The sequence below is a fragment of the Canis lupus genome, chromosome 6, assembly GCF_003254725.2.
Source record: "Canis lupus dingo isolate Sandy chromosome 6, ASM325472v2, whole genome shotgun sequence".
Taxonomy (NCBI): domain Eukaryota; kingdom Metazoa; phylum Chordata; class Mammalia; order Carnivora; family Canidae; genus Canis; species Canis lupus.
This window is the reverse complement of record NC_064248.1, coordinates 45874597-46018775: the sequence shown is the minus strand read 5'-3', so window position 1 is coordinate 46018775 and position 144179 is coordinate 45874597. Positions and strand designations below refer to the sequence as shown.

Sequence of the window (144179 nt, the reverse complement as noted above, 5' to 3'; positions counted from 1 at the left end):
AGAGCTAAATATGAAAATTCTATAACAAAGCATAGAAGTAAACATCTGTGATCTTAAGTTGGGCAATAGTTTCCAATGTATGCAACCAACTGCAAAAGTGACAAAAGAAAAATATGTGAGGAATTCTTACCACTCACTAAGAAAAAGACAACCCAATTATAAAGTGGACAAAAGATTTAAACCAACAATTCTTCAAATAAAATATGTACATGGCTTATTTTATTTAGCATAATGTCTCCAAAGTCCAACCATGTAGCACATGAAGAAATGACTTTCATTTTTGAGGCTGAATAATATTCCATTGTGTGTAAATACCATGTTTTTTAATTCATTTTTTCTTGAATGGATACATCTTTTGGGTTGTTTCCAACTTTTGCATATTTTGAATAAAGCTACTACGAGTAAGAATGTATTAATATCTGCCAAGACCCTGCTTTCATTTTGGGGGGGTAAATAACCAGAAGTAGAATTGCTGCATCATACAGTAATTTTATGTTTAATTTTTTTTGAGGAACCACCATATTGTTTTCCAAAGATGCTACATGTCCTGGTCTGTTCAGGAAGCTATAACAAAACACCATGGATTGGGTGGCTTAAATAACAGACATTTATATCTCAAGATTCTGAAGGCTAAATCCAGAATCAAGATGCTGGCCAACTTGGTGTCTAATGAGCATCAGCTTCCTAGTTCACGGATGGAATGTGTCATCATATTACAGAAGGGATAAGGCAGCCCTCTGGGATCTCTTTTATAAGCATTCTAGTCACATTAATGAGGGTTCAACAAACACTCATCAAGGAATCTTTGTTAAAAATGATCTTATAACTGTAGTAGAGATTATTTCTCAAAAATATATGCCTATAAAGCCAGAAGAGTTGAATTATATAGAAGGGGAACCATATAGAAATTTTAACAAAAACCAAATAATCATGATGATGATGATGATATAGCTTCTGGTGACTTAAAGCTTAGATTGGATAAAACACATTGCATGTTTAAAAGCAAAGAGAAGCAAAAGTAATCAATCAATTCACTGACAATCAGTAACACCTTTGATATTTATTATTCTTCATAAATTAAAAAGGAGATAAAAGTATATTTTGGAGATTTAATTTATAGTGGAAGTTGGTACTGGACTTTGCTGGAGATTGACTCTCTGAACATGATACATCATACATTTGTGTGCAGTGAATCTATGGCACCGTAGATGGAACTAGATGTAATATGAACTATAATGAACTAGATGTTATATATGTCTAACCAGGACATCAGGGTAAGTATATGTAACATAAAGCATTATGTGGAAGTGGTAAATATAGATAGGACTTGGTGGGCACTATCAGTATGAATAGATTGTTTATATAGTGTATTCTCTCCATGTACTTACCCTCACCTGGCCACACAAGAAAATATTTGGACCAAGCACCATAGATTGCAAAAGCATCTGTCAGGAGTATATTGTTGGTTTAATACATCTGTATTCAAGGAAAAGGGAATCTTCCTACTAGAGAAAGTTGTGAATGTACAGGTAGGCTCTCAGTTTGATAGGAAGAAGAGATGATCGCAGGACACTGATGCTCATGCAGCTCGTTGTGTCCAGATGTTCAAGCACCTAGAAATGATCCTATTGGAGGAGTGGTGAAAATACATTTATCAAACAGCTCGTAGGGATAAGCTTCTCAAATGCTTTGAATTAAAGTGCTTTAAATTAAAAAAAAAAAGCAATCAAACATAAAAACTAACCAACCAACCAAGAAAACCTACAGTAGCATAGGATGTTCTTGCTATTCAAGTAGACAAGGTGACCATTATGTGGATGTCAGTTAACTTTTTTGCAGCTAAGGTGCTTGTTAACTGAGGGCAAAGAGAAAATGGAAAGGATAATGGAAAACCTTATAAATAGCCAGAATTCTGTAATAGTTATTCACATTTTTCTAATATATATGCATTTATGCCAATTTTGTTTCTTTGTCTCTGCTATCACTTTATATAAGAATTACATTGGTGAGGGGTGCCTGGGTGTCTCAGCCGTTGAGCGTCTACCTTTGGCTCAGGGCATGATCCCAGATTCCTGGGATTGAGTCCCGCATCAAGGCTCCTTGTATGGAGCCTGCTTCTCCCTCTGCCTATGTCTCTGCCTCTCTCTGTGTGTCTCTCATGAGTAAATAAATAAAATCTTTTTTAAAAGAGTTACATTGGTAGTAGCTTTATCATTTAGCCTTGAGGTTGCTAATTGTAAAAGAGGAATTGTACTAAATGGAAGAAGAATAAACTTCACTCAGATATGGAATAATTAGTTGCTATCTTTGAAGGTCTTTCCCTATTGTAAAGGGACAATAATCTTCCTATTTTTAACAGATATATGTGTTCTTGTTATCTAAAAACACATTATTGCAAAAAACACATTATTGTCTTGAAATTTAAGGACATATATTAAGATGAAATATATTGGGTATGATGAACTGGCACTAAGCATCTTTCTACTAGCCTAGTAGGACTTTCTATAAAGAATAGACTGGAAAGTTGGAAACTACTTTCCCACTCTTTTTTCATTTGAGTTCATGATGTGAATTGGGCTCTGCCAATTAAACTGGCAGCCAGTATTTTGAAGCTAGATTTTAATTGGCTTCTCCACATTTCTAGCCTATGGAAGCCAAAGTCAGAATGTTGAGTGGCATGAAGAAGGAAGATCTAGAGCATTTCTCCCTCTCTCTGCATCAGGCTTTATCTCTAATGGCTAATATAACTTCTCCATGGCTCCCACACCAAAATGAGAAACCTACCATGGTTACTGGATAACTGTGGTCTCTAAACTCTGGTGACATCTCCTCTTTATCTTTCCTTAATAGGAATAAAAGTGTTTCTTGGTTTTTAATCTTGGAAGTTGGGGAAAGGATCATTATTCACCTTTGGCTTCTCAGAAAACAAATTATCTTCAGTAATTTCCTCTGTTTAAATTCTTAGGTTGGCTTCTGTGATCCTGGTAACTCTGATTGAAATACCCCAGACATTTCTGTTCTCAAACAAAGTCTTATAGATAGACTTATATCTAGAAGTTGCTACAGTTCACTGACCAATCAAAGCTTCATTCATATAAAAAATCTATGGAGCTAGATGACCTCAGCATTCTAGATGTCTAGTCACCATTTTGTTGATGTTGGGCTATAGTTGTAGCAGTGGCTTCTTGATTCCAAATTTCAAAGATACTGAGGTTCACTAAGACAATATGTTCCCAAACTCCCTATTTCCAGAGGTGACCTATGATTTCATAAACATTTGCATTTTCTGCTAGCAAAACAAAAAAGAAACAAAACCCTAAAGTGAACTGTATTCCTGTACAGAACCCTAACTGATACAATCTGAGTATTTAAAAATATAAAATTCAGGTTAGGTTAAGATATTACATATTTTACCACATTTTAAAACATTTTACATTTTTGTCTAATCCATTTTGAACTATAATTTATAAAAGAACTAGTGTTCATATTTTACTAAATTTATGGAAAACATTTTCCTTACAATATTAAGTATTTTTTTTAAAGGTTCTAGCTATTTATAGGCCTCCAAGAGTTTCATAAACCTTGGATTGATTAAACAAATAAAAACTAAACCCTAACTTAAAAACCAATTTCAAGTGGTTATGTTGTCATGAATTCAAAATTATACTGTTAAAACAACTTTTCTCAAGGGTATCCAATAACCTGAAATATCTAACAACATAAGAAATTTAAAGTTAAAAGAAATCCAATTGCTTTTGGAACGTTGTTTTTTTTTTTTTTTACCCTGTTGTGTGGGATCCCAGAATTAAAATGTTAATACATTATTATATTTTCATTTGTATTTTAATCCAGCAAACATTTCTTTTAATCACAGTGGTGTTACCAGTAGTACTATGTGATCTGGAAAATGGAGCTGTCTTGTTGATCTGAATTAATAAATTTTCACAATGCTAATTATTACTCTTTACCAATAGATTGCAAACACCACACTGTATATATTACTAATTAGAAAATACTGAAAAACAGGCTACAATGTGTAGAAAATAAAAATGAGACACGGTGACTTTGTTAAAGAAGGATTTTAACTCTAAGATTTCTTTATATGATACACACACACAGAGTCAGGCACTACTTATTTATGTAGAGAGAGAGAGATATTTATAACTCTATATATGGATAGATATAGATGGATATATAATATAAATACAAATATAGATATATGGAAAAAGACCTTTAATTATTCTTGAAATGTGCATTTTTATATAATTTTAATAATAGAAAGCATATATTCACTCTATTGTAATAAGTCAGTTGGCATTTTCACAAAAATTGGTAAATTTTAATTACTATAGCAATTAAGGGTATCTTAGAAAATACTTATAATGAGCTGAAGTCATGTTTTTTGTCACCCTGGAGCTTTTAGGCACCTGCCATATGTTGCCTTTAATAATTGCTACAGTTGCCTTCTCTGTGCAGCATAAGTACTTATTAAGTTACAGTGGTTTACACAATACATTCAATTGTAATTAATGCATATTTGAAAATTGTCTGTATTTTTCTTTTTTTATTTCATTTGAAGATACTCCTCCTCCCTTAGGAAAAAAAAAAATCAAAGCGATAGTCAAAGAAAATCATATGGGAAATAATGTAAGCAAACAAAAACAACCATAATGAAGTAGTGATCAGAAAACCTGGAATTTAAGAAGCCTTTATCTCTGTGGTTTGTAATTCAGGAAATAACATTTAACCTGTTTCAAACTGCTTCTCCTTTATCTCAGGTAGATTAGCAGAGATGATTTCTTCTCATGTACATCATAACCATGAACTGTAGTGGAAAAGTGAAAGACAAAAGATTATATGTAAAAAAAATATGAAGTATAAAATGAATACAGGTTTAAAGAATTTTATTACTCTTCCTCCAACGTAGTTTTGAAAGCAGAGACATTATCGACTTGTGCGATGCTTCTCATGGTCAAGAGAAATACCAAGAACTTATTTTGCAATAGAGCTTCAGCAGCTGTGTAGAAAAAGGATGACGCACCCTATTGCTTTAGCGCTCAAATGCTTCTGCCTAGGACATGAAAAGAAAACATCTATCCTCTGTTCTTGCTTATGCACTTACCTGAGGCCCCAATCCTTTAGGAGACAGAAACCTATTTTCATTGCAGACATATAGCAAAATTAATTGCTGCAATATTATATTATACATACTGCTCCATATACACACTAAATTTTAAGGGTTCTCAAAGCATGCACCAAGTCTTATTTATCTTTATATATGCAGAATTTTAAAATAAGGCCTAGCTTATAAAGCATGCCAAATGGATGTTTTACAAAGAGCCCAACAATTTGGGAGTAGAACTTACATCTCAGAAATTCTAGTTGTTAGAGTAACACTATTGATTTTATGTTCTTCAGTTGTATAATATAGTCCTAGTATATTTTCCTACAAGGGAAAGTGGTAGATAAAAGAGTAAGAAAAAATTTTAATGATAGGAATATATTTTTTTCTTATAGCCTGTACTTTATGTACATTATACAAAAGTGTCTATTTCTACATTCATTCCACATTCATCAATATTAGTTAACAGTATTGTTTCTTATTATAAAAATCTGCAGAGCAAGAAACTGTCTGCTCTTGTTTGATTTGCAATTGTTTTGTTATTGGAAGAGTTAAGTATTTTACTAGTATAAATAATGACCTTTTATGTTTCTTATTTCATAACTTGCCTAATGACATTATATCGTTACATTAAATCAACAATATTTTATATTCGAATTCATATTACTGTCATCTTTACATATTTAAGATGTAAAACTTTTTTGTCTCCATCTTGACTGCAACCTAATGATATCCCCAAACCAGAACTCTAAGCCATTCTTAGATTCTTGACACTATGAAAAAAGTAAATAAATAAAATAAATACAAGCAGTCCTCATTTTTCATGGTTCTAATATGCACAAATATCAATTACTCTTGTTTAGTTAAATAACACTAGTCCCCCAACAACACTGTTCAAATTACAGTTACCATAGCCCATTAGGGAGCCTCCTGGACCACCAGATCCAGCAAGAACAAGAGGAAGAGAGAGGCCCTCAGCTGCTGGGGAGTCCCTGCTCCAACTTAATCCCCCAACACACTGAGAATCTCCTGACCTCCAATTTACATTCTAGACCCCGAGGAAGGGGAGGGGCTTGGGGAGCCCTACCTTGTCATGTACCATCAATAAAGTATATTGTACCCAGCCCCCCCCCAAAAAAAATGAGTAAATACAGAATGTATGTACTTTGCAGTTAGCTTTTCAGTCCATAAGTCTCTATGTAAAACACAAAAGATGCTATCACTTTCAGTAACTAATCACTATTTCTTTCAAAGTCTGCCACTGATTGGTCACTGCCTATCTATTACTCAGTTCATTCACAGACAGCAAATCAGATAGTTGTGTTGTTTCTTTGTGTCCTAATGATAAACCCACATGTTATTTTACAAAAATGGATAACCAAAAGAGGGAATTACCCAACAAAGATGAAAATGAAACAAATTGTTAAAAGATTAAATATTTTACTGTGTTATGGAAATGACTGCAAGATTCAAGCCAAATGTAAATGAACTTGTAGAAAGAAAAAAAAAAATCACCGAATAAGCCCCACATTTACTTTAATGCTTTGAAATTCTGAATACTTTTTGTCTTTGAACTTTTGTTTGTTAATGAGTTTCATGGGACAGTCAATTGTACAGGTGACCACAGGACATTCACACAATATGTGTGCTTGCCATTTCTTACTACACTATTTGCATAGGGTCTTCACAATGTCCCATACATAAAGAATTATGGTGGATCCTCCATGGATGGGAGTTCAGCAAGATGCAGGTAAGTAAATATTAAGCATATATTTCTGGGTTTGAGCAAGTGGAGGTGCTAATAGCCCATAGTCCAAACCTTTTGTTTGAACCAGGACTTCTTTTAAATGCAGAAAGAAAGCAAAAGTGTTTTAAGATACTAAAACAATCAAGGAACTCTATGGTATCCTTTCTCACTAGCGTTAATTTCCTGTCTTTATTTATACTTAAATGATGACATAGAAGGGAAGGGAAAGATACAGAAACTCATACATTCTTCTCCATTCAGTCCTTTACTTACTCATCAATACATTCATTAAGGATAGTATTGGTAGAATGAGTGCGTATCAAGAAGTGAAATAAATAACAATTGAATTGGTTTTTAAAAGTATTTTCCCTCTCTTAGTTAGAATGAAATATATATTTGTGTAATAACTATGAAATCTGATTTGTAAATTTCTGTTATTCCTTATGTGCATTAAATGACCTTATATATGCTTTTCAACTGGTATTTAACAAAATGATTGTGAACAATAAAATTCATTTCATAATTAAAAATTGTATTTTCTTTACTTAGAAAGACATGAATTAGCAAATACAAAAATACTGCAATAAGTTGAGAAGAAAAAAAAGAGAAACACTTTATATATCATTTCTTTTCATAGTACACTTTTCCATTTTTTTTGAATATGCCCTTTACCCCTGCTTTCTCCACGTATTTTCATTTTACACTGGGCCCCACAAATGATGTAAAATCACACCTCTGTAGTCACGTGGCTACAGAATGCAATGAAGTCTAGGAAATGTTGGCTATTCAGGTATTGTGTCCCAGAAAAACTGGAGATGAGATTTTAGTTAAGAAATGGCATTCACTTTTTGAGTGGGTCATTTAAAACAGACCCAAATTTGGTCAATTCATCCTAAAAAGTCTATGCTCTCTACAAGAGTCTTCTTTTAATTATCCCCCAAAATATAGAATATTAAAATCTAATAATTGGATAGATTGAGTAGTGATCCCTTCAGTTCCTAGAATGTTTATTGCAATGCCACTATGCTAATGTAACCGTTTTCCCCTTCCACAGGGAAGGGAAGAAGAAGCAGGCTGTTGAAAACCTGTGTTTATAGTAGCCATGGAAATGCAAGTGGGATGCATGGGGGAGAAACCAGACTTCCATATTTTTTATGCCATTCATGCAGTTCTGTGTATGAGCTGTATAATGCAGTATCTCAGTAGCTGCGTCATTCAGACTGAGTTCTAAAGACCGTTTTTTAATCCACATTCATGTACTCCATCAAAGCAAGTGCCAGAGTCATCCTAAATCAGGTATTACACTTTTTTTCCTTTTATCTTGTTTTCCTTACAAAAAAAAAAATCAGTTTTCACACATACAAAAATTCCTAGCAATTTGCTGAGTTTTTATTCTCAGTTGCAATATCTTCTGGGTGTCTCAGTTTTTAAACAAAGTTGGTCTCAACTTTAAAAAAAAAGGAAGAAAGAAAAGAAAAAGAAAACATCTACAGAAATGAGCGTCTTCTATAGGTATTCACTTATACACGTGTGTACGAGGTGCAGAAACTTCACGTTTACTGAAGAACGCAGAATTTTTGTCTTCTTTATACTATGATGTGCTTTAAATTATTCTTTTAGCCTGATATTATAAGAGACATTCCAATTCCCAAAGCTTTGACATCTGTGCTCTTTGCAAACCTTTGCCCAATGTTTTTATTAACTCAATTTAATGGAACCTTTTTTATGGTGACCTTAAGAATTTAATAACTCCTCAATGCAAGGACAATACCACCTGCAGGCTCCGCTGGGATTAAACCGTGGTAGTTCAATATGTCTGCTGGAAGACATTAAAGGAAAGAAAGGGCGGGGGGGGGGGGTAGCTGCAACACAAATCAGGCCCTTGCCTCTAACTGACAAGTTCTGCTACTGTTTATGATGGTCAGTCTGTTCCAGACACGTGTAGAAAATTTCTGTGGTTGCTAAGGCTATTTGCGGCTCACTTGCAACTCCTTAATAATATTAATCTAACTTTGATCATGTCAGATAGGGTAGCGATCTTCGATTCCAAAGTGTCTCTCTTCCTGACAGACACTCTGCATATCTTATAGATGCGATCAATACGTTATTAGTCAACAACCCGACACTAGCCCATGAATTAATCCCTTTCTGTCATCCTAGCAGTTTCCAGTCTTTGTAACCTCATCCCCTCAGTATGGATGGGACCTGGCTTAATCCAATTAAGGTAAAATTAACTTTTTTCCTTGTGGTACTCTCCATCTATGTTAATTCAAATCTCGGAGGACAGCTGCTCCAAGCAAATAATTTTATGCTTGACCTTTTATGTGCAAGATTAAAGTGGTATAGATGTATGCAAGGGGAGTCAATGAGCTGTCTCTCTATTTTCACCCTCCTTTACTTCCTGGTAGGGCAAAAAAAAAAAAAAATCAACCAAACGCACAGGATGGCTAAATGACAGTGATATATTTATTTGGGTTGTAAAAAGGACTCTGTCACTTTAGCTATGTGTTTAGTATATGCGGTAGCTTTGTCTTTTTGAAAGGTAAATTAATAAGTGGTGACAGTACTCTGGGCAGTATTGTAGATTTGACAAGCAAAGGATGTTAACAGTCTGTAATATGCAAAGCTAATCATTTATATTCTTGGTACTTGTGTGATACAATGATGCTACCTGCTAAGGAAAAAAAAAAAAAAAACTGATGGGAAAGATTGCTTCTTTCTAAGTCAAGGCATGAATGCTAGGTTTTCTCTATCATTTGACCAATACAAAGATTATATCAGGATAGTATAGCAGTCTTTATTCTTAAGAACCTGGCATGCTCAGCTTTGAGGCTCAGTGGCTATCATGCTTTAAAGATTGGAGATCTAGTAATCCTCAGGCCAACATTTCAAAGGTGTTTGTCTCCTGGGCAAAAATTGTTTCCATTCTCTATCCCTTCCCTCCTCTGCTAGGCCATCACCTCCCCTGCTGCCCCCATCCCTTAGCTGGCTTTGGTCCCCATCTAACCTCTTTTGAGGCATTTAGGGAAATCTTACTTTCCTCTGCAAGTAAAATCTGTTCTGAGAAGATGATATATGACAAGTCATTTCCACTTCTGTGTGAATTTAAGGAAATATATTGTCTCCTTGCAGCTCTGTGAGAATAAAAAATTTTGACCCTGCTAAGGAGAAGTGAAATATTGATAAGGAACAAATGGAAATAGTTTTACTTCAACAAACTCCAAATATTGTTTTTTTTTATAAATGATTATTGCTAAGAAGAACTATAAGAAGCAAAGGCTCTACAAATAGCAGGAAAAATGGTCGGAGCTAAGACTAACGAAATATTAAATTTATTTTACATTTTTTATCAACCACAAAATCTCAATGTGGATATAACCTGTATGTTTACTATTGAATGTTTTTTTTAAGTTGAAGTAAATTAACATACAGTGTTATATTAATTTCAGGTATATAATATAATTAGTCAATAATTCTATACATTATTGATTCTATACATTAATGTAAAATGTTTTGATGAAATGGCAAACGTCTATAGATTTTGGCTCTCTACATTTTCATGAAGGACATTTGCTTTTATCTGTTCTACTTTCCAACCATTGGGATATTCAAATATACACATTTTTCATCAGTTCAGGAATGGCCTGTAATTTTCCCTATAAACAAAGATTCCCCATTCTTTTGTTCTTTTCTTCTGTAGTTCCAAGTAGGTGTGTTGGTATTTGTGCTCTACCAAGACCTTTACATTCTTTCGCACTTTTTTCCAACTCCTTCTTGCCTCTGGACACTCTCTGTAATTTTTAAATTCATATGAACAATTTTTTGTGGCATTTTGTTTCTTTCTCATATGTTTAAACTATATTAAAAAACTGTAACTACATTTCGTTTAAGCAAAACCATCATATTTACTTCATACAGTAATCTGAGAAATTGCAAATATCTTAAATACTGTGTATTTGCTGTGTATTGTTTCTGGTGGCTCACATTTGTTCATTCTTTCCTTGTGTGCTTTGTGATTTTAGAACTCATGGGGTCTATATTTTGATTATTGTATTAAAGGATGGCTCTTGTATTAAGAATTATGTTTGTTCCTCACAAAATTTTTTGTTGTTGTTGTTTCACCCAGTTTAGAGCAGCTCAGAGGACAAATTTCAAATGAAGTTCATAAAATTATGAATCCTCAGCAAAGACTTTCCTGCCTCTTCCAAATGCCCGGATTGAGACAGAAACCTTTTTACTATTTCTCTCTGTACATCAGCTGTATTTCCATCTCATCCTTATAAAGTGAATACAACATTTGGATTCCAGCTAACTGCAGAATGTTTCCTATTAGACTCTCACCAAATTTGCGTAGTTCAACACATTTTTTTGTCCCTTCAATTCCTTAGGGCCCTCAAAAATTGTAACTTGTGCAATCTGTGTGTAAATTGTGTACTTAGTGCAGGAATACTCAGCTATCCTGTTGCAGACTCATCCTTACTTCCAGGGTGCTTGGAACCTTAGTATGACCCTTGGCCAAACTGAATAAATTGTTCTAACTAATGATTAGAGTAGTCTTATGTAAGGATTTGAGACAAACCTAGAGGAAATTCACATCACTTTATGAGTTTACAGAAAATGAACAGATTGAAGGTTTGTTCCGGTTTCTGCATTGTTTCTTTTGGTTTCCGCTGTGGAGCATAGTAATGCAGACTCATTTTGGCTACATGAACAAAGGAGTACATAAGTCCTTCCTTCTTCAATGAGGCAAAGGTACTCCTGAGACCTAGGTATCCAGCTCCCACCCTACCTGGAACCCATTCCACATGTGGTGATTAACAACCTTAAGACCAAGTGTGAGTTGTGTATCAAGAAAGGACTCTGGGAGTTGCGTATGTAAGTCTTGGGCCTGTCTGATGTTTGCCTGTGCTTTTCTTTCTCCTGCTGGACTGTATATTTTACCTTATGTGAGTATACCCTGTGGAGTGTGGTGAGTCCTCTCAATTATCTGACCCCATGTAATTGCTCTTCAAGCATTTGACAGATACCCTGAGGGCAAAGCCCTTCAGAATGTGCTTGCCTCTTGCAGTAGTCCCAAGCTTCCTGCTCTCTGTTTTTAGCCTCTCAGAATTTCTTACTTTCCTGCCATATCAGCTTCCATTTAAGAAAACTTTCAAAATATTTTATTGAGCAGTTTTAGGTGCTTTCATTGGGAAGGTCATTTAGGATGTGGAATACGGCACACTGCCGCGGGTAAAAGTTAGTGAAAATTAATATAGAAAGAAAGAAAGTGGAACTAAAGGTGACATCACTTATTATTTCCTCATCAGAACATGAAAATAGTTTTTACTGAAATAAATTGCCGAGTGCTCATCTTGCATACCAATGCCACCAGCATTATCATACACATACATGTGTACATCTACAGAACTACCTAGCTTAGCATTACGTATGTGTTTTTATTTGATTTACATGCAGAATAAATAAGTAATTCTTAAGTGTTGGGGAATTTATGCTTCCAAAATATTCTTCTCAACTCTGTGGCTGTTGTCAGATAGTCCATCAGCAAATCTGCCTGACTTTGACCTTAGGTATTATCTCATACAAAATGACAAATTATCATGAAGGACATTAAGCCTTATGCATAATTTTCATCCTGAAGTGAATGGATGAATGTATCACCTTTTTTACTGATAACAGGTGTAATGAGAAAGGGAGGGAAAAATTGATGAACGCACTGGTTAACTGGGAGAAGTCTTACAAGAAGAGAGGTGCATGAAAGGGGTGCTCAGAAAGGGGTGAAATAAGAAGGATACAGGGCACCCAAGGCAAAGTTGATCACATGTGCTTAGTTCTGGCCCAATATCCCCTGATAACTTGTAAAGAAGCATCATAGTTCGACCTAACATGCTTTCGTTGGCCAGGTTGTGTCTATTTGGCAAATAAAAAGAAAGAGATACTTTATTGCCCATGTGGGTCCTACCTGCTTGGCTTCCTTTTAATTGGCACCTGCCCTTGTTTGAGTGGTGGGTGGCGGAGCCTCAGTGAGTGCTTGCAGCTGAGCAGCTATGATGAGGCCACCTTCTTCAAAAAGAGTCTAAGCTTTATTTCTGAGTTTAGGAGATTTAGTTGGTTTCATTTGTAGAAAACCTGCAAGTATACCTTTCACCTGAATAAAGATGAAAGACGTTTCACATTGAGAAATCATCCAGGGACCCAAAAAGGAGACAGCTGGAGATAGACTATTTAAAAATCCTTTCTGCTCATTCTGATAATGTAAAAGAAGGATAAAAATTTCCGTATAGAGCTCAGAGAGGGTAAAATAAGGCACACAGTCTGGTGACTTCTTTGCCTTGGCCTCGTGCCCTTCTAGTTAGCTGAAGAATATTTTCTTCCTGAAGAAACACATTACTGTGAACCAAATTTTTAAAAAATAATAATAATGTCTCAGTATTTAAAAAATAACTAACTATTAATTACCAAAATAGGAAATGCCTTAATTGAATGTCTGTTGAAATAATAGATCTGCCAAAATATTTTTAAGGTTTAAACAAAATTAGATATATTTTAATTTAAAGTGAAGACACACTTGTTTCCAGTTTAAGTTTAGTGGGAGAGTGGGCAATGGATGCTGTCTATTCATGGAGATTTACAAATCAGCTATTTCCAGATTATTCTTAGATTCACAATAAAAATATCAATAGTCAGAACAAATGATAGTAGTTCACCTTCAAAGACAAGACCTAGATTGACTAAATTCTACCCAAAGTCATTCCTATTTGCCACAACACAACCAATAATTTCATTGTAATTTGAAGATTGTGAGCTCTCTTTAAAAGAATTTTGTGGGGATGTGTGGTGGCTTAGCAGTTGGGCATCAGCCTTCAGCCCAGGGCATGATCCTGGGGTCTCTGGATAGAGTCCCACATCACGCTCCCTGCATGGAGCCTACTTCTCCCTCTGCCTATGTCTCTGCCTCTCTCTCTCTCTCTCTCTCTTTCTGTGTCTCTCATGAATAAATAAATAAAAATCTTAAAAAAAAGAGGGTTTGTTTTGTGAAACACACTGATTGAATGCATGTGTGCCCTGATATAGAAATGAATTATTTAAAATTCTCTTACTTTGTCATTCCATTTTTTTTTTTTTTGGACAGTGGGTAGCATAGGAGCATAGGGACATTATTGCTTCACATTCAAATATATTCCCATCCCATGCCCTCTATAGCAGTTCCACATCTCAATAAAGTGCACATCTTTTGGAGGCGAAGTATTCAGATTATCCACCCACCAGCTCTGCAATGACACCTGAAGCAAGGTACTTAACTTTTATGAGTCTTAAGCTTTTCATCTGTAAAATGGAGGTGGTCATTAACTGTATCTAAAACATAGAGTTGGGGATCCCTGGGTGGCTCAGCAGTTGAGCACCTACCTTCCGCCCAGGGGCGTGATCCTGGAGTCGCAGGATCGAGTCCCACATCGGGCTCCCGGCATGAAGCCTGCTTCTCCCTCTGCCTGTGTCTCTGCCTCTTTCTTTCTCTGTGTGTCTCTCATGAATAAATAAAATCTTTAAAAACAACAACAATAACACATAGAGTTCTTGTGATAAATGAGTTTCTGTAAAACAGTTATTAGAGTGGCTGATACAAGTCAATCCTTAATATCACTAAAAGTATTAGCAATAATTATTATTAAAATATAAGGAACTCCATTAATCTGGTGATCAATTGATAAATAAACTCAGAACGTTAAACACCTGTTTTAATAAGCCTACACCTTTGAGAAAAAGGAAACTTAATTTACTCTGTGGGAAACTCAGAAAAACTTCTGAAAATCCTGGGTTAAAAGGAAAATCTCTTATTTTGTTTCCAGATATAGTAAGAGTATTTATTTTATTACTTACTCAGGTTAAGTTACATTGAAGAAAAGTAATTTTCAAGGTGCACCTTGAAAAACATAGTACCTCATGATTATATTGTAGAGATACAAATGTATAATAATAAAACATATACAACCCCTATTATTTGTTTCTACTGTATAGATTCTTTTTGTCATACAGGTCAAGAAAATATGTGTTCTTGTTTTTGTGTGTGTGTGTGTGTGTGTGTGTGTGTGTGTTCTTGTTTTAAAAGAGATAAATTATGATTGCATCATTAAGTTATATTATACATAAAGACCTTAGTAGAGAACTTACTCATATTAAATATTCTTTAAAAAGATAATTTATTACTATCATCTTTATCATTATTACTCTTAGTATAAGCCAGTACTCGAAAACTCAGTTCCTGTTTTGTTTTTTTGAAACAACAGTTTAATAAGAAATAAAGTACCCATTGATGGTCATCCATGTAATACTGACATTATGCAATGTTTCTGCAGCCTTTTATTCAATGCATATGGGCAAATAGACAAAAAAATGATTTTTCTTAAATAAGGATTGGGTAGTTCTCTTTTACTTCAATGCTACTTCATTTATACAAACTTTGTGCAATATTCACAGAAATTCTGTTTTCAAATGTCATCCTTAAAGGTAAGAATAAGTTTGTTGATCAAGATTGCTCCCTCTCCCATGCATATTTATTACCATACTGACTATGAATTGCTGAAAAAAAACATAGGCACATTGCTAGACAATGTTACAACACACAAGATGGTCCATTTTGTTTGCCCTAAACACAAAGTTGAAGATATAAATTTAGAAAGACAAGAAACTGCAAGAAGGTGAGATCAAATACATAAAAAATAGTAAGATACTCCCTTCCTCTCCCTTCAAAACAGTTCAGAGTAATGAGAAACTATAGTAACCAATGAGAAGGCATCAGCTCTTGCAAAAGATGTCTTAACATCAACCACTCTCTAGTTTGTAATACTTGCTCAGATTACCTTAAATGTGAACTTCAAAACTTTAAAAAAACTTACTTCCTCAATATATACCCAGATTGACTAAAATATCATTTCTGACCTACTTAAAGGTTTGGTTTGTGGTTTTGATTCGCATTTCCCTGGTGACTCCTGATGGTGAGTGTATTTTCACGTAATTTTGGCCATTTATGTATCTTTGAGAAAATGTCTGTTTATGTTCTTTGTCCTTTAATAATGTGTCAAATCTCCTGTATAGCATTTTCAGCTGGTGTGGTAAATTTGTCAAGGAGGGGAATGAGAGATTTATGCATTGAAAACTATATGGCCTTTAATGAAAGAAATTGAAGAAGGCACAAATAAATGGAAAGATAACTATGTTGATAGATTGGGAGAGTTAATATTGTTAAAATGTTCATACTACCTAAAATAGTTTATAGATTGAAAGCAACAGTTATCAAAATTCCAATGACATTTCTTTTTACAGATATAGGAAAAACAATCCTAAAATTTGCATAGAATCACAAAAGACTCCAAGGAGTGAAAAAAAAAAAAAATTGAGAGAGAACAAAGCTGGATGCACCACACTTCCTGATTTCAAATTATATTAACTATATTAATCAAAACAGTATAATACTGGCACAAAAACAGTCACAGAGACCAATGGAAGAGTAATGACAGCCTGGAATAAACCCATGCATAAATGGTCAACTAGTATTTGATGAGGTAGCCAAGAATAATCAATGGAGAAAAGATGATCTCTTTAATACACAATACTGGAAAAAATTGGATATGCGTGTGTAAAAGAACAAAACTGGATTCTTATCTCACACTACTCACAAAAATGTACTCAAAATAGAGTTTAGTCTTAAATGTAAGATTGAAACTAGAATTCCTAGAAGAAAACAGGGGAAAAGATCCTTTGGCATTGATTTTAGAAATAATTTTTTTACATATGACCTCCCAAATTACAAAACACAGAAGCAAAAATAAACAAGTGGGATTGCATCAAACTAAAAAGCTTCTGCACAGCAAAAGAAACAGCCAACAAAATGAAAAGGCAATTTAAAGACTGCAAAAAGAAACTGCAAACCACCTATATCATAAGGGATTGATATCCAAAAAAAAAAAAAAAAATAAGGAACAGTAAAAAAATGAATAATCTGAAATTAAAGGGCAAAGAACTTAAATAGACATTTTCTCAAAGATACACAAATGGCCAAAAATACATGAAAATACACTCACCACTGCGAGTCATCAGGGAAATTAAAATCAAAACCCCAATGACATACTGTGTCACACCTGTTAGGATGGCTATTATAAAAATGACAAGAGATTATAAATAGTTGATAAGCATATGGAGACAAGGGAAACTGAGTTCAATGTTGGTGGGAGTGTAAATTGGTACCGCCGCTATGGAAGCAGTATGAAGATTCCTCAAAAAAAATTTAAAAAAGAGCTGTTATATGATCTGGCAATCCCACTTCCGAATATATGTCTGAAAGAAATGAAATCACTATCTTGAAAAGATATCTGCATTTGTATGTTTTATTGCAGCATCATTCACAGCAGCCGAATATGAAAATAACCTACCTGTCCATTGATGAATGAATGGATAAAGAAAATATACCCAATAGAAGTTTATTCAACCATAAAAAAAGGAAATTCTGCCATTTGTAACATGGATGAACTTTGAGAATATTATGCTAAGGGAACTAAGGAAATGAGGACAAATACTGTATAATCTCACTTCTATGTGGAATCTTAAAAAAAAAAAAAAAAAAAAAAGAACTCATGGAAACAACAGGTTGGAGGCTACCAGGGACTGAGGGGAGGTGAAGGAAGTGGGGAGTCATTGGCTAAATGGTACACACTTTCCTTTATGAGATGAATACGTTCTGAAGATCTAACACACAGCATGGTGACCATAGTTACACTGGGTTAAAAATGTGAAATTTGTTGATAGACTAGATCTTAGACATTCTCACCACACACACACACACACACACACACACACACACACACACAGGCAACTATATGATGTTACCTTTATTGTGATGGCTGTATGAAATAATCTTATTATTCTAATCATTTCACAATATAAATGTATATAAAATCATCACAGTGTACCAGTGTAGGCCTAACTTGACACTATTGTTTTTCAAGTATGTCTCAATAAAGCTGGGAAAAATAAAATGATAAGTTCATGAAAAGAAAAAGATCGACTAGGATTGAGATCATACGTAACTAAAGGTCTAGCATCAAAGACTGATTAAAAAGACAATTACAGTGCAGTTTTGATTTGGAAGTATATAGGGCTGCTGACATTCGACGATTCAGATTTTAAATTGCTGAATATAAATTCAAAGTAGAATCTCGTTCTTGCGAATTAAGCAAACAAGAAGTTAATTCTGGAGTAGATGCAGGCCAGTGGACACTCAGATATGCAGAAGACTCTCCAAGTGCAGAGATACCAGGATTATAGAAGTTAGATTAATTTGGGGTTGCACTGGAAATCTATAGCCTCATTGCTTAGTTCCTGTCATTCAACACTTCAAGTAACTATCAGTAATTAAAAACGTGTAGAACCTGAAATAGGATTAGCAAAACCAAAAAAAAAGGGGATTAAAAAAAAAGGGGGGGGGGAGTAGCAAAACCGTAGGTGGCTGATATTGATGAACAGATTTCTATATCTTGGACAGAGTGTAGAAGTCAGATTTCTAATGGTAAAAATCAATTATGAGCCCCCTCTGGGTCTTCTTTTTAGGGTTGACCTAAATTGAAATCACTTGCAATTTGCTGGAGTTGTAGCAGGCAAATATCAGAAGGGGGCAGCAAAGAGCTATCTGGGCTGAAGAAATGCCTAACAATTTGAAAAGTGGAGAAAGAGGAGGAAGTTAATTCAGTGTGGATTAAGTTACATGAAAAACGCTATTCCAAATGGGTGTCAAATCGCATCAGAATTGTAGACCCAAGATGACCTGTGACTTCTGGATATTATGTGGCCCTGGTTTCCTCCCTATCTCTGAACATTTCTACTCAATTTTCTTGACTGGATTTTTTTCTTCTATATGCATCCCTTAAATATTTATTTTCCAAAGTCCTTTGGTGTGCTTTATTCCTACTTTCTATATTCTCTATTTTATTTTAATCTATAGGTTTTCATCCAGTTCCATGATAATAATGAACTATCAATATACCAACAGAACCTCCATGAGCATGTGAGACAGCCTAAAGGCCAATTAGAAAATTATGCTCTTTCTTGGCACATGGATTTCAAAAAGCAATCCCCACTAGGGTTAATAACATCTCAGACAAACCAATGGCTGTTTTTACTCTTTCTTCAAAGAGTAAAATGTCAAGCCCCCTCAGTCAAGCCACATGTTGCAAATCATGAAGACGAGTCTTTATTTTATTTATTTTATTTTTTAATTTCTTAAAGCAAGTCTTTAATTCTCAGAATTCACAAATCCCCTATCACTAACCACTCTTTTAATACCTGGACTTCATTGTTATTTTTTTTTTTAATTTTTTTTTATTTTTTTATGATAGTCACAGAGAGAGAGAGAGAGAGAGAGGCAGAGACATAGGCAGAGGGAGAAGCAGGCTCCAAGCACCGGAAGCCCGACGTGGGATTCGATCCCGGGTCTACCAGGATCACGCCCTGGGCCAAAGGCAGGCGCTAAACCGCTGCGCCACCCAGGGATCCCTTCATTGTTATTTTTAAACCAGTTATTTCCACCAGCACATGTGGTAAACATGTCAAAAACAAACTCATTATCTCTCACCAAAAACACATGTTTTCTTTCATATTTGCTCTCCTGGTTAGTCATGATTCCTTATAGCCCATCTGTCAAGGTAGAAAGCTCCCATTCACTATTTCCTATTAACTTTATCTTAAAGGGACATCTCAACTTAGAAATCAATTAGCCTCCTTTCTCAAGACTTCAATTATATTGAACCTGGAGGATAACCATTAGTAATTAAAAACAGGTAGGACTAGGAAGAAAAGGTATTTTCCTTTTGCTAATCTCCATTGAGTAGTTTACACCTTCTCTCTCCATTCTTCATGCAGCATTTAGTCTTCAAACCATTGCCTCATGGTTTTCATCTTCACTCTTTATAGGAAACTATATTCTCTTCTCTTTGTGATGCCCAGTGCACACTTCCCAGTTCTTACCTTGTCTTTTCAGTATTTGAAAATATTCAACTCTACTTCCACAAAAATGTTCTGTATCAGTTTTAGGGAAGTGTTCTGTCCTGTTCGTTTCTGTTACAACTTTTTTCAGCTGGTGTGTGTGTGTGTGTGTGTGTGTGTGTGTGTGGTCAGTCTGTATCTCTCTGCATCTTCTACATAGATGTTATGGTCACATCCATGGCCTCAACAACTATTATATATTGAAGACTCCCCAAATTTGTACCTATATCCAAATATATGATATCTTCACTTAGAGGTCCCTTGGGAACTTGAAAATAAACATAATTAAAATATAATGTAACTTTTCCCCAACCATGATATTTCTTGAGCTGTATATATATCTGTTAGTAACAAAATCACTTACTAACTTGCACAAGCCTACTGGAAGTCATTCAGGATTCCTTGCTCTATCTCTGTCTTTCATCCCCCACAAAAAGTCAATCCCCTCTTTCATTTGTCTTCCAAAATGCCAATACTTTCTCTCAATCCACTCTATTGCTGTTAGAATTATTGTTTCTCCCTTAGATTGCTATAATAAAACTCCTAATAATCAGGTTTACTCTACTTTGACCTATTCTATCACACCTTTCTACAATGTAAATCAGATCAAATCATTACCTCCTGCATTTGTCTTAAGTGCTCTATAGAATCTATACAAAATGTACAAAATGCTTAAAGTCATCGTCCCTCTGCTCCCCATATGCTCCTCTCTCACTACAGTAATAAAAACAACTTCAGTAAAAAATAATAATGGCAAATATTTGCGGGATAGTTACTATACACCAAATATTGCAGTTTCCTGAGTGTAACAGGTTCTCTCTCACCTCTTGCCTTTGTGCTGACTACATCCTCTCTCTAGAGCGCTTTCTCACCACTGTTTATTACCAGCTCCTGTCTTCGAAACCAGGGGCCAACTCTCCCTAGGTTAGGTCCTCTGCTTGTGCGCTCCTGACACGCTATGCATATTCTGTCTTAAAACAAAGGTATATAGTAGTTTTTCTCATCTGTGGTTTCACTTTTCACAGTTTCAGTTTTCCATAGTCAACTGCAGTCCAGAAGGGAATGATACTCCTGAGAAATTCTCAGGTCAATGGTAGCCTAACACTATGACACAATGTTTATGTCATTCACCTCACTCCGTCTCATCTTGTAGGCATTTTATCATCTCATATCACAAGAAGAGGGGTGAGTACAGTACAAGATGTATTGAGAGACCACGTTCACCTAACTTTTATTACAATATATTATTATAAGTATTTTATTTTATTATTAGTTACTGTTCTTAGTCTCTTACTGTATCTAATTTATAAATTAAACGATTATAGGTGTGCATACACAGGGGAAAAAACAAACTATATAGAGAGTTCTATACTATCTTTGGTTTCAGGCATCCACTGGGGGTCTTGGAACATGTTCCCTGCAGATAAGAGGGAGACTACTGTACCCACAAAACCATTAGACAGTATTCAAAATTGGAACAAAACTCAAGGTTTAGAGTAGAATAGTCAACCTACCAATTTCCTCAATGAAAGAATTGGATACACAGAATTTACATTTGCTATACACATGTATTGAATGGAAGGACCTGCAGATATAATTGAGACTTAAATATATACACAACCAAGGAGAAATTGAGGTTTTGGCCTTTAGAGATTTGTCCTTAGTTATGTTTATGTTTCTTCTAGCAATGCAGTAATACATTCTACATTTAATATTATGTTAAAATTAGATATGTATTCACTCTTTATATTATCTGTTGAAAGACTATTGACATCTTGGGATCAGGCATTATTGGAATCAAGATATTAGTTTCACAATCTATAGTTGTCTTGACTACATACTTTCACTAAGGAATTTTAAAATGAAATGTAAATCCTATCTTTCTCCCTAGTCAGCTTCATTTTAAATGTCAAATTATATTTAAAATAATAAACTCAACTCTTAAACATGTGATTCAGATATTATCCAAGCATAAAATACCATAGGCAGATTTTCTCAGCTTCTAGGGAGTAAAGGTACCTGACACCTCATTGTCTTGATTTTCCATAGCCTTGAAACACACAGTGGCCAGAACAAATACAGTTGTTATTAACTATATTCATTTTGAAAGAAAAACTTTGGATATAGAAGGGTCTCCAAATGTTCTTTATATGATTTAAATCTTTAATATTATGCAACCCATTTGCTAGCAGCTTCATGCCACTCTGGAACATGATTTCAACAATTGTATTCTCCTTTGTGGAAAGGTAATCTAAGTATCTGACCCTGTGTGCAATAAAGTACATTAAGAGCTATCCAAATGGGGTGCCTGGCTGTCTCTGTCAAAGGAGCATGCCACTTTTGATTGTGGGGTTTTGAATTTGAGCCCCAAGTTGGGTGTAGAGATTACTAAAAAATAAATAAATAACTTTTTTAAAGGTCATTCAAGTGAACAAAAGAACACTTTCTATTCCATCAATGGCATTTAGGCTCCTAATTCTTTTTATTCTTTTAGGACTCTTGTCTGTTTTATTATTATTTTGTTTTATTGTGATCAAAGCACAAATATAAAATTTACCATCTTAACCATTTTTAAGTATACAGTACAGTAGTGTTTTAACTATGCACATTGTTGTGCAACATTTCTAGAACTTTTTCATCTTGCAAAACTGAAACTCTGTATCCATTGAGCATCTCCTTTCTTTCCCCTCCTCCAGTTCCTGGGAAAGGCCACTCTACTTCCTGTTTCATGACCTGAGTTGAAATCAAGAGTCAGTTGCTTAACCAACTGAGCTGCCCAGGGCCCTCTGTGCCTTTCCTTTTCATTCATTTCAAAATTTATATTGAAATTATATATTGAAATAACTCTAACCTCTACTAATTTATGCATATGTGAAATATGTTTTTGTTTTGTTTTTAATACTTGCATTATCAGCATCTAGCCAACATAGTTTGACATGTTGTAGGTTGTGAAGATAGGTTAAAGAATGAACGGTGGAGGCATTAAAAACATGTTATGAGTACAACTAAGGACTACCTGTATTAGTCAGAAAATATCGTCTGGTCAGGGATTCAGCAAAGACTTGGGGCGTGAAGTGTATGTGATATTTAATAATGAAAGTCCTGGTCCCATCTGACATTAACCTACATAAACAGTAACAATGACAGTTCAAAATTATTTTTTATGTGCCTTGAAAGATTTTATTTGGTTTGTGCTAAATTTAAAAGAGTTTTATTGTACCATCCTGCTAACCATATAAATAAAACTTTTATGAAAATTCAGTACTGAGATCTTTTTATATATATATTCCTTGATATACATATGAGATCATTAAAATAAAGGAACAAGTAACAGAATTTTAAATCACCTAAATATAAAAATAACACATTTCTCCATGAACTCATTGAATTCACTTCATTTGTGCAGTTAGTATCTCTGTAAAATAGTTGGTACTCTTTATATATTTATTGTCCTTTACTCACTGATTCATTTATTCAGTGAAACAATATTTTAATGGCTATTTATTGTATATGTTATTGCAGTAATTACATTATGGCCACTTGGGGTTGGATTATTGAAAAGACTTATGTGACTACACAAAATATACTCAAATGAAGCTTTAATAAAGGCAATGTGTAAGATAGAACAGAAGAAAGAAAACATTAGGCAAACAGCCAAGTTTCAGAGATCCAGACAAAGATTTTAAAGGTCTCTCATTTTCTCAGGACATGACTCAATTCAAGATTACCAACCATGATGACATATGTGTTATGTCTTGGCATCATGGAAGCTGAGCCTAAAGCTTCTGAGGTGTTTTATTTATTTGTTTGCTTGCTTGTTTGTTTATTTCAATACTCCATTGGTCATATAGCAAAACTGGTGTTACCAGCTAAACCATTTCTATGAGCTTTTCTATGCATTTTTATAATCAATGTTGCATTGATTCCAGGGGAGTTTTAGGACTTTAAGGAGCACAAAATAAATCATTAATATAACACTTCATCTAAATCTTAAGAGGTTGATAAAATGGAGCTGTGGTAGCATTAAAAACACCACATATCACCTGGGAACTATACAGCCTTGCATGCTCTCCTTTCCCTGAAAGGTCGAATCGTACTTTAATATTTCCTATGTGTAAGCCACAGAGCACTAATTAGGGTCAAATACAGACTCTGCTTGCTAAGGAAAAAGAGTGCCACCGTAGAGTTAAGGCAGGCAGTTTGTTACATGCTACTTTCATCTGGGTGACATGTTTCTTACCCTTCCATAGCCACTTTTCACCATTCTCCACCCTGTTCTACCTGCTGGTGCTAGTCTCTGTGGACTGCAGCAATGGAGTCCCAAGCTATCTGACTTCTAATGAGAAGTCAAATGACTCTTTGGCTAAAGAGAGACACCAGAATAGAACAGGAGATTCAAAGAGTGAGATTGAGCGCTTAGTCCTAGGTCAACTGCTAAGGAATGGAAGTATATTGGCTACATCATCCATCTGTGTAATATTAGTTTATGTTTGCCCACTTTCTCCATATAGTTCTGTCTCCAGGATACAGTAACTTTTCCCTCTTTTCTCCTCTTAGTCCAGGGGGAGGGATTGCTACTATCCTGATTTTACTACACCATTTATGCTGCTTTTTCTTAAACACTGCTATCTAAGAACATTGGGAGAAAATTCTTAAACTAAAAAACTAATTACTGATTTAAATTTCCAAAAAAAGGAATATGCCTTGTCCTTCCATCTTTTGTTCCTCTTGTTTAGGACATTCTTCTTCAATCTACCCTTTGCCCATAATTTCCCCTAGCCAAACTAATTTATGATTTCCCCTTAGAAGTTACTTTCTTTAGGGGCACCTGGCAGTTGGTTGAGACTCCAGCTCTTGGTTTTGGCTCAGGTCACAAACTCAGGGTCCTGAGATTGAGCCCTCTGTCAGCCTCTGTGCTCAGCATTGAGTCTGCTTGAGAATCCCTTTCCTTCTCTTTTCACCCCACTTGCTTGTATCCCCTCCCCACCAGAATAAATTAATATCATTAAAAAATTAAAAAAAAAAAAAGAAGTTACTTTCTCTAGGAAGCACATCCTGTTCCCCATAATTAGATGGTATTCCTCATCTTTGTGGTTACATATTATACATCCACATCACAATATTAAAAACACTATACATTTTTTATTTTTGTTTTTTGCCTGAATAACTCATTAAACTGTGCCTCAGTGAGGGAAAATATATGTTTGATATAATTATTTCTTCAGTAAGTGATATCTGTGTCTAGAATATGGTGGACACTAAATAATTTTTTTTAATTTTTTGAATAGTTAACTAAAGGGTAAATAAAATTGTATAAGACATTCATTTAAGTTTCATGTTCACTGGTTTAAATTTACTGGGAACATCTTAAGGAGCTGAAATATCAGAATGTACTTTATTAGACACTGAGGATATTCAAATTGGAGGCTATCAGACTCCATGTTTCCCACTGTTTTGCCAGCATAGACGGATGTGTTTGTCACATTTTATTATGATATGTCTCAAGCTTAGGTTCTCTTCTTTTCTCACTTCATTTTCTCCCAATAGGGGATCACTTCCATGACTGAAATTGCCATTTACAAGCTCATTTCTACTCTTATGACCTTAACACTTAATACCTGTACCTTTCATATCCTCTTGCATGTGAAGGAAATTTCTTTTTTAAAAAAATAGATTTTATTTATTTATTCATGAGAGACATAGAAAGAGAGAGGCAGAGACATAGGCAGAGGGAGAAGCAGGCTCCATGCAGAGATTCTGATGTGGGACTCGATCCCAGGACTCCAGAATTACACCCTGAGTGGAAGGCAGATGCTCAACCACTGAGCCACCCAGGCATCCCAGGAAATTTCATTTGAGCAATTTTTTGGTCTCCTTTTGCCCAAAATAGGAGAAGGAACAACTTTTATGATAGATAGTTTTGGGAGAACAGCTGGGTTTCCATTACCTCCTTCTCTCTGGGATCTGTTTATTTAAAGAAAATATATATTCTAATATCCTTTTATCCATGTAGTAAGCTTAGTAGGGCAGGTATTCATGAGGGAGAACTATGAAATTCAAATACTACCAAAGAATGAAGACTATGTGGCTCTATTTTTTAAAATTCATTATTCAAATGACAATTGTAGCTGCACATTTAGGCCATATCCTCTAATTTTGTTTTACCAGTTTAAAACAAAAATGATCACCATCTGACTCTTACTTCAATTGGTTCTGAATTTAGGCAGAAAATACAGCATTTATTTATTTAGACTCTTTAAAGCTCCAAGAATTTCCACAGTTATATTGCCAGCCCAGATTTCTCCTCTGAGCTTCATACTCACACATATGACTGAGAACTCCATCATGCCTTTCAGATATTTCAGAGACTTTACCGAGCTCAACGCTTAAAAATTTTTGTAGCTCTATACTTCATAATTCATATAGAATCCATTAAAAACTTGTTGTTTAACTGAATAGTTGATATGTAAGAAAACAAATAACAACTAATGACTAATTCAGTTATGGTCTTTCTGCCTTCTGATCTTTTCCTGATACACTGAGATGCTCTGAATTGTAGGTGGCAGAGTTAATACAATTAGTCTGATAGTTCCTTCACTGTTTGTAATCTTAGGAGATAAAGATAACTTGTGGATGGTTTAAAATATCTTTTATGGTCTGATTCTTCCTTATCTCTCCTACTTTCTCTCTCAACCCTTTCACTTTACAGTCTACATGCCATCCATATAAATCTTTCTGTTCCTGGAAAAACCACTGTGTCATCCACAGGACTCTGCATTTGATATTCCCTGTGCCTGAAATTCTTCTCCTCACTTCTCTCCCTGACTAATTCCTATTGACTTTTAGAATTAACATATTTGATAAGTTCTTTATAGATCTTGGGTACTCACCCTTTATCTGATAGGTCATTTGTAAATATCTTCTCCCATTCTGTAAGTTGCCTTTTAGTTTTACTGTTTCCTTCACTATACAGAAGCTTTTTATCTTGATGAAGTCCCAATAATTCATTTTTGCTTCTGTATCCTTTGTCTTTGGAGACATGTCTAGAAAGAAATTTCTGTGGCTGAAGTCGAACAGGTTGTTGCCTGTTTCCTCCTGAAGGATTTTGATGGATTCCTGTTTCACATTTAGGTGATTCATACATTTTGAGTTTATCTTTGTGTATGGTGTAAGAGAATGGTCCAATTTCATTCTTCTACATATGGCTGTCTAATTGTCCCAGCACCAGTCATTGGAGAGACTGTCCTTTTTCCATTGGATATTCTTTCCTGCTTTGTCAAAGATTAGTTGACTTATCAAACTCAACATCAAAAAAAAAAATAATCCAGTCAAGAAATGAGCAGAAGACATGAACAGATATTTCTCCAAAGTAGACATACAAGTGGCCAACAGACACATGAAAAAATGGTCAACATCACTTGGCAACAGGGAAATAGAAATCAAAACCACCTCATACCAATCAGAATGGCTAAAATTAATAAGACAGGAAACAACCAATTTTGGCGAGGATAGAGAAAAAGGGAAACCCTCTTACACTATTGGTGGGATTGCAGTCTGGTACTGCCACTCTGGAAAACTGTATAGAGTTTTCTCAAGAAGTTAAAAATAGCGATACCTTATAACCCAGCCATTAGACTACTAGGAATTTACCCCAACGATACAAATGTAGTGATCTGAAGGGGCAGCAGGGTCCATAATAGCAGCAATGTTCACAATAGGCAAACTGTGGAAGGAGCTGAGATGTCCATTGACAGAGGAATGTATAAAGAAGATGTGGTATATGGTGTATGTATATATATATATATATATATATATATATACATACACACAATGGAATATTACTTGGCCATCAGAAATGTTGAATGCTTACCATTTACATAGACATGGATGGACCTGAAAGGTATTTTACCAAGGAAAATAAGTCAACCAGATAAAGAGTTATCATATGGTTTCACTCATATGTGAAATATATGAAACAGTGCAGAGGATTATAGGGGAAGTGAGGGAAAACTGAATGAAAAGTCACCAGAGAGGGAGATAAGCCATGAAAGACTCTTAACTCTAGGAAACAAACTGAGGGTTACTGAAAGGGAGCTGAGTGGTGGGATGGGGTAGTTGGATGATGGGCATTAAGGAGGGCATGTGATGTGATGAGCACTGGGTCTTATACACAACTGATAAATTATTGAACGCTATATCTGAAACTAATGATGTAGCATATGTTGGCTAATTGAATTTAAATTTTAAAAATTAGCATATTTGCTGTATTCCTCTTGGAATATCCCTTATCTCTGCTTTGGATAGCAACTGCATCCATCCCCCAAATTTTAATACACTCTATTTTAGAATTTTTGATTCAGTAACTTTGTTAATATGTAATTTCCCTATTTAAAAATCTGTGTCCCTCTTTAAGATTAATGACAAGGATTGTGTATTCATTAATATTATATTCCTAGGTCTTAACATTACTTCTATCATACATAAAAGTCAATAGTAAGTAAGGAGTGACCAAATAAATTTTTTAAAGTCTCACAGATTCTCCAACATAAAGTCAGCTAAAAATTACCTTGAAAAGTTGGAATCAAGAAACATAAATTTTATCATCCCTCTAATTAGCTTTTATTTTTATTTTGGAAATTTCTTTGCTTATCTTAAAAATGAAGATCATGTGTCTGGTTTCAGAGAAAGCACTAATAAGTAAGCAAAATAAATAGCCACATACAATTATAATTGCAGGAGTGAAAATATCTCTCTAAAATCAGTGCTTATCAATATGCTTTTAAAGAGCATATTGATAATAGTGAATTTCATACAGAAAGGACCTCATATCTTTGAAAAGTGCAGAAAACATTATTTAAAACTTAGGAAAGGGGCCATGATGCCTTCCCCAAAAGAGGGTTATCAAGCTAAAATATAAAAGAAAAAAAAAAGATGTAGTGAATTGGGAAACAGTTGTCCAGAAAAAGTGTCAAATGATAGGAAATTTTGATCTTATTGACAAATAAAGGATGTTGTAAAAGTTTACTCAAATAATTTCTGATCAGGCATCAGGAACAGGGCAAGGAAAATAAATATTCCCTACCAGTGATAAAAGTGCCCTGGCCATTTACATTCTCATATAATGGGGATAATATAAAAGGATCTACAATAGGGACACTTGGGTAGCTCAGACAGTTGAGCATCCAAATCGGCTCAGGTCATGATGTCTGAGTCATGAGATCAAGCCCCACTTTGGAGTCTGCCCTCAGCATGGAATCTGCTTGAGATTCTCTCTCTGCCTCTCCTTCTGCCCCGACCTCTGCTCACAGGTGTGTGCTTTCTAATTAATTAATTAATTTTTAAAAGAAGGTTCTCTAATAGCACAGTCAGAAAATGTCACAGGACCAGCCCCATTCCTTTGCTTCAATCTCATGTTCACTGAATCCAGTGAATGACTAATTGGGTTCTTAAGCCACTAACTAAGGGAACAGATGGCTTCCAAGTTGAATCTATGGAAAGAAATGCATCTAACAAAATTAATCTTAGTACCCAAATAGCCCTCTGGATTATGGATCAACTTGAACATTCCCAGGTGAACCATTAAACTTGAGTCCATGACTGTCCTCCTACCGTCTCCCAAAGACTCTGAGTGTCTAAAAGCCAGCGTTTACATGTCAATATTTTAACAACACTACATAGGAGCAGAAATAATATTATCTACCTTGTAATGTGACTCAATATGTGAGCTGATAGCCTTGCTCACATTTTAAGCTCTCATTATAAAAAATAAAAATACACAATTCAATGGAAATCACCTGTAATTTTGCATTTCATATAAATATTTTCTAAAAACCCACAGGAACCAAATTTAGAATAAATAATGTGCAAGTGCCATGAAGTAAAGCAGAAAGGATATCACATTGTAGATTGATTATACCATTAATTTATTTTAGAACACAGTTCTATCCGTGAAAATCATTTATTTTCTTTCTAGAACTCTTTAGTGCAAAATGTGTTGTGACCATTTGTAGTTTTATAACTGAAATGATTTCTCTATGAAGTAATATATATTTCTGCACTCAAATTCAAATAAAGTATTTTATGACAGCTACAAAGTAAAATAACACATAATCAAAATTAATCATAGTAATGTTAGAAAGTAAATATGTTGCTGGCAGATGTTCATATAAAATAATTTTTGGTGCTGGTATCTTGCAGCATACTAAACAAAATGCAGTATTATGGTAGGAAAAAAACTTTAAGGATGTACTAATTTTATAAAATAAAACATTCTATACAGCTTATTTTTATTAGTTTTGTATGTTTTTAATCTGACAATTTTACAAGATCATATATCTGCTAACCAAGTAACATTTTTGCCACATTCTCCTTAATTTTATAGTTATAGTTCTCCTCATTAGACTTCTTCCTGCCCATCAGGAAAATAACCCACTGGTTCCCTATGAGCCACTAAAAATGGGGCTCTTGTTAGCAGCTTACAATTGCTCCATAAATAACCTTACGAGGTAAAAAGCCTATAAAAAGCTGTTGGTATCTCAGTGTGGAGACAAAAATGCATACTACAGTCAGTAAAAGAAGGAATCCTTCATGTAGTACCAAGGGACACACTTTGCCTATTTTTCTACAAGTCAAATTACTGAGATGTGGAAAATAGAATTACGTGTTTTAAGAAAATTATAAACTTTTTCTATTCTTTAAAATTATATTTTTAAGTCATATAATTGTATGCTCGTGGTGCAATTATAAATTATGAATTTATGAGGCTACAACTATAATTTTGTAATGTAGATGCTGAAAAGTAGGTGATTGTGACTAATATTTGTGTTTTAATTTTTTTAGAACCATTTGTCTCCTAAATTATCCTGCCCTGATAATATCCGCTATAGTTCTTTTCTTGCCTGCTGGTGTTCATAGAGTTTTGATGATGGCAATGAGAGATTGTTTTTTTTTTTAAAGTCCTTTGACCACATGAGGATGCCAAAGGAAAGGAAGAGTACCACCGTGTCTCACATGGGACATGAAGCTGAAGGATCCAAACTGTGTTAATATTCATGAAGCAAAACAACCAACTCTTATTTTTGTAATTTTGACTGTAAAGATGTTCCATTTTCCATTTCAAAGAGATTATTATTAGCTAAGTGATTAATATACTAAGAATGCATTCAGGTTTAGAACAGTGGCCAATGGAAGGTTGTCATTTGAGTTCAGAAGATACCTACTGGCACTTGAACATAGGCTAGTATTGCTGGAAATGTCCAGTCCCTTCAGACGTCTTCTCTTGAAGGGAATTGCAAAGCCATAATTATAGGCTTTCATTTCTCTGTGGGAATTAATTTGATATGCATTTTTTAAAATGGTAGATGTTTGTAGAGTGATACTCAGATATTTTGCCAAAATTTTCAATTTGTTTTGGTCTCCTGGTCCAATTTTCCCAGTGACACTCCAATGTCTACACACTGTCCTCCTCCACATCTTAGATCATGTATAAATTGCATAATTCTACATCTGTCAAACCAAATTCTACATGAAACCATCTCCTGCTTTGATTCTAGTCATTTTGGACTCATGGACTAAATCTGTTCATCATATGGTTGTTTTCTCTGTCTGTATGCAACCCTATCCATCCCTCTTCCTCCTTGAAGTCTTCTCTGACCAGCCATCAGAATAGCAACATACCTTACCTGTTAACTCCTTAGTAACAATATGCTCTATGCATTTTGATCCCTAATTTACTTATCTCTTTTAATCCCATATTAGAAACTCCTTGACAACAAAGCAGTAATGCTTTATTACACTTTGATTTCCTCGGAAATTAGCATGACATCTAGTATATAGCTTGTGCTCACAAAATGATTCGCTGAAATGCATTTATCTTCCATCTGCTTCTTCAAGTCTTATCTGTCCTACAAGAACCACATAACCACCTACATGAATCCACTGCCAAGAAAAACCCTCATATACTATTGTCTCTTTGAAGTCATTCAATTCTTATATACAGTAACATACCAAACTATAGAAGAATACTAATATAAATACTAACACTAACACAAATATCCTCAAATAGACAATAGTATTAACACTAACGTAGGGACACCTGGTGGTTCAGCGGCTGTCAACTCAGGGTGTGATTCTGGGTCCCGGGATCAAGTCCCACATCAGGCTCCCTGTGAGGAGCCTGTTTCTCCCTCTGCCTATGTCTCTTCTCTCTTTCTGTGTCTCTTATAAATGAATAAATAAAATCTTAAAAAAAACACACACACACACACACTAATGGAATTTGACAGGTACTGAGCAATTAGTATGTATTATTTAGTATGCTAAGTGCTTTTACCACAGTCAAATCTCACTAATAACCCATAGTGTAAAGATTAATATTATACCTATTTGGTTTTTAAATATTATACCTATTTAATATATGAGAAAATAAATTATTTTGTCTAAGACAATACAATTTGGACTGCAGTACTTCAGAGTTAATCTGAGGAATGTTTGGCTTAATAATTTTTGAATGCTATGCTATATAGCCTCTAAAAGGATTTTGCATTTGAACAAAATAAATATTTCCATAAATATTAGCTATTATTTTACTGTCAGTTTTATCTTACATTGTTCTCCAGTTGGTTTATTGACACAAAACTTTGGCCTCAATACCATGAGGTAGAGCACATGCTTTCTTTCATAATCTTACATATCTATGTTAGAAGTGGTCCCTTAACACCTATCAAATATGTATGGGACAGAACTGTTCTAAATTGTAGCAATGCCATAGACTCCAGACCAGATGAAAAGATATGGAGGATATTTACTATATTATTTTAAAATCATATGAGCCTTGATTATCTAGTTACTAAAAATATTAAAACACAAGGTTAGGCTGAATTTCTAAGCAGATACAAAATAAAATATACTTTATAATGTAGTTTCCTATGACAGTTTTAAAAATTGAATCTTGTGTCTAAAAGATATGAGTTTCATAACTATTTTGGGTTTGAATTTCATTATATTTCTTTCCTAAAACTTTGAGGCTATATATTCTAAAGGTGACTTATGTAACCATCCCATTTATAAAGTAAGGATAATACTATATTTTTCACTGAAAGTAAGAATATGGGATTTGCTTTAAAACTCTTCAATAAAAATTGTGAGAAAAAGCAGATAAATGCAATAAAATTGGTGACATATTCTTAATTACTAAGGCTGGGTTATGGGTATAATGGCATTCATCACGTCATTCTAGTGTTATGTTTTAATTTTTCTATAATAAAGATTACTTTTAAAATTAAAAAATAAATTAATATGGTGAATGTATATGTATTCATTTCAGCTTAGATCTGTGTTTCCATCATTTTCCCAGTACCTAGAAGTCTAGATATAACTTAGTCACACAACAGAAAATGAGGTCTTATTTTGTTCTGTTTTGTTTTTTCCTAACATGACTTTCAATGTTATCAGGGCCATCTCTTTAACATCAGATTTAATCCAAATGCTAAAAAGAAACAAATATTTCTAGTTTATGTAAATTAAACTTTAAGAGTAAAAAATTAAGCCAATGGACATGAAGTTCACCAAATTTCTGGATCTACAAGCTGTCTTTCACTGAGATAGACTGAAGGTGTTACTAATACCACTATATCAGACCGTCTATTAATCCACATGCCTCTCATTTGGAATCATATTTTAATATATCACTGCAACATATCACAAGGATAATGTGATCTTCCAGGGGTTTATAACATGGGGAATCTATTATCTTATTCTTTAATGGTGCAGAATAGACAATGATTATGAAAAGCTTAAATTGTGCTTAAAATTTGGAAACTTCCTCAAAATTAATTTCTCACTTCTTTTGACATTGTTTAAGCTTTTAAAAAATTTAAAAATAGTTACACTTTAAAAATTTGAAAAACACTAACAATTGGATGATTATAGGAAAAGCTTAACCTTACAAAATAAATATCTCAAAAAACACTTCTATTTAATTCCGTTTGATTCTAATCTTTCTTTTTTTAAAAGGTTTTGTTTATTTATTCATGACAGACACACACAGAGAGAGGCAGAGACACAGGCAGAGGGAGGAGTAGGCTCCATGCAGGGAGCCTGATGTGGGACTCAATCCCAGGACTCCAGGATCACACCCTGGCTGGAAGGTGGCGCTAAACTGCTGGGCCACTGGGGCTTCCCTGATTCTAATCTTTCATAATATATTTTATCATCCAGAAAATAAAATTTAAGGTTTTTTTTTTTTTGAACTGTACCTGGAAAAGAGATATAAATACAATAAGAAAAAGTAATTTAAATACAATTAGCCACTTGTTATCTATAGAAAAAGTCAAAAAATTTCAATTATTGTAAAAGCTCAAAAATAAAAGCAATTTCACAACAACCACAATGTGGAGATCGTATCAGCTAAATATTTCATGAAACATTTGCAGAAGCTGTAATAATTAAATGTAAGTGGTAGAGTGCTAAAGCAGTAATAAGCATCACCAGTTTAAAGAATTATGAGTCATTAGACCATATCTTGAGATTCATTACTACTTATCTGTAAGAAAATTGTGCTTATGTTTCAGAGCCAACTCACTTTGTTCCTTCTCTAATGTTAAGGATGTCAAAGAAAATATCATTAATTATCAATACTTCCATGTGTTATACATTGAAGATATCACAGAGGGTAGACTGTGTCAGATTGAATAGTGGCTCACCAAATATGTCCACATCCTAATCCCCAGAACCTACAAATATGGTAGCTTTCATGGAAAAGAACTTTGTGTATATGATATGGTTAAAGACTTGGAGATGAGAACAGTGTTCCAGATTATCTGGGTGGGATGGATTTGATCACAAGAGCCTTTATAGGAGGGCAGTAGGAGGGTCCTAGACACAGATGGCATTGTGATGATAGAAGTAGGGTAATAACTTGAAGATGTCATGTTTCTTACTCTGAAGATGGAGAAAGAGGCCATGAGACAAGGAATATAGGTGAACTTTATAAGCTAGACAATGTAAGAAAACCAATTATCTTAGAGAACCTCCAGAAGAAATGTAGCCTTTCTGACCCATTTTAATACTTCTCATCTTGAAAACTGTAAAAGAATAAACTTGTATCATTATAAGTTACTAAGTTGTAATTTTTTTAAAGATTTTATTTATTCATGAAAGGCACAGAGAGAGAGGCAGAGACACAGGCAGAGGGAGAAGCAGGCTCCACGCAGGGGGCCTGACCTGGGACTCGATCCTAGGTCTTCAGGATCACGCCCTGGGCTGCAGGCCGCGCTAAACTGCTGAGCCACCGGGGTTGCCCTTATGGTAATTTTTTTTTAATTTTTATTTATTTATGATAGTCACATAGAGAGAGAGGGAGAGAGAGGCAGAGACATAGGCAGAGGGAGAAGCAGGCTCCATGCACCGGGAGCCCGATGTGGGATTCGATCCCGGGTCTCCAGGATCGTGCCCTGGGCCAAAGGCAGGCGCTAAACTGCTGCGCCATCCAGGAATCCCCTGTGGTAATTTTTTATAGCTGATTTTTATATTGGTTGGAAGGTAATATGGTTTTCCTCTGCTAAAGACAACTTCCAACGATTCTCCAGTTGTTGATGCTAAAGGCTAAGGCTATTTTATGGGCTAAATTATGTTTCTGATTCAAATTTCCTTCCCCAAATTAGTTTCCTAGGAAATCTGACCTAAACTAGTAGTGGTCTGAGAAAGCCAAATCTAACATGAAGGACATTTTAAGTGTTCACAGTGATGTTTCCCATTACTTTCTCAACTATAGCTACAACCCCATAGTTAACTGGAGAAAGATGCATCTCTAGGTATTTCTCTACATTGATACATAGGGACTCAAAACATTTTCAAGTCCTCTAATATGGATGGGGGATGCATGGAGATCACATAATTATTAATGGAGACTTGGTTCTGCTACAAATCACAGTGTATCCACTTGGGACACAATTTCTAAATATATAACTGGAATAGACATATTTGATAATTATCATAACTCCTACATTGTTTCCTTGGCTAGGGAATAAAGAGTTGGTGCAGTAGAGATTGGCAAGTAAAAGCTTTTGCTACTGAACCTTTTGCTAAGACTATGCAATAAAACCAATATTGTATTTGGTGGGAAACAATTCTCCATGAACATCAGCCTGACTAGAGTGAAGGATCTTTTGAAGGTTCAACTGAGTTGCCTTCTTGGGGACAGAGTTTGTGCCCTTAATTAATGCTCATGATATGATGCTACTTCCTTAGGAAACAGGAAGCAAGGGATGGAGTAGGAGTGTCGCTGCTTATCATCATACTCAGTGATTCATTTCAGCGAATTTATGGTTTATATCACAACACTGAACTCTGAAGCTTTAGAGATCCAGTCCCAGATAGAGAATTCCTTCACCAGAGGAACAGCAAGTGTCCTCATACTTCCATTTGATAATTTCAAGCAAACGGGAAAAAAATCACCATCCTGGCAGGCAGGTTATTGTTACAGGCATGCTACAATAGGGGCGAGGAAAAAAACATGGCACTCTGATGATGTACTTACTGATTTCTTGGAACTCTTTTGCCTTATTTTCATAGAAAATTGGCAAGTGCCTCAGCTTTGGACTGAGAAGGACCTAGTGATCAGAGGTTCAGACCACTCAGGAGTAAGGTTCTGGGTCATTTCAGTAGGGAAATCACTTAAATCAGCAGGAATGTTAGCTGAGGGTAAAGAGATTTTAGTATGGATATTGTAAGTGGCAACCCATGAATATCAGTTGTGTTCTTAAGAACAGGTTTAGAGATCTGCTTTATGGTTAGTCTCAGTAACCCTCTTTGTAGGATTTTTGAGGAAATGAGACTGACCAGAATACTAGAGGAGGTGTTTCCAGAACTCCTTGTATGAAGCAAGTGAATCCATGGTGGACTGAAGTCCCTGGACCCAGAACCTCCCTTCAGACTGAGATATTCATTCCCCCAGGTCTTTGGAGTGAGTGCTGCTAATTGTTCCTAGCTGAGTCCTTGTTCAGATACTGTTGGTAGTAGAAGAGAGCTGATTTACCCAAAGTCACACTCCCACCTCAGAAGCCGCATCCAAAGTCTAGTCCATGTAGCATAGGAAGCCTAGAATGGTTCCTTGAGGAATGGGTAGATACCATACCAGTTCTGGAGCTGCCTATGTTATCGGTGAGGTCTTTGTTGCAATGCGTCACGATTCCACTAGCTACCCAGTTGTCCCTCTCTGGTGCCTCCACATGTGTTGATCCCAAAAGAAACTTTCAAAAGGCTTTCTACCTATAAATCCTCATCTCTGGACCCAAGACGAGTGTGAAGCATGAGAAAGCCATGGGATATTTTGTCAAAATATCAAATGAGATCTTTTACAAACTTCTTGTGTATGTTCTCTATTTCACTTACTCCTAATGACACATAAAATAATGAATATATGTGTGTTTATATATATCATATATGTGTGTATATGAGACTCTTGTTTGGAGCATTTATGGTTTTCTGAATTAGCCATTAGTATGACAACTACTGCTACAGATTACACTGTTCCCCTGAGAGAATTACCTGTCCTTTTATAGCAGCAGCCACAGATTTGAAGTGTGAAACTGACAACCCAATTTTTCAAATGAATTTGCAGAGACTTCAGCCAAGAGTAAGACAGAAGTAGAAGGAGTATGGTTCACACGAGAGAAATAGATTTTCTGCTTTGACTGCTTACAAGAACTTGAGATGATAAATGAACTGATAACAGTATCTCTTATTTTCAGGAAAAATATCTTTATGTTTCATTTATCTGGTTATCAAAATACACAGAATACTTGAATAGTATTCAAGAATCCACTTGTAAAAACATTGGTAACGTTTTCTCCATCCTATCTATATTCCACAGATAATACAGGATGTTATACAGACTGTCATAGATACATTTTTAGTATCTAATTACAAACACTGTTTTATCCTTTATTTTTGACATCTTTATGTCCATTTCCCCTATAGGGTTACTTATTTTTATTTACTCATTTTCATTTGTCTTCATGTTAATTGTTTTGCATATGCAATTAGTTATTTGCAATTATAAGGTTCATAATATACTTTTTTTTTTTTAATGGTCTAGTTTAAGAAATATATCCAAACCTCTTAACAAAGAAGACCAGAACATATCTAAACAGTATTGAAGTTTTGTGCTTTTGCTCACTTAACATCTCTTTTTTGAAACTTTTCTTCACTAGACCTTAAATGTATACCTACTTTTGAAGTACAGCTTTTCTCCAAGAACTTAGTGATGGATCTAAATTATATATTTTATAAAAAGAATAAATCCTCTTTTCTGCATCTTTGTCCCTACATGCTTACAATTTTACATTTTTACTCGGAGTTTTTTATTTTAAAAAAGCATAAAGAGTAGAGCAGATATTAAAAGAAGTATGTCCAAAATGTTCACATTTTCCTTTATAATTTTTATCACTTTCAGTTTTCAACACCTCTTCATGCAAACATTGAGACATAGAGCATTTAACTGTTTATTTGTTTTAAAATGTAATCTTTAATCAAATTGAAATTTATTTTTGTTGAAGGATGTAAGATAATGATTTAAGTTAATTTGTCTTCTCAAATTCAATCAGTATGTCCAATATTCATTAATAAATATTATCTTGTACTCCTATTAGCCTGAGATTTCTACTTTTTTTACTTGCTAAAATTTTTTTATAACTTAAAATCTGTTTGGCGAGATTATCTGTTCATTTGATGTTTGTCAATGTTATCAAGGATTTTTTTTAAATCATATGCTTAAATGCCAAATCACTTCAAAGCTGAAACTTGAATGACTTTGACCAGCTAACTAACCTTTTTTTTTTATTTGTAAAACTAGCTAACAAAATTTATTATTAAATCTTACTGTAAGGATGAAACGTAAGTTTGAAGTAGGTCCACAATCAGAATCAAGAAATGATAACTCCCTACTGTTTATCCATTCATGCATTTGTTTAAAACTATATGAATTTAATTATTTCACATTTTATTTCAGACACTCTGCTGGGCATTGAGATATATTAGTGAAAGCAATTTTTGAAAAAAATAACATCTGCTCCCCAAGATGTCAGAGTGTTTTGACAGGGGAGATCAAGCAGACATATTACTGTCAGTTGATATAAGTTAAAATAGGTGTGTATTTTCACGCGCTAAATTAATGAAAAGGAGTCCAAGTAACCCAATTCATAGACCTCAAAAGGATGTGTCCTAAAAGAGGTATTATTCACATTGCGCCATATATATTCTGATCATAATCACACTGTTAACCCACGGGGCCTAATTCTAAGGCATGCTGCCAACACTCTGACAGGAAATCCTAGGTGCATTCATGTGAAAAACAATTTTGAGATTATTTTTACAAGCATCCTGCTTTTTAAGTGAATTTCACTTTTAAATGTAGAGCCTCACAATTGTTCTTAGATCTGGTAATGAACTATGTCCTTTTTTGCTACCTTCAGTTACTTCCAGACTACCATTTCTACTAGCTCTAGACAGCATCTCTTCCTGGCCATGCACTGAAAATCTCCGCTGGTCAAAGCTAGATGACCAGTATCCCATCAGGTTTTGACAATTTAGTAAGAAATAGTAAGAAATGCCTTTTTAAATACATTTTTTTCCTATCTTCCTTTATTCTGTTTTCTATTTGCATTCATCAGTAGTTGTCTCAAGTTAAAATTAATATCCAACATGGAGTTTTACTGAAGTTGCATTAATCTCTAAATAGTTTGGCATCAGGTGATATCTTTATAATGTTCAATTTCCTCATTCTAGAAATCTTTTTATTGCTTTACTCGTCTTTTACATTTTCCAGGGAACTTTTTTGGGTTGATCATTTGAGTATCATATTTTATATTATGATCTTTTCCAAATATTTATTTTTTTTAATTGTTATTGTGGATAGAATGTGTTTCATCATAATCTGCTTGCTGATGGCTGCTGGATATAAACAATGTTTAAAGTAAGCCAATTCTTTGTTCTGTTTACATTTTTTCAATGTCTGAAAATCTCTTTAGTGAAAAGAGCTTCCTAAAGCCTCTAACTTTAGAAGTACCATCAACATGGTTCAATTCTTTTTGTATTAACTGCTTGTTTCAGGATCACAGAATCAGGAAGATGGTATATCTTGGAATTACACAATCATAGCCACTATTACTGAACTCTCAACAGAATTTTTCCTCAAAAAATAATTATGGTCCTTCATCTTCTTGAGAATCTTGCCACCCACATCAAGATGTGGATTTGAGATCTTCTCCCCTTGAGCCTGGGTGAATTTCAGTGACTTCCTTAAGAGACAAGAATGTAGCTGATGCAGCAATTCCTAATTGTTGAGTCTAGGCCATAATAGAAAAAAACAAAACCAAAACACTTTCACCTGGCTTCTCTTGCACATACCACATGCTTTGGAAACTCTAAGATAACATCTAGAAAGTTTGGTTACCTTGAAGTCTCTCAGTAGTAAAGATCATATAGAGAGAATATAGGGATTTGGTGACATTTATACCAGACCCTAAGCTAGTCATGTGATATGAGACGTGATAGCAGATACCTTGGAATGGACAACATTGCAATATTTCTCTAAAGAAGACACGAAATTTTAAATTCACAATCCAGGATTTTGAAATATAGGCACACAGTGTTCTACTGCAGATGTCTATAAGCTATTCATCCTGCATAAGTGAAACATTTTATCCTTTGAACAGCAATTACCCATTCATTTCCCCCTTGCTCCAGCCTCTGGTAACCACCATTCTAGGCTCTGTTTCTGTGAGTTGGACTATCATATAAATGATATAGTGTAGTATTTGTCCTTCTATGACTGGGTTATTTCACTTAGCATAATGTCTTCTAGTTTCATCCATGTTGTTACCTAGGGCAGTATTTCCTTCTTTTTAAAAAGTTTAATAGTATTCCATTTATGTAATACATTTTCTTAATATTTCATCAATAGACATTTAAGTTGTTTCCATATCATAGCTATTGTGAATAATGCCACAATGAACATAGGTGTGCAAATAGCCCTTCAAGACCCTGATTTCAACTTTTTTAGATATATACTAAATGGGACTACAATTATATGGTAGTTCTATTTTTATTTTGGGGGAAACCACCACACTGTTTTCCATAGCAGCTACACCACTTTATATTACCACCAACAGTGTACAGGTTCCAATTTCTCTACATTCTTGACAACACTTGCTATCTTTTGTTCTTTGATAACAGTCATCTTAACAGGTATGAATTCATACCTCATCATGGTTTTGACTTTCATTTCCCTGATGATTAATGCTCATGAGCCTCTTTTCATGTACCTTATCTTTTTATCATTACATTTCTTTCTAATATACTTTATTCTTAAAACTTCGTCTTTTAACCAAACAGCCCTTAATCTTTATAGATCAGCAATGATAGTGTATATTAATAAGAATCTCACATTTGTAATCCATATTTCCACTTAGGAGCTAGTGAATTGTTAAAGGATGAATGATATAACTGATTTCATCATTGTTTCTCCCTTGTAAAGTCAGCAACTACACTTGCTTCAGCCCAAGTGCATCTTAATCATTATATTCAAAGACAATTGCTTGACTCTCCACCCCTAAAGCATTCTTGGCTTCCCTCCATTTTTTTAATAGCATTAGATTTTTTTCTATATCCTCTTGGGTAAAAACCTGTAGTTAATATGCAGAGCATCTCACTTAGTAATCAGTACTTTTGAAAGGTTGTTACCAATGTTCTCTAAGGACCCCACAAATCCTGAATCAGGAGGAAACACCACGCCAATCTAATTATTCTTTGCCCTCAACCTCATATCAATGACAAAATTATCCACATACTAACTGCCAGTGTAAGCACTGATAATTTACTAAAAATTTTATTATTTTATTCAGGATGTTACAATGGCATGCACAGATATATACATGTATACTTTACATGCACATATATTGGTATGTTATACTTAAAAATACTTAAACTATATTCAGTTCTATATCAACTTGTTTAGCTCTCCATGTTCCTTAAGGAGATGCTGTATTTCATTAAGTAGCCCCTCTGGGGCAGTCTATCCTTATATTTTTTCCTCGGAAGAATTGCAAGCCTGATAGCTCTGTAATAAGCGCAAGATGCTTCATATTATTTTAAATACTATCACAGGGAAGTACAACCTGTTCAAAATCCTTTGTGTCCTATTTCAGTCATTAATGAGGTTCTTTTTTAAAGAAACATTAAAACCAGAGGGAAAGAGTAGAAATACATTGACAGGGGAAATTTCTAAACTCTTAGGAATTTAGAGTTCGTTCTGTTTACACTAAAAGTCCATGAGTGTTATAAAAGCCTAGCTACCTTACAAAAAGTGTTTCATAACAGGCTATTTGAGATTTAAAGACCATAAAATAAAAAATGCAGAAGTTTTAAGTGACTTATAAATTTGACTCAACATATAGTGTTGTGTAGGCTACATCTGAAAGAAAAATAAGAAAAAAGTATTTCTATGTTTGAATAAATTTGTAACACTCTCTGTGTCAAAAAAAATTCTAGATTCTATACAATGGGTTATTTAATATGCTATTTACCCCACTTGGGTTATAATGTCTCGTGGTATCTCGTGCTATTATTTAGTAGGTATAGGTAAAAGTGTTTTATTATAAATTTTCTTATACAAGCTGATGGCATTCCTATACTATATTTCATACTTTGCAAAATGTAAGCACATAAATAAATAAGCACCGTGATAAATCCTAAGTACTATATACAGAGGAAAACACACTTGAGAGGCAAAAGACAGATTATTAGTTACAAAAGGCCAAGAGGCTAACTCAGTTCATAACAGAAACAGTGCAAGTAACCAGTCATCATACCATAATTAAAGAAAATATAGCACATCATCAAGCTAGAAGGGAAAAAGGGATTGAAAACCAATCATGCTTGGCATTAATGGTTTCCATGCTCTCAAAGAGTATAAATCTCACTGCTGAAAATAAAAGATGCAACTTTAAACAAATAAATACTTAGGTGTGAGGATGGGGTTGTTTTTTTCCTTTTGCCAAACATTTAGCCTCTTATTACTTAACGAATAAAACACACGTTTTTAAATCCTTGAACAGGATGATTGTAACATTGAAATTATTTTATAATAAGCTAATGCCAATAAGCAAATGACAAAAGAGAAATTTGCTTTTGATAAAATAATTAGTTTTGCTGGATTTTATAAAATATTTCTTTATGAAATGATGTCTACTGGAAAATGAATTCACTTAAGATTCAGAATTCTCTTAGTGTCAATGATCACATCACCAAATCTATCTTACATTCTGATATTTCTCCCAGTAGTCTGGCTTTCTCTACTACATTTTCAGTAACATGGAGACCGCTCGCAGTAAATGCTATAGAAACTTTTTCTACAAATGCTAATTTTGAAAGGGAAATTTAAAGACATATAAAACTATGAGGTGTTTAAAACCCATATTAAAAGTCAGATGCCACATTCAAGCTAAGTTATATTAATTTTCAGGATGCTTGCTTTATGGGAGGTGCAGGTTTGTAAGGGCTTGCCAGTCTAATCGAACTGTAGGAAAAAGAGCAACAATTGATATTTTTCTGAGAATGTGTCCATAAGCTTTACCAGAAAAAAGTATTTAGTAGAGTTGGATAAATATATTTAGTTATAAATTACCAATCTTTAATTATCTAATTCAATATTTTTATTTTCTCAAATATTCAAAATTGTGATACAAAGAATTATTTCAATAAAATATTTCTACTGAAATACACGGTCTCAATAAATAGGTGATGAAATTCCATCTATGATCAAAACAATAAATGTGCTTATTTGATAGTTATAGTCCAAGGACTGACCATGTGGTTCTAAAATCAGAGGTCTAACTTAACGGGATGAGCACTGGGTGATATGTTATATGTTGGCAAATTGAACTCCAATAAAAAAATAAAATAAAATAAAATAAAATCAGAGGTATTTTCTGAATAAGACTTTGTCAGTTTTAATTCATCATTAGAAACATAGTTTTGAATAACTTAGAATTTCAGAATGAATACTGTGTATAAAACATATTAAAATTTTCAAGCCTCACAACTAATTTGCTTCTTTATTTTGATACATTATAATGAAAGAAAGGCAATTTGGCTTATTTATTTAACAGGTGAAAAGTATGATTACCATGCATGCTAATTCCAGTTTTTCTGAATAGAGCTTTATCATTTATCTATCTATTAAAAGAATGTGTTGCAGATATTTTTGAGTGTTTGTTATTATGGAAGCAGTATGACCACACACACACACACACACACAAAAAGTGAAACTAGGGCTCAGATATAGTATTGTATGAATTCTGTATTTCCGAATGAGCTGATAGATGTCTGACATTAAGCAATATGCATCCACTAAAGCTAACATTTGTCTTAGTCACAAGGTCAAGAAGGATAGAAGCTTTATACATGGACTACAATAAACTATAACTCTAAGAAAGCATTGCTATGAAAGCATTAACAAAAAAGGAACCACTGAAAGGCATTCATGGTAAATTGGAATATATTGTCAAATATGTGGTTCTAATCCTGGTTGATTTCACATTTTCAATGCCGATCCATAAACTATTCTGACTGATTGCTTAACTGGTGTCTTCAATCATCACAATATTATTACCATATCTCCCCTAACTGAATACTGTCTTCCACAGTCTTCTTGGTGATGATTTCATGATGTTTCCATTATTATCCCATTCATCTGTTTTGTTTGAAACCAAAGATTGATAATTGATAATATAGTACAATTGGGACTCTGTACTATGCACAGCATTTTGTCATACTCTTTTCCTTTCTACTTCCTCAATCTACAAATGTCTTTCAATAGAGGAAATATGTTTTTTGCCATGATTACTCCACAGTGCCTATCAAAGTGCCTTGTATTATTAGGACAATAAAGATATGTCAAAAAAGATAACTAATGATTGTCCTAGAATATTTAGTGTGGATAGAAGTCATTTCTGCTTTCTTCCCTGTTTGTAATTGCTCATTTTAAACAAACTAGAATATCTTTTCAACATTAATATTCCAAACAAGAACAAGTAGGCCCTTGATGTTTTAAGTAATCACCACTCCAAGAGGTTGTATTAGCTAAAATAATAAATATTTTCAAGTAATGTTATACATTAGATGACTTATTGAAAAAAGTTGTAAGGTTTGCAAAATAGTTATCTAAGTATGAATTTGCTATAAAAATATCACTCCGAATAGGCTATGTTAAATCCATTGCAGACAATTGGATATTTGATGCTGCCATAACCTGAATTTAATAAATGCTATAGATTCTGGTCTCAGAATTAATATAAGAATATTAATTTCTAAGCTCAATAGTTAGTACTATTATTATGAAATCCACTGCTAGATTTCTATCGCACTACCACAGTATAAACAATGGCCACAGCAGGCAACTAATGACATTGAATGGGGACAGCACCTGGAATTAGGTAATTTGAGTCCACATCTAGTTCTACTGGCACTAGTTTGTTGTAACTGAAATTAATTTCTTTCTGTCTCTGTTTATTCATCTATAGAATGGCAGTTGTAATGCAACCTTTCTCCTCTCATCCCATAGAATTCCCATGAATTTTAAATTAAATAATTTTATGTGAAAACGTTTGGGATAATGCATAACAGATAACAAAAAATTACTGAATCTTGATTATGAACACTTCTCTTTATTTATTTTTAGCACATACATAAACTGGAAGTGGGGGGAACCCTGGGTGGCTCAACAGTTGAGTGCCTGCCTTTGACCCAGGGTGTGATCCTGTAGTCTTGGGATTGAGTCCCACATCAGGCTCCCTGCATGGAGCCTGCTTCTCCCTTTGCCTGTGTCTCTGACTCTCCTTCTGTGTCTCTCATGAATAAAAAAAAATCTTTAAAAAAATAAACTGGAAGTGGATATCCTATTGTCACGTTACAAGTAAAGACTGATAATTCCCAAACCCCTATGTCAGTCTCTAAATTCTGGGTCCCAAACCCCTATGTCAGTCTCTAAGTTCTGGGCCTATCTATTCAACCACATATATCTTTACCTCCTTATATCCTACAGGCATTTCAAACTCAATATACCTAAATCGAATCCACCCTGTATTATCCACCATCTACTGGACATGTACGATGATCCTCCATTTGCAATCTGTCCTGTAAATGACGTCACCCTCTACTCATTTATTTGAGCCGGGTAATCATCCTTGATTTACCCTTTTCCATTATCTCTTACATCTCTATTTGATTGCTATTTTTAAGTCAATTTGCTTTGATTATTGCAATACTCTCTTAATTAACTACCTTGAGTCTAATATCCCTGCTTTTATACTTTCTACACAGTGCAACCAGAATAATCTTTCTTAACTTTACATCTGATTGTATCTCTTCCCCGATAAACTCTTTTATGTTTTCCCATTGTCTCCAAGATAAAATATAAATGGCTCAGCACAATATAAAAGAAACTTTCATGATTTTGAAGCATTTCCATTGTTACAGCTCTGCCATATTACAGTCACATAAATATTTTAAGTGCCTATGATTATTTTTGTCTTCTAGGTCTATTGTACATGTTTTTTTTTTTCTAAATGAAATATTCTTTACCTCACTTATTTTCCCCATCTTTAAAGCTTTTACTAAGACTCAGTTCAAATATCAGCTTTGAAAAAGAAATGCTTATTGTCTCCAATTACCTCTCCCTCCTACTAACACTTGATTGATTAGGTATCTCTCCTCTTTGTTCCCAAAGCACTTCTATAATTTCCTTTAATTCTTATCTCTCTATATGGAAATCACTGATCTCCAGCATTAATCAATGACATCTTTGCATAGAACCATAATGTTTTCATATTTTTTTGTATTGCTGAATGATTAGAATGAATACATAAATAAATGTATCAAAGGGCAATACTTTAAAAATCTGAATTTCAGTCAGACCTATAAATAAATTGAGGGGTGAGCAATCAGAGTGCATTGGAATTTTAACACGGAACATGTAATAAGCATGTTCTTTGAATCTATTAATGTGCATTTATACATGCAAACAGAAGGAGTTGTCCTTTGTGGAGTGAAAATAAAGAGCAATTTGTGAATCTCTTTTTGCATACAATTAAGAAATAGGTGCATAAATGGAAGAATCAATCCTAACAATAATCCAAACTTGATTTGCCTTTGAACTTCATCTCCATTTGTGTGTTAATAGGTAATTCATACTTAACATGAATAGAAGAATTCTAGATTTTCTCTCAAAACTAGTAAGTTCATCTCTTAATTTCTCCTAACTCAGGAAATGGCACTATGACTCATTTAATTACTTAAGCAAAAGTACTGGCAGTTTTATAGGTAACTATTTTTTTCTTTAATCCCCATATGCAATTTCAATAAACAATTGTGGATTATGACCAATGTAATTTATCATGCTATGGCTGGAAATAGACAAAAAGATAAAATAACTCATCTAATATCAAGTTATTGGGTGCAGATGGCATGATAAGGATAAAGAGGAAGGTGCCAGGTGCTCCAGAAGTATAGAGGAAATCAAAGAATTGAATTGACGTGGTCAGATCCAATATGCATATTGCTTTGGAATGAATACAAACTAGAGAATGTAAAATTAGTGAGGAGCTAATCATAATTATTCAAGCGTGAGAGTAAAATAAATTAAGGAGGAAGGTCCTTTAAAATAGTTTGATTTAATGTCAAATTGAGACATTAGTCAATGCTAAGAAGATTTGTAATACTGAAGTAGAGTACCCATGTCCTTGAAGGTCTAGGTCAGGAAGACAAAAATCCTGAGCTGGACAACTCAAGTATTTTGTTTATTTAAGCAACCTAAAATAAACAGAATGCTGTGATTCTGAGTCTTCGGGGAAAGGGCCCAGGAATTCCCACTGAAGTCTAAGCTCTTTATGGTATACCAAAAAAAAAAAAAAAAGAGAGAGAGAGAGAAGAAAAACAAAACAAAACCAAACAAAAAGAATGCTCATCAGTCATGATTCAGGCCCTCTGATTAGAAAGAACAGAAGTTTGTATTATTATATACATAATCTACATACATAAGTACCTATTGGGGCATACATAAGGGATCTTTGAATGTGCAGTGGATACAGTATAAATAATTAATAGGGGGCAGCCCCGGTGGCGCAGCGGTTTAGTACCGCCTGCAGCCCAGGGGATGATCCTGGAGACCCTGGATCAAGTCCCGCGTAGGGCTCTCTGCATGGAGCCTGCTTCTCCCTCTGTCTGTGTCTCTGCCTCTCTCTCTCTCTCTCTCTCTCTGTCTCTATGAATAAATAAATAAAATCTTAAAAAAATAATTAATAGGGAAGATATTCAAGCAACTGCTAACTTCACATGCTGGACTATGTTATTTGAGAAAAGATTACTATATTATGGAAAAAGTAAGATTCTGATTTCAAAGAATATGAGCACAGGTTAAATTTTTACTGCTCAACTTTACAAAACACAAAGGCAGGGTTTTAATTTCAATTCTGAATGAAAACATTCCAACTTCTTGCAGTGCATTGGATCTTTCCTTTGGAACTCTTTTATGATACATTACAGCTATACATTTTTACCAATTAGCTGAGATTCCTGGTTGACAGAAAGTTGATACACAGTTCTTTGAGTATGTATTTCATAATATGGGGCTAGCAGTTTCTACAAAATGGAGTTATTTAGGTCTGTGAGCATTTACATTGGCAATTTGCAGAAATTATATCATTGATCATGGAATAGACTTTTCCCATACCATCTGTTATTATTCAGAGAATTTAATTTCACAAATGAAAACTAGTTGATAAAATCATCAATGCTAAGACTGCTGAAAGGTATTTCTCCTCTAAACATTATGATTTATTTGCTTTCTCAACAATATGTTCTTGATTATCTCAGCTATAGAATAAGACACAATGCATTTTTCTGCCATTTCCTTACTGAGCCTAATTTACCATTTGCCATCACTTAGCAAAAAGGACATAACCAGCAAATCAACCTAATCGCTCACTAAGGAAATTTGCCTCGTGGCACAGAAAGAAATGTCTTTCATTCCAATGATACAATAAGAAAGATAATTGTCATAAAACATACATAATGCAAGGAAAATGTACTCAAAATATTATTGGAAAAGATCCAGATTATATCTCTGAGTTGCTGCCAAATTGATTTTTTGCTATTTAATATTATTCCTCACTCATAATAACTCCTTTTATCATTATCAGTGTAATCAACTCTGTAGTTGATTTGATTCAAACACTAAGCCACACAAAGCAACAGATTGATGGTTCCTTTTGCAGTCAGTGTATTATGTCCTTTCAACATGGTTCTGATTGTATAATCATTTTCTTAGGGTGAAGAATTATTATTATTATTATTATTATTTAAAAATTTTATTTATTTTTTCATGAGAGACACACAGAGAGAGGCAGAGACACAGGCAGGGGGAGAAGCAGGCTCCCCACAGAGAACCCAATATGGCATTCAATCCCAGGACCCCAGGATCCTGCTGTCAGCCAAAGGCAGAAGTTCAACCACTGAGCCACCGAGGCGTCCCCCTAGGGTGTAGAATTAATACCCAGAGATAGAATGGTAGATTTTTAGTGAATGATTTAAGTACCATAGGTTATCTTGTCTATTTATTTTATATTGTGAGATGTAAAATGTCATAGTCAATATAACTTGGACTTTGAAATCAAATTGCTCTGCATACAAATCTGGATCCTATCACTAGTCAGAAGCTTTTTGAATCTTGGTGTCTTCATCTGTAAAATGGAGATAATGGAGATAATAATAATAATTTCAGGGATATATTTTAAGATAAAGTGAAATAGCATCTGAAGAGTATTTCTTGCTAAAAGGATTACCCCAGCATCATGATTAAGAACTTGGTCCCCAGGGCACCTGTGTGGCTCATTGGTTGAGCATCTGGCTTTGGCTCAGGTCCTGATCCCAAGGTCCTGGGATTGAATTCCACATCAGGCTCCCTGGAGGGAGTCTGCTTCACTCTCTACCTGTGTCTCTGCCTTTCTCTTTATGCCTCTCATGAATAAATAAATAGAATATTTAAAAAAAAGAACTTGGTCTCCATAGACAAACAAGTTGTTTGTGTGCTTTGGCCAAATCAGTTTATACCATTAATCAAAAGTTTGCTCGTGTGCAAAATGAAAATTATTCCTTCAATATTTATTGGGCACTAGCAGTGCTCTCATGGAGTTTTTATTCTAGTAGGGACATAACAGTACCTAACATTTAGGGTTATTTTGAGTATTAAAAGAAATATACAATGCTTAGCCACTAATAATTATTTTATACAAATGTTGACTACTGTCATTATTATATGGGAGAGACCTTAATAGTGTGAAGATTTAAGAGATAAAAGTAGTGGATGAGAATTAGTGAAAGAAGATGCCTTAGTGAGGGAGGGAAATAGAAGACAAGGAAACAGGAGTGGGTAGGTCGTTGGGGTGTGATGGGTGATGTCTCTAATCGATTTCCTACAGCAGAAGGTCTGTGTAAGAAAGCAGTAAGGGAAAAAGTTTTGAAATATAGTGTGATTGCACTTTATGCAGGGTACTGAGGAGGTTATGCTTATTCTCTGGCCAACAGGAATTCCTGGTGCCTTCTGACGAGAACACTACTACTATGTGAAAAATAAAGTGAATGACCAGTGAGATTTCATTGCCCCCTTCCTATAGAGTGTGAAATTCTTTAGACCCCATCAAGGACATATGATTGTAGGGGATCATATTTAAAAATATAACAAATTAGTCCTATAACCATGTTACATATAGATTTGTGGTCTTCTGATATATCCCTCTTAGAAGAAAATAGCCTTGAACAAAGTTAGACTCTTCCCGCATAGTAAACTGTTGTTTACTTCTCCCTGTCTCTTTTATCTTATCTGAAAATATAAAGCTGGAGCTTCAAAGTCATTAGGAATAGAGAGTCTGTCCTACACTTGAATATCCTTCATATGAAGTGCACTCCAGAGGAAGAATTTAATGATTATAGTAACAGACTGATGCTCTCAACACCCCTGAAATTCTGCAATGAAGGTCATTCTACAAGGAGTTCCTAGAAGCAACAGCACACAGCTCTGCTCAAAACTCAGAGTAAGCTCCTCAATAGGTTACTTCCAGAGGTGAATCTGATCCTTAGTCTTCCTTCCTTGTCAGGCAAACATCTCCCTAGTTTTATTTTGAATTTAGGACTGTTGCAAACAACAAAAGAGAGACGTTTAGCTATAAACAATCTCTTCTTCCTAGAGGAAATACACCAAGGTTGCCTTACTGAGCTAGACACCAGATTTGTAATTTCAACCTAGCAACTAATTTGGGAAGTTAAATGCTCTCACCTCCATAAGTCACGTCCTTTTCTCCCCAGGGTAAGTACAAAAAAGCATAGTAACAGCTTACACAGAGGCATAGGATTAGTGCTTGTGTTGAAGACAAATATGTTCTTCCAAGCTTCACCAAAGACACAGTTATTATACTCTTATATTTTATACTTTCTCCTCAGACTACAAAGAGGCGATGAGTTGCCCTCTGGTATATTTTTTTAATCTTTCTAATAATAATGTTTTTAACCCATCATCTAACTCAGTTAAGTAGGAGAAGTATTCCCTTAGTGAAAAGAGATTAAAAAGAAATATGAGCATATTGGGAGACAAAGAATAGCAGACAATATTAATCAGGAGAGGCTAAATTTTACTGGAAAGATTAGAACACTATCCCAAGGTAGTCTGTGAATGATTTGAGGATATAAGAGTAAATATATCAAGAAAAATAAATCTTCCTAAAACCTGCCAACGTCAGTAACATTAAATTAATAACTACAAGAAAATTTGTAGTTTCGTGGTTTCATTCTGACTTGAAATGTTTGGATTTGTGAAGAACATACCCAGGTCCATAGTAAAGCAACTGTTAAATACTAGATACATAAGCTTCCAAAAAGTGGAATCTTTCCCAGTGTCTTCTGCAATGGACAATTACCCTGTAATTCTTTTCCTCAACCTGCATTTCAGCCTAAGTCATTACAGTTAGGCTCACAGAACTGGCTGGCCATGAAAATGGTAAGCTTAGGAGAGAATTTAACAAGGAAAACAATTCCATTTTCTTTCCAAAATATTATCTAGGTGATTTAGAAGGATATAGGAATCCATGTGTTAAAGCAGGAAATAGCCAAAATCCAATTTCTTCCCCATAATTATATACTAAAAATAGCAAGCAAATTTTTTTGTAATAAAAAAAAAACTGAGTGAATAATCTGAATCCTGGCTCTCAAAAATGTATAATAAATCAATGTACAAAAAAGCTTATAAGATGTTAAATGGTATTTGAGAGGCATGCCTGGGTGGCTCAGCAGTTGAGCATCTGCCTTGGGCCCAGGGCATGATCCCGGAGTTCTGGGATCGAGTCCCATATCGGGCTCCCTGCATGGAGCCTGCTTCTCTCTCTGCCTGTGTCTCTGCCTCTCTTTCTCTGTGTCTCTCATGAATAAATAAATAAAATCTTTTAAAAAGTGGTATTTGAGAACATACATATATTTGGAGATGTGACAGGAACTATGTAATACCAGATTCAGCTAGTTGAGATCTTTAAGTGAGATCTTTGGATTTTGATTGCAAGAACACTACATACATTCACAATTCTTTTATATTTACTTCTATCCATTTGTTTTATAATCACTAATTAGCACCAAACCAGCTATTCCTGAACATTACTAATATGAGCATTTTTACTCAATCATTTAGCATTTTGCATATCCGTGTATTTACTGTGATCCTACTCTTCCCACTGACTCTGTCATTAAAATAAAAGCATGTAATCTCAGAATTTCCTGTACAGACTTCAACAACAAGGATACATTATTAATAAAATAAAAATGAGCTTACACACTTGTTTTTAGAGCCATTACCTGCTGGTCTTTACGACTATAATCATTTCTTTTAGCCTTTAAGCAGTGCTTGTTAACATTCAGGATGTCTGTAAACACACGTAAACATCTGCTTTTCAGGAGTCTGGAGTCTGTTTATTAATGAGTTAATCATCGAGACTTCAACTGAAATGAGATCATCTCTGTGTAATCTTTACCAAATTATTTTAACCTGCAAGAAACTCAGCTTCTTTATCTATAAAATGGAGAAATTGGTACTGATCTCTTAGGGAAAATCTGAGTATTTAATTGAGGTAATAAGCATGAAAAAAACTATTAGATTGCCAGCAAAGTAATAGGTGCTTAACAAATGCATATGTGTTTTCCGGAATTTACTTTTGTATCATTGTAGGTATGATCAACTTCCTTTAGTAGTGGTATATAGGGAGACGTTTCTAGTTCTGGTAGACTATGTCCATCAAAATATTATTTTTTTAAGATTTTATTTGTTTATTCATGAGAGACAGAGAGAGACAGTGAGAGAGAGAGAGAGAGAGAGAGGCAGAGACACAGGCAGAGGGAGAAGCAGATTCCCTGCAAGGAGCTCGATGTGGGACTCGATCCCGGATCCTTGGATCACACCCTGGGCTGAAGGCAGATGCTCAACCACTGAGCCACCCAAGCGTCCCATGTTCATCAAAATTTACCCATTGACTCCATTTTATCTTCTGCCATAGTTTATAAAACTATCTCTAAAGACTTATGTCAAAGCAGATTATATTTTACGTAGGTAATATAAAGTCATATATTACTCAATATTAATAGAGGAGAAAAGTATTTTACAAAGCCAGTAAAAGTTTGTATTTAAATAAAATTCTTTTTAGTCTCCTTAAAGGATAATCCTAAGCTCCCAGTTTTAAAATAGCTACCTATTTGTATTGTTGTTAAATGAGCTCTACTGGTGTCTTTAGATGATCTTGTGTTCAGAGTTTACATTGTAAGTTCCGATTAAGCAAAAATTCACTAAGAATACTCTTTATTGGGCAGCCTGGGTGGCTCAGCAGTTTGGCGCTGCCTGCAGCCCAGGGCCTGATCTTGGAGACCAGGGATCAAGTCCCACGTCAGGCTCCCTGCATGGAGCCTGCTTCTTCCTCTGCCTGTGTCTCTGCCTCTCTCTCTCTTTCTTTGTGTGTGTCTCTCATGAATAAATAAATAGAATCTTTTTTTTTTTTTTATGTATTTATGATAGGCACACAGTGAGAGAGAGAGGCAGAGACACAGGCAGAGGGAGAAGCAGGCTCCATGCACCGGGAGCCCGACGTGGGACTCGATCCCGGGTCTCCAGGATCGCGCCCTGGGCCAAAGGCAGGCGCCAAACCGCTGCGCCACCCAGGGATCCCATAAATAGAATCTTTAAAAAAAGAATATTCTTTATTTTCTCTAATAGCTTACCTTGGCCTAGACACTAAAAACATGATTTCTGGGTCCAGACTTCCTGGTATGAATACTGGCATGGCCGATGCCTAGTTTCATGTTTCTGAGTAATTAATGTCCACCTTCCTTAATTTTTGTCTATTTAAAATAAAGATATTAATAACATGTACTGCATGAAATTATTTGAATATTAAATTATAAAATGTAATAAAATGCAATTAAATGATAAAATGTGTCATGGCAGTAAGCAAAATGTATTAGCTGCTATCATTATAGTTTTTCAGTGTCCAAAAGTGTCAAAAGAATCTTGAGAAAGTTCCAGCTTCTATTGTGTAATTTTATCCTGATCACTTTCACCCCCTAATTATGAAAAAATTTATATATTTTATGCACTATTACTTAAGTATAAGTAATAAATAATATACAAATTATATATAAATATATATATATATATATATATATATATATATATATATATATATATAGAAGCAGCTCTTCATCAAAGGCTATCTAAGGGCATATCTTCTTGAGGGTTCTTTTTTTTTAATACTGATGAAAAGATTTTTGTTTTAATGAACACAAGTTAATAGACTTGGAATTTTGTTGGTTAAAACTCATCTCTGGCAACCAAATATATGGATTAGGATTAAATGATGCAAAAGTGTCCTGGCTCCTATCTTGGATGTAAGAGCCCTGAAATGCTGTCACATCTAATCCAACAACAAGAACAAGTCAGAGGATATGCTAAATCATGAATCCAGAAAACAAGAGTCACAGAATAGCCAAGAAGACCAGAATTGAAAAAAAAAAAAAAAGAATAAAATTTCAAAGGAGATAAGGGATATTTAGCATTAACTACTCTGTGGCGATAGGAGGAATACAAAGACCTCTGTACAATTAGATAGGAAGAATTCAGCCAATTCTTTTACTCAATTACTAAAGGCCAAGTGTGAAATAGTATGAGGGTATAAAATCTCAGAATGTTGTAGACACAAATGGAGTTTGCACTCACTCACAGGCTCTTTTCGATAGAGCACACTAGGTCATCACAAAGACTGATAAAACAGTAGAAAAGACATCACTTTTCTTAACGCAGAGCTAGATGAGTGGAGAGACCACTGCTACCCTACCTGGTCTCTTCTCCACTAAAGAATAAATTATTAAGTTACCAGCAAAAGGAAGAGAAGCAAATGCTTTTGAACACATGTGCAGACCCATTGCATCAAAAAAAAAAAAAAAAAAAAAAAAAAAAGGTAAAAGAAAAGGATCCTAAAAGAAAAGGATCTTTTACTCCTGGAGAAGGGGCAGGAAACTCTCCTGGGCCAGATCACTGAGGATCTCTTGCTGCAGTCCTATGTGTTGGCCTGAGATCAACCCCAAAAAGTACTCACTATGTTATATCCATTGTTTGTACATCAAAGGGATCCAGAAATATTCAGTCTCTGATGAATTTCCTTTTCCAATTTCAGGCCACCGAGGAACTGTGGAGGGAGGCTGTGCCTTTTTTTCTTCTGTTGCTACATTTATGCTACCAGTTATCTGCTAGTTGAAAAGTCTAAATGTCAGCAATATGTATTATGCTCATTCCCATTGAAGTTAGAGAGAAAACTAGAAATAGGATCAACTGTAAGCCTAGAAAGGTACCTGAGAGCTGTAAGCACTCAGACACATCTATGCTTCTCTTTTGCATTTGCCATGCATATCTTTTCTTAAAATGTATCATTGTTTTCGAATAAATTAATTCAAAGGAGTGAGCTTTTTTAAGAACATTATCATTGCCTTTATGGCCATTAGCAATATATAAATGTACTAACTTCATAACAAATTCACTAGGATTTAGTGCTCAAAAAAGTCAAATATTTTTAAAGTCTATATATATATAACTGTGAGGAGTTTTTGTGGAAAATAATCTAAAATTCATACTGAAAATTAAGTTTTGTGAAGTTTTAAGGGAGAGATGCCAAAATGAATTCACAGTAAATCAGGTACATTAGACTATACTCACTCTTTCACTGCCCATCACTCTTTTCATATTTTCCCTTCCTTGCTTAGAGATGTTAGATTCTATAATGTGACACTCCCTTACAAAGATTATTAATACTTTCAACACTGGCTAATCAGTCATATCAAGTTGACAAAGCCCTAACTAGTTAAGCCCAGCAATTTACTCTTGAAAAGTTAATTTATTACCAGAAAACATCTCAAAGCAGTATTGACTGCTCTCTTTAAACTCATGACCATTAGTGTCATGTTGGTGTTCAACACTAACAAATTATAGCATCAAATTACAGATTTGGTTCAACATTTTCCATTCTCCAAACCACTTCTTAATAAATTCTCAACTCTGTTTTCTGATGATAGTATCATCTCTGATGAGAGACAAATCTAAATAATATTGGAGGATCATTTCCTTCCCCTTTTGGCAGCTCAACTGGGGGGATTTCTCAGAGGAACAGCAAAGAAGACCTTTGGCTCACGTCAGCATTCCTGAAATACCAGGTGTTTGTCATAACCTGGCAAAATGTGGACCTACTCCCTAATATTCTTCAAGTTCCTTTAAATATTTCTTGTCACTTAGAGGAAATACAGGTTCTGTAGCCCAGCTTTGGCTAACCCAGTTAGCCGGTATGGGACAGGCTTGTTCACGCTGTCATAGGTGTATCTGCAGTCTGCACAGGCTCCTCCTGCTGCAACCTTGGTCTCACTGGGTATGGGTCTACTTTGCCCAGGCTTTGCTGTGGAAAAATGAGGCTTCTGGAGATTGATTGCACTTTAATATGTTTTTGCTTATAAGATCTTCCCCCCCCATACATGTTAGATTATATCTGCTCTTTAAGGCAATGTGTTCATGACGCTCTTGAGTGACATTGAGACATTATATTATAGAGAAAATAAAAACAATCTTTCGGAAACTCACTTGTCTTTTCTCCACTAAATCTGCTCAGAGAGGCAGTTTAGCCTAATGCTTAAGAAAGTCTTTTCTGGAGCCCACCTGATGGAGTTGAATCCCGGCTCCCAGTCATCAGTTTATGTGACCTTGAGCAAATTGTTTTTCTTTTCTGTGCTTCAGCTTTTTATCTGTAAAATAGGAATGTTACAACTTGTTGGGTTGTAGTGAGGATTTAGTTAATATATGTATCCTATTTAAACAGGCTCTGACATATAATAAATGAGTATTAGTGTTTGTTCAGTGAATGAAGACTATCTGTAACTGAAGCAACATTCTCTGTTTTCTGCTATTACAATGGAAGATGGAAGAAGTGGCCTCTCAAAGGCCAGCTCCACTTGTTGATTCAGATCCTATTTAATTTATAAAAATTCATTCTTACATGCATTCTCTATTTCTGCTATAATCAATTTTTCTAACTTCTGGATCATTCTGACTAGCATGAAAATAATTTTTATTATCTCTCAAATTAATAAAAATGTTTCCTTACCCTTTATCTTCTCCATCTACCAATTCAATTATCTTTCCTCCTTGACAATAAACTCATAGAAAGAGGTTATTGTGGCAGAATATATATTCCAAAAATGTCTCTAGCAATATTTCTAGATCCACTCTAAAATGTTACTGATCCCAGTAAGAGATGGGTTTTTATCCCTTCTTCTTGAGAAAGATTTTGATACTATCTCTATAAATAGAATGTAAGAAGTGATGTTACTCCAGGCATAGGTAATAAAAGATAATATGCTTTCCCCAGATTCTCTTGGGGTCCAGCCATCCTGCAATGAAGAAGGCCCAGCCATATGGGGATGTCAAGTTTAGGGGCTCTGTAAACAGCTTCAACTAATATCAGTCTTCAACCAGCTTCATCCTCCAAACATTGAGTGAGCAAGCCTTCAGATAATTTTAGCACCAAACTTTGAATCTTCTGGTTTGATGTCCCAATCTTATAGAGCAGAGATGATCTATCCCTGTCATGATCTGTTCAAATTCCTGACCCACAAGATCCACGAGTACAATAAATAATTGTTTTATGCCACTGAGTGGTGGGGTAATTTGTTATGCAGCCATAATAACTGGATCATTTGTTTATAATAATTAGAGTGAATACCTCAGGGCCTGCCAATTTTCATAAGGAAATACCAAATTGCTGGAGATATGGAAATTATAAGAGAAAAGTTAAAATAAATGAAGATATCATTCTGAAATCCATCTGACAGAATTTCTAGGAAAAGGCTATGAAACATACAATTAAGAGATAAATAAATCAAAGAAGGAATCTTCTAAAGGTGAAGAAAGATTCTTCATTTTACTTGCATTGTGATCCCCCTAAATTATCCAACTTATATAATTGGAAAATATAGTAGTGGCAATTTTTTCCTTCTACTGTTCTGTTTAAAAGGTATTTCAAACTCTCAAGAATCAGAGTGTATTAAGTATATATTATAAATTAAAATAAAAATACAAAACAAGTATAATAATGTTTCAAAGAGTTAATGGTAGAGTTTTATATACAATTTCTTTTCTTAGCAACATTGCCTTTTTAAATTGTTACCTTATTTCTATGAGTCTAAAAGAAATAGAATAACACTTAACATCATTCCCTGGAGGATTCGTGACATTTGATATATGAATTATTGACATTGACAAGAAAATTAATTTTAGCTTTCAAAAAGTAGGACATTATCTATTAATAATATGAAAACACACTGTAATTCAAGTTTTTAAAGATTGCTTCCAAGCAAATGATGAATTTATATAATTTTCTACTTTCTTTAAATAATATCAAAATTTATATCAAAATTTCACTTCACATTCTGGATGGAATGGTAGGAATTACATACTTTTTTGCTAATTATAGATGTGATTAGTCATTACTTTTATCCACATAATTTTGTCATATCTCCAAATTTTAAATCAAATATTTTTACATATAAATGAAAATAAATATATCTTTCTACCTTGATATATGAACCATTTCAAGATTTGGTATCATCCTAATTCTTATCAATATCAGTAACAGCACCATCTACAAATCAGTAATTTTTAATATTCCTGTTTGTACACAGCTACATTTTTTTCCTTCAGTTTCCTTTTGTTGGTAACTACATAACAGTGCCTTGACTTGCTACAGACACTGACTTTACTCATGTTTTTTTTTTTTTTTCTCTTTCATCCCTTGATGCCCCTTTCTCCCTCATATATTCATGCTCCATGAATATTGTAATTTTCTTGCATATTTTTGACCCTCCAGCCTCTTTATTCTTCCATTAAACACATAAGGCAAATACCTCATGCTTGTTAATTTGAACTCTGTGCCAATCTTGTATCTACACATGAAGACCAAGCTCAGTACGCCTAGGAAAAAAATCACTCAAACATGATCTCATTTTAATGGCTGATTTCATTTTAAAATTTAAACATATCTCTCAGTAGCTCTCAGAAATTTTTACTAACTTTACCCCATTTCCCAGGATAATTTATCATCAAATACTATAGGCAACATTTTCACCTTTATTCAAACTTTAATGTCCCCTCTCTCCTTTTCATTTTCAACTATGATCCAATTTCTTTTTTTACTGAAAACTTTTTTCAAAGTGAATTATACACTTTATTATTTCCTTTTATAAAAGTAATATTGTAAGATGTATTAACTAGTTTACATTTAATCCATTCTTTTATGCTTTTGTATTTTCAAAATATATTAAAATTATCCAAATGTCTATATCAAGTGCTGTAGCAACTATGGTTCTTTGTGATTGAAGCAAGCATAACATTTGGCCAGATTTTGGATGTGAGTCCCTCTGTATTATCAATTTTGATATTCAAAAGATGTCTTGTTCATTTCGAATGTTGATGAAAAAGCTAAATAGAATGATCTCAGCATTGATATTCTGAACCAATCACAAAGTAAGAAGGTAAATGAAATAATTGCCTTAACAGTGAAGAGGTTTTTTGAGAAACTACTTTAAGGCAGGAAATAAATTACTTGAATGCTCTCTAGTTTTTATTAAAAGAAGAGCTTGCTGCCTTCCTATCATGAGTCACCATCATGGGCACTGATGTGGCTTGTCGTCAGTTCTCTCTCTTGCCTTCTTCTCAGTCCTGGCACTTAGTATAGATTCTAGGCTTCCCACATCCCCACCAAGAAGCATATAACTCTCAGACTTAAGATTTTTCTCTATGATTCAAGGTTTGTTTAGTAATCAAGATGATTTTTAAAATAACTTTTGCTTATGTACTTTATTATTTTTTATTTTATTTAAATTCAATTTGCCAACATACCGTATAATACCCAATTCTCATCTCAGCTGTGCACTCCTTAATGCCCATCACCCAATCACCCCAGCCTTCCCACCTACCTCCCATCTGCAACCCTTTGTTTACCACAGTTAAGAGTCTCTCATGGATTTTCTTCCTCTCTAATTTTTCACCACTCAGTTTCCCCCCTAACCTATAGTCCCTTTCACTTTTTCTTATATTCCACATATGGGTGAAGCCATATGATAATTGTCTTTCTCGATTGACTTATTTCACTCAGCATAATACCCTCCAATTCCATCCACATCAATGTAAATGGTAAGTATTCATCCTTTTTGATAGCTGAGTAATATTCCATTGTATATGTTTACCACATCTTCTTTATCCATTCATTTGTTGAAGGAAGGACATTGTGGTTCCTTCCATAATTTGGCTATTGTGCATATTGCTGCTATGGACATTGGAGTGTGGGTTTCCCAACATTTCACTGCATCTGTATGTTTGAGGTAAATACCCAGTAGTGCAATTGCTGGATTATAAGGTAGACGTAATTTTAACTTTTTGAGGAACCTACACACTGATTTCCAGAGTGGCTGCACTAGCTTGTATTCTCACCAACAGTGCAAGAGGGTTCCCCTTTCTCCACATCCTAGCTAACATTTGTTGTTTCCTGTCTTGTTAGTTTTAGCCATATCTCATTGGTGTAATGTGGTATCTCATTGTGGTTTTGATTTGTACTTTCCTGATGGCAGGTGATATGAAGCATTTTTTTTTCTTGTGCTTGTTGGCCATGTCTTCTTTGGAGAAATGTCTGTTCATGTCTTCTGCCCATTTCTTGACTGAATTATTTGGCTATTGTGAGTGTTTAGTTTGATAAGTTCCTTATAGATTTTGGATACTAGCCCTTTATCTGGTATGCCATTTGCAAATATCTTCTCCCATTCTGTAGGTTGTCTTTCAGTGGCACTTCCACAAAATGACCCTTCTCAAGATTACCAATAATGATTAGGAGAATTCTCATTACTCAAATAAGATGAGCAGCAGTTTTTGAAGAATTGATTATGTCCTCCTTTTGGACACACTTCTTTCACTTGATTGACAGGTTACTGCCTTCTCCAAATGTTCTGCTCACTTTGCATATACTCAACAGCTATATGTATAAAATAAAGATAAATTAGAGCAAAAAATACTTCCTATTAAAATAAAACATTTAAAATCACAGCTTTCCTTCTCATTTTATTTCAGCCTTCTCAAACTTTAAAACTATTTGCTAGATTATGAAATAATCTAATCTGCACAACACTATTCAAGAATATAAAATTTAATTATGCTCATGTATGAATATTTACAGTTTGGTATCCTACTTTTGTCCAGGCTTTATTTGGACTTTTTTGATAAATAGTACTAATGATAATGTGTCAAGCAGTTTGCTTTGTTATTGTTGTTGTTTTCATTGTTTATTTTTAAAAGAAAATTAGATGTAAAATGAAGAAAACATTGTAACAAGAGAATTTTTAAATATCCAAGTAAGATTTCTACTCAATCCCACTGTATCCAAATGATTTGGAGTCCACTTAACTCTCATCTTTAAAATGAAAGAGACTTTTTTTTCCCTATAATTCAAATAGATTTTGGAGAGCAGGCATGAGAGACACATTCTTAGATTGCTCCTACCTCTCCTTTTATTCTTCTGCAAGAATTCAGATAGCAAAAAAGCAATTCAATAGTAATTCAATAGTGTTCAATTATTTTAACAAGTCTTCTATTCAATAAATCCTGGCAAATTCTCTGGCAGATTCACTCTGTCTACTTACTTTGTGCATAGCCCTTATTCCTCCTCAGTGAAAATGTGGTACTGGGCAGGCAGACACAAATCTATTGTCTCTATATTTATTATAATAATAATAATTAACATTATTATTATTTTAGTAGTAGTAGTAGTAGTAGTATTTTAGAATTGACTCATGAAAACATGTTGGAGATTTATATCCTTCTCTCAAGTTGTATTAGGTGCCTTGGCAGGAATAAGAACTATGAATGGGTGCTAAAACTATGAATATGTGATTAAACTGGTAAAGAGAATTCCACTTTAAGCACTTAGTATTTTAAAATAAGGAAAATCTGAATATAAGTGGGTTAATGATTCAACTTAAGAAAGATATCAAACAAAATGTACAAGTCAGGAATTGATAATAATCTGAAAATAATGAAGAAAAACAATAACAATCTTAGGGTAAAAAGAGCAAAGATTTTTTTTAATTTGTTTAAAACACTAAAACATAAAAAAAACCCTTGAAGATACAAAAATATATTTTACATAAAACATAAGAAAAACTCAGATACTGAAGATACTTAAGACACTTAGCATATCATTAAAATTACAGTCTGAACTTTGAAAATCTAGACAAATTAAAAAAAAGAAAATCTAGACAAATTAGATAATTTTTTAGTAAAGTACAAAATGTCAAAATTGACCCCGTTAAAAGCATTAAGTCTGAATAATAAAATTCTAGAGATATGGTAAAATGCAGAAAGCAGTAGATTTGGTTTCTAAACATTAAGTTAATGATATTTCCTCAGGCCTTAAAACAACTGTTGACTAAAACACATGCAAAGCTTCTCTTAATATTTTTATTAAAATCATTTAACCTTAGCAATGAAATCTGATCAAGATGGTAAAAAATACAAGTTCAAACAGTGGGATACTTTTATTTATGACTATAGAAGCTATAATTCTAAATAAAGTAATAGCTAAGTGAATTCAGCAGCATCAGAAGGATAATAATATATAGATGGTCAGAGAAATTATATTCCAATATTATAAAGATTTTTCCACATTTAGAATTCTATAAGTATAATTTACTTAGAAACTATAATTTAGTTCAGAATTTACTTAGAACCATAAATTCTATAGGAAGCAGTAATTTAAACTACAAATCTAATTAAATAGCTCCAGAAACTATAAAATTTCAATAAGAGAAATAAAGCAAAACCTGGATATGGATTTAAAAAAACCAATCAACTCATTAAAATAGCAATCACAAAGAAACATGATTCCAATGAAATTATTTAGATAAAATTATTTCAAATTTCTCATTGAAAGATGATTGCCTTAGTAGCTAAGAATTTGCAGCTGAATTCTGGGAAAGAGTGAGCTGCACCACATCAGTTCCTATATGCAGGGACAGCCATTAACAGCTAGATAGTCTTGGTTTTCTTGACAAACATTTACCCATATCCTACTACAACACAGCAGAAGGCGGATGGGCTTCCAAAAAATGGTGGATGCTATTTGGAAAAGGAAAAAAGGAAAACTGATGATTGATAAATAACTATTAATGTCCAATTTGCCATGTGAAATGTTACATTTCTAAAGGCTAAAAATCTACATACAAAATGTAAAATAAGAGTGTTATAAAGACTAGATCTAAATGTAAGAGAGTTGTTGAATAAACTTGTAGTGCTAGAAATCTTCCTAGGATTTATTTGCAGTCACTTTTTCACTGAAACTACACAAATGATTCTTTTTCAACCTGCTGATAATAAATTTCACATTTACATGTTTCAGCTGAATCATCATTTATTTCATGATAACAAAGCGAAAGACGGTTTTTTTTATCTGATACAGATTAATTCTGTTAATATTTTTCATAGTTTGTACTTGGATATCTGGCTAGAAATTTTGGTTACTGAAAATGAAATTAAAATAATTCTAAATAAAAAAGATAGCTCCTAAAATAAGTACATAAATATGCTGTATTTTATCAATTTTCTTTTAAATTTTTAGTATGTTTAAAATCAGAATGGGTTAATCAGTAATTTATCATATTTAAATTAGGATACTGGTGTTGTTTCATTAGAATAGCCTAAATGATGAGTCCTACAATTGATAACATCTTGACTGATATCTAAAATTTACATATTTTATAAAGCATCAAGAAGAACATCAGAAGTTCTACAGAATAGGGGCGACCGGGTGGCTCAGTTGGCTTAGCATCTTCCCTTCAAGTCAGGTCATGGGGTTCTGGGATCAAGCCCAGCATCAGTCTTCCTGCTCTGCAGGGAATCTGCTTCTCTTTCTCTCCCTCTAACCCTCCCCACTGCTTGTTCTCTCTCTCAAATAAAAAAAAAAAAAAAAAAGTTAAGTTTTATTGTTTCCATTGTATCCTACCAGTTTTATATATGGCATTCTCAATGCTATGGAGTTGTGTTTTTCTTTATTTTCATTTATTCTTCCTTCACCATGACTTATTTTCAGTATATGCTAAAATATTCAAATATATGGAATTTTCTTACAGCTTTTTGTTATTAACTTCTAATTTGTTTTTGTTACAAAAGAGAATGGGCTCTACGTGATACCAGTTCTCAGAGATAATTGAAATTTAATTTATGCCCAATCACATAATTATTTTTATACATATTATTCCCATGCTCTTTAGAAAATGGAATATTTTCCCATTGTTAGATACAGAATTTGATGCACATGCATTAGCTAAAGTTCATGGATTTTATTATCAATTTTTCTACAAATTTTCTGATTGTTTTCTATTCAATCTGTCTATAGCTAAAAAAGTATGTTGAAGTGTTATGCAATGATGTTGGATTTTTTAGTATTTCCTGTAATGCCATGAATCTTTAATTATTTTAATATTTTTAGATGTGTATACTTTAAAGTCATTAGAGCTTTTTGTCAAGTTCAGCTTTGTCTCAAAAGATTTTTACTATGTCCTCAATGATGCTTTTTATCTAAGGTTATTAGTCTGAAAGTAATTCAGTTTTATCAATATTTATTGCTCAGTGTTCATTACAATACTGAGCTAATCATAAAAACTCAAGACATTTTTGTCAAAGAAAAATTTGACATCATTATCTTTAAAAGACTGATTTTTAAGTGATTCTGGATTCAATATAGGATAACCATCCTTCAGGATGACATATGAAGATGTCATAGCACTGAAACAGCCATTAACAATTAGTCTGGATACCTTATTTTAAAACATGACTTTCTGCAATGTGGGGCACTATTATTACTGGATTTGTATCTCAGCCACAAATGAAATACAAACATAACAACAGAAATAAACTTTCCAGACTTTTTTTACAATAAAGGATATTTCATGTCTTACAGAATCTGTAGATATGTATCATATTTACAAATATATTTAGGTTTTATGTATTTAATCAAACTTTAAATAAACTTTAAATTAATGTTCAATTCATGCAAAATATGCTTGTAACCTGTGGAAGGATGGGAAATTGTGAATGTGGAGGTTCAGAAAATACTTAATTTTTTTCACTTAAATCTATTTTATTTATATATAATTTATGTATCATAAATAGCATACCTTTACATACTCTGCCTGAAGATTTTTATAAAATCTTTTATAAAATATTTTGTCTATGTCTATGAGGTCATTTTAGGCCAACCTAGGTTTTTATCAAAGATATAGATAGCACATTTCTTAAAAATGAAGATCTTCTGAAGAAAATTTAATTGAGTTTAGGATATACCTACGATATAATCATTTTCAAAAATCACACAGCTCCTTGAAAGATGATTTCTTTACTAAGAATTAAGAGCAGTGTGCTATACACTAGATATCAAAGTTTCATATTCAGCAGATCCAGGGCATTCCACAATAAGAAAATATAACTGATGGAATTATTTTACTTTTTAAATTAGAGTCTTCTTCATTTACCTTTAAGATATAGTAAAATGAATTAACAAGCAAATAACATTTGTACTACCTCACCAATTAAAGCTTGAAAGCAGTATGCTCTCAATGCAGAGCTGTTTAGTAGATAGGTTCTGAAATTGTATTTTATTTAAACATAAGTTGCAAACAGTGGTAAAAATATAGAATCCAAGATCTTCATTACCTGCTTTTGATTCAGGGAGATGAAGTACAGGTATCTTTAGACTAAATCTTCCCCAAGCAATAAGGTTGCAGTGGGTTCCAAGAATATTCTTGAGAAAGAATAGGTAGAATGTTTTTTTAAGGTGTATTATAAGTGGTCACATTTTACAGGTATATAAGTTAGGTAAAACCTTAAAATTAAAATAATAAAAATAATTAAAAGATATACACTAAGAAACTAGAAATAAATGACAATTTAACCAAGTGAGCTTGGTTTCTTAATGTCTTTAGAACATCATTGTGATCTTTAATTTGCTTTGCCAGGCAATGAGCTTTGAACAAAAGCTTGCTTATTCTGAACTGATAAGAGTACTTTACTTGAAAAATCTTTCAAAATCTTTCACATAAGCAATGATAACTAGTCAGTATTTGTATGAGTCTGAGACTGATTTGCAATACTCTCCTAAATGTGACCATCGCTTATGTCCACCATCAATCCTCTTACCTCTACAGGCCTTTGAGGAAATATTTTGCTTTTTCCAGTGCATGGTTAATAAGAAAAGGACAGCTATTGAATGTGTGTTTAACAGGATGACGAGGAGATCTGGTATTAGAGAAAGTGTAATTGAAATGCAAGTAATTGAAGCATAACAAAAATTCACCAGTAAAGGCTTTTTATCACTTCAGTGAAGAGTTCAGCCTAGCCTTCAATTGCTTCCTGTAATTTCTGTATATAAGACTTGGCTCACTCTCTTGCTCTCTCTCGGAAACATTTGTGATGTCAGAATTACAACCTGAGGTTACAGCACTGTGACACTTTCAGACTCTTCAAGGTTTGTCAAGCACAGTTAATTATATTTACTAGAAGTCTCTCACCTCTCATACTCATGCACCTTAATCATACACACAGTGGAAATCTATAAAGGCCTAGAATAAAAGGAGTGTGTTTAAATGCTGCCTTTAGGACAGACAAGAAGATATATCTGAGATTTTTAAAATAAGGTAATCTGAATATATAATTTTATGTTTTCAGTTTTTTTAAAAAGCTAGCATGAAAACTGATAATGGGGTTTTCTACATAGATTGCTATAGTTCAAAAAGTCTATTTGAAGACTATAATTACTCAACATACTTCAAGTGAATGATGAAAACTTTCTATATCTCATTTTGAAATAGTGTATATTTTCTGTAACTGAAACTATCAAAATTATTTTTAGAGTGGTGAGAAATAAAGCATTATAAGTGCTACGATTTGAAATTTCTGAAGCTTCCAATGAAAAAGGTGCTGTTTAGTAATATTCTGAGGTTATTATTCCTGAAATTTTGTTGTATTAACTAGAAAAACAATATTTAATGAAATCTTATTCAGTTATTTTATTAAAAACTATAATATCTGTTTTGAATGTTGTGTACATTGGGAATATAAAAATTTGAAGGCAATTTCGTTGGATATGAAGCTTCTGCTCATAACAAGAAAGATAACAGAATTTATAAAGCAAGAATCAATGAAGTGAGTTTTGTCATTTTGTAAACATTAGTTACAAAAATACAATAAAATCACATACAAAGATAAACACAAATATAATTTAGAACTGAAGTACATAGGAGACCAATTCCAAACATTTATTTTATGCTTTAAGTTAACAAAGGTAACACACACAATGAAGATAAGAATCCAACAATAAAGATTTTTAATTTAAAAATATTAATAATCTAAAAGCAAACATTTTCGCTCTGTGAAAGATTGTTCAGAAAATGAAAAGACAAAGCACAGACTGAGAGAAAATTGATAAAGGATTATATCCAAAATATGCAAAGAAGGCTTAAAACTCAACAATGAAAAAATACAATTAAATAACAGGTGATATGTCTGAATAGATACTTTACCAAAGAAGATATGAAGATATACAGATGGAAGTTAGGCACATACAAAAACCTACTCAACATCATTTGTCATTACCAAGTTGTCCTTCACAAAGAATGGTGAACAAACTGGAAACTGTGGTACATCTATACCACAGTGGAATATTATCAATCAATAAAAAACGACAGATGATTAAGTGAAGAAGAAGGGGACATCAAAAACTAAAGTCTTGCTATTTGCAGTGATATGGATGGAACTAGAGGATATTACGCTAAGCGAAATAAATCAATCAAAGAAAGACAATTATTGGGCGCCCGGGTAGCTTGGTCGGTTAGTGTCTGCCTTTGGTCAGGTCATGATCCCAGGGTCCTGGGATTGAGCCCTATGTCGGCTCCCAGCTCAGCAGGCAGCCTGCTTCTCCCTCTCCTCCCGACTTGTGCTGTCTCTCTCTCACAGACAAGTAAACGAAGTCTTTAAAAATAGAAAAGACAATTATCATACTATCTCACTCATATGTGGAATTTAAGAAACAAAACTGAAGATCATAGAGAAAGAGAGGAAAATCTAAAACAAGATGAAATCAGAGAGGGAGATAAACCATAAGAGACTTTTAATCATAGGAAACAAACTGAGGGTCACTGGAGGAGAGAGGGGTGGGGATGGGTGATGGACATTAAGGAGGGCACATGATATAATGAGCACTGGGTGTTATATAAGACTGATGAGTCACTGAACTCTACCCCTGAAACCAGTAATATATTATATATCAATTAGTTGGATTTAAATTTTAAAAATAAAAAAAGAATAGAACACCCAAGCTACAAAAAGATATGTATGGATATATTTTAAAAGCATATAGCAAAGTAAAAGAAGCCATTATGAAAAGGCTACATACCATGTCATTCAATTTATATGACACTGTGGAAAAGATAAAATGATCAAGACAATAAATAGATCATAGCTGGAAGGAAACATGTTGGCCTTGTCTGCCACTTCCAGATGCCCTACTAATACCTAACCTGGGTTAGGAGACAGGCATTCTTGATGATTTATTTATATATTTATTTATTTGAGAGGGAGAGAGAGATAGAGAGAGAGAGAGAAAGAGGGGAGGGCAGAGAGACTCTACAAGCCAACTCAACTCCCTACTGAGTGTGGAACTCACTCTGGGTTCGATCCTAGAACCCTGAGATCATGACCTGAGCTGAAACCAAAAGTTGATCACTTAACAGACTAAGTCACCCAGGCACCCAGGAAATGCACCCTTAAATTTTTAAAGTTTCTTTTCTCCTGCAAAGTTTGGACCAAAGTTTTATTTTTTGTCAGCTTTTTTTTTTTTTAATATTGTATTTATTTAATCATGAGAGACACAGAGAGGGAGAGAGAGGCAGAGACATGGGAGAAGGAGGAGCAGTCTCCACGCAGGGAGCCTGATGTGGGACTCCATCCCAGGACTCCAGGATCACGCCCTGGGCGGAAGGCAGGCGCTAAACCGCTGAGCCACCCAGGGATCCCTTTTTGTCAGCTTTTAAAGTTGGGGCTCCAGGAGGTGAGACAGTGACCTCACTCAACTGTCTTCCCCACAACATCCTGCACTCACAGGTCCAAGGGACTCCCCTGAGAGCAGCAGACCCCATGCTGGCCAGCCCCTCCCTTAGATATGGACCTTTTATTTTCCATGTTAAGGTGGAACAAAGGTATAAATATTTATAATTTTTTTGTATCTTTTGTAAAAGGAGGGGCACTAAGCGTGTTTTTTTTTTCTTTTTTTAAGGTTTTATTTCTTTGACACAGAGAGATCAGCATGTTTTTTAATGAAAGTGATACAGATGAATATTTTTATAATCACAAATACAGGCTCAGTATTGTGATGGGGGAGCATGGCATATTCCACTGCCCATCCCAGGGGTTATAATGCAGAGAACTGAATTAAAGTGATTTTGCAACAACAACAAAAAATAGGTCATAGTTGCCTAGGGTTGCAGGTGAGGTTTGAATAGATGAAACACACAGGATTTTTAGGGTGACAAAACTATTTTGTATTGCACTAGAATGGTGGATTCATGATACTTTGCATATCAAATCCATTAAACTTTACATCACAAAGAGTGAACCTTAATGTATGCAAATTTTAAAAAATCGTTTAGAAGGTCTGGGCACAGGATGGAAGGCAGACTGTGACAAGAGAATCTAAATGTATTATAAATGTATGAAATAATCAAACTTAAGGGAGTAGTAACTGAAAATGAATGGAGACCGTAAAACTTAAAATAAATGAAACTATGCATAGTCATTGTATTATATTTGGTAAAGTTGATTTACCCTGGGGATATCGGTTAACAGTTCTGAAACCGTTATACACATATAGTAGAATTCAACAATGAAATAAATGGATGGCAGATGTTAGGAGCCAGGTTTTTCACTGTTGGAGTGGGAAGTTTCAGACAGGCAAAGTGAGAAAGCTAGAATGATCCATATGTTAATGGATTGGAATTGAAGATAATGTGAACTCATGGTTAGCTTACTGCCGACACAGATGGATACATATAGAAATATTTATTTCTAACTTGGAAGCAATCCTGGCAGAGAAAAATGACATTAGGTAAAAACTAGAGGCATCTAAATAAAGTATGAAGGTTAGTTAATAATAAAGTGCCAATATTAATTCATTAGTTGTGCCAAATTATTATATTAAGGTAATATGTTAATATGGGGAAAACTATATGTGGGACTTATGGGGAATATTTGCACTATTATTATAACTTTCCCATTAAAATAAAACTTCTAAAACAAAAATTTATTCTTAAAAATTTCAATCTCTATTTCACCCCATAAATGTCACTTCCTATTAATAGCAAATGTTCAAATTTTGGTATACATTTTCACACATTGTTTTCCATTTTATAAATCTAAGCAAATATCAACAGTTCATTCTTTTGAGGAAAAAAATGCATTTTGTGACTACAAATTAATCAATTGTGAAGTCTGTATTTTCATATTCTGAGGAATCTCCAATTGTTTTCTTAAATATCCTTAGGCATAGAGTTTTAATGGGTGCATTTCAAGCAATCAAAATTTTATTTTGATTAAAAATTCAAAAATTTTAGTAATTTTCTATAAAAGTTACTCTGCTTTTGCATTATTTTCATTGACGTTTTGCACCAATTTGGCAATGCTGTACTCAATAATGTTCAAGAAAGGAAACAGAGATAACTCCCTCATTACTGCTTTATGGTCAAGAGCAGTAGAGTTCTGGTTACCAGTAAATTCTTTATCCCAGATACAATTAGTGAGAACACAAATCTAATATAACTGAGGGATTGTCTACCTCCTTGCAATAGTTGATGCCATCATTATATTTGAAATTAGTTTATATTTGGTGGTCGAATAATATGTGTTATGCTATCATTGGCTGATGGAGAATGTTGAGGTGAACTTTTTTGCTCAGTTATATATTATATATATATATATATATATATATACATATACATACATATATATATATATATAAGATTTATTTATTTATTTATTCATGAGAAGCAGAGAGAGAGAGGCAGAGTCACAGGCAGAGGGAGAAGCAGGCTCCATGCAGGGAGCCCGATGCAGGACTTGACCCCGGGGTCTCCAGGATCACGCCCTGGGCTGAAGGCAAGCGCTAAACCACTGAGCCACCCCGGCGCCCTGCTCAGTTATATTTAATCATTTATATAAGGACAGATAAGAAAACCAAAAAAATCAGAAGTCAAAGAAATTACGTTCATAAGAAACTGAAGAGGTCATGGCCAAAAGTATAAATAATAACCTGCTCCCAGACTAATAAGGGATAATGAAATTTAGGGACACATGTCTAAAAGTTATAGAGAGGCAGTTTGTGCTTAAAATTTCCTTACATGGGAAAATAAAAACAAAACAAGACAAAACAAAAACTATAAACAGCCTACATTTTTTAACAAAAAGAGAAGGGAGAGGTTATTTAATACTCAGGTAACTCTAGCATGCATAAATGCTTCATCTACTCATCCCCAATAAAAGAAACTTTAGTATACTCCTGCTTTCTTTCCCATTGAGTAAAATTTCTAAATTTCCTAGCCAAGTTTCTGATGTTTTAGCATGTGATTGATATTTTTTTTTTTCTTGAAACTCTTTCTGCCTGGCTCTTGCCTTTCCAAGACATAAAGAGGAAAATATAATCTAAATGGAAGATTGTACGAAGTTACAGATTCCACTTTTAGATGAATTTTTAGTCTATGATAATGAAGAAATCATCTTCTCAAAAATCCTGATACTGATATCCTATGCAAGATTGTATAGAAATGTATATGACACTTTGCCAGTAATTGCATCACTTTATTTTTGTCATTGTAATAGATACAGACCATGGTTACATATGATTTATAGGCAGAACTTCATATCTAAAATCCTGTGTTCACTGTTTTTCTTTTTTTTTCCTAGTCAGTGATTAACTGGGACTAGGTTGTAAATGGGATTTATTTCATTAGGATACAAAGGACCTTTGGGATATTCTCTACTTGATTGTAGCAGTGGATCCCTTAATGTACACATATGTTAAAACTAGTCAGTGCATTTTTGTATGTGAATTTGCCTCAATAAAGTTGATAAAAAAATTCACAAAAATAGAACAATCATGCCATAAAATAATAATTATCATTAGCTATCTGATAATTACTCTTCCGTAAAACTGAGGAGTAGGAAAGAAATTTCTGCTCTAGGTATTGCTGAAATTATTTCAAGTGGCTCTTTTAAATTGAATTGGAGTATAATCTAAGGATAGTCTAAAGCCTGTGAAATAAGGATCATCTATCATTTATTTCATGTATGCCTATTTTTAATTAATACCTGGGCCCCAGAAATAGTCATCACTATATTTATGAAGCCCTACTGTTTTGATATTATTTTTCTTCCAAAATATGTTCTAAGATAAACATCTAATGATGATGACACAAAATACTGTTTTTACTCGCTTCTAAAGCTGGATATGGATCATGTCTTTCACTGTCAAATAAGCTTGGGAAATAATTTTTTAAATAATTTATAACAGAATTCTTTACTGTAGAACTTAAGTCTTTTATATACTCATATATCTCATGATTCATTTAAAATATACTATGCAGTGTTTCACATTTTTAAAAATAATTGTTTTTTGTATAGCATTTGTTTGGTGTTCTGTTTTGTGAAATAAGTTTGGGAAAAACTTATATGAATATTTCCATTCCCTGAAGGCACAGTCATATTTCTATATATTTTCCCTACTGCTGAGGAATGCAGTAAAACTCCCCAATGGCACTTGCTCTCTCCCACTTTAAACACTATTCTTTGGTTAAAAAGAACAAAATGTGGTAAGTGATTTATCAATCTTAGAAGAGTTTCCACTCTTGTTTCATAAATGATAGTTTATATAAGTTAAACTAGCTCACATGGAAAGCCCCAGGTATACTAACTATTCTTTAAAAAGTTATATATACTATAAATTTTGCTTCTCGGTGAATTTCTCCCTTTCCCAATGTATGCAAACAATAACTTCCTGTTTCCTCCTGCTTCCCATCTTTCTGTAGGCATGGTTATCTGTTTCCTCTGAACTAAGACACTGTTGTATTAGTTTCACATGATCAATAATTTTGTATGCTTTCTGGATACGTGTGTTTCTATCTATATTAGTAAATTATTATAAGTCCTTTCAAGAACATTACCAAAAGTAACAGCTCTTTGTTCTATTATCATTTGTTCCTCTATCATTAGCACTCTACCACAATGTCTAACTATATACCAAACACATTCCAAAACATTCTTGTATGGTTAGAGGCTGTTATTATCAATCCTTTTGTTTTTTAGTGAGTGTGGGGTACGTAGATCATTGAGAAAATATGACCACCAGTTGGTCCGGGAGCTAGACTCATTCCAGCTCATTTCATCTTTGTAAAATTCCTAAAAATCTGATATGTTGTGGTATAATGTTACCAGTTATAATTTAAAAATATGTGTTGCAGAAAGAGTCAAATTCCCTTGTCAATTGCATTACAATAAATTTTCATCATATCTTTAATGATGGCCATTTTTTACTATTTTGTCATTTGCAGATAGTTACTATTCTACTCTGATGTTTGACTAAAAGTATTTCTGCAAAAGCAGTTCACCTTCAAGGAGCATGATGGAAAAGACTTTGACAAGTACACGTTTCTAATAACTAAGATCAATCTGCCATCTTGTGGGAGGGACAATAATGAACCGTTCAAGTGATTCCCCAAGACTACCTGCAGAGTCTCACAATATGTCATGGGCTAGTAGCCCGAGACCTGTCCCTGTTCTTCCTCATAGGAAATGCATCCATTACATTGATGATATAATGTTAACATGTGAAGACTTGCATATGCTGCAGGACTTGGCTGGATCACTTGTGAGAAAAAAGATGGGCAGGGAACCCACAGGAAATTTAAGGCCCAAGGCACTGCCATAGGATTTTAGGAGTCATTCTGTCAGGCAAGACACATGTTTTCCCAGAAGCTCTGTTTGATAAATGCAAGCTCTTTGCACCTCTAAAGTGCAAAGGAGATGCCAGCCTTTGTAGAGATTCTGGGGTCTTAGAGGATTTTTATTCCCCACCTGGCATGGTGCCTCTACCCTAATGTAACCTGGTGAAGAAAGGGCACATGTGAGACTGGGGATAAGAATAGCTGGCCATCTTTGAGAAGCCAAAAATGCTGGAGAAACAGATTCAAGCTCCAGACATCCCCCAAGCAGGGCTACCATTTGAATGAATTGTGTCTATGACTGTGGAAGGCATGGGTCAGGTACTGAGGCAGAGACAACAGAAGGGGAGTGTGATTCTAGTATTTTAGTATCAGTCCTGGAAGGGAGAAGAAATGTGATATGCTGTCATTGAACAACAGTTCCTGCCAATGCACAGTGTTCTTCTAGGTGGACCCTCTCAAGAAAGAATGAAACAGCAGCCAATGGGATGAACACAGAGAGGTTTGGCTAGGGATCACTTATGATCTCTGGCCTTTACGCTGATAGATGGGCTGCTCTAAAGGGATTAACTCTACAGCTTGTAAACTGGAAGCTGAGGGATAGATGATTCATGAGCGGGCCCTTGCAGGGTCAGGTTGAGTGAAAAGACCTTTGAGTTCACCTGTAAGAGCCTGAGGCAATCCTCACTGTGTCCCACATCCTGCCTCATAAGGCATTGACACCCCCTGACAATCAGGAAGCTGCTGTTCCAGCCCAGCCCTAGCAACTGCCCCTTCAAGGATACAGCAGATACACACAAAAGAGCAGCCACCACAGTACCCTGATGGGATGGTATATTGCCAAGGATGTTAGATTACCCTTGAAAAAAGCAATGTGGTTAATATAGTAATAGCATGTCACGTGCTTTCTAAACAATACCCAAGGCAAATGCCAAAGGAGTTTGGGGACATTCAATGGAGTTCCCAACCAGGAAGCGACTGGCAAATTGGTTATATGGGCCCTTTTCACTCAGAGTAAGCGTTCTAAATATGGATGGATACCTTTGTTAAATGGGTAGTGATTGAGGGTCACATTTCAAATGTCATGTTACATAAGACTAGACAAAAGAATGTGACATTTAAATGGAGGGTTCATCTTCCCTAATATCTACAAGTACCAAGATTGGTAAAAAGGAAAATATTAAATTATTAATAGATAAAATTGTCTTAGTCATGTGAACTAAAGTACTGCTCTAGGCTTTAATAAATTAAATTCTTAGCTGAATATCAGCTCATTGCCTGATATACCAAAATGGGGATCCCTACCGAGGCACCCAACACGATAAAGGTATGGAGGTTGCAGGAAACTGTGTTGCTTAGACTCTCATCAAGGATCGATATACTATGCTGCTGAGAACACCAAGCCCCCAAATGCCTGAGAAAGGCATTATCTACTGGAATTTGCAATGGGATGTTTCACTGGGATGGGTGAATTACTTCGCACCCCTCCTTGAGGAAGAACTACCCAATTTTCACTGGGATTCTATTATTCTGTTGCAGGTTTGACCTGTTAAAATGCACTATGCTGACAATGGAGTGTGGACCATCTAAAGAGGGGAGAAGGTGGAGGTTGGCATATCTTGGACCGGCATATCTTGTCCCATCTCCTCACACCTTCCAGTGTTGCCTTCCCTGGCCAACATGTATGGTATGCACAACTAGATCAAGTTCTTAAGGCTGCCAACCTCTCTCTACTCAAGGCCAGGTGGACATGTTCTATTCCCACAGGTATAATCATTTGGCTGCTCTTTCTGTTCCCTCCATTGACCTGGTGGGTCTTATTAAATTCACCCTACAAGCTTTGAATGACAGCCAACAGAGCCTATCCTTGCTGAACACTGAAAAGTCTTTAATTAGAAAAGCTGTCCTCTAAAATAGAACAGCCTTGGACATTATTACTGCTTCTCAAGGAGGCACCTGTGCCCCATCCAATCAGAAAGAAATCAATCCTTATGAGGCAGGATGTGTGTGTTCATACATGAGTCTCTTAATATGTCATTATTATTACATCACGTGTGGACATAAGTGAATGTCCTGAGTGATCTGACTTCCAGTCTAGGGGATGTAGTAAATGAACAGTTCCAATAGTTTTCCATTTTTGTGGGAAAACTTGTCACTAATCTGGCTAATATTGGGTGGATTTTCTTTTTTTGAGATTTTATTGATTTATTTGAGAGAGAGTGCAAGCGAGAGAGCACAAGCAGAGGGAGTGGCAGAAGCAGAAAGACAGAAGGAGACACCCTGCTGAGCATGGAGCCTGATGTGGGGCTCGATACCAGGACCCTAAGAGTTGAGCTGAAGGCAGCAACTTAACCAACTGAGCTACCCAGGCACCCCAGAAAGCAGGAAAGGGCAGAGCGGAGGAACAGAGGGAGAGGGAGAGAGAGAATTTTAAGCAAGGGCTCAATCTCATGACCCTGAGATCATGACCCGAGCTGAAACCAAGAGTCAGATGCTAATGAATTGTGCCACTCAGGCACTCCCCTGGCTAATTACTGTCTAATCTGTGTTTCCTCTTGCATGTGTCTATTTGTTGCTGGGCTATCTGCCTCTCGCCAAGTAGCGGCCAAAGTAGACCCCTCCATGCTAGTGAAAACCATTGCTGACTGCTCAGGGCACATTGCAGAAGGAAAGGAAACTGTGTGAGATTATAAGAGCTGGTCACAATGGGCAGAGTGTTGGAAGAAGTCATCCAAGCTTATGACTGCCAGATGACCTGTGAGCTGAACCCAGGAAATAAGAGGCTCCTCACCCTCTCCCCTGTCCTTGGAATATGTGTTCTGTTTCCCTTCTCTACTCCTTGAGGGTGCCCAAAGACACATGGAAATGTGGTATTGAGACCCTCTGGACTGTATACATAACTGAACCCAGTTTAAGGCCTCTATATAAGCTTTTAGGATTTGACAAGTAAGTGTGGAAATCTATGTGTCTTGCAGACAGACATCCAAGACAAGTCCTGTAAATTCTCTTGTTCATCATTACTGCCACCTACGGATCTGAGGTGTCCTCCCTCATTCTTCCTTTTCTCTGTCCTCTGCACACAGGAGCAGTTTTCAGATGATACCTGGGAAGCTCCTGAGGAGGTTGTGAACAAATAGTGAGGGAATTATATATGATTAATGAAGTTTTTCTCCTTATGCTCTTAGAGGACATTTTGATATTTGATGATAATAAAATCACATAATTGGGTTTGGAAAATGCTTGAAATTTAGCTATGCAGAGTAACACCTTTCATGATCTTAAATATATATATATATATATGGGAAATATATATATATAATAAAAATTAAATGAAATGAAAAAATATATATCTCATATATATATAATGAGAAGATGAAAGCATTAAGTATTTTTGTCATAGGAGTGGGTCACAAGCAAGAAGTAACTGATCTGACAACATTTGACGGTGAGAGTCAAATGGTTCTATCATTTTTCTACATTAAAAAAGAAGATGAAGAAAAAAAGAAAAAGGATTCATCTTCTCACATGGCCAGTGACTCATTATTCTCCAGGTTCCTAAACCTACTGATTTAAAAAAAATAAGAAGAAAAAGTCTAACCAATGATCAAAACATAACTGTTTTAACTTAGCCTATTTTCAGTGATAAATATTCATTGGATGTTTGAGATTAACATATATGTGTAGTTGGATGGCACTGCTGCACACCTGGTAACAATATGACTTACACTTTTAAAAAAGAGGTCAAAGAATCTCATTGCTCTTTTGGGCATATTCAGGTAATACGTAGAAAGGTATTACTGTTTTAAATTAATATTTGTATTTCCATCTAATGAACTATGTGGAAAGTAAATGATACATGCCTTTTACCTATCTCCAAAAATTAATGTAAATTTGTCCTTTATCACCGTATGCACTTAGGAATAAACCCATTTATACCATATTAATTTTTTTCAATAAGAAGCTCTTTATATGCATTGTATAGAAATATTCTCAAAGTAATTTCTCTAGTTAAATATGTTCCCATGAGCTAAAGTAAAAATGTCTAGCTCTTATTTATGAGAAAAAATGGATCTCCTTAACAAGGTTAACTGATTATAATGTGAGTACAATTCTAAAATGTACAGTGATACATTTATACATATATGTGTATAGACATTTTTTCACTTAAAAAATTTCGTTCATGGACAAGCTAAATTTTAAAATAATACTAGCATATAACAACCAAGTTATACTGTTAGCGATTTGACTATATATTTAAGATAAAAATTTTTCCAAGGAAGGATGCCACAGGATATAGAATCTACTTTCAGTAAGTTAAATCAAATTTGTCCTATAATCCTATATTGTAATATTATTTATATTGTATATTTTAATAATATTTATATTCCCATTGATGTAAATATGTTTGTTTTTATATGTGTAATTGTCCTTTAAGATCAATATTGTTAGCCTTGCTTTATAGACACAACGAAGTGGACTTTTAAAAGGGTAAGTAGTTGCCCAATGTCATCAAAATCATGCTGTTGCAAAGAAGCAAAAATATGAGGTATGCCTCACTCCTAAGTATATCTGGATTCTACTGTATCATGAGTTTTTTTCTATGTTTTCATTTCTGAAACCTACAGTGTTAATGCCATGATATAATATTGATGTTGGTTATTGTGTGCTTATTCTATTCTAGGCAATGTTCTAAATTCTCTTCGATGTAGCAAAATTATGACGTAGGACCTATTATGACTTCCATTTTATGGGTGAGATAATTGATGGCTAGAATGACTAAGTAATTTCCTGAAGTTCTCACAACAGTTAATGAATAGAATGGGGATTTCCCCCACACATCCTACACTTGAGTCTAGATAATATCACAATTCTGTTTCAGAATGATTTTGAGACTGGTATGAGGGGTAAAAGGTCTCCTTTGTTCACTTACCTCATACTCCAAGGTGATAATTTATACTTTAGGATGGTTAGTTTTATGTTTCAACTTGGCCCTTCCTATTGTTAACATCATATGATGGCATGGGAGACTTGCCAAAACTAAGAAATTAAAATCGGTACACCCATCAACAATGTGGCAACTGAAAGACTTTGGCAATATCCTCTACCTGTATAAGCTCTAAATATGTATCCTATATATGGTACCCTTTGTCCCATAGCCAGCATTTTGTGATCCAGTACTCAAGAGGTGGAAGTGGGAGTGGTATTGCCCGCTATTATTCTTTGTGATCCACTAGCAAAAATTTAGCACCTTTCATTCTGCTGTCTAGAGGTCTTAGTTCCAAAAGGAGAAATGCTTCCCCCAAGAGATACACAATGATTCCACTGAATTAGTGATTAAGACAGCCACCTGGCCACTTGGAGTTTCTCATACCTCTGAATCAGGATTAGAAGAGAGTTACAGTATTGTCTCTAGTGATCCACCTTGAGTATCAAGAGGAAATTGAGCTGCCACTACCCAATTGATGTAAGGAAGAGTAAGTCCATATATAGGAGATCACTTAGGGCATCTCTTAGTACTACCATGTCTTCTAATGAAAGGCAATGGAAAATTATGGCAATCTAATCTAGGCAGGGCAACTAATGGCCCACACTCTTCAGTAATGAAGTTTTAAGTCCCTATACTAGGCAAAGAGCCATGACCAGCTAAGGGGCCTGTTGAGGACAAAATGAATATGGACACTAAAAAAAAAAAAAAAGATTATGGAATGGGTGATGGAAGAAGATAGTTAGATAGTTATAAATACCAGCTATAGGGATCCCTGGGTGGTGCAGCGGTTTAGCGCCTGCCTTTGGCCCAGGGCGCGATCCTGGAGACCCGGGATCGAATCCCACGTCGGGCTCCTGGTGCATGGAGCCTGCTTCTCCCTCTGCCTATGTCTCTGCCTCTCTCTCTCTCTCTCTGTGTGACTATCATAAATAAATAAAAATTAAATATATAAATAAATAAATAAATAAATAAATACCAGCTATAATGTGATGAGCAATGGAGAAAATTCTGTTATCTGTAATTTTAATTCTGCGTGGCTCAGTTAGTTAAGTGTCTGCCTTTGGCTCAGGTCATGCATGATCTCAGGTCATGATCTCTGAGATCAAGTCCCACATTGGGCTCTCTGCTCAGTGAGGAGTCTGCTTTTCCCTCTCCCTCTGTCCACCCACTTGTGTTCTCTCTCTCTCTCTCAAATAAATAAATAAAATCTTTAATAAAAAAATAAACTGTATTAATAATACTTAACTTCATATAATACTATTTAAGTTACAGAATTATCAAGGAGAAGAGCAAACATCATCCAATGATTGTATCCTTTTCTGAAGAAAGAATCAACAAGTTCTGGTTGTATACAGGATTGGTATGTCATGGTAGGAGGAAATATGACTAGTATTGTTTTTATTTGGACTTTAAGTATCTTTTAAGAATATGTGTATGAGGAATCCCTGGGTGGCTCAGCAGTTTAGTGCCTGCCTTTAGCCTGGGATGTGGTCCTGGAGTCCCAGGATCGAGTCCCACATCGGGCTTCCTGCATGGAGCCTGATTCTCCCTCTGCCTGTGTGTGTCTCTCATGAATCAATAAATAAAATCTTTTTAAAAAATGTGTATGAGTGCAAAGTCGACAAGAGGTGAACTGTAGTGGATAGTTTCATGCACAAACTTGGCTAACTTGTAGTATGAGGTTATTCAATTAAACATCAATCTAGTTGTTGAGAAGGTATTCTGTGGATGTGAATGACATCTACAATCAGTTAGCTTTAAGTAGATTTATATTTGATAAACCTAGTGGGCCTCATCTAATCAGTTGAAAGGCCTTTGAACAAAATAGGGCTTTTCCTGGGGAAGAACTAGAACTGATTTTCCTCACTGAAGAAGTGATCAGGGTGGGAAAATCTTCAGCTATTAGAATTCTTAAATCCTTGGTCAGATCTGTGACCCTTCCTGACCATTTCGGCTCATGGCAAATGAGAGATATGAAAGCGAAAGAGAAGGAATATGTGAGAAAACTACAAATGATGGAAATTTTGGCAACATTAATAAAGTTAACTGTACCACATTCATAATCTAGTAACACCCTGACCCAGCCCTGGGTCCTGAATATCCCTTTGGATGATTTTTTATTCTTGTTTTTTTTTTTTTTTAATTTTACTTATTTAAATAATCTCTATACTCAAAATGGGCCTCAAACTCACAACCTGAGATGATGTGTCATAAGCTTCTCCCACTGAGCCCATCCAGGTACCCTGGAAGGAATTGATAGATGTTTGAATTAAACTTAGAATTTTTAAAAATAAGCCCTAATTTAAAGAATAATTTCTTCTTCCTCAAGACTGCAAAATAAGCTCTTGGCCAAGAATTTCCAGCTTGCCCAGCAGATTGTGGACTTACCAATCCTGAATCCTCAACCCCCACAATTACATAAGCATGTATGTATATATATATATATATGATATATCCCCAGCTACTCTGTTTTTCTGAATAATTGTAACTTCAAGTTTAATATGCACTTGAAGAGAAAAAAAAAAGAATAAGAAGACTATTAATTTATTAGTTGGGTCTTATGGCAAAAATGGAGAAGAAAAATGATATATGTTGTCAGTTTGCCTTTCTTCCCAGCCCTATCACCTCTTAGGATATAATCATGTTTCAGATGTTCTTCTTCAGTATGCACTTCCATGTCTTGGACTATAGCATGACTAAACCCATTTTTAGTTTATTTATAGGTTATTTCAAGGAAAGCCTCTAGGTACAGCTTGGTATCAAAAAGCAGTATCTCAATAAGCAAACTATGTGGCTGTCTGTCTGCAGGAGAGGTCTTAGATCTGGGTATGTGTCTGGATGTGTGTGTCTCTTCTACTGTGAATCAGAACCACAGTGTTTTTGACTGTTGCATGTCTGGTAAAGTTATTAATAGCAGATATGCAGCTTACTTTTCACTGACTCATTTACTCCCAGGTTGGAGAACAACTTAACTAATTATGTCTTTTATAAGAATCATATGTTCTTTTTGAGGAGGACACGGTGAACAACAGGATGGTATGTCAGCTATTGTACCATTTCACACTGAAGTGACGAAACAGCTTCTATTTTTCTTAGAGAATGAGTCATATCAATAATCTTTAGCAACTTTTTGACCACAGGCTAACACTTAGCTTCTTGTACTTGTGCACCTTCTAGCAAACCAAAAAGTCTTTATTACAAGCTATAATTCTCAGGTTATTTACCTTAAGGGTTGCAATAATAATATTTCTGAAATTGACTGCTATTGATAACAATAATATTGTTTGTACAGTGGTCTAAAAGTACTTCCTTATGTGAGATGTTATGAGTTAATCTATACCAATAACTAGTATAAAGGGAAAGCATATAAACAAAGTATAACAATAGAGCACTATATGAAATAATATTTAATTCAATCATGATGATGAAGCATGATACATTTGAACGGTATTCAGCAAAGTTTAAAAGTAAATGGTCACAATAACAATAAAAAGACAAACTGTAAACTACTCCAAAACTGGGGGCACTTGAGTGACTCAGCTGGTTAAGTCTCCGATGCTTTATTTCAGCTCAGGTCATGATCTCCTGAATCCTGGGACCGAGCCACATCAAACCGGCCACTCAATGGAGAGTCCACTTCTCTTTCTTGCCCCTCTGTGCTCTCTCTCTCTCTAAAATAAATAAATCTTCTAAAAAATTTCTATATACAATTTTTTTAAAAAGACATTCCAAAAATATTTTATAAATAGAACCACACATTAGTAGTAAGTTAATTATTTAAAGCTGTGCAAGTAGATTAATTAGTAAGAAGACTATCAGGACATGAGTTAGTGTCAAAGAGACAAAGTGTGTTGAGTTGCCAAAAGACAACTGGTTAAAACTCAAAGGAGTAATTAAAATTTCAGCCCTAAATAAAAATGAGACTACAACAAAACATTAGTCAACCATAGTGAAACGCTCCACAAATAAACATAGATAAAGAAAAAAAATAGAGTGCCCTTGCCCTCATTGTTCTTCACTTAACTAAGAACAAAATGTTCCCAAGAGAAATGTATTGACAAAACATGACCCAACCTTTTCACAAATCAGTCCTTTTAGGATGTTAATCTACCAGAACAAGGAAAAATAAGCATATGTATGTGTTTGTAAATGAACGTTAATGCTGATGAATATAGTGAAAATTGTAAGCTTTCCTCTCAAAGCAATTGTGCTTGTGAAAACAATACTCACCAATATTATTCCAGTATTATTTGAAACTGAAACAGGGCAGGTGGGCAACTTGTGGTTAATATGATACAGGTTACCTATCTAAAGAAAATGCAGTCTTTTGAAATACCAGAAGTCAAATTAAATATTTTTGAGGAGAGAGATGCCTGGGTGGCTCAGTAGTTGAGCTTCTGCCTTTGACTTAGGGCGTGATCCCGGAGTCCTGGAATCGAGTCCCACATTGAGCTCTCCTGGAGGGAGCCTGCTTCTCCCTCTGCCTCTGTCTCTGCTTTGCTCTCTGTGTCTATCATGAATAAATAAATAAATCTTTAAAAAATTTTTTTGAGAAGAAAAAATGGGAAAAATGTGTTTGTAATGCACAGAATTACATAAACATGGCCAGAAACAATGACTATATTTTTGCATTTTATACAGCTTTCATGGTGCACATAATTCAAGGGATGAATACAATTCCTCAAAATAATCAATCTGCAAACTTGTTTAGGAAGAATTTACATAAAGCTGATTTGTGGCTATGATTCTGGTGCTACCAGTTCACCAAGGGATTAAACATTGTGAAGTTTAATCAAGTTTAATAACGTTAGAATTTAAAAGGTAATTGGGGATTTAGGACCAAAAGAGAACAGGTATAAACAAGGCATTTAGAGGTTTTGGTTATGATCAATGACCATACACCTGATTGATAGAAGGTTGTTTTCTATTAGATTATTATGTGACACACACATAGAGATTTCTAATTTCATATTCTCTGTTGAAAGAGTATGTCTCGTCCCTAAGAGTGTTAAAGCTCATCAAAATAAGCAGGGCAGGAAAGAATACAGATCTGACCTGAATAAGTACAGTTATACATTATGGTGACAAGGTTCAGCTTATGGTATGAGAGAAAACACTTTGTTATGTATCATGGATCTGCAACATTATCTACTTTAAGAGATTTTTAGTGTCACTAAAAAAGGAAAAATGTTTTCAATTATAATTATACATATTAATAAAGTTTTTTATGAATACGTATTCTAGAGAGAGAATGAATGGGACGGACAGAGGGAGAGGGATTGAGAATCTCAAGCAGACTCTGCACCGAGTGTGAGACGGTCATGGGGCTTCATCTCAGGACCTGGGGATTAGAACCTAAGCACAAACCAAGAGTCAGATGCATAACCGACTGTGCTGCTCAGGTGCCTGCATGTTCACAAGTTATTAATGTACATTATGATTTAAGACCTCTTAAAATGTGGAAAAAAGTGCATCTTAGAACTGATAAAATACAGCTTTTGCATCACAGATAAATTAGTAACAAATATTTATAAAGAAATTTGAGTCATTGGGGCACACAAGCCCCCTAAATCCAACTAGTATATTTGTGTTTCTTTTCCTTTTTATTTTCTTATACTTCAGACAAATTCACCTTTGTTAATGATGCTGAAGTCCCTACACGCTATGAGTTACATTGTGTCCCTCTAAAGACACTGAATGTTCCAGCCCGCCAGTATCTGTGAATGTGACCTTTTTTTGAAATAAGGTCTTGGCAGATGACCAAGTTAGGATGATGTCACAAGGGCAAGCCCTAATCGAATATGTGTGTCCTTGTAAAACGAGGAAAGCTTGAAAACAAAAATAGAAGCACACAGGGAGAACACCAGGTGACGATGAAGGCAGAGATTGGGCGATGTATCTACATGTCAAGGAGTGACACGGATTGCCAGCAAACCCCAGAGCTAAGAGAAAGGCAGGGAAAAAATTCTGCCGCACAGCATTGAGAAGTAACCAACTGCTGGCACTTTGACTTCAGACATCTGTCCTCCAGGGCGCCCAGGCAATAAATTGTGTGTGCTACCCCCTCTGCAGTGCTCTGTTACGGCAGCCCTGGAAAATGAGCACATTAGGATAATTTACTAATACTTTAGCAAAATGTTTTTGTTTTGTTTTTTGGGTTTTTTTTAAGGTTTTATTTATTCATGAGCGACACACAGAGAGAGAGAGAGAGAGAGAGAGAGAGAGAGAGAGAGGCAGAGACCCAGCCAGAGGGAGAAGCAGGCTCCCTGCAGGGAGCCTGACGTGGGACGCGATCCTGGATCTGCAGGATCACGCCCTGGGCCGAAAGTGGCACTAAACTGCTGAGACACCCGGGCTTCCCAGCAAAATGTTTTTGGTGCTATTGTTTGAATACCAGAAATGATTACAATGTATTTTTCTATTATTCTTCAGTTAGGCAATTAACTTAATCAGAACCCTAATATTACTGGCGTTTTTACATATTACATTTCCAGCTATTGACCGGTACTCTCCTCCTGCAGTAAGATTTTGTATTTAAGAAGTTGTGAATAAAGGATCTGAGAAAGAAATGAAATGTTTACTGCTTGTGAGCAGGCAAATAAAAATCTAAAATCATATGTTTTCTTGAATTGACTAATACTTATTATATTGATGTAAGAATGAGTTAGGGGCAGACAGGGCTAGGCAGGGAAAGATAAGGGAAAGGCCCCAGAGTCAGGCTCCTGCCCAGCCCAAGGAAACAGAGATAAGACAGTAAAAGCAGAAAATAAACCTGACTCCCTAGCTCCAAAAGGTTCGGGACTATCCCCCTTTAATGGCTACTAGGTTCACAGAAACTCTGGATACAGAGGGATATAGTGCAGGAGATGTTAACCAGAGAGAAGGGAACTCCTTGTTGTGGCAAGTCCACCATGTTTGCTGTAACCAGAGACATGAATCTTACAAATCCACCCTGACATTGACAAATTCTCCAAGTTCCCTGCTCAGTTCCCTATAAAAGACAGACCATAAAAAGCCCTTAGTGGCAACCCTGTAGGGATCCCTCTCACTTTTGAGTGCTTTCTGTGCTTAATAAATTTATCATGTTGCTCACTCTTTGACTCTTGAGACAAGAACCAGGCTCTCCTGTATCAATATGATGTTTTCTGGAGGTACGTCATGCTATACGCTGCAAATAGTTTTGCTTCTTTTAATGCATACTTGTCTCTGTACACATGTGCCTGCATGCATGTGTGTGTTTATGCCTTTTGTGTGTGTTGAGGGAGGGGAGGGCTAGATTTTCCTATTTCCTTCTTCCAGTGTATCTTTTGGTTTGGGTTTGGGTTTCCTTCATAGGGTCTACTCTTCCCATCTTTCTTATACTCAGTGTTTAAGAAAATCCCGAGTTGATTGTTAGGTGCTTGTGCATCTAAAAAGAAGAGCTGTGGTTTAACCTTAGCTTTAATCTCCATACCCAGAGAATGTAGGGGGAGGAAAGACTTCCTCTACCTTCCTAGCTTCTGTAGGGAAGGGGAAATAATTTCCCTTTATTCTTCTGAGGTTTTGGCTGAGACTCCTTTAATAAAAGGTTAGCAAGAGGAACATGAACAGAAGTTCATCAGCATGTATACCTCAAGTATATGTCGGAGACACCCAGGGAAAAGTGAGTAACTCAGAGGTGGCTTAGAATTCCAGCTTATATAGCATCTTCAACAAAGAATAATACATTTGTGGAGAAATGACAAGATGCAGGAAAGCCATTTTAGGCCTCCAAGGAATGAGATAGAAGCCAATTAGTAAAGTCAAGTACTAGTAAAGTCAAGTAAAGTCTGTTACGTAGATTCCTTTGGTACCTTCTCCAAGTTCATAGTCTCTAACTTAAGTCATGATTAACTTTTTTTTTAAGTTTTATTTATTTATTAATGAGAGACACAGAGAGAGCCAGAGACCTAGGCAGAGGAAAAAGCAGGCTTCATGCAGGGAGCCCAATGTGGGAGTCAGTCCCAGGAACCTGGGACCATGCCGTGTGCTGAAGGCAGATGCTCAACCCCTGAGCCACCCAGGCGCTCCATGTGGTGGTTAACTTCAGTTCTTCCTAGGCAAGATGAGAAGAGGGACATCTTTGAAAAGGGGATGGCAGAGGGCTTTTCTTACATCTTCTCAATTACCTTCAGTGCAAATAATCCTTCCCTCAAAATCACATATTTTAGGGGTGCTGGGTGGTGGCTAAATTGGTTAAGCTACTGACACTCGTTGTGGGGCTCAGGTCATGATCTCTGTCCTGAGTTGGAGGTGGCATCGGCTCCGCTCTGCTGGCCTCTGCTTAAGATTCTGTCTCCTTCTGCTCCTCTCCCTGACTCAAAAAAAAAAAAAAAAAAAAAAAAAAAAATCACATATATTGGGGTATGTGGTATTCTGGTATCCTTCAGTTCAATTACTGGGTCTATGAAATAAGCAAAAAGCAAATTAGGAGAAAACATATACAAATTCATTAAATTTTAGGATTACATGCATGAAGGCATCCAGGAAAAACTTGTGAATATCCAAAATAAAGGTGAGATTTGGGAGCTTGTACATCATCTTAATAAGGGAAGAGGAGGGGCCAGAGAGGCAACTTAAGAAAGAGTAAATGGCTTTTAGGTAAAATGAATGGGCCTTTACTAAGGCAGGCCTTTACCCTCAGAGGCTGCTACTCAGGCTAGGGGCGACCTCTCCCAGAGGGGGGCAGGCCGGCCTCAGTGCTGGTCCCGAGGCCGCCTCCTTGGGGGGAGTCTCACCTCCTGGTCTCGGGGCCCCCGGGGTCAGGGCCCTGCAGGTCCCAAGGGCGTGTGCAGGGCCAGGCCAGGCCGGCTTGGGGCCCCCCTTTGCGGGGAGGGGAAAGGAGGCCGAGGTCCGGGAGCCACCTACCCCTGCTGTCACACGCACCCACAGCATTAAATAAAAAAGCAGCTTCCCAGGATAGAGGCTGCGCAGGCAGCTCTGGGGTCAGGCTGGGGCCTGTGGTTCAGACTCCTCTGCAGGCTGCTCCCCAACCCCGCAGGGTGGGAGGCTTTGAACAATAAACAGGGGGCAGCTCCTAGGCAGACAGGTCCACCTGGGGGGAGTGAGGGGGCACTCCTGAGGCCAAAAGATTTCTGTTCCTCTGAGATCTGGAGCTTTGGGCGTGGTAGTTTGTGACAGCTTGTCTGGGTGCTGTGTGGGCTTCTAGTCTCCCCTCCTGAGATAAAACTCCGTCTTCTCATGTTGATGAGATTCCTGGGGATGGGATTTAAGACAATTGAGTTCATTTTGGAGGATCTGTTTTTCAGGCAGATCGCAGGAGGTCAGAGAAAGTGTCTCCCTGCATCTACTGTTAATCAGGAGCCTTCCACTCAGAATTATCAATACATCAAAGTGGCATATTTGATGATGGCATGTCAAACTCCTTCAAGGTGATACAGTTCTAGAGAAGTTACCTGATAAACTAGGTCAAAAATCAACATATGGAAAATAACAAGAATGTTATAGATGACCATTTATATATGACTACGGTCATAATGCCTACAGATTTTTTAAAAACATTAACATCGATATTTTCAGAACCCCTACTAAGAAAGATCAAGATTTTGGTGCAAATAGTTCTTTTCAGAAATAAATTTGAAACAATAGAAATGCTTCCATGATGAATTGAGGGATTATGTTCCATTTTTTCTCGATAAGTGCAATCATGTATGTTTATAACATGCCTTCTAAACATTCCATGTCAAAAACATACTAATTTGAGCTATATTTTGAGCATTTCTTTTAGACTTTGTGGTATTTTTCAGAACTACAAGTAATTAGTGTCCTCTGCTAAAACTTACTCTGGAGGGAACTCTCTTCCAGGACAGCTGTATGAGGAGCTCTACGGCCCTCATCTCAGCAGAATAACCGTAACAACTAAATATTATAAAATAAGACGCAATCTAAAGTTTCTGCAAGTTATCTTAAGAACATACAGAAAATAAAGAAACTGTTTTTTAAAAAAATCTACTAGGCCTCATAGCGTTTGGGGCCCATGTCTTCCCATGGCTCCTGGTTAAGGGCTGTGGTATCTCTGGGAGAGTCAGGCTGCCAGCGTATTTCATCCTTCCCTGCCTTTGGCTAACTGCAGGAGGGTAAAATTGCAGAGGCTACACTTCAGTCAAGTGTGACCAATAAATCAGGGACCTCTTTCTTCCACCCACCCCAATTTGAAGGGTGAGTGGCCTTACTACAAAGTGGCAGGGGCAAATACTTGGGCCTGTTTCCCCCCCACCTCCCACCCCCGCCCCCACTAGCTCACTCATATTGTAGAGGTTCCGTCCTGACAGAAGCAGGTGGAAAAGACCAGGGTTAGCTACCTACGTTTAACACCCTGCTTAAAGCAAAACAGTCATTTCCCAAGAAGTGGGCCCCTGCCCGTAACACAGCTACAGAACAGAACCTCCGAGAGTTTTGCTCAGGGAGAGAGGCGAAGCTGTAAGAACAGAGAACACCAAAGCTCTCCTCAAGGGAACTGTCTTTATTTGGGATATAGTTTGGGAAAGTACGAGCCTCGGGATGCTATAGAGAAAGAAAAAACAAAGGGGAGATTTTGATGATAAGCCATTAAGATAAAGCTGTATTTCCTTGACAGCAACAAATTAATCACAAGCCACCTACTTTACCAAAGAGAACTAGGGAAAGAGCTAAAAAGAAGCTGCCTGTGGTCAGAACAAAAACTGATCTCAAAATATGCATATAAAGGGACTTAATTTTAACTCAAGTCCAATAATTATGTAAAAACCAATAGGGTGCTCAGCTGGAAATTAGTGGAGGTTAGCAGTTGGATCTGATCCCAACAGAAACAGACGACATAACCGGGAGATCAAGGAAAGAGACAAAGCTGTGCTAAAACCACTGTCATATTTATGATTAGCGTGTATGTACACAAGACTCCTCTTTGACGATTGGTTTTACACTGTGGGGAAAATAAACTTCACTAAATTAGTTCATCAAAGTTAATAAATAAATTACAAGCGCCACCAACAGCAAACCCCAAAGAGAAAGGGATTGTTACACAGAGTCAGAAAACCGTCACTGTGGGGCACCTGGGTGGCTCACAGGGTTTGGCCTCTGACTCTTGGTTTCAGCTCAGACCCTGATCTCAGAGTCATGAGATGAGCCCTGCTTCAGGCTCCATGCTCAGTGGGGAGTCGGCTTCAGATTCTCTGTCCTTCTCCCTGCGTCTCATTTAGGCGTGTGCTCTCTCTCCCTTTCTCTCTCTCAAACAAATAAATCTTAAAACAAAGCAATCCTTGCAACTGTTTGCATGAGACCTTTGACTCCTCCTTGCCTCTAGACCATCACTGCTAATGCCAATCCCTCAGTGATGTTGCTGCATTTAAATACCATTGCTTTCATTATCAATGGTTTCTGCATCCAGTCTTTACTTACTTGTATGCGAAAGGTGCTGGACGTGGTTTAAATATTTGTGTAATATGTTTAAAATGTTTATTTCTCAAGTAATCTATTAGCTAAGATAAATTTATCAATTTGAGGGTGAAGAGAAACAAAACATTTCAATATATTAACCATTATTCCCTCACTTAAAGTTCTTTATAAGCACTATTGATGATGGAACATGTCTCTTTTCATTAAAAAAATATAACTTTGTTAAGTAGTTATAAACCCTAAAATGTTGGTAGCTGCTACATAACTCAGCAAAAAGATGGCATAGTACATACAAACTATGAAAGAAAAATTAAGAACACAATTGGAAACTTTGCATTTACATTCAGTATCTCAATACTGAGGACATTTATGAGAGTAGAAGACAGTGACTGCATATTGGAACTATAATTTGTAGCCTTAAGAGAAGTGGGAGTATTTAAAGATATCAAATCTTTGGGAGAATCTTTTATTTTTTTTATCATTTTTTTGAAGCTCTTTCTCCAGGCACCAATACCAAAGGATAAAGAAACACAGTTCAAATGACAGCCACTTCACAAGCTTTGTAAAACTTGTGAAAAATACATTTCAAAAGAAAGAAAAACTCAAGTTTTTCCCATAAGTATATACCACTGGGTTCTGTTATTATTTTTTTGTTGTTTTCTCAAGTGCAAAGTTTAAGAAGGGAGACTGAACAAAATAGAGATACTAGTTTGGGTTATAATTCAAGGGGCTTTATGATAAAAATTAAATGAGATTAGAATGTTTAAGTACAAGTTATAAGGCTTTCAAGCAAATGCCTGTGCTATTAAAATAGAAATTTAAAAAATTATTTGTTTCTGACATTCAAAATGTAAACATCTTTTTCTTATTATATCTTTCCATCATTTTTACCTCAAATATTTTGAGATTTTTTTATGTATATATATTTTTCATGTACAATTTTATTATTTGATAATTTTCTTTTTATTTTTTAAGTGTTGTCATATGTATCACATAGCAATATATACATTTTTTATTAGTCGTATTTTTTCTTGGGATGCCTGGGTGGTTCAGCGGTTGAGCTTCTGCCCTTAGCTCAGGGGGTGATCCTGGGGTCCTGGGATTGAGTCCCGTATTGGGTTCTCCACGGGAAGCCTGCTTCTTCCTTTGCATATGTCTCTGCCTCTCTCATGAATAAATAAACTCTTTAATAAATAAATAAATGTAGTTTTCTATTAATGTAAGCACTAAGACTCATATTCTCAGGATTATAATAAAACAGAAAATTTAGTCCTGGAACATTAAAAAGGACATCAACTTGATTAATTCATTTTATAAAATTGAAAATATCTGCTGAGATCAAATATTATCTTTCCTGAGTTGAATTTTTATTTCAACTCCCATTGTGGACTTTCCTTTATTAAATAGTGCTAGCTCTCAGATTTTTTTGGTTTTCTAATCATTATTTTAAAATCTTACAAACATGTCTTTATTAGCTAATTATAATTGGGAAGTCTAAAATGAGTAAAAGGGGATACTATTTTCAACTATATTTTCAACTATTTATAGCAAATACCCAGTAGATTCAATTTTAAGGGGACCTAAACCGATGATGAAAGATGTGTTCACTTCCTTGTAAATTTGGCTTAGTTTGGTGTCAAAAGCACTAGGACAGCAAATTCTCAAGCTTTAACATACCAAAAAGAGAGAAACAACTTTTGAAATAGTTTTCAGAAGTCAGAAAGGACACCTGTATAACCTTGCCCCGTGTACTTGTATGGCATACCAAACACTGAGTAAAAAATTTGATTTCTGGTGCTTCAATTCAATTGTTTTGCAATAACAGCCCTTGCCACTAGTAGTGTAGTGCAAACTTCCAAAGTGAATCTGTTTAAGCTACACGGTCTCACAATAGAAATAACTTTTAAAAAAGTCCAGTACATGATCTTTCTAATGGGTTTTCATAGGACCACTATATACCTTTGTTGTTTATTTTTCATTTATTTTTTAAAAGATTTTATTTATTCATGGGAGACACACACACAGAGAGGCAGAGACACAGGCAGAGGGAGAAGCAGGCTCCATGCAGGGAGCCCGACCTGGGACTGGATCCCAGAACTCCAGGACCACGCCCTGGGCCAAAGGCAGATGCTCAACCCCTGAGCCACCCAGGCATCCCTACCTTTGTTTTTTAAAGTAAAAGTTTCAACTACTTTAAGTTTTTGGAAGTGACAATATATAACAGGTGTAGAAAGGTCATCAAAATGAATTGAGAGTTAAGTGTTAAAAAAATCATTTCTGTTTCATTTATTCCTTTTCTTAGTTTTATTGAAATATAACTGACATAGAACATTGTGTAAATTTAAGGTGCACAACATAATTTGATATAGTTATATATTGTTAAATGATGACTATAATAAGTTTAGTTAGCATCCATTTACCTAATATGGTTAACAATTTTTTTCTTGTGATGAGAACCTCGAGATCTACTATCTTAGCTAACTTTCAAATATGCAACACAGTATTGTTAACTATAGTAATTGTGTTGTACATTACATGCCCAGAACTAATTTATCTTATAACTAGAAGTTTGTACCTTTTCTCCACTTTCAACCAGTTCCCCAAAGCCCCTCACTCACCACCTGGCAACCACAAATCTGATCTTTGTTTCTATGATTTGGTTGGTGACTTTTTTTTCCAGATTTCACATAATTCCCTAAACTAATACTCAGGGAATGAGGTACCCCAAAACATTGATAAATTAGATAGAATCGGTCCTGGGAAAAAATCAGTAAATTAGTGTTTGTTTCTTCTTTCCTTTTACCTTTTTTTCAATTCATCTCTTCCTTGACACATGTTTTACCATTCTGCTCCATAGCTATTCAAGACTTTCCAGGCACTGCTCTGTCTGGTAGGTGACACATAAGTTTGCCTTTTTTGTAATCTCTCCCATAAATACATACCCATCTGGCATCTATTTCCACAGGTCTTTTAGAGTTTCTAAAGTAAAGTTCATTAATCTAAAAAAATAGTCTGGAAAAATGTGTTAATGTGTATTAATGGCTTACAGTTTGTTCTTTCAAAATAATACAGTTGCTTTTCAAATAGATTCTTCTATGAATATGCAGCATTAAGTATAAATAATTATAACAGTAGAAATTTTACACAATTATATAATTTTTTTTTTTTTTTGTAAGCTGAGCCTTTTAGTACCTACTCTGATGACACATACTTTGGAAAGTCCTATAAAATACACCTCTGGTGTTCAAAATGTAACATGATGACTTTTCAGTCACATCCCAAACTTTGAGAGAATATTTAAAACCTTTGGTCTATATCCAGTGGATATTCTGGGTACTAGAATCTCATCTGCATTCATTAGGGACCCAGAGATCTGTAGCAATATAATGAATGTTCTTTTCATATAGAATGTTTTTTTCCTATAGAAAGCAGAGAAAGACTTGAGATTTATTGCATACATATGAGAATTATGTACTATTTTTCCTACATCTTAAGCTTAAGACTATATTAATATTAATATTAATATCATATATAGATTTCTTATGTTTTATGTTTTCTAATTTATTCTCAACATTGTGCCAAAATAAGTTTATTTTCTTTTTCTACTTTTGTTTTCTCGTGCAGTTAAACTTGTTTCTAGTTTTTTTCTGCATTTTTGAAATAAATTAAAATGGTTCATTTTGCATGCCATATCCTTTTTGTTAGTTCACTTTAGACACATTCTCCTATTCTGAAATAAAGGTCAAACTTTTAAAATATAGTCATTGTTAATTTATTTGTATAATTTTCTTTAACTCTGCTCCAGAGATTTTCCCTGCTTCAAATGAAGTGATGAGAATGTCCACCCCTGTGCTTTTTCAGTGAGAATGACATACCCATACCCATGATATTTCCTCTGTCTCTGAGCTTCTCTGTGCTCTCATTAGCTGCCTCTGCCTGTTACCTTGCTGCTTCTGTGTTCTCCCATAAAGTTTTCCTGATAATGAATCAGTGGAGTGATTACTTTCTATCCTATACATCATTCTGAATTACTTCTTCATTTAAAATGGATTTCCCCTTGCAAGAAACATGAATGCAATGATGCCTTTTGTGTTACACTATTAAACATCTTCTCTGGAAGAAGCATCTCAGGAATCTGTAACATTTTCATGGTCACGGTACGCATGCTATCCCTGTCTTTTAAAGATATAAATGTAATAATTATCAGTGAATTTTGAATTCCGTTTCTCCAGTTAAGATATATACATTTATACATACATAAAAATAATTAAAATATAACAAGAAGGCCCATATAGTAGATCATATGGCTATGAATTGTTCTTCCTTTTCACTATCTCGGTAATTTTCAAGATTTTCAAAAAGGCAACATGCTACAAATATTTCAAGATACTTAATATGAAATATATATAACCCATATATATATATAGATCTAGATGACACAGATAGAGTTCAGTCAAGGTTTCTTCAAGAATGCAGAAGCCTCTATATATTCCAAAAATAGCAAAGGTCAGAGGAGTCATTACCAACAATTTCAGCCAGCAGTATGAAGACAGATGGTTCTTAATAACTCTCTAGAAAGTTGCTGCAATTTATAAGGATCTTTGGGAAGTCTTCACAAATTTTGTGGTTTGGGCCACAAAAGGGAACAGTTATCCAGAAAGCCAACTGTGAATTTCATATCTGTACCTGCCATGGCCACCTCTTCTCTCCTTATATATAAATTTTGTGAGATTGCTTCTCATTGACAAATTTTGGAAGACAGTAAAGTGATGATGAACTTCCAAGAGACCACCCAGGACAAACACATATACAGAAAACTAAACAAAACTGAAATATCCATACAGCTGAGCAATAAATTATAAAGCAATCACCAATGTAAGTACCAATCAGGTAAAAAAAATAAAATAAAAGTAACATTGATGGCATCCATGAAGTTCATCTCATGCTACTTCCTATTCTCTTTTTCCCCAAAAAGTGATCACAATCACAATTTTTATACTTGTTTCCTTACATTTCTTTATTGCTTTAAATCTAGCACAATTTTTAAACATTAAGAGTTTACAAGGTCTAATTTGATCATTATATAATTTGAAACTTAAACTGTGTTGTTGTCTTGCTTCATTTACTAAGCAGTATGTTTGAGGGATTTATTTTTTTTAAAGGATTTTTTTTTATTTATTCATGAGAGACACACAGAGAGTTAGACATAAACAGAGAAGCAGGCTCCCAAAGGGAGCCAGATGCGAGACTTGATCCCAGGACCCAGGATCACACCCTGAGTCAAAGGCAGATGTTCAACCACCAAGCCACCCAAGTGCCCCATTTGTGTGATGTATTCATGTTGCTTTGCGTAGAAGATATTTATTCATTTTTATCCAACTCTTTTTGTTGTGAAATGCACATAACATAAAATATGCCATCTCTACCATTTTTAAGTGTACAGTTTAATGGTATTAAATGCGTTCACAGTGTTGTGCTACCATCACCACCATCTTTTTCCATAATGTTTTTATCTTATAAAACTGAAACTCAAAAAAATAAAACTGAAACTCTATACCATTAAACAATAACTACTCATTTTCCTCTTCACAGCGCTGTCACCAACCATTATATTTTCTGTCTTTAATTTTGACTACTCTAAAAAAATAATAATAATTTTGACTACTCTTAAGTGCCTCACACAGTGGAACCATATAGTATTTACCTATATGTAGTTATTTCCCTTAGCATTATGTCCTCAAGTTTAATCCATGTTGTAATATATTGCAGAATTTCCTTCATTTTTAAAGCTGAATAATATTCCACTGTACACATACACAGCATTTTCTTATAGATTCATCCAACAATGGACCCTTCGGTCGCTTTACATTTTAGCTATTGTGAATAATGCTGCTATAAGCATGAGTATATTAATATCTCTTTGAAATCTTGTTTTACATTCTATTGGGTATATACTCTAACATGGAATTGCTGAATCATATAAATATTGCATTTTTTATTTTTGAGGCCATACTGTTTTCCACAGTGGCTATATCATTTTACCTCCTAACAACAGTGCACAAGGGTTTCAATTTCTACACACCCTCACCAACATTTGTTCTCTTTTTTTTCTTTTTTGACAGGAACCATCCTAATGGGTGTGAGGTGATAATCTCATTCTAGTTTTGATGCGCATTTCCTTAATATTGGTGATGTTGAACATCTTATTGTTGTGCTTATTGTCCTTTTGTAAGCCTTCTTTAAAGAAATTTCTATTCAATTCCATTGCCCATTTTTTAATAGGATGTTTCTGGGTTTGTTTTTGTTTTTCTGTTGTTGAGATTTTGTAGTTATATATATACATATATATATATATTCTTATTTATATTTCTTATATATATATATAAATAACTACAACTATATATATATATGGATATTAATCCTTTACCAAATATATGATTTGCAAACATTTTCCACTATTGTGTGGTCTGCCTTTATATTTTATAGTGTCTTTTGATGCACAATTTTTAAGAAAAAAATTCATAAAGTTCTGTCTATCCGATTATTATTTTGATACCTGTGCCTTTTATGTCATATCTAAGAAAGCATTGCCAATACCAATATTATGAAATTTTGCCCTCTATTTTCTTCTAAGAGTTTATTTTAGGTCTCCCATTTAGGTCTTTGACCTGCTTGGAGTTTATTTTTGTAGATGCCATTAGGTAAGAGTCAAACTTCATCCTCATGTGTGTGGATATCCAGTTTTTCCAGCATTTTTTATTGAAAAAAATGGTCCTTCCTTCATTGAGTGGTCTTGGCATCCTTGTCAAAAAACATTTGACTATGTGAGAGTTTATTTGCTGGGTTCTCTGTTCTGTGGTGTTGGTCTCTGTTAAAACCAGTATCACACTGTTTTGGTTACTGTAGCTTTGTGGTAAGTTTTGAAATCAGTAAGGGTGGGTTTGTTTTTCTCCAAGATAGTTTAGGCCATGCAGAGTCAACTTGAGATTCCATATGAATTTTATAATGGAGTATTTTATTTCTGCTGAAATCATCATTGGGATTTTAATAGGAGTTGTACTGAATCTGAAGATTGCTTTAAGTCATATTGATATCTTAGAAATATTGAATCTTCCATTCTATGAACGTGAGATATGTTTCCATTTATTTGTGCCTTTAATTTCTTTCAGCAATTTTGTGTTGTTTTTCACTGTACAAGTCTTCTACGTCCTTGGTAAGTTCCCAAGTATTTATTCTTTTTGGTACTATTCTGTATTGAGTAGTTTTCTTAATTACTTTTTCAATTTATTTATTATTGGTATATAGAAATGCAACCAGTTTTTGTGCGTTAATTTTGAATCCTGCTACTTTGCTGAATTCATTTGTTCTGACAGCTTTTTATTTTTGGAGGCATCTTTATGGTTTTTTATATAAAGATCTCATCATCTGCAAACAGAGATAATTGTATTTTTTTTCTTTCCAATTTGGATACCTTTTATTTATTTTCCTTGCCAAATTCCTCTGGCAGAACTGCTAGTAATATATTGAATAGAAGTGGTGACAGTGACATCCTCGCCATATTCTTGTCTTATATAAAAACTTTCAATTCGTCAACATCAAGAAGGATGTTAGTTGTGGGCTTTTCATGTATAGCTTTTATTATATGGACCTAGTCTTCTATTCCTTGTCTGTTGAGTGTTTTTATTATGGAAAGATGTTGAATTTTGTTAAATGCTTTTTCTGTGTCAATTGAGATGGCTTATTTGAAGATCATTGTAGGTTCACATGAAGTTGTAGGGAATAATAAGACATCCTGCATGTCTTTCACTTACTTTAACCTAACAGTAATATCTTGCAACTGGAATGATATTTTTAAAATAATTTTATTTATTTTTTCATGAGAGACAGAGAGAGGCAGAGACACAGGCAGAGGGAGAGGCAGACTCCCTGCAAGGAGCCCGATATGGGACTCTATCCACACTCCAGGATCTTGTCCCGAGCCGAAGGCAGGCACTCAACTGCTGAGCCACCCAGGTATCCCTGGAATAATATTTTAAATATATCATTATGTTTTCATCTTCTACATTCTGTGTATACATTTCTGCCATTAATTCAAGAAGTCTACCTGCTTTAGAATCAAGGAGACAGAAATGGAAAGAGAGAGAAGCTGGGAGAACTGTTGAAGTGGGAATGAAATAAAAAGTGGTTATCGACTCAACACTAACATTATACAGAGAACTTTGAAGCAAGACATAATCTTTAAAGTTCTTACCTGAAAAATGGACTAAAATTACTAATTGTGACTAATATGTTAGGGTCAAATTTAATGACCTAACATGAAATTTATGTAAGAAAGTCCCCCAAAATACGGGAATTGCGATGGAGTTACTGTGTCCTTTTCTGTCCCAAGGAACTTTTGAGAAAAAAGAGAACTAGAAAGGCAGATTGATCTGTGTATTTCTTCTCTCCACTCTCTTGGTTTGGTTGAAAGAAAGTTTTAAGTGAAATGAATGAAACACAGAAGACCTGAGATTTTTGCATCAATGTAATCTAAATCTGTGAAGAAATAGCATCTCATTCTTAATAGTAATCTGTTATTTTTTTAAGTTTATTTTTTTAATTTTTATTTATTTATGATAGTCACAGAGAGAGAGAGAGAGAGAGAGAGAGAGAGAGAGAGGGGCAGAGACATAGGCAGAGGGAGAAGCAGGCTCCACGCACCGGGAGCCGGATGTGGGATTCAATTCTGGGTCTCCAGGATCGCGCGCTGGGCTAAAGGCAGGCGCTAAACCGCTGCGCCACCCAGGGATCCCCTTAATAGTAATTTGGAATAGCTTCATAGTTATCTCAAAGTTAATTTGGCAGGATAAGATAATTATGTAGAGTGAAGACAACTATTAAATCATTTTCCGGAGTCACCATAAAATTCTCCTTTGGCTTGAATTAGACCCAAATTTGGGAAAAATTCTCAAATGCTTCCAATTAATAATACAGAAAATAGCAGAAATTAAAATCCCCAGAAGTGCATGAGGGCAGGTTAAAACAAGGATTGAATGAAAAAGCCTAAGCTAGGGGACTGGAAACAGTGATTACCTAGACATGGGCAAGAGCTGGTTAATGGCTAGAAGATGGTGATGGCTAAAGTCAGACATGGGCAAGTCAGACATGGATTACATTAGTTCTGCATAAAGACATAAGGCCACAGATTCCACCATTCACAGATTCAGCAGCAACCCCCTGCAAAGGGCTTGTGATCAAGACCATTTATGTCTTAGAGATTACTAGTTCACAGAGTAGATCAGACCGGTGACTCCACATCAGAGATCAGGCAACATGAGGACTCTGTGAGGTTTTGAGGTTCTCTTTCTCTTCTGCTGTCAATAAGGATGACATAGAGGTCAATATTCCACATCACCATGGAGAGCAACAGAGAGAGAGATAAACAACTCAGAGAATAAACATTACTTAGGCCAACCTTTGAAGTACATGCATTTAGTGGATTAGAGTAAAATTAAGTATTCCCAGCTGCCCCCTGAGTTGGCCTTGGAGATTAGATCAGTTACACATAAATAAAGGTATTTTCATCAGCAGATGTAGTGCATGATGAGTACATCTTTAATCCAGTTATGCACCTACTCATCTATATTTCCTGCCTACTCCATAGCTCATATGTCCCAACCTAGATCCTTCACTGACTTCCTCATGTAATCACTAATTATTTTTTACTTTTATTGGTATAGTACTTCCCTGATCTTTACTTATGTAAATCACCATATGTACTTCAAAATCAAGCACCTCTCTCCTTCAAAGACTTCACCAAAGACTTCACCATTGACTTCATAAAAAATACTCACTTCTCTAAGATACTGTTTGTGATTATTATCACTCAGTTTAACATAAAATTACAAAAAGCAACATATTTCACCTAATTCTTTCTTTTCTCCCATTTATCTCATATAAAGTATATATAGCCTAGGACCTTTTAGAAGGAAGTATTTTCTCATGAAAGGCAGTGTCCGTTGTCACATCTTAGAGATTTTCTGAGTTTTTCATTGTGTCTATTAGGCTCACTCTACCTAATTAAATACATATCTTTGTGTCTCATTTATTTTCATTTGCATTTTTTACATAATTTCACAGTGATTTGAAGAACTTTGACATGTATGAAATGTATGAAAAGTCTTTAAAACTAGGAGGTGCTACAAAAACCTGACATACTATTAGATTTATTTACTGTTTCAAATTAATATTGTTATTATGAACACTCAAAAGATTCATGCCATTTGATTACACAGCCATATCATAAAACTATTCTTTTAAAAATATTACAAATTAAGTGAAGGGAAAGGTAATTAACAAATAATTGAAAAATTCCATCAATTAATAATTTTACCTCATCAACTTGATACCAAAGTAGTTAACACAAGCTTTTTGCTTTATTGTCTGTCTGATATATTGTTGAAGTGTTTAAGTACCGTCTGATTTCTTCTTTATGTAACTGAAAAACCGACAACTGTGGTTAATTCACTGTCAATCTTGTGTGTTTCTGCACAATTAATCATAATAGCAGAGAAGATATGTCTGATTGAGAAGAGGCAGAAAATGAATATAATGAAGTTTATGATCCTTAAAATAATGCACATTTACCACATCAGTCTTTCTCCGATATGTCTTATATTCACCTTGAAGAAAAAATATAAAAAGATACATATTACATCCTCATTCCATATATTCCCTTTTAACACATATGCACAATAATATTAGTTGAAGTCATTTTATAATTTTTGCAAATGATCTTACTACTATCACCCATCTTCTAAATCAGGTAATGTTTTGCAAATTAAAAACTAGAATATATGTCTTTTAAGTTCTACCTTAGTCACCTCAAATCATAACTATGAATTTAAGAAGGTAAAAAATTGATGGGCATGCTTTGATATGAATCCTATTCATTTTGATTTCATTTCTAAATAATTACACAAATTATCTTTTTTTCCCACTAAGTATTCATAAGAATGAATTATATATGCTTCCTTGGAAATATATTAAATTTCAACCTGCTCATATTATTATGCTGAAGAACATATTATTTAGTATCAAACTTAAAATGTCGATTTAGGACCCAAGTAGGGATTTTAAATAGATGCTATTATAAATGAAGATAATTTGCCTTCAATTAACATTTTCTATTTTTTTGCCACTTTAAGTTTCAAAAGAGATAGATGCATTTATCATACATATATGTGTATAAAGGATATATTACATAGTATATGTCTATATAACATATACAAATATATATTATGCCATAGTTAAAAATACATGTATATGACTGTAGTTAGAAATTGCTCCCTCGGGCACCTGGGTGGCTCAATAGGTTGGATGTCTGCCTTTGGCTCAGCAGGGCATCTGGTTCTCCCTCTGCCCTCCCTCCCTGCTCAGAATACCTATCTCTCTCTCAAATAAATAAATAAGATCTTAAAAAAAATTGCTCCCTCAAAGTGATGCCCCATTACTACCCAAGAAAAAAAGATAAGATCTAAAAAAGATCTTTATATAGTCAAAAGGATGTATTCTTTTATGGTATATGCTAAACTTAGTATGTCTCTTACCATTATAACAGCAAAATAGAATGATAATGAAAATAATCTCACCTGATGAGTTCGTTTCTTTTTCCCCTTTTGGCAATGATATCAAAATATTTAAAATATGTTTTCTTACCTAAGTACTATAAATATTATTTTAAATAAAGCCTCAATATTTTATATACATCTGAGGCTGTTCTAGTTAAAAAGATTAGTTCATCATAGTAGTGGATGTTCATTTACCCACACAATAATTTTTAAGAAATATGATTAGAATTTACTCAGCATAAATTATTTGTACTCATCTCATTACTTGCTGCTTTTGGTGGCTGACATATCTCAATAAATCAATAGTTATGTAGCTTTAAAATTTCTAGTGTTCTGATTGCATGCACCTGATTAATATATTTTGATTTATATACAATATTTAGATTATATATAAAACATCTTGATTAGATATGTTTTATTAAAATGAGATGAGAAAAATTAATAAGGTTGCTTAAGTAAACGCATTTGGAAAGCATGCTCACTGACATTTAAAAAGGATGTTTCCTAATATAAACATAAATAGAAAATTTTAAATGCCGTTTTGGAAAGCAATACTAATAATCTGAGCTTTAATTTCTTACTCTTCACCTCTTGAGCTCATGCTTTCTGTGGAGAATACAGAGTTGATTTGAGAAAACAAGAATTAATCCAAGTGTAAAGTATGTAGTGCTGTTTTGTTGTTTTTATTTTTTTATTATGCAAAAGCCAACATCATGGGAAATTAGGAGAGGATGAGTCCCTGCATAATACTTTTCAGGAGTATAAAAAATTACCTGGCCAAATTTGAATTATGTATTAGAAATCTTTATTTAGCCCTTAACTACCCATTCAAGACTTTTCCCCCTCAAGTAATGCTAGAAATAATCCGAGATGCAAGCTAAGGTTTGTTTCAGAGGCTGTTCATCAGAGTGATATTTATGTGAATGAAAATTCTAAGGGAAACATAAAAGTAATAGTGAACAATGTGGAAATGTTTGACTAATGTGCGGCATAAATGAATAGTTACATAGTAAGTAGAAGTCAAATATTGGTTAGTATTTAATGATAAGTAAAATATTGAAGGCATAATCAGATGAAAATGCAAAGATATAAAACTATGTATGTCATCTTATTCTCAATTACATAAATATAAATTTATGCATATAAGCATAAACACACATATATACACATGTATATTAAAGAAAACAGTTCTTGAAAAGAAATACACAAAGTATTTAATAAGCACTTAATAGGAGAGTCAAAATTTCTTTTTAAATTTAAAATAATCAAATGTATTAAGCCAGTAAATAAATCCACATTGTTTAGAAATTTCTCCCATCCTGTCTATTCCTATAGCTAAATTTGCATTCTTTATATATATTTTAAGGGATGCTTTAATAATCTTAAATTCAAGTATTATTCAATTATACCACTGATCTAGAAATTGAGGTTAAGGAAACTTAAATATGAAAATATAATAAGACCTTTGTGATAGGGAGTTTTAATTTGAAAGTGAGATAGTCACTAATTGGATTCAGAGTTTGAGAAAAAATTATGTGACTAACTTGTCAGAAGTTAATTGATGAAGAAATCCATAGCAGAGTACTTACAATAAAAAATAGATGAACTGAGGCACAAACAAAACATTGGGCCTTGGGGAAAAATGATTCTGAGAATAGACTGTAACTTTTTTATTTGAAGATATGCAGTGGACCAGAGGGTGGAATGTAATGGTGCTCATCAGTGTGTAAGGAAGCATATTTGAAGAGCTGACTTCCTGAATTGTTATGGAGAAGGTGTCAGATAAGGTAAGTTTCAGAAAAAAAACATTACTTATATTTAATTATTTTTAATATATTTAAAGGCTTAATATATCTACACATTACAATTTTGTGTTTTTTCCACTTTGTTTCTTATTTTCAATTATATGTCATCCTGATCTAAATGAAAGTGTCTAGAAACTATGGACTTATACAAATGTGTATAATATTTGATTATAGCACTATTCACAGCATAGAATGGCAAAAGAGTAAAAGAGTCATAGGAATAGTTTTGTGAAGGAGATTAAAGATTTTCTTTCTTCTGATTCTTTTAATGGTACACAAAAGGAAACTGAATACAGAAAAATGTGCCGAGAAAAAAAAATCCCTAAAATGGTTTAAAAAAGATTTCGCCACAAACACTCTACTCCTGTATCTCAGTCCTTAACATAGATAATTGTATGTTCATTTAGTCATCTCTGCAATCACTTTTAAGCTAAATATGTTTGCCTTTAAAAAACTATTCAGAGGAAGCCAAGATGTTAGACTTAGCAGGAAACCTAAGCACCTATTATAAATATGTTCAAAGTACAAGTAATAGAGTACTAGTGTAGTACAAAGTTCTCTAAATATATTCAAAGAAAACCATGTTTAAGATTTAGAGGAAAGTTTGATGGCAGTGACTCAAGAAATCAATGAAATCAAGAAGGGACGAAAATTGTTAAAAAGAACCAAATGAAAATTCTAAAATTGAAAAGTTCAATACCTAAAGTAAAAAAAAAAAAAAAAAAAATCACTGTAGGAGCTCAACAGCAGATTTCATCTGGAAGAAGAAGTAATGAGTAAACTTGAGAATAGCCCAGAAGCAGTTATATAGTCTGAAGAACAGAGAAAAAATGAAGATGGATAGTTCCTCAGAGTACAGTGGGACACCGGGAAGCATGGCACCACACCCATAATGGGTAAACTAGAAGAGAAGAGAGAAAGAGAAGTACAGAAAAATAGTTGAAGAAATAATGACTTAAAACTTTCTGAATTTGAAAAATAAAAACACTAAGAAAATCAGCAAACATCATAGAGGATACCATAACTGATCCTCAACGAGACAGTACAAACTGTTGCAAGACACAAAGAAAAAATCTTGGAAGCAACAAGAAAAACAATTTGTGCAGCAAACCACAGTAAGGTTAGCAACTGACTTATTAGAAATATCGCAGAACTTCCTTAAGGCCTCATATTAGTCGATTGTAAAGTAAGCAGACAGATCTTGTGGTCTTCATTTAGGGTGGTAAATATCATTGTTCTGAAGTTCAGTGTTCAAAAATATCTAACATTCTTGGTTTTTGAAACCAAGTCTATAGAAGAAGAGTGGCTTGTCTGGATCTGGGAGTGAGACAAAACTTGAGAAAATAATCAATATAAGAGTTAAGTGAGGATATCAAGGTTGGTAACCTAAATGGTATGGCTTGAAATGGAGCTGGTGAGCCAGTATACCAGAGCATGGAAGAGATAGGGAGCAGAAGCATATTCCAATGCTTGGAGCAAATGAATGATAAGATCACCTGGAAAGACTTGGAAAGAATACAAATGATCCAGGATTGGATATTTTTTTCTAAAAATATGCACAGATAAACTGGCTTATTCCCATGGTCAAAGTTGGAGTGGTAACAGTGACTCAGTCCCTTATGAATAATAAAGTGATTCAACCTAAGAGACTGGAGATTCCACATAATCTAGTGAAGAGGTGGAAAGGCAAAATAAATATTATTTTTGAAAGACTGAGATGTGCCTGCAATGTCATTCTATGTCAAGAAAAAGCCAAAAAAATTTAAGAAATCCTTTAAAATGTTAGGTATGACAAGGTAACTATCAAGGAAGCAATAAAAGTGCCAGGAATATAGTTTTTTAAGGGACAGTTTTGAAAGTATAGTGAGTAGATGTAGACTAAGAAACAGTATATGTGTGTGTGTGTGTGTGTGTGTGTGTATATATATTTTTTAAGAATTTTAAAACTTAAAAAAAAGAATTTTAAAACTTACTTGAGAGGAGTGGAGGGGTAGAGAGAGGGAGAGGAAAAGCAGGAGCAGACTCCCCGCTGATCATGGAGTCCAAAATGGGGCTCTGTCTCAAGACCCTGAGATCATGACCTCAGCTGAAATCAACAGTCAGACGCTTAACCAACTGAGCCACCCAGGTGCCCCAAGAGTAGATAGATTTTATACTCAAGAAGTTTGGGAAGACCTAAATCAATTATAAAAGACTTACGGAAGATCTCATGTTTATATGTAAGTATTTCTATAGGCTCTAAAGATGTGAGAGAATGAAGTAATTTGTTGGAAGAAAATCATAAGAGAAGTAGGAATAATTCAGAACAAGTGCAGGAAACACCTAGAACAACATGAGAGACATTTTTAATTCTTCTCAAGAAGGCAGCAGTGTGGACTACAGAGGACTTTGTTAAAGTTGTTTAAGAAACAAGTAAGTAAAGAAACAAGAAATATTTAGCCATTTAGTAAAAGAAGAAATGTTATGTACTCTCCAGCATAAAAATAGCTCTGTATTGATCTAAATATTTTTGGATTATATGGAAATGTGTTTCTTGAGAGTAAGAATCTGAGATAGTAAAAACCTGGTGTCTGGTATTATGATTTGTAATACCTCCAAAAATTTGCATTAATGGCTGAACATTCTCCTCTGTGTCTTACTGTTATTTCAATTACATTGTCCCTTCAGTGAATTGTGATAATTTACTCCCAGTCCACATTCAGATAAATTGTATTCTTTGACCTAGAAGCTTTAAGTGTATCATTAGAGTAGACCTGTACTTTGGAAGTTGTGATGGGTAAGCAGGTGAAAGGCTTCTGTCAACCCCAAATCATTCCTTGAACGTAGACTCTCTGTGACACATTCAAAGTCCAAGTGCCAGACATGGGTCTTGAACGTTGAGATGCACACTTTGCATTTTCACCATCTCATTATTTTGACAGGGTGTCTGGAAGAGCTGGGATATACCAGCCGTAACAGGGGTTGTGAAGTTGGCAATGTAAGCACCCAAACACAGAACTCCAGAAAACTCTCTTGGATTGTATTAGTCTGAGAATCCTAGCAGGTTGTGACTCATCAATTAGAGTTTGCCTTATAAGTAAGGAAAACAAGGCCCTAGTATGACACTGCTATTTTGGGGTGGTTCTCATGGCTTTTCATAATTAAATATTTATGTGTAAAGGTGTGTGTAGATACTATATATATATATATGTCTATGTAATATTTATATGTTCATGTGCAGCATATGAATGTAAGGAACCACTAGAGCAAACTTGACACCGAATAACCGAACTCCTGTAAGCATGCCGTGACGCTTTTAGGTTTCAGCCCCGTAGCAACTGGCATTTTGCATCTATGTTGTTTGCTGCACACAGTGTGGAGACTATTAAAATTGTACGGTAATGAATAACCTTTGGTTTCTCTCTCCTCCCCATGTGTGCCTCTTATCCTTCCTTGCTTGCTTCCTGACTTTTCTCCGGATGTCAATGGCCAAGTGCTGGCTCCTTTCCCCTCTCCATCCAAGCTAGCTTTCTGCAGTCACCTAGCTTTACATCCAGATGCCCTCTTCTCCTCACTAGAATGTAATTTTGGTCCTTTATCTTAGCTCAACTAGCATTAATTTGATCAAGCATGTTGACACATTAAATACAATGAAGACCAATTACACACATTGTAGTTAGAACAACCTCCCTGAAATAATCGCAGTGAAGAACATTTGTATTCGTGGAAAGAGGATCTTTATATTTCAAGTCACAAGTCAGGCATTCCATGGAGACGGTGAAATCTGCGTTGGGCAGAAGACTGCATCTGACTTATTTACTACCCACATGTGACAGCGCCTGTCTCACATACGTGCAGAACATGCTGTGTGCAGAAGTAGCCAGGTCTGAATCACGAAACAACACTGTATTCCCTCTCTGTTCATCTGACTTTACTTTGTTACATTTTTTTGGAAAAATTGTCTCCAGGGTTTTTTTTTTTAATTTTTTTTCTTTTATTTATTTATTTATTATAGTCACAGAGAGAAAGAGAGAGGGGCAGAGACATACGCAGAGGGAGAAGCAGGCTCCATGCACCGGGATCCGGACGTGGGATTCGATCCCGTGTCTCCAGGATCGCTCCCTGGGCCAAAGGCAGGCGCCAAACCGCTGCACCACCCAGGGATCCTGTCTCCAGAGTTTTTAAGCATCTCTTCGTTTGTGAGGTCTTTTCTCCACTTTTCCAAGTAGGGAAACTGGCTTTTCTGATTCCCAAATAGGGACATTGGCTTCTTCTGTTTTGGGGTCGATCACTTTAGCAGAGTGCAGGCCATAGGGTGTGCTCTATAAATATCTGGTCAATGAAAACAGAATTCTTACACCAGTGAGTTTTAGAAAGAGTTTTTAGGGACGCCTTTGGCCCAGGTCGTGATCCCAGGATCTGGGATGGAGTCCCTCATTGGGCTCCCTGCAGGGAGCCTGCTTCTCCCTCTGCCTGTGTCTCTACCTCTCTCTTTCTGTGTGTCTTTCATGAATACATAAATAAAATCTTTAAAAAAAAACGAAATAAATACTTTTAAAAACCTCTGAAAAACATAAATTTGTGAGGAGCTAAGCTGAGCTGGGAAGACCTGAATTCTCAAGTGTTCAAGTAGCTGGTCAAAGCAGCAAATCCGAAATGAAAGTAACAATGAAACCTTTAATAACTTACTGTGATTGCACAAACAAAAGCTAAAACCAGAGGTGGTGCCTACTTGCCCTGTTCCATCTCTCCCATCCCCGTGAACATGAACTAGTACACAGGTGAGGGTCCGGTGGATCAGCAGATGCCCAGGGAATTCTGAACAAAAGACTCCTGCAGTTTTATGGACCCTGGGGCCTGGGGATAAGGAGGTAGGAGAGGCTTAGAGAGTGAAAGTACCGAGTACTAGATCAGAGAGGAGAAAGGTCTTCAGTATTTCCTCTCTTCCCCCTACCTCCTAAGGTCCCAGATAATGAGATATAGGAACGAAAGTGCACAGGCAAAGAGTGCAAATATGTGGATATGCAAATTCATCGAAGGGCCTGTGTCCTTGATGGTGACTTTCTAAGAGACTCTAATGTGCTGGCTCTGCACCAGGTCTGGAGTGAGGATGCACAGCTTTCCCCCAGGAAGCCGGCTAGGACAGTCTCTGTACTAGTCTCTGGTCAGGCCTGAAAAATCACACACAGAGTTTTCAACTAGGTATCAGGCTTCTTAAATTCCAAGTGAACTGTTGAAATCTGCATACATTTTTCAAGGCCTGTTTGGGAGTATTCTCTGTTAGGGGCTCATTGAGTTTCACTTGTCTTTAACCTTTCTTCTGGGTAGAAAAACATTAAAATACACTGCGTGGACTGTGAACGTTTTTTCTACAAATACACAACGGTGAAGGCATACATCATTCTAAAAAAAACAGTATATATGCTTCTCCCTTATGAAACAGCTTACGTAAATAGAATCCTGAATCTTTTCAGTTGCTTTAAGGCAGCAGGAAAAACCTTGCTTAAGAGAATTGCAACATTCAGTGTTCTGTAGCAAGTCATATTCTCTTTCAATCCTCCTTATTTATACTAAACGCAAGCAAAGTATTTACTTACCTAGTTTTGACACTTCTCATAATAGTCTCTTCTTCCTAATTTTGAAAAGAAAATATAATATTTTCTCTTTACAGGTTTATTGTATAGAAAAATAGTACTGCAGCCCTGAAGACTAGAAGAAAGTAATTAGACATGTAGAGCTTTAAATATTTGGAGGCGCATCTGGGATAAGTGATGGCTTAGTCACTCTTCACACTTTCCTGACACTCAAGATGATGCTTAGTTTGCACCTAATAAATAGTCAAGAATGCATAAATGAATGGATGAGCTCCCTCGTTTTGCTGGGTTTTGTGCCCATCATGAATCTCTCCAGGGAACGACTTTGCTCTGACATCCAGTGCTGTTATCACATAACTCTGCATGTTCTTCTCCCACTTTCTATCCAGCTTGTAGTTGCAAATACAGTATCCTCTAAAAAGGTGGAAAAAAAACTTGGCAGTTATACAAAAAGCTGAGACTGTTTCTACTTAGGAGGAAGCTATTTTATATTTGTTAAAAACATGTATATAGAGGAAGATAGCTCTAGATTTGAGTCTCAGCTGTACCGTTTCAGTTTTGCTACAAAAAATAAAAAGTAAACCATCTATTTTTCTCCTCAGATGTTTTTGAGATGATTAAATATATAACGAAAACAGAACTTCTGGTGAAGTCGGAATTATAACTACTAGAATTCGGCTTTAGACACACTCTAGTCAAAACCTCAATATGTACAGCATAGTGACTATAGCTAATAATACTCCACTTTGTACTTGAGATTTGCTAAGAGAGTCGACCTTAACTATGCACAGTAACTATGTGAGGTTGTGGATGTGTTAATTTACTTGCGGTAATCATTGTGAAATGGGAACTCCCATACCTCCACTTCTGTGCTGCCTCACCTGACCCTTGACTCATGCAAAGTTCCATGGGGGAAAATGGCACAGGATGAGTCTGTTCTTCCTTTGGTTTTAGGATATTGCTTATATCATTGCAGGAAGTGAGTTGAGGTGACCCTCTCCTTCTTGGCTTGTTGCTTTAACTGACTACTTTGATACCTGACAGCTCAACTGTTCCAGCTCAGCTGAGCTCCTGACGATAATCAGAAATTGAATTGAAAACCTCCTCTGTGCCAAGTAAAAAAATATTTAATCTCATATGACACTCATACCTTCCTACAGAATAAGCAAGATGATTTTACAGTTGAATCTATGCAACACCACAGGATGCACCCCAAATCCAGGGCACCTGACCAATATTGGTTTTCAGGCTGTGTCTGTGTCTCCCCTAAATTGGAACATTATAGACCCCATAATCCTAGGCAGTAGGCACAGCTTTGTTCAGCCTCATATCATTGGTAAGGAGTCCTGTCCCAATTTTTTGCAGTGAATTTCATCACATATTTGCTTTTCTTATTTCTTTACCATGAAGGCATCGAGCTCTTAGCGACCTGCTTTTGCTTCAAGATTCATTCTCCTCATTTTGTTTGTTTGCTTTGTTTTTAGTGAAGATCTTTTTCTTGATTTCTGAAAATGACTATGTCTTTTTATATTGTCTTTTATAGTTTGTTTTCTCTTGGGATATATTGATACTTATTTGTCAGTAATTATTTGTTTGCTTGTGTTTATCTTTTGGTATTGAACAATGATGATTTTTGGGCTGTAGTTACCAGAACTACAACATCCACATAATTAAAGTGTTGCTGAATTAAGAATTAGAAGCAATCATATATTTTACTCATAATTCTTAATGAAGAACAATTAACCAGTATTTTTTGGTCTAAAACAATTGTGCCTTTTTTAAGTTGCAGAATAATTGATATAGAATATATTTAATTCAGGTGTATATCATAGTGATTCAATATATTTTTTAAAGATTTTATTTATTTATCATGAGAGACACAGAGAGAGAGAGAGGCAGAGACACAGGCAGAGGGAGAAGCAGGCTTCATTCGGAGAGCCCGATATGGGACTCGATCCTGGGACTCCAGGAGTCAAAGGCAAGTGCTAAATCGCTGAGACACCCAGGCACGCCAAAATTTTTTATTACAAAATGATCCCCATAAAAGTCTAGTTATCATCTGTCCCCATACAAAGTTATGATAATATTATTAGCTACAATTCTTGTGCTCTACATTATAACATCATGACTTATTTATTTTATAACTGGAAATTTGTACCTCTTAATCCTTTTCATCTATGTTGCCCACCTCAACCACTCCCCAATCTGGTAACCAAGAGTTTCCTGTATCAATGGATCTGTTTATGTTTTGTTTTATTTGTTTGTTTTCTTTATCCAGTCATCTTTCAGTACACACTGAGCTTGCTTCCACATCTTGGCTATTGTAAATAATACTGCAGTGGACATAGGGGTGCATATTTATCCTCAAATAGATATTTTCATTCTTTGCTGAATACCCAGAGGTGGAATTGCTGGATCAAATGGTAGCCCTATTTGTAATTTTTTGAGGGAACTCCATAATATTTTCCTAGCATTTGCACCAATTTACATTCTCACCAACAGTGCATGAGGGGTCCCTTTTATTCACATCTGGGCCTACACTTGTGATTTCTTATCATTTTGATAATACCATTCTGACAGGTGTGAGATGATATCTCATGGTGGTTTTGATTTCTATTTCCCTGTCTCTTTGGAAAAATGTTTATTGAAGTTGAGTTGTTTGGATTTTTTGATATTAAATTCTTTATAATTTTGGATGCTCACCCCTTGTTGTGTATATGATTTGCAGGTATCTTCTGTTAAATAAGTTGCCTTTTCATTTTGTTGATGGTTTGCAAAAGCTTTTTAGTTTGATATAATTTCATTATTTTAGGTTTTGTCACCTTTGCTTGAGGAGACTAGCCCAAAAATTTTTTGCTAAGACCAATGTCAAAAGCTTATTGCTTATGTTTTTTTTTTCTAAGAATTGAATGATTTCTGGCATATATGCAAGTCTTTAATTCATTTATTTTTCCATGTGGTATAAGAAAGTGGTCCAGTTTCATTTTTTTGCATGTAGCTGTTCAGTTTTCACAACAGCAATAACTGAAGAGACTTTTGCCCACCTTATTTTCTTGCCTCTTCTGTTGTAGATTAGATGAGCATGTATGTGTGGATTTATTCCTGGGCTCTAGTCCATTCCATTGATCTGTGGGTCTGTTTCGTGCCAGTACCATACTGTTTTGATTACTGTATATTTGTAGTATAGTGTGAAATCAGAGAGTACGATACCTCCTACTTTGCTGTTCTTTTTCAAGATTGCTTTGGCACTTGTGCCCTTTTTCTTATTATATAACTATAAATGTCAATTTTCAATACCACACACATTTTCTTAGTCCCACTCCCATACATTTCAAATAAATTCATGTTAAAAGATACCTTTTTAGAATTTGTAACTTTAAATTTGATAATAAAAAAGAATCTTTGAGGAAATATGGAATTTCATAATTAGAAGGAAACTTTACATATGTTCTAGCTATAAGAACTACGTAAGGAATATTTTATCTAATTTCTACTCATTCTATCCTATTAATTCTCATTTTCCTAGCATTCATTGGTCTCTAGTACATTTCAATCAAGTACATTGCCAATTAAATAAAGCTATTGAAATGTAATTATAAAAAATATCACGTAACTTCTATCTTTAAATTTTAATGCTACACATTATTATAAATCCCTAGGGAGATTAAGCTGTATGTATAAACGATAGTAACTCTGATGTTTTTGAACTCAGTTTTTGAATATTGTTCTGTGAGATGTTTAATTAGAGATAATAAAAATAAGTTAACCTTCAAAAATTCTTAAGGCACTATGCTCAGTGAAGGAACTCAGACATGAAAGAACACATATTGCATGCTTTTATTTATATGGGCTGACCAGGAAAGACAAATATGTAGAGATAGAAAGTACATGGCTACCTAGGAAGAGGAGTGGAAATGAAGAATGACAGTAACTGGCCACAAGATTTCTTTTTAGGATGATGGAAATGTAAAATTTGATTTTGATAATATGTGGTGATGCCTTTCAAATTCTATAAATATGCCAAATTCATTGAATTGTCAAAACATGTGTATTTTGATAGAAAAAAATGATATAAGATAGTTTGGCAATAAAAAGAGAACACACACTTTATGGCTTTAGAGTGGAATGGACTTGGGTTCAAGTCACAGCTGCACCATCAATTGGTCATCTGACCTTGAACAATTTTTTTTAAAGATTTAGTTTATTTATTCATGAGAGACACAGAGAGGCAGAGACACAGGCAGAGGGAGAAGCAGGTGCCATGCAGGGAGCCCAACATGAGACTGGATCCTGGGCCTCCAGGATCAGGCCCCAAAGCTGAAGGCAGGCGCTAAACCACTGAGCCACGAAGGGCTGTCCAACCTTGAACAATTTATTTCACTTCTCTGCACCTTAGTTTTCTCATCTCTAAAATGGTAGTAAAAGTACCTACCCTGAAATGATGAATTAGAGCTCATGGAGATAAAGTAGATAAATATGTTGTATCTTTTCTAGCAAAGGAAAAGGATTCAGTTAATGGTATAAGATCTGCTTGAGATACTTGGCATGTCTTTCTCTAGGAAGGTAAAACTGGTCTCTTGAATCCACATCGTTTTTTTGTTTGTTTGTTTGTTTTTTGTTTTTCTGTAATAAACATGAGGAGCTAGATCTAATTCTCCCTGTCAAATTTTACTTATTTTTCTTGCTCTACACTATTGAAAGTTGCCAGCATTGTTTTCTCAGTTAAAAAAGAAAAGAAAGAAAAGAAAAGAAAAGAAAAGAAAAGAGAAAAGAAAAGAAAAAAAGAAAAGAAAAGAAAAGAAAAGAAAAGAAAAGAAAAGAAAAGAAAAGAAAGAAAAGTTCTTCTGCCCTGTGAGGATGGACATTGCATACCAGACTGAATATTAATACAAGAAGGGTGAGTTTAAAAAAAAAAAAAAAAAAAAAAAGAAGGGTGAGTTTTAATGCTGCTGTCCTTGTTGGCATTGTTGGCACTGTTGAAATCTTACTTACAGAAAGGAGACAGCAGTAGTATCCCATTAAAACTTAACTACAATTTGAACTGCTCAATGCCTTCTGCTCGCATCTTTGTGAATACATTTGATATAAGGGCTCCATGAGAAATGAAAAGTGCTGAGGCTCTAATTTAAAAATGTTGTTTCTCTTGGGCTAACAGGCACTACAGTTAATTTCAACTATTGGCAGTAAACAACTCCAATGTGAGGACTATTAAGCTGCAATCATTTTAAGAAAGCTTCCAGGGTGACAGAGCCTATGGTGCCAGCAACACATTGAAAAGACTGAAGCCACAAATACTAAGAAAGCACAACGGAGATCCATGGATTAATGAGATATAATCATGCAGTTCAGAGGAACAAAACTTCATAGCCTGTTTTACTGGATGTGATTTTGTTAAGTGTGCCATTAAATTTGAAAGAAAGGCATTAGCTAGTCTTTGTCCCTGTATCTACGTGTTTCTGAATTAAAAATAAAGAACATACTCAGTTGTAAACTCTCAGGATGTTCTAATGTGAAAAAAGTGATAACTCTTTTCCCTTGATGTTTCCACTACTGTCTCTCTTATAAAAACCCAAAGAGATTTTGTAATACAGACACTAAATTGATTCAGATATGGTAATGCTGCATTTCAATACTTTTTATCTTTTGTGTACTCAGAAATATTAAAAATCAAACACTTCTAAGCACTTTTTCCCCCTACTCCCACAATGACACTTTAAACTGTTTGGTGGTTTCTAGGCAAGGTAATGTTGTGGCTGCTTCGTGCCATAGCCTTAGGCTGCAAATGCTCTGAGTCCTCCAATTCTATCCTTCAAAATCGTTTAAACGTCTCAGTGCTTTGTTGAGTAGCAGCACTGACTCTCGCATTAAGGCTCAACCATGTGAGCATCCCCAATAATTAGCAATCTTTCAGCTTTTAAATAGCACATTGCCAATGAAACTTATGAAATGCAGATCTTATTTTGTGTTAAGTACAAACACTGCTGCTTTTCCAAAGACTGTAATGAGTCAGAATCCAAAAGACAGATAGAAAGATAAAAAATAAAATCGAGAATGAACTCATCCTCAGGGATTAAGTATATTATTGATTACATATTCATATTATCCTAGCAATAACCGGCATCAATTTAATAAATTGAGATTGTTTATATTTCATTACTGTTGAACTATTTTTCTGAATATATTTTGCAGAGTTCACTTTTTAGAGTATGGTACCTGGAGTATTATCTTTTGAATTTTTCTGTTTCTGAGTTTGCATATATACCTTAGAATAAACACATAAGTCAGAGTTAGAAAGATTGCCCCTAACTATGGGTATGCCTATGATGGGGGCAATGAAGATGATAATGAAGATTTATGGTTTATTTTTAATTATGTTTTAAAAGCCTTTATTTTTTAGAGCAGTTTTAGGCTTATAACAAAATTAAGAGGAAGGTACAGAGATTTTCTTTATAACCTCTGCACAGCTTCTCCCATTACCAACATCACTCACTGGCATGGTACATTTTTTACCAAGGAGAATCCTACCTTGATACATCATAATCACACAAAGTCTATAGTTTACCTTAGGGTTCACTCTTGGTGTTGTATATTCTATGGATTGAACAAATGCATAATGAAAAGTCATTATAATTTTATAGAAAGTATTTTCACTGCCCTAAAAATCCTGTTCTCCGTCTATTCATTTTCTACCACCACAGCCAATGTGTACTTTTTACCAGACTGCAAACTATTAATTTTCCATGAACTATCTTATTTAGACCTTACAGCAAACTCCCTAGTTACAATTCAGTGGGCATGGAAGTCATCTCATCTGATCCAGTGCAAACAGATTCTTTCCTTTGCAAATTTGGCATTGATTTGGGGTAGATTGCAGAAATGGTTGATAAAAACTAGTAGGGCTATTACTAGACATTATGCTATGTTTATGTTTTTCCTGTGTGCAAAGAGAAGAATTAAATCATGCATACTGGGAAACATAATAAATTAGAAGCAAAAATATAATGCTTAAAGAGAAAAAAAAACGCTGGGTTCTAGCTTTCTGATGATTTTCTAGTTTTTGACATTTGTGAGACTCTATTATATTTGAATTACAAGAGATATTTCAACATGTTTCCCTTCTTTACACTTGCTTGAATTCTGTTATTTGTGGTCCACAAAACCTTGCCTGAAGCTAGTATTTTGATTTTATGTATTCATATATCTATTATCTATCTATCATCTATCTATCTATCTATCTATCATCTATCTATCATCTATCATCACCTATCTATCATCTATCTATCCACACATACATAAGTCCAACATTTCTACCATCATTTCAGATGACTGATATTTGTATTCCAAAGTAGACTGAAGTTAATTAGTCCAACCAAAAACTATATAATGACAGCAACGGCAACAAAATCAATGGTCAATATGCTTAGAATATACACACCATTCATTTGTTATTGCATTTGGGATCTTAAATAAATAATTTACCACCATTTGTAGATTAGTTTCCTAAACCATCTCGGTAGATATCAAATTATATAAGTAGTTTCAATAGTGTTTAGACTTGTCAGAGAGTTATACAAAGGAATCTTAAGAATTGGCTGAAAGGGCCAAGTGGGTAAGAAGAGTGAATGGATGGGGCTCTTTTGTCATCTGAAGGGTCCTGTTTTTATACATACACACATACTCTCACAAGACTTATGATACTTACACATAAATATATGTATTTGTAAATTCTATGTGAAAATAAATGATTCCCCTGCTTCAAAATTACTGACCTTGTAATCTCTGAAATATGTTCTATTAATATTCTGTGTTTTTTTTTTTAAATACAAGCAAGTGCAGCATTCACATAACCTATGTGATTGAGAAGAAAAGTTTTAAGGAACTAAACAGAGGCTAGTCCTCACCAGTGGGCATCTTTTAAGTCTAAATCTCTTTCCTGTAGTTAGGAGCAGGCTTTGAAATTAGAAAGAGAAATCCAGGAATAGCTGGAGGGCTTGTTCAGGTCTTGAAGAAGTGTAAACTATCTAAGACCTGTGACCAGGAGTACTTCGGAAAATAAAAAGTGTTCTTTTTCTTTAGGCTTCAATTGGCTTCAATGAATTTTTTTCCAACTAAGACCCAGAGTTGTTTCTTAGCCATGAAAAGGTATAATTAATTTTTTTCATAGGTTTTAAAAGGCAATACAAACAGTGATAAAATAAAGAACAGTAGCTGCAGAGAGTATTTTGCAGTTAAGATAGCAAGTGTTCCTATAAAATAATTAGATACTGAACAAATAGCTAAGTGTCTTTTTTCCCTTTCAAACTTCATACAATTAAAAAATTAATTAATACAGCTAGAACAAGGAGAATGGTATAGGCCATTAAGAGAATGAGTTTTTTTTTATTAGCAAATAAAAAAAAAGATAATATGGGAGATAACATCATGAAAGACAAAAGATAGGATGCCCCAGCAATCAGTCCCTTCACCAAAACTACCGAGCTGGCAAGAACTGTCTAAAGAGAACTAAGAGAATGAAAAAATAAGCCACAGACTGGGAGAAAATATTTGCCAAAGACACATCTGATATTAATCAAAATATACAAAGGTGTCTTACAACTCAACACTAAGAAGACAAAAAAAAAAAACTAATAAAAAAATGGGCCAAAGGTTCTCTATACCATATGCCATTAGAGAAATGAAAATTAAAACAAGAGCTGCCATTACATCCTGAGTAGAATGACCAAAATCTGGAACACTGACAACACCAAATGTCAGCAAGGATGTGAAGCAGCAGGAATTCTTGTGGAATGCAAAATGGTACAGCCACTTTGAAAGATGGTTTAGTAGTTTCTTAGAATACTAAATGTACTCTTACCATATGATCCAGCAATCATTGCCCTTGATATTTTTATCCAAAGATGTTTGATTTATTATTGCCAAAACTTGGCATCAACTAATGGATAAATAATCTCCAGAATCATCAGTATGTAGCGTTTTTGGATTCACTTTTTTCAGTTAACAGTATGCATTTAAGTTTCCACTCTATCTTTTTAGTCAATCTTAAGAGCTCTTTCTTTTTTTTTTTTTTTATTTTTTTAAGAGCTCTTTCTAATGCTATAGTTTTAGTTCAGTGGCTGTCTTCTGTACTTCAAATAATTATGTCCATATATTACTTATTTAATATTTATTGACTTTGTTTTAGTTATCTTTGGCCATCCAATAATCCAATATTTTTCAAAATATTTTTATTTATTTTTATTTTTTAAATTTATTTTTTAAGATTTTATTTATTTGAGAGAGACAGAGATAGTAAGGGAATGAGGAGGGAGGAGAAGGACTCCATCCCAGGACCCAGGGATCATGACCTGAGCCGAAGGCAGACGTTTAACCAACTGAGCCATCCATGCACCCCTCAATATATTTTGAGTCCATTAGGTCATGTTAATATCTAGCTTTGTCAACTTGATTAAGATTACCCAACAATTATTTGAATTTGAAATTCCTTGGGGTTTTCTAAAATTCTAAAACTTATTTTTTAACATTTGTGTAATCTAACTGAAAACTTATAAATATGGCAACACTATTGTTGAAATTTGTTTATTTTTCTAAATGTGGCACACTTATCTGCCACCTAATTTATCTTCTCATTGAATTATGCCTAGCATTGTCAAATACCAACTTTGTATATATGTGATAAAATTATTTCTATAATTTCAATAAAAGAAAAAGACTGAAAAATAACAAAAATATACGGGGATGATTAAAAATTGAAGAAAGGTAGAATTAGACAAACCATCAAGTAGGTAATTTTTAGGTAATCAATCCAGTGAGTGATTAATTCAAGTATTCTGCTTTTTTACTTTTTTTTTTTCTAAGATGTTATTTATTTATTCATGAGAGACAGAGAGAAGCAGAGACATAGCAGAGGGAGAAGCAGGCTCCCTGCAGGGAGCCCCATGCTGGACTCTATCTCAGGACCCGGGGATCCTGACCTGACCCAAAGGCAGAGGTTCAACCACTAAGACACCCAGGTGCCCCTATTTTTCACTTTTAAATACTGTGTATAATTGACCAGTTTCTCTTTGCTTTTACTAGAAAGCATTATAACTCCACATTATTTGTTGACACTGATCTCTAAATTGCAAAACGTCTAGGGCTATAAGTGGGAAAGACTGGTGAGAAGAAATGTGGAATCACAAAGCACAATATTATATCATTCTCATGAAGATATAAATGTACGTGCATTTATGAAAGTATCTTCCAGAATATAATTAATATGAAAACAATCTTATGATTATGTTTTGCTTATGATACGGTATGTGTTGAAGAACATTGTATCCAGCTTTGCTGCCCACTTCTTCAGCCCCTTCTCTCTAGCCCTTGGATCTTCAGGGGTAGTACCAAGAAAACACAGATGAACTGAACAGTCTTTTACATTCCATCATGAAGGAAAAATGGAAACTGCTTAACTGAAACCACACTGTTGGATGAAATAAGAAAGTTCAGAGAAACGTTCATTCAACTAATGGACCATTCAGCGAATGAGTACAAATTGACCACTTACTGAAGTGGCAAGAATGAAGTTGGATCGATGAAAGCTGGTCTAACAATCCCATAAACATAAACTCTTAGTACTTAAGTGGAAAGGAATTCATAGGGATGCAGAGGAGTACCGCAGAATAAGCCAATAAAAAAGATATTGCTGTTATAAACTTCTATTCACCTAAAAGAAAGATGTGAAATATATAAACCATAGCCCACAAACTGAAAGAACTACAAAAAGATAGGGCCAGAATTTAAAAGGGTTCAATAAGAAACTGATAGATAAAGCTGTCAAAGTTTTTCCAAGGACTCCGAGGATTTAAACAACATAATGAATAAAATTAGCCTAAAATGATTATAAAATCTGTCATCCAAAAAATAGTGTACATTGAAGATTAATATAATCAAGCCAGGAAATAGACTATAAAATAAGACACAATTGTAAAGACATATTCTCTGACTCAAAATGCAATATAATAAGAAAATATTGAAGTCTAAACACCTCATGGACTAATAGAAAATCAGGTTGGACACTGAAATATTTAGCAAAGAATGCCTGGAGAGACATTATATAATATGTAAACTTGTATATCACAACATAGAAGAACTTAAACGAAATTTTAAAATTATATTTTAAAAGAATTTTAATTAATTAAAAAAGAATAATATTTAAAATGAGCTCAGTTTTTAAATAACAATAGAATTAGTACTAACCTTATGTAAATAAGAAGTTAATAAAAATATTGGAATAGGGTCCTAAAATTTCAAAATATGATTTTAAGAAACACCTATAGCTCTATAGATAGCTCTATAAACAAGAATGATCAAAAATAAACGGGGAAGCAAAAATAACAAGATTATAAGTGATATCCCCACATATCAGGCTAAGGATTAACATCCACAATAAAAAAAAAAAAACATCTAATAAAAGTTGTTAGAAAAATCTACAATTCAATTGAAAACTGAGCAAAGGAAAAAAGTAGAAAACTTATATGGGCCCCCTTTTGAAAATAAGGCTTATTGAAAAGTATTTGTGGGAGGATAAATTTTTTGAAAAACCACCTTACCACCTAAGAGTGCTATTTTGCAACTATGCAACCTATATTCATTAATTCAAATTACAAATATATGCCAGGGACATTTGTGAATTTAAATAAGGAAACATAAGGATACTCATCCCAATTTTTTTGGAAATCAGAAAACTTTGAAAGAATCTAAATATCCATTAGTATGAGACTGGTTAAATAAATTTTGGATATTCACTTATTCACTGTAGATAGTTCAAAGTGAATAGGGTTATATGAAAAGTAAGTTGTGGGGAAAATTTATGAAAATTTAATTAAAAATTAAATATATCTCTTCATAGACGTGTATATATTTAAATAGTTTTATAATTCAAATTCATGGTTGTGGCTTTTAAGATAGATGCATAAAAGAATAGGATTATGAGCAGTGTAGGACCATTTTTTTTTTTATAAAAAATAGTCTATGATTCGTACTTTGCAACATTCTGTAAAAGGCAAAACTAAGTAGACAGGAATAAAGATCTTGGTTGCCAGGGCTGAATAGGCAAAGCACAGAGAAGATTTGCAGGGCTGTGGAAATACTCTGTACGATTCCATAACTATGTACTCTATGAATTTGGGTGGTAATGATGTGTCATTGCAGGTTCAAGTCTCTGTACCTTCCTGTGGTTGTACTGTGTACCTGGAACTAATCTAGAAAAGAAAATGAATTTTTTAAATGTTTTATTTCTTTGAGAAAGAGAGCAGGCGCACTAGAGTGAGCAAGAGTGCAAGGGCAGGGGGAAGGAGAAGCAGACTCCTCAATGGGCAGGGAGCCCCATTTTGGGGCTCTATCCCAGCACCACAGGATCAGGACCTGAGCCACAGGCAGATGCTTAACTGACTGAGCCACCCAGTTGCCCCTAAAAATGAAGTTCTTAAAAACACCTAAAAAATGAGAAACTCTGAAACAGTAGGTAGGGTGATGTATGGTTTGATTTATAATTATGAATAGGTATAATTGGTTTGACTGAAGTAGAGAGTAAATCAGCTGATGACTTCTGGTATTGACCATTACACTGATCAAACCTTATTAGGAGAAAAACTCTGGAGGATCTTGCTAATAATCCTATAGTCTCTGGTCTTGGTGATTACTAAGCTTGCTGCATGAGATGTTGTCTCTCCCAAAATCATAGGAGGCCTACACATGAGCATCTACCCTCACTTAGCAGATCCTGTAATGGACTATTGTTGATTCCAGCTCTTGCCAGATTGGCTAGGGCCTCCTTCCCTCACATCTGCATTCTGTGGCCAGATGATGAGCATATGGATATGTGTTTATTGTTGTGAAGCTAATTGGAGAACAACCTGGAATAAGCAGCCAAGTCTGAAAAATACAGTTCTTCATTGGAATAGACTTACTCTGATACTCACATTACAAATTGTACAAAGATTATAAAGAGTAGTCAGTATTTCTGATAATGGCTATTGCTCGTGTGAGTGTGTTTAACAGTTTTATTTATAGGCAAATTATAGGCTGTGTCCAAGAAAAGTAGTGATTGCACGTTTATTGATGTCTGTATTCTATTAGCCTGTTGAAGCAGTCTCTGCTTTACATTTGTATTCCCCTCCAGATGATGGTTATTAGGCTATTTGATCATATACAAACAAACCAAAATCAAACCAAAGCAAAGGGCATGATGTAAATAAAGATACAAGATGAAGATACCTAGGTTGTTTTCTTGACGGTTTATGGTCTTTCAGTAGTTTGTTAGTAAAGGTGCCAATCTCCAGCGTGACCATAGGCTGCAGTCATGTGGGTAAATCTGGATGGAAGCAACAGGGGGTATAAACCAGAAACCCACAGTAGAGGATGGTACAGTCTATTGTTGGAAGTAGAATCAGAGGAAATTGCATGGTACTTTCTTCTCTTAACTGATACACTAGTCTACTATAAATGCATTATATATAAGTAACATTTTTGATAGTTTGCTATTTTAACATAGGTAATTTCATGTTTTCCTCTACCAGGTGCATACCTAATTTCTACATTACCATGAACTTTCCTGTTAAAAGCCAATTACTTTCTTTTTGCTTCATATAACATTCTTCATTTGCCCTTTTAATTATTTTAATGGTCCTATAGAGTAATGCAATTACAAGAAAAAATGAATGGTTTAAAATCTGAAGTTTGTCATTGGAAAACTAGCATGAGACACATAACAAGAGAATTCTCAGTAGGAGATCAGATGAACTGAGGAGGTTTCTGCTTAGCTGACAATATTTAGGTTGTTGCCTGTTTTGTAATTTAAATTCCTCCTGCAGTTCTCTAAAGGACAGTAATTTAGATGTATCATTTAAACTTTTACTGTCACACTGCCTTCCCACAATTATTCAAGCTGATGTAAAAAATTACTCCCCAGCTATTTGTAACCTGATATTTTATCAAATAAAGGGATATATGGATTGTTCTAGGGAGCATTTAAATAATAAATGAAAAGAATTCCAGATGAATACATTGTCCTTTAAAGTTAGAAGGGTTTCCTTCCTCTGAGGAGCAACTAAGATGCCAGGGCCTCTCCTGTTGACTTATTGGTGTCACCAAAAGGAACTAAATTGTTGTACAAATACAAAGAAAATAGACATATCGTTCTCATGTGAATTATTCATGCTCAGTAGATGTATCACACAGTTTCTGTTGAAATGTAAAGAACTATATGGAGAAACAGACACACACACACACCACTACACTCACCACATTAACAAATATGCTTTACCTATAAAGTATTTCATCGTAATACAAATAAGAATAACTAAAAGTTTAAAAATTAGGAATCTTATGAAGGACCAGTCTGGTTCTCACTTGTAAGTATAGGAACTTGAAATAAAGGTACGTCATGCACTCATCTAATCTGTCAGCTTTGCAATTGATAGTTTCTGTAAGGTTTTCTCTCTTGTGCTTATTTTTTTCCCTCCTCCTTTAACATAGAATGGTTAGTAAATTAATAATAAGAACCAAAATAAACATCTTCAATTTTTAAAAATATGTATTATTAAGTTTTTACCTCTCATCTTACTCCCTCTGAAAATATTTATTTCTGAGAAACTTTGGAAAAGATAACAGCAATTTTTCATCAGACTCTACAGCTCATAACACCTGGTGATTAAATCCTACTTGGCCTTTTTTTTTTTTAAGACATCAACTAAATTGTGTGTTATATTCATCATTAATTTCTTCAGTGATGTACCAGGTATCCTTGAAACAATTAGGGCTTTGAAATAAGTGTACATGAGAATCTTGGTTCCCTCAATTTCTCTCCCCATAATCACTGGCAATAAAGTCTTCCTTTAATTTCTTCAACTATATAATATGACAATTGCATTACTTATTTTGCATTAAAACTAATATAACCATTTCACCCAAAATATGATTGGCTAGCTCATCTGACTACTTTATTGAAAATATGTTAATATGTGATTATTTATGATGTCATCTCTTTTCTAGATACTTGAATTCTTCTGTTAAATTAGAGAATTTCTGGGTCATTTAAGTGCTAGGAATTTCAGGGGTTATTTCTTTGGAGCATATATTTAAATTCCCCTATATGTAATATAAGTCCTATCTAGTCATTTTATTTAAAATATACCATATTGCTGAAAATCATAGAGAAGCACTTGGCCAGTGGGGTTTGTATCTCTCACAATGACCTCTTCCAACCTGTGATTGATGATTCAAATGGGACATACAGGTGTTAGTACATTTGTATTACTACTAAAATGTCTTAAATTTTGTCTCAAAATCTATCTCATGGGCTCTATTCACACACTGACAGTTTGTTTGTTCATGCCCTAAGTTGTCTCTGAAAAGTTGAGTCTAACGTGTGGCAGGAATAAACACACTTAAAACACGACTACATTTACTTTTTTAAAAAAAGATATTTATTTATTTATTCATGAGAGACACAGAGAGGGGTGCAGAGACACAAGTAGAGGGAGAAGCAACATCTCTGTGGGGACCCTGATGTAGGACTTGATCCAGGCATCCCAGGATCACAACCCAAGCCAAAGGCAGACACTCCACCACTGAGCCACCCTGGTGCCCCCTTTCTTTGCCTTTAAGAGTTGATAATGCAATCAATTATTTGAAGTAAGAAGATTGTGGGGTGCTATTGGATTATAAATATTCGGGCTTAAATTCAGAAATTAGTCTTAAGTAGATTCATTCAATTTTATTCTTCTTAAATTGTTTTCGTATATGAAAACTTGATACTAGTCTATGTTAAAATATTGGGTTGCTATAAATGTATCTGTAAGAAAATATATTTACTTCTCAATCCTATAAGGTGCAAGAAGTTCTTTATACATTTGACATCCCCATCACTGAATAGTACTGGGACTCAAGAGTAGTATTATTCATAATATTTCGAAATCTATTGAGGTAGGCATATGATAGCACTGAAATCATATCATACCGGTCTTTTATACACTAAAAAATTTTTGGCAAGGAAGAGTTTTTTTTTCTATTACAATTGTGGAATTGTGAACATCTTATATCTGTGTGGGTTTTATCTGTATTTTTCTCTATAATTTGACTATATTTTAGCTAGTGTGTATTTATGACTCTTTTAAAATATTACTTTGTATAATCTTTTCTTAATATGAATTTTCCCACCTAACAATTTTGACTTGAGTTTATTTAATGTAGGTCTTGAAACATAAGACTTTTGGATGAGAGGGGATTGGTCTTTTGCGGGTGTATCATCTTCCATCCATTAATTCCCACTTATTCTGTGGAGTTGTATTTAGTTTCTATTACTTACCACAGTACATAATTTCAAGGGAAGCTTTCTTATTTTTAATAGATCAGCTTAACATGTGACTATAGTTATTATGGGGATTGGCAGTTCTTATCACTTCAAAAGGTACTTTTTATTTGCCATGTTTTTGTTACTTTTTTCAATTTCTTGATTTTGCAGAACGGATATAGTCCTTTTCATATACTTTTTCTTTAATGATGTATAAAATATGCACTCTATTCTTCCCATAGCATATTTAACGTTTTAGCAAAAATATGTTAATCTCTAGTCAAAATTAATTAGAATCTTTGGCATCTTGCAGAAAAAGAAAGAAAACCAAAATGGAATGATTTCTCTTTGAACTTACCTCTTCCTTTGCTATGTTATTTATATCTATGTTTTCAACTCCAGTTTGTTTTGAATAAGGAATTTGCATTTTTATTATTTATTTAATATTTGCTATAGACTATTATGCCTATCTTCTGATTTGCTGTGTGAATTTCTTTGTTTGTCATAGTGTCTTCTCCCTTTATTTTTTCTTCTCCCTTTTTTATTTCTGGATTGATTTTTGTACTGAAAAGAATTTAATGTTCTTTTCCACTTCACTTTGAAACTATGGCACCAATGTTTATTGGTTTGTTACTGTTTATAAAACATTCCTCCCTATTAATTTGATTGTCATACTTTTGCAGGAGATCTTTTTTTCTTTTTGATTGATTTTCATATTTGTCTGTGGATGTGATGTTCTGCAATTTCAGTAAGCCATGGCTAAGTGGTGATTTTTCTAAAATTTACTTAACTCGGCTAATATAACTTGGTAATGCTTTTAGCCAGGGAATTTGAACATTATTTGGGGCCAGAAGATACTCAATCATAATATTCCTTCTTCTTCACATTGTCTCCCACTATTCCTTTCCCTTCTCAGGACTCCCTCACTCAATTACTTTCTTCAGCTCTGTGGTAGAGCTATTCATTCTAACCACAGTATCTCTACATGGATTTGTTATATTTTCCATTTATTATCTCTACATGCTTCCTTCTAGACTATTTATATTTATTGTCCAATTTGCTAATTCTTTTTTCAACTGTGTTGTAGCTAATATTTATTCTGTTCACCAATTGTTTGCAGGTGAATTTTTATTTAAACATCTGAATGTTATCATTTCCTAAATTATTTTCTCATACCTATTATTTCTTATTCATATATTTTCTTTTGTTGTGTGATGAATAACCAAAGTTTACTGGCTTAAAACAGTAGACCAGTAGACATTTTTGTCTCACAGTTTCATAAACCAAGAGTCCAGGCATTGCTCAGCTGGACTCTGCTCCTGGTCTTGAAAGCCTGTATAGCCAAGGGCAGCCTGTATTTTCTTCTGATGACATGTCTGGGGAAGGGTAGGCTTCTATGTTCATTTAGGTTACTGTCAGGATTCATTTCCTTGTGACTCTATAACTGAGGTCCCTGGGTTCTCCCTACTGACATTGATTTGAGGTCACCATCATGTTCTGGAGGCTGCCTGTGGTTTCCTACCAGGCGGTCCTCCCACAAACCCTCTCACCACATGGAAGCTTGCATCTTCAGGGCCATCAGGAGAATCTGTCGCTCCAGTGGCTAAGAGTCTTATATAACACACATAGTCATGGGAGTGTCATCCCAAAATCTTTGTCAGGTTCCACCTGTACTCCAGAGAAAAGGAGTGAACTAAAGTGTGACTCACTGGGGGTCACCTTACAATGTTCTCAGCACATTGTCTAAAAAATGCCTTTATACATTGCATTTTCATTTTAAATTTTAAAATCAGAAGAAAATGAATTTAACAATAATGGCTGTATAACCATGATGCTAGCCTGTTATGTATTCATCTTTATAATGGCATAGGAAAAGAGGAAAGACTGAAGAAAAGACCCACAAAAAATGATAAGAACTCATAAGTGTTTCACTGGCACTTTAACTTTGACAGAGAAAAAGAATGTTTCTTGATACTTGTAGATATGTTTGGTTGGACTAGTTTAGAAGCTGGTTCACTTGCTTGGTTCTGGGTCATGATTTCTCTCATTATTTAAGAAATCCAGATCTGACTCTCAGTCTATCGTGGGGCTTATGCTAATCCATTTGCTTGTATATACCTGTGTAGACTGATCCTTATTCTCTACTGTCTAGTGTCACTGGCTTTCACCTTTTGTCTGTGACTATTCATTGCTTCTCAGAGTCATTATGGTAGTTACTATCTCTCTCTCTCTCTCTCCTCTCTTTCTCTCTCTCTTTTATAAGTGTGCCTGTGTGCTTTACAGTATATTTTCAATGTCTTTTACCTAGTATTTCTTTGACTTAAGAGAAAATATGGGTAGCTATGTTTTTGCTCACTGTGCCATCATGACAAGTAATCTCACTTATCTTTATAAGGAAGTGGTGTTTTCTAGTGTTTCTTCTGACCAGCAGAGGCTCATCTTTGCAGGCAAGCAGGTGGAAGATGGCCGCACCCTTTCTGAATACAACATCCAGAAAGAGTCAACTTTCCACCTCATCCTGTGCCTGAGGGGTTATATGCAGATCTTCCTGAAGACCCTGACCTGCAAGACCATTACCCTGGAGGTGGAGCCCAGTGACACTATTGAAAATGTGAAGGCCAAGATCCAGGATAAAGAGGGCACCCCCCTGACCAGCAGAGGCTCATCGTTGCAGGTAAGCAGCTGGAAGATGGCTGCACTCTTTCTGATTACAACATCCAGAAAGAGTCAACTCTCTACCTTGTCCTTCGCCTGAGGGGTGTCTGTTAATTCTTTAATCTTGAATTCTTAGTGCCCAATGATGGCATTGCTCTGGACTCTAGTCATTTGTCCCAATTTAAGTTTAGAAATTACCAGTTTCAGTAACAGCTGAATCACTGGTTTTCTCAATAGCTGTTCAAAATGTTAATACAAGTTTTGTTGCATGGTAGCATAAAAAAAAAGTTTTATTTTAAAACTTATTAGTGCCTTCCAAATTACCAAACTAAAAGACATTTTCAAAGCCATTACCTTCACTGATTTTTTTACAGGTTTTTATTATTTTAATCTGTGTTTAGCACAGAGAAGATCCTGGATACATTTTTTTTTTTTTTTGGAATAAATAAATCATGAAATCTCACTCATAGACTTTTCTTGTTTGAGAAAGCATTTTCATGTTCTCTATTTTCCTCTCTTACCACTTTTTAAAAAAAGATTTTATTTATTCATGAGAGACACACAGATAGAGGCAGAGACACAGGCAGAGGGAGAAGTAGGCTTCTCGTGGGGAGCCTGATGCAGGACTTGATCCCAGGACCCCAGGATCACAACCTGAGCCAAAGGCAGACACTCAACCACAGAGCCACCGAGGTGCCTCCTCCCCACCTTACCGCTTTAATGTAGTGTGCTATATCCTCTACATTAGCCATCCATTCACTCCTCTTATTTTTCTGTTTTTGAGCCAGGAAGCTGTCCTGTGTACCAGTGACCTCATTGCTCCCCATCATCTGATTGGATTTATCCAATGATAGGTACCAGTAGAAGATTGAAGGGAGCAAGTGGTGAAAGCATTTATTATCTCATTGATTTCTCTACCCTATAAGGATTGTTGGTGGTCCTGTTTTAAGTTATCTATTACTTTACAGCAACTTTTGTCTCTAACTCCAGGTGTTGCTGTCTCCCTATCCTGGCAATGCCACCCTTCACTTGTCCTATCAGGTCCTAGAATGGTAAAGGCATTTCCCCCCAGAACTTCTCTCCTTTCACTGTTGGTAAATCCTTTTCCCATCCTTAGCTTTATAGATGGACTCTTCAGTAAACTTCCCCAATGATGCCATTTGTATATTACATTGGTTTCCAGCTGGAACTCTGATTTGTATATGGAAGTTTCACTGAAGTTTTGTCCTTATACTTAGTATGTTTGGAAGTAACAGTAATCTTCTAAATATATCTGTGCTTCAACTGTTATGAAGTGAAAGACTTAATCTATCTTTACAGTTCAAATGACCATCTCTCTAGCACTTCATATTTAAAATTTCTGATACTAAATTCTCATCTATATCCATTTATAGAAAGACTTAGTCTTCTTGAATTTCTTCCTCCTTTGCTGCTAATGCATTCCTCCAGAACTCTAAAATTATTATTTCTAGCTGGACATTATAATAAAAACTGAATAGTAATAAAAATTGAACTGTTTTAAATTATTTTTTTAATCTAAGCTTTTTTAATTTAAAGCTGTCAGACTAGCCTTTCTAGGGAGTGCATGGCTGACTAGGTCAGTAGAGCATGTGACTCTTAATCTTGGGGATGTGAGTTCAAGACCCATATTGAGTGTGGAGTCTACTTAAAAAATAAAAATCAAAAAAGATTAACCTCTCTAAATTGAGACTTAGATCTGTACTGTCTTGTATGGTAGTCACTAGCCTCATATGGCTACTAAAATGTCAATTAAATATTTTTTAATTTTAAAATTTAATTTCTCATTTATACTATCACTATTTGAACACTTGATAGTCAAATGTGATCAGTGCCTTCTGTTTTGGCTGTAAATATGAATATTTCCAACATTGCAGACAGTTTGATTGGCTTAGATCACCACAGTTCTCTTTTCAAAAATAATCTGTGTTTTTCGATTGCCCACTAATTAATTACAAATGCTTTTATCTGGCATTCAAGGCCACCACAGTCTTTTCATAATTTGCTTAGCCTAGATGATTATTGAAAAATAACTTTAGAATTTTATATTAAATTGAAGAGTATGGACCTTTTATAATCATATATAAGGAATAAATTATCTCTAAACCACCTTTAAAATTTTTTTCTTCTTTGGTATATACTATCTTTTTACATGTATTTGGCCTATTATATAATGGTTAATCTGTGAGGTGTTTGTGATTTAAAGTAGTATAATACAACCTTTCTCATAGAAATTATTTAATGTTGGAGTGAAGAGAGGTTTTGACAGGTGAACCCTTAAGCAAGCTATATACTAGTGATTCAATTAGAAGTTAATCACATATGTATTTAACATTGGTGCAAAATTTGTTCACTTATTTTAAACTAGATCCTTGAGGGTTTATATGGTCTCTCTATCACCTAATTTTATAGGAGACAGCGTTTCTGGATTCCTTTAACAGGAAGTTTCATTACTATATACTTGCTGCTGAGTCGACCAATTTTCTTTGCTTCTCTGTGAAGATCAACGGTCAACAACTGGAAGCTAAGCCCATTTGTTTGATTGCTTGGTCTCATGTATAACTTTTTTCATGTTTATTTGCACATGTAGTAGTTCATAAAAGTTACGGTGAACAAAGACTGAATTTTAGCCTGTGATGAGTTTTACAGGGAAAGCCCTGTATGATCAGGTCCAGTTCCTTTTATGTAATCACCTGGATTGGCAGGTTATATACCTGTGGTTGAAATGGATGTAGGTTAGGGCTAAGAAAATGTTGAAGCCTCTGGATATTGAATGTGGAAATAAAAGCCCCTATCTTCTAGATAAGCCTAGAAATTGAGGTATGGACTGGCGTCCTAGAATGCATGCTCAGTTCCATGACCTATAATTTTAATAAGAGCTGAGTAAATGATGCTGTGAGAAAAAGGGTATACTTCTTAAAGTTTCTAACATAAAGTAGACTAGTTACAGAGCTGTCTATGGAGTTAATGAATGAAATTCTTCCCTACTAGAAGCTGATTTATTTTAGTACTAAGTCTGAATGTCAGATCAGAAAACTTTGGCTTTTTTAAAAAAAGGAACTTTGGCTTTAGACTAGTTAATATAAACTTGATCCAGAATCAAATTAAAACTAAATAATGGACAGTTAAACATGCTGAAGTGTTGAGCGGGTGGAGGGGGTGAGGATGAGTTTAAAATGAAGGGGTGGGAAAAATCACTTGTTTTAAAATATTTTATTTATTTATTTGAGAGAGAGAGCAAGCACAAGCAGGGAAGTAGCAGGTAGACAGAGAGGGAAAAGGAGGCTCCCCTCTCAGCAGGGAGCCCAACCAGAGGGCTAGATCCCAGGACCCTGAGATCATGACCTGAGCCAAAGGCAGACACAACCTACTGAGCCACCCAGGCACCTCAAAATCATTGTTATTAAGTATCTTTTTTTCCCATTCTGATATTCAACATTACTAAGTCCACTTTGTTGGGGTTCTCAGATGATGTCTAGACAACCATGACTATTTCAGATAACTGTAAATCCATCCCAGTTTCTAAGATTTTTTTCAGAAGTCCTCTTGCAATTCAGTCTTTCTAAAGGGTGGTACTGCCAGTAGCATTAGAATGAGAATGTGGGAATCATTTCAGGCTCTCTGGCCATGTCAGTAATATTGTTATGGAAGATGGAACAGAGTGTATTCATTAATGATCTGCTCTATGATCCTTAGTAGTGAATGAATTGGAAGGCCCATCTTCTCTTACCTACAGAGGTGGCCATACGTGTAACGTTGGCTGCTGGGTAAATAGCCAACCTGTAATTTTGCTATCTAAGCAGGCAGAGGTTATTACTAATAGAGTATCAGAGAGAAAGAACAGATAGGATGATAAAAGTTGTATCTTCATTACAAATTTGCTGCAAGAGAGAATAACCCCTTAGCAACTACAGCAGGTATTCAGAATACCCCGGAGGACCTAATGTTGTCAGCAAAGGAAGATAAGATTATTTCAACCTTCCTGCCCTGAAGCTAGTCTTTGGTTATTAGGAGCATACTACCATTCCCATGAGATGCATGAATATAGACTGATGAGGGAGTCATTAAAATCTATGGTTGACATTAAACACCACTAGGTTAAAGTTGCCTCTGTGTGTTTGTGCAAATATATTGGACTCCAGTTTGTACATTTTGGTTTAATTAAATAGGAATCTAGTGTAGAATCAGAACAAATTTCATTGGATAGCGCTATCAAAATATTCCTATTTATTCAATAAAATAGAAAGTTATCTATGCTGAAAAATAATAGATGTGGAAAGTTGCACATAATTTTAGTTTTTGTTGATAAGAAAGGGAAATTATGAAGTTTGCCTTTAATTAGAATATTTCAAAACATAATTGACAAAATGTTTTTAAATGTCATATTGAATAACGTATACCCAAAAGGCAGTTCCTTAAAAGTTTTATCCTTTGGTTTTTAACTGATATATATTGAAAACTTTAATTGTCCTAGAAAACAATGCAGTTATGTTTAAAAGAATTTAGCTTTACCTAACTTCTCTGCCTTGACTGGTGAATGGAATTTTTTTCCAGCTAATGATCTAGCTAGCATAGGAATAAGTTTTAACACCAGCTGGTTGGGCCAGCGGGGGAGGGGGGGGAGGGGGGGACTTACTTTAAAAAACATGGAGGGAAATAGCCATTTTTAGCATAAAATATTTCTCATAATGATGCTTTTCTGTCATGAGACTCTTTCTCATGAGAAATGCATTCTTTGACAATAAGCATGGAATAGAAGAGATCAATTCATTATGCAAAAATTAACATTATTCCTGCAGCAGCACTTCACCACTTAAGTCTAAATTCAATCTATTCCATCACGGGTCAAAATACCCTATTTCCATCCATCTACCCTTAACGAAATTTATGAGGCAGAAAAGACAAGTAGCTCTATGTTTTTAGATGCACTGATTAGTTTCTGAAGAAAATGTTCTGTTTGTTTGGTGCCCCAGAGATTTTCATATTCCAGGGCAATAGAGCACACGGAGATTTTGGATGAATGAAGAACATGTTTCTTTTGCATAGTGAGAGGAAGTTTTCTGTTAGGGCAAGTCCAAAGATCTCAAACTCATTTCTCTAGAATTATCTTTGCCTGAATACTCTTTGAATTTATATTTTTTAGTTTCTCAATATATATTAGCATGTTTCACAGACAAAAGAATTCAATATCAGAACTTTGTTATACTTTGTTTTCCTGAAATTGAATAAAGTAGTGATTCATGATTTTTTTCATGTTTTTTTGCTTTAAATCAAAAGCTACTTGTTAGAGGCCTATTCTTTCATTGTTTCTTCTCCTCCTCCTTTTTCTTCTACTGCTACCTGCAGTAGAGTTAGATGTTGAATACCCTTATTCACTACCACACCTTATATTTCAGGAAAATGACAAATAAAGTGAAGAGGGAATGATAAACAATGCATTTATTCTTCTCTTTTTAATTTATTTTTATTTATTTTTACATATTTATTTTTTAAGTGATTAACAATCTTTTTTTTAAGATTTTATATATTTATTCATGAGAGAGAGAGAGAGGCAGAGACACAGGCAGAGGGAGAAGCAGGCTCAATGCAGGGAGCCCGACGTGGGACTCGATCCCGGGGTCTCCAGGATCATGCCCTGGGCTGCCCTCTTCTCTTTTTTTAGTAAAAAATTAAAAGCAAATAATATGACTAAAATAATAAATAACAATTCTTTAATTTCTTGGAACTAATAGATCCTAACAATTTTTGTAATATTTGCTTTATATTTTCAGTTAAAAATATAAAACATTACAGATAAAGTTGAAATGTTTCATTTTTTTCTCTTTCTAGGTTTAATTGTCTTCCCCTCTTAGGACTAACTATGATTGATTGTATTTAGGTGATAAATCCTTTATGTTAAATCTTAAAAATGTCTACACTTAGCTTCATTTTATTAGCTGAATCTTATTTTTTGCTGATTAATAGTTTTCTGTTATTCTAATTTGTTTGTTGATTTTTCCCAGCTTTTAAGATTTTTCTGTTTATTGTTTTTTTAAAGACTTTATTTATTTATTTGAGAGAGAGCACAAGTTGTGGAGAGGGAGAAACAGGGTTCTTCTTGAACAGGGAGCCCACAGGGGGCTCGATCCGAGGACCCTGGGATCATGACCTGAGCCAAAAGCAGCCACTTAACTAAGCCACACAGGCGCCCCATTTTTCCTCTTTCTTTTTTTTTTTTTAAGATTTATTTATTTATTTGAGAGAGAGAAAGAGAGAGAGAATGCATGAGTGGGGAGTAAGCAGAGGGAGAGGGAAAGAAAATACTCAAGCAGACTCCCCACTAAGGTGGAGCCCAACACAGGCTTTAATCTCAGGACCTTAAGGTCATGACCTGAGCCAAAATTAGAGTTGATGGCTTAAACAATGGAGCCACCCAGGTGCTCCTTTCTCTGTATTCTTGAAGCTTTGTTATTTCACTATGATATAACTGTGTGAAAAAAAATATATATATATGCCCCTCTTGCTTGGTATTTGGTGTGCTGTCCATCTGAAGAAAGATGAATGGAAAAACAATTTGTTTCTTGTCAATTTTGGGGAAAAAGCTCAGCTCTGATCATCTAGAATATTACTTACCTATAATTTCTGCTGTTCACTCTTGCTAGATTCCCGTGTATGGGTGATGGAACTTCTCAGCTGAACTATATCTCTGCACTACTCTGTTACATATGTCTATTTATGTGCTGCAGCTCTCTTGAAATACACCCTGTTTTGAAACTGTATATATTTTTATTTTTTTATTTTTTTGAAAATATATTTTAAAAATAGTTGTGTATGCATGTACACATAGAGATATCTATATATTTCAATCTCTACACTCACACATAATATCAGGTTCAGTATCCTTCATGCAAGAGTTTTTTAATAAAATCTGTTTCATCATTTCCTATTACTTATAAGCATTATCTGTGTGTGTGTGTACATACACATGCCTGTGTGTACATGTATTCTACATATATTCTGTCTTTATTGTGACGTAGCATTGGATTTCCACATGTGAACTCATAACATCATCTTAACTAAAAATTTGAAGTTTAAATATGGGAATGTTTTAGAGGCACCTGGTACTCAGTAAAGCATGTGATTTTTTTTTTTTTAAGATTTTATTTATTTACTCATGAGAGACACAGAGAGAGAGAAAGGCAGAGACACAAGCAGAGGGAGAAGCAAGCTCCATGGAGGGATCCCGATGTAGGACTTGATCCCAGATCCTGGGGTCACGCCTTGGACTGAAGGTGGTGCTAAACCGCTAGGCCACCAGGGCTGCCCAAGCATGTGACTCTTGATCCCATATTCAGCATAGAGATTACTTACAAAAAAGACAGAAAGAAAAAAGAAAAAAAAATTAATTTATTCATTTGAGAGAGCACAAGCAAGGGGTAGGGTCAGAGGGAAAGGAGAAGCAGGCTCCCCTCTGAGCAGGGACCTCAACATGGGGTATAATTCCAGGACCCAGGATCATGACTTAAGCTTGAAGGCAGATACTTAGCCTACTGAGCCACCCAACAACCCCAAAAACACAAATATTTTTTAAAACGTGGGGATGTTTTCCCCAAGTGAAATTTGGAAACATTTTTTAAATATTTTATTTATTTTTCATGAGAGACACAGGAAGGCAAAGACAAAGGCAGAGGGAGAAGCAGGCTCCCTGTGAACCCCTCGATCAGGACCCCGGGATCATGACTTGAGCCAAAGGCAGATGCTCAACCACTGAGCCACCCAGGCGCCACAGAAACATTTTAATAATACATGAGATAGTTTCTTTTAAATCTTGATAATCCTATTCCCCATTACATCTTTGATGTACTCTGAAATCCAGTGGAAAAACTGAAACAAATATTGTGCTTTGTGCTTATAGTAACTTAGTGAGAGGCAATAAAACATGATTGAGACCAAAGTTCCAAGAAAAACTTCCCAGATTCCCACTTGGTTCTGTGTGCCTTTGTGCAATCATTAAGTACTTTTTTGCCCTGGATTCCTCATCTGAAAAGTAAGGATATCAGTATTTTTCTACAGGGTTTTTCCAAGGGGTGATGACCCTATACATATGTAAGGCAATTCGAAGAGCTCCTGACATATAGTACATAGTGAATGTTCAGTACATTTTAATCCTTGCTAACATAGGGTTAATAATTGTAGTTCTAGGCTTATGGTAATTTAGACACTATTACCCCAATTTGGCTAGTTGGTAGGAGTATTTTCAAGAACCAGTAATTTTGTTGGTCTGAATTAAAGAAAAGCATTAAGACAAATGACATTTCTTTTTCATATTTCTCTTTGGAAAGATAAAATACAAAGATTTCACTGTAATACCAAACTGTTTAAACCATTCAAACAATGACTATAGTCATTACAGGAAAATGATATATAACATAACAAACCTGTGTTAAGTACGCTCTACCAATACATGATAACTAATATCAAACAAGATCTTCCCCTAACTCCAATTAATTTTGCATACACATTAAAATCCTGGTTTACACTAAAGACTAAAAACTTCCTGTCCTTACCTTTTAATTCTTTATTTGTAAGTGACTGCTCTCATTACTTCATACATGAAGCCAATAGATCTTTGGGACTATGCCTTTTAACCTACCCTGTAGGCATCCCGTCATCAAAGTTTAAGTAGCAACTTTCCAAAACAATCTAGCTAGGATTCTGTTTTTGCCTAATTTGGTGATTTATCTTTCAAAGCCAAATATAGTCTAGGTCTTCTTCATGATTTAACTGTATTCAGACCCTGCCTGTGGTCTCTCTCCCTGTCCATATGGTTAAATATAGGAAGGGAGAGTAATGTGACATCATGATTCCTTTCAAGTCTTTTTACATTAATCAGGAAAAATTTTATGGCAACATGTCTTGAATACATTTATTCTTAAGTGTCTTCTATATACATGGCACTGTTCTAAGCCCTAAGGATCTCATATGAAAGACGTAGTTTATTTTCTAGTGAGTGGGAGCAAGGATAAATAAATGAACTATTGCCTAAAAAATATGTTATGTGGTGATCTGTTTAAATTGTAAGTTATGCAAGATTACTATACAGTCAGGGAAATATTGAGGTTTTGTTCAGTTTCTTATATTTATATTAATATTAGAAAATTTAGCATTTTACACACTGCCATTGTGTCTAAAAAATTTCTTGCAAAAAACTGTACTTAAAATTTCACATATTAATATATAAATACTTGCTACTAAATTACTTTGTTAGTAATGCTTATGTAGAAATTACTGTAAAAATTCTATAGAAGGTTGAGAGAGAAGGTTAAATAAAATTTATGTCACACATGTAAATAAATATGCTGAGGAAATGACTACATAATAATTTATCCCCAAGTTCCTTTTAAAAGAGTTACCAGGAAATCTTGGAACCATATACAATAATGATAATTCTGTGACATTTCTCTTGCTAGATCTATAGTTATTTAATTCATTTATATAGTTAAAATGTTCTTATTCAGTATATTCACTATTCATTCATCACTTAAACTCTGCATATGATTATAAATTGGAATATGACCTGCATTTTACAATACTGATCAACTTTTTCTGAGAAGTATTAGCCAGTTAGGGTTTCTTGATACCCAAGTCATCAGAAACTTTTACCAGTTCCTTCACAAAACTTTAATAATATACCTAAATGACCTTAGTTCTTTATCTCCTTACTCAGCTGTCAGTTCAATGCCTGAGGCTGAAATAATATTCCTTGCCTAGAGCAACCCCATGCCACCTGCCCCAACTTGAACCACCTGCACTTTCTTCATCTCCCACTCTTCCATAGATTATATCACATTGTATTTGATTTTTTAGGTTGAATTTAAACTCCTGGTTAAGGTCATTCCTCCTTTTCTTAGATTTTTATTTTCTCTGCCTTTCTTCTTTTTTTAATATGTAGAAGCTAATATTTAAATTTGCAATGATTTTTTTTTTCTTCTCTGCTTTCTCATCACTATTCCCCTTAATGAAGAATTATTTAATGACTTCTAAGACTGATGTGCTGTGGTTTGTCCATTATTCCCCATAGGATCATAAACCTCATATAGCTCAGTTACCTTTAATTTTAAATCTATTATAGTCTCACTGAAATAAAGTCAATAATACGTCCCTGACACATAAGACATCTTAATGCCATTTTTGTCATCTGACTTAGTTATTACATTTAATATCTTATAGGTAATTCATGAAGTATTACCTACACTAAAATAACTTTTAGTAAAATAAGTCTAGCTCTAAATGATAACATTGCATCACTGCTTTTAAATAATAAAATTGACAGTCTTAATTTATCTAGAAAGGCTTCACAGTATTATAGGGGAATTATAGGAGTTATATGTGTCACTTCCATAACAGAATTCTCACTTACAGAGACACTGACCAAGAAACAAGGAAGCCCATTGAATTTATTTTTGGCTAATGTCAAAATGAGTAAAATAAATAGTAGACCCATACATACTAGGTCTTTTCATCCCCTTTGCAGAAACTCAAGCTACTCTTTTTTTCAAGATCCCATCAGTCCCCATAGACTAAAAAGAAGAAATATTGCTGTATTTTGATAGACAAAGTTGGAGGATTCTTTTTAAATATACTGCTCTAAATATAAAACATTTCTAAATGAATACTCTCTAAATATAAAATGTAGAAATACCCTACATTTCTCATGAAAAGGCCATATTATTCATCACCCACACTAATTAAAAAGGATATAAATACAATCATTTCATAATGATATATATGTGACTTGTCCATTTGATGAATTGCCAAAATTATACAATTTTTAAAAAATCCAAATCAATCTATGTCTAATGTTATCATGTTTGATTCTCCCCAACATCTCATCAGTGTTTTCTAAGTGAACATTTTAAACAAATTCTCAGAAATTGCCTAAGAAATGAATATTAAGTTCACCTATATTTTGTATGCAAATCTTACAATTTAAATCATCAAGCATCTACTTATGCAAGGATATGTGCCAAACATTAGGAAACACAAGGTTTCTCAAAGACCACCTCTATAAGTGATCAAGGAAATACAAATCTTTTTTTTTAAAGATTTTATTTATTTATTCATGATAGTCACACAGAGAGAGAGAGAGAGAGAGGCAGAGACACAGGCAGAGGGAGAAGCAGGCTCCATGCAGGGAGCCTGGCATGGGATTCGATCCTGGGTCTCCAGGATCGCACCCTGGGCCAAAGGCAGGCGCCAAACCGCTGCGCCACCCAGGGATCCCAGGAAATATAAATCTAAAAGAAGTAAAGACTGGCTTTTATGTGTGTGTGTTTAAATTCAACCTAAAATTTATAAAGAATTAGTAATATCATCCACAGAAACACTGAGAAAAGGAAGAAAGGGTTGGTTCAAGTTGAGGCAAGTGTAAGTGGGTTTCTGTAGACAAGGATCAGAAAGGAAACTTTTCTGACGTGGATTTATTTATTCAACACATGTTTATTGCATATCTACTGGGTACCAAACACAATTCCAGGTACAAAACTATTAATAATCCTTCTAGCACTGAGAGAAAAACACAATGAGTAGGTAAATAATATAGTATGCTAGAAAACAATAACTGCTATTTTTAAAAAAGGAAGGTGTAGGAATAAAGCAAAATAAGGATGAGAGTAGTAATTTGTTTCACTAAAAAGTTTGGGCCAGGGTGGACATTCCTGAAGGTCAGATTTGAGTCAAGTTACAAAGAAGAATTAGTTAGCCACCCTAGATATCTATGGAAAGAGTGTTCAAAGCAGAAAGAACAACCAAAGCAAAGCAAAGCTTTAACGTCCAAATAGACCTAGTCAACGTGTTCAAAGACTGGAGCTGGTGATAGACAATGCTAGACCATATAGGTTTTGATAATTATTACAAAGATGTTAGCTTCTACTCTGAGTGAAAAAAAAGGAAGTTCTGTAGAACTTTGAGCTTAGGAGTAACATGATCTATGTTTAGCGTCTGTGTTGAGGATCCATATATAGGTGTATGTGTAGAAGGACGTGGATGAGATTAGAAACAAAGAAACATATTATAAGGCTTTTTCAGTCCTCCAATTAAATAGTGATGATGGCTTAGCTCTGGTGGTGGTAGCAGTGGAAGTGGGAGAAGTTATTGGAATTTGAGAAATGTGGAGCTAACAATTTCCTAGCAAGTTGAATGTGGTGCATGAATAGATTAACTCTATAAGTTATTGTCATAGCTGAGACTCCTGTGAGAAAAAGGATACTAAAATAATCAAGAAGTATAACTGTATATTAATTATATTACATTATTGTTTGATTTTAATTAATTTATTAATTAAATTATTATTAATTTAATATATTTCCTAAATAATATGTTTGCTTTAGTTTTCTATTGTGTACAAATTACCACAAATTTAGCCACTTAAAACAATGAAATGTGTTAGCTCACCGTCAGGTCAGGAGTTTGGATATGGATTAATTGGGTTCTTTGCTCAGCAACTCACTAGGCTGACGTCAAGGTTTACATAGGCCACTATATCACCTGAGGCTTGGAGTCCTCTTCCAAGCCCACTGCTTGTGGGCAGAGTTCAAGTCCTCATGGCTGTATGACTGAAGTCCTACTTTCTTGAGAGTTATAAACTGGGGCATACTTTAGCAACTTGATTTGCCCTCAGGTCCTAACCAGGTTGCCTACTCCCAAGGCAGCTAAATTAGTTAAAGCCAACAAGAAAATCTCTCTCTGGTCCACGACAATAGAATTTTTTAACGTGTTTTTATTATTATTATTTTTTTTAGTGTAGTTGGCACACAATGTTACATTAGTTTCAGGTGTACAACATATAAATTCAGCAGGTTTATACATTATGATATGCTTACCAGAAGTATACCTACAATCTTTCCATACAACACTATTACAATACCATTGACTATATTCCTTGTGCAGTCTTTAATTCCTGTGACTTTTTCACTCCATAATTAGAAGCCTATATCTCCCTCTCCCCTTCACCTGTTTTGTCCATTTCCAACCCCACCAGTTATCAGCTAATTCCCAACTATCTGTATTTACAGATCTAATTCTGCTTTTTGTTTCTTTATTCTTTTTTTTTTTAATTACACATGTGAGAAAAGTCATATGGTATTTATCTTTCTCAATCTGACTTAGCATAAGACTCTCTAGATCCCATCCATGCTGCTGCAAATGGCACATTCTCATCCTTTTTAGGAGTATGTGACATTTCAGTGTGTGTGTGTGTGTGTGTGTTTATATATATATACAACATTTGTATATCAGTGGATTCAGATTGCTTCCGTATCTTGGCTATTATAAACATTACTGCAGTAAATATATAAATATATATATATATTTATATATATATACTCTTTTTTTAAATAAATTTATTTTTATTGGTGTTCAATTTACCAACATACAGAATAACACCCAGTGCTCATCCCGTCAAGTGCCCCCCTCAGTGCCCATCACCCATTCACCCCCACCCTCCGCCCTCCTCCCCTTCCACCACCCCTAGTTCATTTCCCAGAGTTAGGAGTCTTTATGTTCTGTCTTCCTTTCTGATATTTTCCACACATTTCTTCTCCCTTCACTTATATTCCCTTTCACTATTATTTTCTCTCTCTCTCTCTCTCTCTCTATATATATATATATAGAATATATATATATCTTTTCAAATTAGTGTTATTTTCTTTGAGGAAATACCTACTAGTAAAATTCCTAGATCTATGGTATTTCTGTTTTTTTTTTAATTTCTTGAAGACCCTTCTTACTGGTTTCCACAGTGACTGCACTAATTTACCTTTCTACCAACAGTGCTTGAGGATTCCTTTTTCTCCACATCCTCACCATCACTTGTTATTTCTTATATTTTTCATTTTATCCATCACTACAATAAAATCTTATATAACCTCATATAACCACAGAAGTGATTATCCTGCCATATTCACAGGATGAGAGAATTATCCAGGATGCATGTAATAGAGGGCAAGCACCTTGGCAGTAATCTTAGAAATCTTTTTGCAATTCATTTTTCAATAGAGTTTTATTATTTTAATTTTGACAAAAATTCTAACAGTTTTCTTCTGTATTACATTTAATGAGAGTAAATTGTTGTTAATGTGCTTGGTTAGATCAGAGCAGTTTGTGATAAGTAAAGGATGTGATTATTTTTCTGATAATAGTTGAAAAAACAGTTTACATAGATGCACATGTTTCCAGGTAGGTATGTATGATAGTGTGACTCTGTGGAAGTTATAGAACTAATAATTAATGAGAATAGGTTAAACCAAGAAGGGGTCTTGCTTAGTGAGGGTTGATCATATTTGGGCTAAGTTTAATGGAACAATTAGCATTTGGGTGATGCAATATACTGGCCGTCACTTCTATCTCAAAGCCAAATTCCATTTCTAATTGTCTCTTAAAATCTAAGCCAGACCCAGAAAAGAATTGCAAGGTCTTTACACAATAATGCTGAATTTATTCTAAAGATTAAGTTACCTTAACAAGTGAAATAATTTTTCCTCAAATTAAAAGCTACTGCACTGTGTTTTTTCATGGAAGACACAGTGGCCACCCCACAGTCGTTTTGAAGGGTTTTAGGAATATAGGGACATGTGATCCTCACATCCCCAATTAGATTAGCAGTGGGTATGATTTCTTTTCAATAGTGGCAAAGAAAGATCTCTTCACCACCCCCACCAAACTCCCAGTTCCAATAAAGGAATTCTACAATTGTACTTCAAAATTAGCAAATAAACATAGGAACTTGCCACATCTGGGTGACTATTGCTTATGAGGGGGTAAATATAAAGTAGATATCTGGAAAATATGTTATCAATGAAGCTGTAAGAAAGATGAGTTGGGAAATAAAGATTGATTTATTAACACCATTTTGTCAGTAAATTCTACATTTATAAATATGATGCTACAATAGCCAACCAATATACAATGTAATGTAGGATGAATTCAGAATTTGCATTCCTAGTTAAAATTTAGTCTTACTCAAATAGAGAAAAACAGAATGAAAATAAACAGGGAATTATTATAATTGTACATGCAATGATCAATATGTCAATGTACTGGTTTTCCAAGATGCCATTGAAAAGGGTGATGTTTCAAGTTAAACCTATCCAATTTCATT

At 34.8% G+C, this 144179-nt stretch overlaps 2 long non-coding RNA genes across 51 annotated transcripts; one reads left to right on the top strand and one right to left on the bottom strand.

The window, feature by feature from the left end:
- Positions 1-56034: 56034 nt before the first annotated feature.
- LOC112679094 (uncharacterized) lies at positions 56035-67016 on the bottom strand. The gene is made up of 4 exons (XR_003148108.2): positions 66811-67016; positions 66328-66415; positions 57235-57320; positions 56035-56977 (listed from the first exon to the last, which is right to left on the bottom strand). It is a non-coding gene; the product is annotated as an uncharacterized LOC112679094 (long non-coding RNA).
- Positions 67017-67139: 123 nt separating this feature from the next.
- LOC112640759 (uncharacterized) lies at positions 67140-129513 on the top strand. Of its 50 annotated transcripts, none has more exons than XR_007411370.1 (11): positions 67140-67307; positions 74265-74354; positions 76194-76421; positions 80908-81001; positions 81971-82067; positions 98223-98266; positions 98937-99066; positions 104343-104449; positions 106703-106879; positions 128818-129044; positions 129400-129512. It is a non-coding gene; the product is annotated as an uncharacterized LOC112640759 (long non-coding RNA). The 50 variants fall into 50 exon arrangements; XR_007411366.1 differs by having other exon boundaries at positions 106692-106879; XR_007411374.1 differs by lacking the exon at positions 106703-106879 and adding an exon at positions 93911-93943 and having other exon boundaries at positions 98941-99066.
- The last annotated feature ends 14666 nt before the right edge of the window (positions 129514-144179 follow it).